The sequence below is a fragment of the Macrotis lagotis genome, chromosome 4 (assembly GCF_037893015.1).
Source record: "Macrotis lagotis isolate mMagLag1 chromosome 4, bilby.v1.9.chrom.fasta, whole genome shotgun sequence".
In the NCBI taxonomy this organism is placed as follows: domain Eukaryota; kingdom Metazoa; phylum Chordata; class Mammalia; order Peramelemorphia; family Peramelidae; genus Macrotis; species Macrotis lagotis.
Window position 1 is genome coordinate 54,262,647 of NC_133661.1, and position 138,841 is coordinate 54,401,487.

At 48.3% G+C, this 138,841-nt stretch overlaps 6 protein-coding genes and 1 long non-coding RNA gene across 23 annotated transcripts; 5 read left to right on the forward strand and 2 right to left on the reverse strand.

Moving 5' to 3' along the window:
- The first annotated feature begins 6,668 nt into the window (after positions 1–6,668).
- Positions 6,669–26,769, forward strand: SEC24C (SEC24 homolog C, COPII coat complex component). Of its 2 annotated transcripts, XM_074232852.1 has the most exons (24): positions 6,669–6,768; positions 7,596–7,792; positions 10,826–10,964; positions 14,528–14,697; positions 15,151–15,513; positions 16,010–16,146; positions 17,124–17,192; positions 18,570–18,681; positions 18,834–18,961; positions 20,135–20,273; positions 20,478–20,593; positions 20,706–20,830; positions 20,943–21,134; positions 21,803–21,896; positions 22,063–22,179; positions 22,422–22,592; positions 22,817–22,913; positions 23,012–23,157; positions 23,490–23,628; positions 23,927–24,045; positions 24,184–24,363; positions 24,555–24,746; positions 25,454–25,543; positions 25,665–26,769. In XM_074232852.1, exons 2-24 carry the CDS (start codon positions 7,624–7,626, stop codon positions 25,803–25,805), a joined length of 3,345 nt encoding a protein of 1,114 aa, XP_074088953.1. In that variant the 5' UTR covers positions 6,669–6,768; positions 7,596–7,623; the 3' UTR covers positions 25,806–26,769. The 2 variants fall into 2 exon arrangements, with proteins under 2 accessions (XP_074088953.1, XP_074088954.1); XM_074232853.1 differs by lacking the exon at positions 17,124–17,192 and having other exon boundaries at positions 6,670–6,768.
- A 134-nt stretch (positions 26,770–26,903) lies between these two features.
- On the forward strand, positions 26,904–30,689 carry POFUT4 (protein O-fucosyltransferase 4). The gene is made up of 3 exons (XM_074232854.1): positions 26,904–27,587; positions 27,889–28,511; positions 28,913–30,689. Exons 1-3 carry the CDS (start codon positions 26,913–26,915, stop codon positions 29,070–29,072), a joined length of 1,458 nt encoding a protein of 485 aa, XP_074088955.1. The 5' UTR covers positions 26,904–26,912; the 3' UTR covers positions 29,073–30,689.
- A 1,434-nt stretch (positions 30,690–32,123) lies between these two features.
- CHCHD1 (coiled-coil-helix-coiled-coil-helix domain containing 1) lies at positions 32,124–33,325 on the forward strand. The gene is made up of 3 exons (XM_074232855.1): positions 32,124–32,296; positions 32,676–32,794; positions 33,051–33,325. Exons 1-3 carry the CDS (start codon positions 32,173–32,175, stop codon positions 33,162–33,164), a joined length of 357 nt encoding a protein of 118 aa, XP_074088956.1. The 5' UTR covers positions 32,124–32,172; the 3' UTR covers positions 33,165–33,325.
- Positions 33,326–37,109: 3,784 nt separating this feature from the next.
- Positions 37,110–51,020, forward strand: ZSWIM8 (zinc finger SWIM-type containing 8). 3 transcript variants are annotated; one of them, XM_074232858.1, is made up of 26 exons: positions 37,110–37,493; positions 39,459–39,612; positions 39,699–39,793; positions 39,893–40,065; positions 40,283–40,390; positions 40,561–40,642; positions 40,840–40,960; positions 41,625–41,826; positions 42,450–42,625; positions 42,913–43,903; positions 44,302–44,433; positions 44,515–44,694; positions 44,835–45,018; positions 45,154–45,237; positions 46,102–46,226; positions 46,612–46,810; positions 46,915–47,073; positions 47,263–47,491; positions 47,665–47,954; positions 48,225–48,448; positions 48,730–49,209; positions 49,455–49,605; positions 49,702–49,896; positions 49,995–50,114; positions 50,289–50,467; positions 50,580–51,020. In XM_074232858.1, the coding sequence occupies exons 1-26, from the start codon at positions 37,286–37,288 to the stop codon at positions 50,781–50,783; spliced, it is 5,445 nt and encodes a 1,814-aa protein (XP_074088959.1). In that variant the 5' UTR covers positions 37,110–37,285; the 3' UTR covers positions 50,784–51,020. The 3 variants fall into 3 exon arrangements, with proteins under 3 accessions (XP_074088959.1, XP_074088958.1, XP_074088957.1); XM_074232857.1 differs by having other exon boundaries at positions 37,111–37,493; positions 45,139–45,237; positions 50,357–50,467; XM_074232856.1 differs by having other exon boundaries at positions 37,111–37,493; positions 45,139–45,237; positions 50,580–51,019.
- Positions 51,021–51,206: 186 nt separating this feature from the next.
- On the reverse strand, positions 51,207–56,025 carry NDST2 (N-deacetylase and N-sulfotransferase 2). The gene is made up of 13 exons (XM_074232859.1): positions 55,062–56,025; positions 54,885–54,972; positions 54,442–54,596; positions 54,048–54,233; positions 53,716–53,844; positions 53,419–53,601; positions 53,226–53,322; positions 52,997–53,120; positions 52,677–52,851; positions 52,405–52,575; positions 52,214–52,323; positions 51,928–52,030; positions 51,207–51,834 (listed from the first exon to the last, which is right to left on the reverse strand). The coding sequence occupies exons 1-13, from the start codon at positions 56,007–56,009 to the stop codon at positions 51,709–51,711; spliced, it is 2,595 nt and encodes an 864-aa protein (XP_074088960.1). The 5' UTR covers positions 56,010–56,025; the 3' UTR covers positions 51,207–51,708.
- A 1,991-nt stretch (positions 56,026–58,016) lies between these two features.
- On the reverse strand, positions 58,017–119,173 carry CAMK2G (calcium/calmodulin dependent protein kinase II gamma). 14 transcript variants are annotated; one of them, XM_074232860.1, is made up of 24 exons: positions 119,051–119,173; positions 118,364–118,458; positions 106,001–106,060; positions 95,303–95,357; positions 93,873–93,938; positions 90,288–90,360; positions 89,966–90,068; positions 89,285–89,368; positions 88,552–88,646; positions 87,843–87,965; positions 83,780–83,863; positions 83,248–83,290; positions 79,871–79,933; positions 78,554–78,597; positions 68,391–68,453; positions 66,602–66,646; positions 66,136–66,184; positions 64,913–65,029; positions 63,997–64,122; positions 63,125–63,200; positions 62,640–62,734; positions 61,153–61,230; positions 60,420–60,664; positions 58,017–60,040 (listed from the first exon to the last, which is right to left on the reverse strand). In XM_074232860.1, the coding sequence occupies exons 1-23, from the start codon at positions 119,113–119,115 to the stop codon at positions 60,432–60,434; spliced, it is 1,935 nt and encodes a 644-aa protein (XP_074088961.1). In that variant the 5' UTR covers positions 119,116–119,173; the 3' UTR covers positions 58,017–60,040; positions 60,420–60,431. The 14 variants fall into 14 exon arrangements, with proteins under 14 accessions (XP_074088961.1, XP_074088962.1, XP_074088964.1 ...); XM_074232861.1 differs by lacking the exon at positions 79,871–79,933 and having other exon boundaries at positions 58,103–60,037; positions 119,051–119,171; XM_074232863.1 differs by lacking the exon at positions 63,997–64,122 and having other exon boundaries at positions 58,103–60,037; positions 119,051–119,171.
- LOC141520918 (uncharacterized) lies at positions 93,176–100,532 on the forward strand. Its single transcript, XR_012477794.1, has 3 exons — positions 93,176–93,398; positions 95,484–95,607; positions 100,157–100,532. It is a non-coding gene; the product is annotated as an uncharacterized LOC141520918 (long non-coding RNA).
- Positions 119,174–138,841: the final 19,668 nt, after the last annotated feature.

Consider the following 138,841-nt stretch of genomic DNA (forward strand, 5'->3'; position numbering starts at 1 on the left):
CAGTCCATTATCAAATAGATGGCTAACTAAGGACTGCAAGGTCTCTTCTCTGGAATTATTACACTATTTCCCTCCCTAACAGAATCAATGCGAGGTCTTTCTGGAAACAGTCCACTGTTTCACTCCCTAGCAGAATTGGGAAGGTGTCTGACTGGGAATACAAGGCCTCTCTCCCTCTTCTAAGAATAGTTTAAGGGTAATAGTCTGTCTTTGTTTTAATGATTTTTAACCCTGAGAGAACTTCACTAGGAATATTAACTCCTTTTTTTTTTGGAATATTAACTCTTAAGATGGAATATTCCACTCAAAGGCAATGGGGTTAAGTGTCTTGTCCAAGGTCACACAGCTAGGCAATTATTAAGTATCTGAGGTCAGATTTGAACTCAGGTTCTCCTGATTCCAGGACTGGTGCTTTATGCACTACACCACCTAGCTGCCCTTGCTTATGATTTCTTACAGAACAATAGCACTCCATAGTTTTCATATTTGTCAACTGATGGGTATCTCCTCAGTTTCCAATTATTTGCCACTTAATATCCATATTTTACAGATAGAGACTGAAACAGATTAAGCGAATAGACCAGGGTCAAGTGACATTTGACAACTAGCAAATATCTGTTGCAAGATTTGATTTAGAGGACTTTTTCATATGATTTTTGAAAACTTAGAGTCTGGATTGCTTCCTTGACCATTTATCAATAAGGGAATGTTTTATTTTCTTATAAATTTGAATCAATTCCCTCTTTCCACTAAACCACAGTGCCTCAGTAGAGGATATAGTTGTGTTAAAGGTAATTCTCTATATTTCCTTATCCTTCCTTCTCTTCCTTACTTTTCTATGAATGAAATGTATTTCTGCATCTAAATGTGTTTGCGTTATTCCCTTCTTTGATCAATTCAGATAAAGGTGAAGTTCAAGTGTTGTCTGATCCCCTCACTTCTTTTCTCTTTGTATAGTCTTCTACTTCTGAACCCTGATTTTATGAGATATTCCCCTCCCACCCCATATAATACCTTTCCCCTTCCCTTTTCTTTCTTCTTTTAAGATCATTATAACATTAAAATCACTCCCTGGCCCTCTATTTTATTAGTCTCTCCTGGATAATGTTTGATGATGATAAAATTCTGAGTGGATGAGCTAAATCCCTTAGCACTGTTCACTCATATTTACTTTTTTTTTCTTGTTTTGTCCTTCATTTAGAGATGATATCATAAGTATGTGAATTGATTTGAGTGAAGGTATGCTGTTAAGTCACCAGCCAGAGCCACTGGGGTCCAGTGGCCAGATATGAATCAGGACAATTGGAGATGTTCCTGAATTCAAGGCAATTAAGGTTAAGCGAGGTGCCTAAGATTACACAGCTAGTAAGTGAGGTCAAATCTGAACCCAGGCCTTCCTGGGTTTTTTTTGTTTTGTTTTGTTTTAATATTTCTCTCTCTCTCTTTTTAAGGTTTTGTAAGGCAATGGGGTTAAGTGGCTTGCCCAAGACCACACAGCTAGATAATTATTAAGTATCTGAGGTCGGATTTGAACTCAGGTACTCCTGACTCCAGGGCTAGTGCTCTATCCACTGGGACACCTAGCCACCCCTAAAGTTTCTCTTAATTCCTCTGTATTCCAAAATTTCTACACCTCTCTTGTTCTTTTCATCAGGAATGTTTAGAAGTTCTCTATTACATTAAAGATTCATTTTATCCTTTAGGTTTACATTCAGTTTTTCTGGGGAAGTTATTCTTGGTTATAAGCCTACATCTTGCCTTCTGGAATATGTATTTCAAGCTTTCCACTTCTGGATTTTGATTATAATATTCCTGGAAGTTTCCATTTGGAGGTTTCTTTCAGGAGATAAATGGTGGATTTTTTTCTACTTCTACTTTGAACTCTGGTTCAAAGACATCTAGGTTGTTTTCTAATTTTTTTCTTTTAGGTTTTTTGCAAGGCAAATGGGGTTAAGTGGTTTGCCCAAGGCCACACAGCTAGGGAATTATTAAGTGTCTGAGGCTGGATTTGAACTTAGGTCCTCCTGACTCCAGGGCTGGTGCTTTATCTACTGCTTCACCTAGCCACCCTGTGTTTTCTAATTTCTTGATATATGTCTTGGCTCTTTTTTTTTGTTAGTAATAATTTTCAGGTAGTCAACTGATTAATAAATGATCTCTCCTTGTTTTTTCCTAGGTTAGTTCTTATTATGAGATATCTTAGATTTTCTTTTATTTTTCTGCCTTTTATTTCTTGTTGTGTCACAGTCATTAATTTCTATTTGGTTTATTCTAATTTTCAGGGAGTCTATTGGTTGGGCAAGATTTTGTTCCTTGATTTTGAATCAAGTTGTTATTTCTTTTTCAAAGTCTTTCATAGTTCTCATTTCCTTTCCAACTTTTTTTCTCAAATTCTTATTTTTATACAATCATTTTACTTAAAAAAAAAAACCCCAAACTCTTGCTGCATCTCTTCCATGAATGCTAGTTGAACCTGTGCCCAAGCTGTGTTTTTCTTTGAAGTTTTTCCTTTAGCTATCTGGAGTCCTCTGTTTCAAGTCTCTTTGTATAACCCAGACTCCATATGGTTGTTAAAGTGATATTCCTAAAGTACACGTCTGACATCTCATTTTTTTATTTAATAAATTTCTTTGACTCCTTACTGCTTCTATGATAAAATGTAAATTCATCTATTTGATATTTAAATGCCTTCATAATCTAATTTTAACCTATTTTCTAAGCTGATTACAAATAACTCTTTCTCAAATATTCTATACTCCAGCTAAAGGGGTCTACTTGCTGTTTTTCCTACATGACATCCCAATTCCCACCTCCAGGCCCTTGTACAGGCAATGAACCATGCCTGAAAAGCTCTCTTTTGGACTTTCTAGCCCTTTTTTAAGTTCAACTTAAGTGTCACTCCCTTTAAGAGGTCTTTCCTGATTCTCATGCTTGTTGGTGACTCTCTGCTTCCAAAGTACTTGTGTGTGTGTGTGTGTGTGTGTGTGCATGTAGGTCTGTGTAAATATATACATATACATCTACACACACTTATATGTTCAAAAACACATGCTTATATAACGTGAATATAAAGCTATCATATATTCTGGAGCTACTCTCCCAACCCTCCCACTGATACTATTAGGCATATAGTAGTTACTTAATAAGTGCTTTTTTTTTTTTAAGGTTTTTGCAAGGCAAATGGGGTTAAATGGTTTGCCCAAGGCCACACAGCTAGGTAATTATTAAGTGTCTGAGACCGGATTTGAACCCAGGTACTCCTGACTCCAGGGCCAGTGCTTTATCCACTGCGCCACCTAGCCACCTAGCCACCCCTTAATAATTGCTTTTTTTGCTTGTTTGAAAGCTATGCAGCTGTCCCTCCAGTGCTTGGGGTCTCAAAAAGGAGGTACTCCATTAAAGAAGATTAGGTAAAGTGTTTCTATAATTAATGGTCAAGGAATTTTAAATTAGGCTGTTAAAATTTTTTTGCTTTTTATATTCTGTTTGTCTTATGCTAGCTATGTTTCTTGAACCTCAGTTCACTTATTTGGAAAAAAGAGACAACAATGTACTGCCTACCTCACAAGGTTATGGGAGGGCAAGTCCTCATAAATTGTAAAGTGCAATAAAAATGTGTCTTTGATGGATCAGTGATAATTCTTTCCACCAGTGCAGATCACAACCCATACACACCTTTTCATCATCAACGATTCTTGTTCCTGCAAAATGAAATTCATTATGATATAGTAGAAATGTCACTGAATCCAGAGTAAGTTAAGACTTGGGGTTGATTTTCAATTTTAATTAACTAGATTTGTAATCGTAAGCAATTCATTTTACATTTTAAAGTCAGTTTCCTCATCTTTAAAAATGGGAAAAAGAGGGTGGCTAGGTGGCACAGTGGATTAGAGCTCTGGCCCTGGAGTCAGGAGTACCTGGGTTCAAATCCGACCTCAGACTAAATTAATAATTACCTAGCTGTGTGGCCTTGGGCAAGCCACTTAACCCCGTTTGCCTTGTAAAAAGCCTAAAAAACTCAAATATCTTTAATAAAAATAAATTTTAAAAAAGCCTAAAAAAATGGGAAAATAATACCTAAAGTACCAACCACCCTTAGACTTTTAATGAAGATAAAATCAGATGTGTATATAATTTTTGTAAACTTTAAAAGTGCTACATAACTTTTAGAATTATCTTCTATTGAGGAGCTCTCCACTGTGCCTGGAAGCCTTCTAACTACAGCCTACCTCTACAAGCCACCACAAAATTACAGATGCCCCACATTAGAAATCACCTCAGAGACCATCTGCTTCAAATCACATTTGTACAGAAATCCTCTCTATAACATGAAAGGTTCACCAATCTTTTTTAGGTTTTTGCAAGGCAAACGGGGTTAAGTGGCTTGCCCAAGGCCACACAGCTAGGTAATTATTAAGTGTCTGAGGCCGAATTTGAACCCAGGTACTCCTGACTCCAGGGCAGGTGCTTTAACCACTGTGCCACTTAGCCATCCCTATTCACCAATCTTTTTCTGACAACTTCTAGTAAAAAAGAATTTACTACCTCCTGAGACAATTAAATCCACCTCCTTTTGGATAGCTCCAAATGTTAAGAAAATATGTTGGGTCGGCTAGGTGGTGTAGTGGATAAAGCACTGGCCTTGGAGTCAGGAGTACCTGGGTTCAAATCTGGTAATATGTTTTTCAGGGAATTTGAATCTATTTTTTTTTTTAGGTTTGCAAGGCAAACAGGGTTAAGTGGCTTGCCCAAGGTCACACAGCTAGGTAATTAAGTGTCTGAGACCAGATTTGAACCCAGGTACTCCTGACTTGACTCCAGGGCTGGTGCTTTATCCACTATGCTACCTAGCCTCCCCAAACTTGAATCTGTTTTGTCACTTCTGTTGACTGCCTCTATCTGTCCTCTAGGGCAAATTCTTCAAATTATTCCTTCCTCACAGAATTGTTCAGATATATGAAGACAGATAACATGGGGGGTACTATGGGTAAAAATATTGTACTGGGAGTTAGGAAGACTTGAAATAAAATCTGGGTTCTGGCATTAACAAGAAGTGTTAACCCGGGAAAGTTGCTTAAACTCGTTTCTTCATCAGAAAAATGGGAAAGAGAGAACTCACCTCATAGGAGTAATTGCAGGTTCAACTAAGATATTTCTAGCATGCTTACAAACTAATGCACTTTATACATGCTATGATGGTGATAACTGGTCTCCACCTGTTTCTCTTCTCCAGGCTATACATTTCTAACTTTTTCAACTGATCATATGACCTCAAGAGTTTGAGGACTTTGACCTTTCTTATTTGGTCTTTCTTATAATGTGCTTTCTAGAATTGATCACAATACTCCAAATAAGTAGAGATCTGGACAGAGTATGCAAAATTAATACCTCTCTAGGCTGAGGCATTTGTCCTCACTTAGCATCTGGTTTCCAAAATTATGTCTCTTTACAATGCCTTTTGGATCTCCCATAATTTTGATTTTGGGGGAATCATTCTGTTCGGTAACCTGCGGTGTTAATGGGAGATATTGTGACTGTAATTATCTTGTTCCAATCTTTTTATGGAGATAAGAAATTTTTTTCATTGTGACTGAGATCACTTTTATGTTGGTCAGTGGAGGTCAACTGTAACTGTCCTGTCATTGTTTACTTTAATGTTGGGTGTAAATTGCAATTGAATAACAGAAACTAGGAGGCGGCTTCTCTTGGCGGACTTGGTGGCAGTCCTACCCGTCCCATTTCCGCGGGATTTTGACTTCTGCTAGGCCTGTGTTCCATGCAGGCTGGAGACTACAGGGAGTACCCGGTATGGCCACAGCTATGGTTGTTATGGATCATGTCTTAGGACGTGCATTGGGTCAATACTCCACTTCCAGTACATTTTACTGCTTTAGTTTTCAAGGATGTTTTGGGAGGTTTGGAGCGTTTTTCTGAGGTATAATTAGAGCCATCGGATTCCGTTTTGTCGGGTCTCTAAAAAAGGAGTTAAATGTTTGAAGCTTGGACTTGGCAATTTCTGTGGTTTTTCCTTCTTGTGGGAATGTAGATGCCCTCCTCCTCCTCCTCCTCCTTCTCCTCCTCCTCCCCGTCATCAAGTCCCCAAACTGGGTGACTTCTCCCAGCCACTTCTGACAGTCTTTCCCTCCTCGCGGCCTCCTCCCTGGAGCCCGTAGCGGGCCTGGGCCGGAGGAGAAGCTCGGGGAGGAAGGGAGGGGGCTTCCATTCTGCCCCAGCAGCTGCTCCCGCAAGCGTCCGGGCCCCCGGCAGGGGGCTCTGCAGCGGAGCCCCGCGCCCGGCCACGGGAAGCTCGCAGCCTCCGCGGGCCCCGAGGGCGGGCCTCCCGGCCCGAGGCCTGGGCGTCGGTGCCCCCTGGGTATCAGCGGCGTCGCGGCAACGCTACCGGGGCCCAACGCCAGCCGTGGCGCTTTGGACTGAGGCCGGACCGAGGGCGCGGTGCCGGGAGCAGGGGCGGGATGTTATGGTCCTGACGTAGCATCCACGCCAGGGGCGGAAGCACACCCGAAGGAGCAGCGCTTCCTCCGTCGCCGCCATGACAGGGAGGCGGCGGCGGCGCCCTCCGCGCACGCGCGACATCCGGGTCCGCGCGGCTCGTCCTAGTGAGGACGTGGCAGCCCCGGAGGCCTCGGGCTCCGTGCGCGGGGGAGGCACTTCCGGCGGCGATAGGACGGCCGGCTCGGAACCGGAAGTGGGGCCCGAGAGTCGCGACGCCGGGAGCGCAGCCGGGGCAGGCGCCGGGGCCGGAGCCGGGTGAGGCCTTGGAGACGGGGGAGAGGAGGCCGGGAAGGGACGGGCCGGGCCTGACGTCCCGGGGGTCCTTCCTGGGCGAGCCCCGTGGGGCCGGGGAGAGGGAGGAGCCGGGGGCGGGGCTGCGGCCGGCGGGAGCCGACCGGGCCGGACCCCCATGGGCGCGGGCCTTGGGCCCGGGCCCCACCCCCACCCCGCCGGCCGCCCGCCTCTCCCTGCGAGTCTGCAGCCCCGAGCCCGAGGGGGTCCCGGCCGGTCACCCGCCGGCCGGCCCCCGGAGCCCCCCAAGTTACGTCTCCAACTCCACCGGGGCGGCCCCAGGCTTCGGAGCTCGGGGAGCCCGCCCCGCCCCCGGGGGCTGTCACCCCGGCCCCCCCCCACTCCCGCTTGGGCGCCGGGCGTCTCTCCCGTCACCCCCTTTTCTCCTCGAACTTTTTTTGACACTGACCTTTAACCCCATGCCTTTGGGTGCCAGGAGCCTTAAGCCCCCCGGAGTCGGTGACCCGGGGTGGGAAGGGCAGCGCCGGAGGCCCGCAGAGCAGAGGGGGCGGGGGGTGGCTTAGGTTTACCCCTGCCAGCCAGGTGGTCACTAGTCAGCCAAGGCCCGGGAACCCGGCGCTTGAGTTGAATCCCGCTGTGGACAGCAGCGTCCTCAGTCACCGGACACCCTGGAAACTGGGGAGAATTGCTCTGTGGGAGTCGCAGGAGAGGGAGGGCTGGCACCTGGCTAGCTAGCCTCCGTGCCATCATGGGCTGGTATCACAGAGACTGTGTTGCAACTTGGGAAAGCCAGTTTCTGAACCTTCCCTTTTCCTCCCCCTTCCTTGCAGGTGAGGCCAGGTTGGGGATGCACTCAAGATGAATGTCAATCAGCCAGCTCCCCCTGGGGTGCCCTATGGACAACCTCAGCCTGGCTACACCGGCTTTCAGTCCAACTACGGTGGGCAGCCAGGACCTATGATCCCTCCTAGTCCTTACGGAGCCTACAATGGTCCAATGCCAGGCTATCAGCAACTGCCTCCCCCAGGTATGTGTTTGAGTTACTTGTAAGCTATGAGGAGATGGTGGCAACATTTTGTTGGGGGGGTGGTGGTGGAAATCACACCAACTGAGTCTGCTCTTTCCTATTTCTGATTCTGATTCACCTGGGTGACATTCAATGGGTGTGTGGCTTCCACATTGTATCCATTGATAATTCATTGTTTACAGATTTCACCATGAGGTAGTATTCTAGTTTTCTTGGATTGTAGCCATTCTGGCCACACAGGCAATGAGGAAGGGGCATAGCTATCCCATTACCCCAGTAGCGATAGGTACTTTTCAAGCCTCTGGATTCTAGGATCCTTGTTCCGTGTCCTATTTTGATTCACCTCAAGGATTCCTGAACTATTCATGGTGATTGGGTTTGGCTCTTCAGAGTTGACTAAGTCTAAGGGCTTGAGGAACTGGCTGTTCAGTAGAAGGGATAGAGTTTACACATCTTACTTTTTTAGATTTCTACTGAGATAATTTGCTTCCACTACAGGCTTCTTTAAGCACCCCTATCTTTTGAATAGAATGTGTGTTTGGAGAGCTTTGGGGAAAAAAATTGCTCTGACATTCATTGTGGGGTTCATGTTTTATTAGGAAGTGTTGTACTGATTGTATGGGCAAAAAGGAATCTGTATCTTATTTCAAGTTACTCAGGAGCATCTTAGAAGAGAAGAGAGTGCATCTTGGTCGTGTGCCAAACTGTTTTTAAAGACGAGTTTAGGGATATAGAAGGGGAGAGACTGCCAAGGACTTGTGGAAGGAATATGAGAATAAGAAAAAAAGGATTAGAATTCAAAGTTGGTAATGCAGAGACTGACTTGAGGTGAAAAACAAGTTCTTAGGTTTTTACAGTGTCCCTGCTCTGTTCTGGTTTGGGACTTTGGTCATGACAGAGTCCACCTTAGGTGTTTAACTCTTGGTATATCAGACTGGAGTTTGGCATCTCTGAAACAGGAACTTATCTAGGACCCTGCCATGATACATAGGTATCTATACCCTACATTTAACATGTATTTAATGACAATAACTCTCATTTATATAATATTTTGAAGTTTACCAAGTGCTTTCCTCTCAACCCTGTGAAGTAGGTACGATAAGTATCTCTGTTTTCCAAAGGAGAATAATGAAGCTTAACAGGTTTATAATGATTTGGTCCCCAAATTAGTAAATGGAACCACAGGAACCAGCACTCAGGTCTTGACTTCTAGGTCAGTGCTCTTTTAACTATGTCATGATGCTTATGTAAGGCCAGTTTTATCATGTCCTTTCTGGTGTCTCTACCTCCACTAAGGGTAGAAGAAAGACTAGTTTTGTGGAAGAATATTCTAACCTGGATTTAGGAGACTTGAGTTTCTCTAGCTCTGATGGTTACAAATAAACCATAGATTACCTTAGACAAGTTGCTTTAATTTCAGAGAGTGATGTTTCTTATCATTTAAGTGGAGTAGATTAGGCTAGATGATCTCCATATTATCTATCATCTCCCCAATTCTGTGTTCTAACTGTGGAGACAGAACAGAAGCAGTGTAGAAGACATGGATAATGGTAATTCCTTATGGGGAAAAGGAGGGTTTAGGGTAGAGCTTCCCTCTGAAGGGCATTGAGGGCAAGTCATCTCTTCCCTTAGGTATAGAAGTGATTTCATAGGATCATTGATGTAGATCTGGAAGGGATCTCAGAGTTCATCTGGTCTAAACTCTTCATTTGATAGATTCAGAAGTTAAGGCACTTGGGCTGAGGCACATAGTCAGTGGGAGAGCTGAAGTTCTAGTCTGATTCTTCTTTCCTTTGTGCCATGATGCCTGATGAGAGGAGACTGGGGATAGGATACAAAGGAGAATCTCCTGGTGAAGGCCTGGCCGAGATAGACTCAGGAAGCACTCAGGACTACTGAGAGCTCCTGACATTTAGATCTGTATCTTATCTGCCACTTGCATAAGTCTCTAACCCTTAGTTTAGATGCTTTTTACTAGGAATTTTAACATCAGGGTTGTGAAAGGGAAAGACTATTAAATTGAGGAGTACAGGAGTCAGGTCAATTCATTGAGTATTCATTATTTATTTACTGTTTGCCAGATACTGTGCTAAATTCTAGGGAGAGAAAGAAAGTCAATAAACCGGTACTATCCTTACGTAGCTCACATTCTAATGGGGAAAATAACCTGCAAACAACCATGTCCATATAAGAAAGATGCAGAGTAAACTGGAGGTGATCTCAGGAAAGCAGTAACTGGTGAGGCAAGGGAACCGTCTCACAGAAGCTAGGATTTGAACTAACACTTGAAGGAAGCCAGAGGAGCAGGAGACAGAGTTGAGGAAGAATAGAATTGCAAGCATGTGGGAGAAAGCAAGTAAAAAAGCACATAGATGGGTTATCATGGGTAAAGAATAGCAAAAAGGCTGGTATTAGACTGGATCATAGAGTACGAGGAGTGAAGTGTGAGAAAACTGGAAAGGCTGGATTATGGCAGATTGTGAAGAGCTTTGAAAGCCAAACGCTGACTCTAGGGAATTTAAGGGGATAATAGGGAGTCGTTGAAGTATTTATTAAGTTGGGAGGGTGAGAAAAATGATATGATCAGAGGTCTGTGCTTTAGGAAAATGAATGGCAGTGGAGTAGGGAAGAGACTTGAAGTAGGTAGACAACCAGAGAAGACTTATTGCCTGGGCTTGAGGTGATAAGGGCCTGTGTTAGAAGAGAGAATATATTGCTATCCCAGCAATATAAGATATTGAGAAGTCAGAATCCACAGGATTAGGCAAGAGATTCTATATGAAGATCACACAGGGGTTTTGTGATTGATAGATGACTCAGCCAGTGACACCATTAGGGAAACTTGCTTTTTAGGGTTCCAGGGCAAGAATGGCTGCCATGACTAGAATTAATAATTAGTAGTATCACCTTCACTATGAGGCAGCAGGAATACCAATAGGTACCTGAACTTGTTGATCCTTATTTTGGGTCTCTGACCCAGTATAGAAAAAAAGACCTTTTGATAATCACTGAGTTTCTAACCTTTCCTCTAAGGTATGCCAAGAGCACCCCCTTCCTCGGGAACACCTCCAGCCTCTACTACAGCCCGAGTTCCTAGTGGCCAGTCTGCATATGGCCAGTTTGGCCAAGGAGATGTACAGAATGGGCCAAGTTCCACTGTTCAGATGCAGAGGTAAGTTTGTTTCACCCTTGATAAATATCAGATGAAGAGGTATACAAATCATATTCAGCCGAACATGATAGTAGGTCTCCTTCTTTAGCTGTCTATTCCTTTTTCTTTCTTCTCTCTCTCTTCTTTCCTTTCCTCCCCTTTCTTTACCTACTTCCTTTCTCTCCATCCTTTTTATTTCTCTCATTTCCTTTCCTTGATCTCCCACTATCATTGGCATTCTGGTCTCATAGCTAGAAGTCTGTTTCATATTTCCTTATTTGAGCTCTTGGTTCTCTGCTACTGAATTTTTTTCTTATTTAGACACCATTCAGTAGATAACACTACTATCCTTATTGTGTATGCCCATAGGAAAGACTTTGAGATCCTTTAAGCTGCTCTTGTCACTAGTCTTTGTGTAGGACTGACTGTCAAGACTGGTCCCTCCAATTTATAGAGGCAGAAGCAATGAGGCCAGGGATGTAACTTGTGACGGGTGTAGCAGGAAGATTTAGATGAGGACACCCAAACCACTGCCCGGGGCCTTCAGGAGCTGCTTCTCTTACAGGGCCCTTTTCCACTAGGGCACTGTTTGTTTTTTAGATAATGAAGAAGACTAAAGACCTCAGAATTTAGATTTATATGTTGGAGTGAAAGAAAGCCCAGGAAGTAGCCTGGGAAGTTTCCTGACCTTTGTTAGATGAACACATGGCAAGTGACCTTTATCTTCTCAGGGCCATGAGATAATATATGTTTGATAAGAATGAACTGAGCTCTTAATTATCTATGCTAGTGCAAGGGTGGTTGATGAAACAAGTATCCATAGAGTACCTACTATATGTTTAATTAACTTGGCGCCAGAGAATATAGTCTTGTTCACAGTGTAGCGGGGAAGATCAAATTAATAGGAATAAAGCAATATATAAAGTTCTAAAGGTGTAAGACATTACCTATGAATACTCTTTAATTGTGGATTACAGATTCAAGAAAGATGAAAAGTCAAAGTCTTCATGATAATATTGTTTACTTTAGCAGAACATTTGGGATAGCAAGTCTATGTGGACTTCTATCCAGGGGAGTTTCCCTCCCTGCCAAAGAAACGCCAGAAGGACCTTGCTATATTATGAGCTTTTAACATTTCCAAGGTTAGTATTTTAGCCAGCCTCCTTTGAAAATTACTTGAATGGGGTGGCTAGGTGGCATAGTGGATAAAGCACCGGCCCTGGAGTCAGGAGTACCTGGGTTCAAATCCACTCTCAGACACTTAATAATTACCTAGCTGTGTGGCCTTGGGCAAGCCACTTAACCCCGTTTGCCTTGCAAAAACTAAAAAAAAAAAAAAATTACTTGAATTTTCAAACAATAAAATCAATTAAACATACCTTTATAACTATTAACAGTTAAAATTTAATACATGTCTTCAATAGCTTATTAGTTGTTCCTTCTGTTTATCATTCTCATTTTAAGGCAGCAGTAATACTATTACTACTTCGTACTGGACAGAACTTGGGCAAGTCAGTTAGTCTCCTTGAATCTCAGCTTTTTTCATCTAAAACAAGGGGTTGAAGTTTATGGCCTTGACATTCTTTCAACCTATGATCTTCTGCAATTCATCTTAATGTATATAATTTTCTCTCTTGCCATTTCTACTCTCTTTGATGTCCCTTCATATAATCTTTTCCAGATTTCTGTAACTTCTTATATTTATCATGTCTAATGGCAACATGACCTTCAGTTCAGATCTTTATTTTCAACTCTGGCTTGGCTAGGTAGCTATAACTTGATCACAGTCTCTCTCTGAGCCTAAGGCAGGTCTCTGAGATCTATTTTCTAAATTTTAGATATCTGTATTGGTTCACCATTGAACTCATGGATCCTTGAGGTGTAGTATTGATATTCCATTTCATTACACAAATATTTAGTTTGTCCAATACATTTATATTTATAAAAATTCACTTCAAAATAAATTCCATCTATATCTATTGGTTGACTTATTTTTTATGGTAACATTCTTGGAATATATTTCCAATAATGGTATTATTTGTTTAAAGGACATGATTCTTATTGTTAATTTCTAGATCATGTATAAACAAATTAAAGAAATTTTCAGTTCTACCCGCACTTTGTGTACTTTTTTTTTTTTTTTAAGGTTTTTACAAGGCAAACGGGGTTAAGTGCCTTGCGCAAGGCCACACAGCTAGGTAATTATTAAGTGTCTGAGGCCAGATTTGAACTCAGGTACTCCTGACTCCAGGGCCGGTGCTCTATCCACTGCGCCACCTAGCTGCCCCCTGTGTACTTGTTTTTAACAACTCTTCTAGTAATAAATTTTGTCAACTTGTATAATTTGAAATATGGTTTTGTATTAATATTTGAGTCATGGCTCTGAAACAGTTGGGTGTGTCCAATGTTGCTTGTTGTTGTTCAGTCATGTCCAATGCTTTGTGACCCCCTGAATCACAGCCATGTCAATGCTGCCTTTTGGGGTTTTTTGGCAAAGATCCTGGAGTGATTTGCCATTTCTTTCTGTAGTGGATTAAATAAGGCAAACAGATTAAGTAACTTGCCTAGTTAATAAATGTCTGAGGTCGGATTTGAATTCAGGTTTCCCTTTATCACTCCAGGCACAGCATTCTGTCCATGTCTGAAGTTAAGAGAATGCAAAATATTTTAAAAGTAAATAATTAGGACTCCCCCCCCCCCCATGAAAAACTCATTTAGGAATAACTGGAAAGTTTTTTAGCTTTCTCCTCTACAGTTAACTGACATTTGAAAGCATTGCCTCTTATAGTCATGTATCATGCCAACCTAAGATGAACTGCTCTCTAAATTTGTTTTCTTTTTGGCTCATGCCTGTATTTTGGGAAGAAGCCTCAAATTGCATTCATTTGGCCAATATGCTGTTAGCATTAGGAAGGCCTCCTTCACATCTGGTCCTGGCTGATGACTATCATACATTGTCTCAGTGATGGACTTAGGCAAAGAAGGTGGTACTGTCATTATTGGACATTCTGGATATTTGTTATGTAATTGAAGTTCAAAACTAGGTTTGACATAAACGATACTCAAAAAAATGATTCACAGTGTTACATAAATTTCTAACCCAAAACTCATTGAAGAGAAGAGATGATTTTTGGATTCTGGAAGACTTTGATCCATCTCTGATGGGTCTTTCCCAGGGGAAAAGGCTTTGAATGTGATGTCAGTGATACTATTGACAGATACTGTTGTCTGAAGACCAGCCTAATTCAGTTTGGAGCAGCAGGTTGGCAACAGAAGAATTGGTTTTTAGGGGGTGAAGGTGGGAAGGGACTAGGCTTTCCTAATGACAGTTTGCTAATTGCAGTCTCTGCCATGAAAAACCTGGTATACTAGCAAAATGACAGATCCTTGATAGATTTAAGAAATCCAAAGCTTAGATAATCAAGAATTTGTCCTTTATGTGTAGATATGAAAGGAAAAAAATGAAGTCCTGGCAGAACCTAGATTAGGGGAAAAGATGTGAGATAGTCTAGGACAAGGCATTCTTGGCACTTTTGTCAAGGTTCCTAGGTTCCATTGTTACTCTCCTCTTATTCTCCCCTCAGACCCCCTGTGTCTCAGCCATTTGTGCCAGCTCCAGTGGCCCCTCTGGTGAACCAACCTGCCACATTTCAGCCCTATGGCCCTCCACCAACCAGTTCACAGCTGACCACTCAGATGGCAGGGATGCAGATCAGTGGCCCACCTGCCCCTCCTGCTTCAGGGTTGACCTATGGTGAGTGCTTTTTCTCCTTCTCTCTCTCCCTGTCCCCCAGGGACACAGTTTTGTGTCCAAAACATATTTTGAGAATATAAATAGAAAAGTCGAAGCTTCTCTAATGGGAGTTTGCTTTTCAAATTGGATGGGAAGGCAAAAGCATCTTGAGGGTGCAATGGTAAAGCAGGTAATCATACGTCTTTAATGGCATTCCCATCAGTTAAATGATACTAGCTTTTTGAAAGTGGAACCATTGGGCACACTCAGGCATTTTGTCATTGAGAGTTTTGTTTTCCAAACTGATAAAAGCTATAAGATGCTCAGATGGGCTCCTTAACTCTGCTTCCTCTGCCTCTTACTACTCAAAAATGAAATAATTGCAGGCTCCTCTGCTGTGCAGATAGAGAATCAAATTATTAAATAAGCAGAAGTAGAGACTGGTGTAGTAACTTATCTTCTTCTATTCTTCAGGGCCACCACCTACATCAATGGCTTCAGCCTCAGGAAATTTTCCAGGCTCCAATCTATATAGCTCTTACCCTCAGAACCTGGCACCACCCACTAGCCTGGCTCAGCCTCATCCTGGTGCCCAAACCCCACAGCACTCTGCCCCTCCACAGGCTTCTAGTTTCCCACCCTCAGCAGCAGGGGGCCCCAGGCCTCCCTCAATTGCTGGACCATCAATACCTGGACAGAATTTTGGGGGACCTCCAGTGAGCCAGTCCAACCATGCATCTTCACCTCCCCCACAAGCTCAACCCCCAATGTCTGGTCCCCCAGGACCACCACCTCCTATGCACTCCTCTCAGCCAGGCTATCAGCTACAACAAAACGGTGAGTCTTCCCCAGTTTGACTTTGTCAGAACTGGGGGCTCTGGCCATCCATGTGTCATGAATTTAAGTACCACTTGTTTAACTGGTAGTTTTCTGTATGGAATAGAAGGTAAATTGTCCACAACTCTCCTTCCCAGGAGTTGATGATAATTACAGTGATAGAACACTTAAATTTACAAAGTGCTTAAGTGCTTTCCTTACCCAAGCCTTGGAGGTGGGATAGGTAGCACAAGTATTTACTTCATTTAACAAGGGGAAACTGAGCCTTAGGGAGACTAAGGGTCTTGCCCAGGGTCATACAGTTGTTAAGTATCTGATCCAAGGCTTATGACCCCAAGATTAGTTTAGTATTCTTTACACTTGATTTTTTCAAATTGGTGGTGAGGGAGCTATATCACTGTACTTTAGAACTTGACTTGTGTTTGTTGAATACTTTAGACTTCGTGAGACAGGGAGTGAGTTTAGAAGTTATAATCTTTGTGCCTTTGCCTGGCAGGCTCCTTTGGACCAGCTCGAGGCACTCAGCCCAACTATGGAGGAGCCTACTCTGGAGCACCCAACTTTGCCAGTCAGCCTGGGCCTCCTCAGCCACCTCCTCCAAAGCGCTTGGATCCCGATTCCATCCCTAGTCCTGTAGGTACAGCGTCTTGTGACCATGATTGTGTGTGCACTTGTGTGCCTGTTATGTGTATGTCTGTGCTAAGCTGGAGAGAAAGTGAAAGATCTGAAACAACATGGCTCAGTCCTTTTTCCTCTTATCTTTTTTTTTAGAGTGTAATTGTTATTTTCAGTAATGGGGGATGGTGTGATAGGGTAGGACACAATGTAAGCCTCTAGGGTCTGTGGAGCTGTGATGAGTTTTAGTGAGATGTGACACTGAGAGGGAACTGACCCCTCATCTTTGGTTAGATAGAGCTCTTCCTGGAACATCAGTGATACTGAGGAAAGTATGAGGATATGAATTGAAAGGCCCATCTCAGAAGTACTTCCTTTCAGAAAGAATTTATTGCTGAAGTGGGTGGAAACTTCAGACCCACTGAGAATTAGGCTGGCTGCCAGGGGGCAGCTCTCTCTTGGTCAGCTCCCTGACCATTTGATGTGTTGCTCACTCTGTAATCCTTACAAGTTATCCAGTTTCATTGTGTTCTCTCTTGACTCTGGGGGGATGGTCCCCTGGGAGGAGCCACTGCTGGGATGGCAACCTGCCTGGCAGAGGAGAGAGAGCAAGCGGAGTTCTTCCCGGGTAACTGGAGAAGACCAGCTGGTTTGAGGTCACAGCCTTTCTGTAGGATGATGAGTCTCCTTGGTGGCCTACCTGCTCGGTGACTGGTCAAGTGGGAACTCCTCTTTCCTCCCTGGAGCATCTCTGCCTGCCCAGCTCTTCCCCATCTTCTCCCTGTTTGGCATCCGTCTGTGCCCCATTCCTTGTCCTCCTCCATCACACCCTGGGAGGCCAGGGACCCACAGGGAACCTGGTGTCACGATGTATTCAGAGCTCCAGATGTATGTGTCTAACTCCATCAGGGCTGAGAGAAGTAACATCTGCTTGTTCTTTTGTTTCTCTCCGTGTGTCCTTTTGCTGCCTTTATTATTAAAACACAAACTAAAAGCAACTCAATGAGCTGCCTCCTCAGCAGAAAACCAGGCACAGAATAGACCCTGATGCCATTCCTAGCCCAGTAAGTCCGGGGGTGGGGAGTGCTTGTCTTCTCCGTGTTGGTGCCACCTGTGCATGCTGTGACTTCAACTTCACTTCATTCACTGTGTTTACCCCTTCCCTACTTCCTTTCATCCTTCAACCCACCCATCCTCCCACTGGCAGGAACAGCATGCATGTCTCTGCTTACTATATTGCAAAGGAAGTAGAGGACTGGAAACAGCAGCACATGAAGAATGGGGATGTAGTTTCTAGATATGAGGAAGCAGCCATTCCACTCACTTCACATAATTAATTACCCCCCTCCCCCATGAGCAGCTTCCCTGAGGCATTATGTAAGAGTGAGTGAGAGTAGGGTCTGCTTTTCCCTACTGTGTTGTTGCTGGTTTACTTATTGTGGATGAGTCCAGGCCTCTTTAGGGTCACTGGTCTACAAGGCCTTGGTGCTTAGGCACTAAGCTGTCTATAAGAGGGCCTTGCCAGCTTGAGTTGAGGAATGGTGTAGCTGGTTCTGGACATCTTCCTCATGAACTCTTGGGTAATGTATACTTCATCCCTTCCTCTGCAATGAAGACTGTGGAATCTGAGATGGGGGGATCAGAAGCATGACCTCTTCCCTTAATGATGGCTTCATTCATCCTTTCCTGGGGTGACTGAAGATGACTGTGCAGCTTAGGAATATCATTATTAACCTGCCAAATTTTTCTCCTTCCCTTTCCCTTCAGCATCTTTGTGGGGTAAAGGGAAAATTTGGTCTAAATTAAGGATTAAGGGGATCTTGGGATAATGGCAAGATGCAGCATCTTTCCTGTGCTCATCTCTAGTTCTCTTTTGAGACAAAGGCAGCATTTGTTCCCCTCCCCACCTCACCATTTATCCTCTTTGCCCATTCCATTGACTGTGGGGTCATTTCAGGTAGATTCATTTTTTTTTTTTGTCACCATTTGTTTTTCCTTCTGACTTCAAATGTAACTTGTAGGAAAGAAAAGGAAGTCATGTTGGAGAGAGGAATTCTGATCAACCTAAGGGTGTGTGTTTGGATAGCTCTAGAACCATCAAGAGAGCTTAGATAGGGTGGGAGTTAACCATTTGTGGGAGTTAAGAAATTTCATTGTCTAGCTCATCAACCACCTGACATACCCCTTTCCATCCCCCCCTTTTGTCTGCTCAGTGTTTCTGGCTTGAGAGTGGGAGTACTCAAGGGTGGGAATTTGGTTTATAACCCATTCGTTGGCATCTCTTTGGAGAGGGACCTAGTTTAGGAGGTTGGGTATGGGTAGGTATGTTATTTGGTGAAACCTCAGAGTATGTTGTGCAGCTCTGTTCTCTTCCATTTCTTGACTTTCTGTGGTCTGGTTTCTTTCTTTTTACATTTACCCCATTCCTCTCATTCTTGCAGATCCAGGTCATTGAAGATGACAGGAATAACCGGGGGTCAGAGCCATTTGTCACTGCAGCACGAGGCCAAGTCCCACCCCTGGTTACCACCAACTTTCTAGTGAAAGACCAAGGTGAGCAAGGCTCTGACACCTTCCTTTGGAGTCTTTTCCTTCCCCATCCCCGATCCACAGCTTGAGAATTACATTTTTGTCACCTCTAAGCTGAACATATCCCTTATGGCAAGGAACATGGCCATAAAGCTGGCTTTTTATCTTTCCTGCAGGGAATGCAAGTCCACGATATATCCGGTGTACATCATATAATATCCCTTGCACGTCTGACATGGCCAAGCAGGCTCAGGTGCCCCTAGCAGCTGTCATCAAGCCACTGGCCAGGCTGCCCCCTGAGGAGGTGAGTGTCCTGGCAGTAGGATTATTATCATGAATCCCATTTTACAGTTGAGGGAAATAGCTCAGAGAGGTTAAGCCTTCTTCAGGGTCACACAGCTAGTGTCCCAGGCGTGGTTTGAGCTTAAGGGGTCAGCACTTTATACCCATTGCAGAGCATGATGGCATTTTAGTTGTATGAACTGAAAGTCTCATTGCTTATCATCTTGGGGCCTAGGTTTAGAAAGAATTGGAGGGAAAGAACTAGTGAGGGAGATTTGGAGGTTCCAGCCAGTCTGAAAAAAGATAATTTGGTTTGGGTAAATAAGGTGGGAGTGAAGGAGGTGGGATTTGAAGAACCATTTCTAATTTCAGTTTTTCCCCTTGTCATCCTCCAAACTTGAATGGGTCAGCCTGGGTAGGTAACTTTCTCTTCAGTCTAGGTCCTTATCTTGTTCCTTAACTATAGTTCAAAGTAGCTGCCAAATAAGACCCTGGTGGGAGGCCTCACAGCACATGTATCCCAGAAGCCTCACCAGCACTTTTGTGGGGGGAGGGGATGGGAAGATGGCCTCATGATTCCCATCCTGAGCCATCTTGTTTTAGAAGGTGTGTGCTGAGTTTGGCTGAAGATATTAGTCCGTCTCCCCCCCTTCTCATATCTTTTTGACTCTATATAATCTCCATTCTCCTTTCTGGTAGATAGATGGGGACTTGGCTGAAAGAGCCTCACCTGCTCCTGTTCATCAACTTATGGGAACAACAGGAGTCACTGATACTTAGGAACTGTGGAGGGCAGGAGTTAGAAGCATTTTGAGGAAGGGCAGGAATTTTACACTTTTTAGGGGGGAATTGAGGACTCAGGGTAAGGAGTCTAAAACACTGAGGGGGAGGGATAAAAAGTGGTGTTTCCATCTTGGTTCTATGACAGCCCCCAACTAATGGAACCAGCACAGCTACTCTTCAACTCTCCAAGGACAGAATTGATTTTAGGGATGGGGAGATCATAGCCCCCATACTGGGAAGGAATATTTCCTGTGACCATTGCTCCCTTCCCCTTTTCCTTTCCCTGCTCTCCCCTCCTTCCCATTCTCCCTCCAGATTATTGTTAATCCTCTCCCCTGCCCCAGGGCCTGTCCCTTATGTCTAACCCACCCTAGTTCTCCCTGTGTCTCAGCTCCTCCCCTCTTTTCCCTAGGCCTCTCCATATGTGGTGGACCATGGGGAAGCAGGCCCTGTGCGCTGTAATCGATGCAAAGCCTACATGTGCCCCTTCATGCAGTTTATTGAAGGGGGGAGGCGTTTCCAGTGCTGCTTTTGCAGCTGTGTTACTGAAGGTCAGTCGGGGAGGGGAGGAAGAATGGGATGTCTGGGACTAACACAACCAAATCAGTGATTGCCCCAACTGAAGAGAATTGGGAAAAATTGAGAAATATGGAAATGAAACTAAGAATTTGAAGCTTGAGCTTAGTATAGGCCTTCCCTTCCTTATTCATGGAAATCGAGAAATCTTGGTACCATCCCACCATATTCTTTAACAGTTCCTCCCCAGTATTTCCAACACCTGGATCACACTGGTAAGCGTGTGGACTTCTATGACCGGCCTGAGCTTTCCCTGGGGTCCTATGAATTCCTGGCTACTGTGGATTACTGTAAGGTGAGGTCAGAAGGAGGGAGAAGGGTGGCTCAGTCTGGGCCCATTCTCTGTGTTTTCTGTTACATCCTCTTATTCCTCAGTCAGCCTCTTGATAACTTTCTTCTCTCCTCAGAACAACAAGTTCCCTCACCCCCCTGCCTTCATCTTCATGATTGATGTCTCCTACAACGCTGTTAGGAGTGGCCTTGTCAAGCTCCTCTGTGAGGAGCTCAAGTCTCTGTTGGACTTCTTGCCCAGGTGAGGGACCCCGGGCTCAGACTGTAACCCTTGGTCTGAAAATCTTCTGGGTGAGGGGCTGCTGTCTTATGGGTAGAGGGCAGTGTCTATTGAGGAGTATCCCCTCCTACAGGGAGGGCGGGGCAGAGGAGTCGGCTGTTCGAGTGGGCTTTGTCACGTACAACAAAGTGTTGCACTTCTACAACGTGAAGAGTTCCTTGGCCCAGCCGCAGATGATGGTGGTGTCTGACGTGGCAGACATGTTTGTGCCACTGCTGGATGGCTTCCTGGTCAACGTCAATGAGTCCCGGACAGTCATCACCAGGTAGGTTTCAGGCCAGCCGTATGTGTGGCCATGACCTGTGATGGGGGGTGGGGGAAGGGAACTGGGAGGCAACAAGTCTTTTCTAGGGAGAGTGGTGGTGGGTTTTGTCCCTAAGGTCCCTGGTGGAATCTTGTTTTCAGTGTCCATCTCCTTCCTTTCTCCAGTCTATTCTTCCCTTTTCTGTCTGAGTAATCTTCCTAACAGACTTCTTTGATTAAGTTGTCCTATTGAAAAATGTGTTGTGCTCCCCATTGCCTCCAAAATAAATGGGTAGAAAGGTTTGAAAGGCAGGCCAAACTTTTCCTTTAAGCTGTACTTCTACTTGAGGAACTGGCAAGACTGACTAACTCTCATTCCCGTTCTGTAAGGCTGCCCCCCCCCCCCCCCGCCCCATGCCTTTTCCAGCAAGCTGAAAGGCATCTCTCTTTCCAAATTCCTTATTGTCCCTTAGACTTAGTGGAGCATGGTGTGTTTCTTATTCTCCTGAGGGCAGGACCTGTGGTACTTTGTTTGCACTCCTAGGATTTGACCCAGTGTCATCTACACACTTGTGCTGAATTGAATTGTAACTGAGGGTTCCCTCTGTGATTAGTTTTTAGTGCTTGAAGCTTGGATGTTTGGAAGATGAAGGAGGTAGCTGTTCACATGAACTTTTCTTTCTCCTTTAGTTTGCTGGACCAGATTCCAGAAATGTTTGCAGATACAAGGGAGACAGAGACAGTATTTGCTCCTGTGGTTCAGGCTGGAATGGAGGCCCTGAAGGTAGGCAGAGAGCTGTCCTGGGCTATTTGGGGTAGGGGGGGTCAGCTGTGACTCCAGCTCCCTCAGACACTATTTTAAAAAACCAGTCCTTTGATACATCAGGCACTAGAGAGAAGTGTCTACCCAGTAGGTGTGTTCATGACTCTTCTTCCTGCCCCATCTATAGGCTGCTGAGTGTCCAGGGAAGTTGTTTTTGTTCCATACATCACTGCCCATTGCAGAAGCTCCTGGGAAACTGAAGAACCGAGATGATAGGAAACTGCTCAACACTGACAAGGAAAAGGTGGGGTGGGGTGGGGCAAGTAGGCCTCCATGAGCAATCCTATCCCCTTCAAACAATGCATACCTCTTGACATGTTTCTCCTACCTCCCACTAATCCTTGGAGACAGCCTGTTTCAGAAATAAGCTGGGATTCCTAGTAGCTCCCTGCAGACATATTACTTTTTTTGATATCTCACACAGTGCTCAATAAGTCATGAAATATTTGTTGACTATAACTCTTGTCCCTTTCTCTCTTTTTCCAGACTCTCTTCCAGCCACAAACAGGCTTCTATCAGTCCCTGGCCAAGGAATGTGTGGCTCAGGGTTGCTGTGTGGATCTATTTCTCTTTCCTAATCAGTATGTAGATGTAGCCACCCTTGGAGTAGTACCCCATCACACTGGTGGCTCCATCTACAAGTACGCTTGCTTCCAGGTATGGGCTCTGGACACTCAAAATATATTGACCCACAACAAAGATATTGGCAGGGCTGGAATATTCTGTCTTAATTTTTCTATTAATAAGGATAGTGTCTAGAGACAGCTTGTGGGTTTGGGGGTGAAGGGAGAGAATAGCTCATGGAAGTATCAGGTGGGTGGATGGGGTTGGTCAATATTGTGGGTGGTCACCAGTGAGACTTAAGGCCTTGAAAACTGCAGGTGGAAAGTGACCAGGAGCGCTTCCTCAGTGACTTACGTCGGGATGTACAGAAGGACGTAGGCTTTGATGCTGTGATGCGTGTCCGGACAAGCACTGGTTGGTCCTGGGACAGGGATGGGGGTTCAGATGAGGTTTGGAGAGTTGCTATTTTAATACATATAACCTTTGTCCTGGCACTGTCTCTGTGATCTCAGGTATCCGGGCTACAGATTTCTTTGGGGCCTTCTATATGAGTAACACGACAGATGTGGAGCTGGCAGGTCTGGATGGGGACAAGACAGTGACTGTAGAATTCAAACATGATGATCGCCTCAGTGAAGACAGTGGAGCTCTCATCCAGGTGAGAAAGCAAGGTCCAGCAAGGAAATGCCAGTTCCCAGTTGTCTGTTTCTGAGAAGCAGTGATTGGATAACGGACTGCTCTGGGAGCTCCTTATAACATTGAGTGTGGTTCAGTGACCTTGGGCTAATGCTCAGACTGTCACTGGGCCAACAGGCATAGGAAAGGAAGTTTCTTTATCTGTAGTTCCCTACATAGGCCAATAAAATCACAGGCCCCAGCTAACCCCCCCCCCCCAATTATTCTGCTATGTCCATTGGGACATAGGAGACCAAAGAAGGAGGCTGCTGCAGGGTAGGGGCTGTCTGACTCTTGCTCATTTCTGCCGTCTAGTGTGCTCTGCTCTACACAAGCTGTGCTGGGCAACGGAGACTCCGTATTCACAATCTCTCACTGAACTGCTGCACCCAGCTGGCTGACTTATATCGGAATTGTGAGACCGACACACTCATCAATTACCTGGCCAAGTTTGGTGAGGGACGGGCCCCTGAGCAGCCGGGGGATTTTGGGGGATGGCAGTTCGAGGTCTACTTGGCTAAGCTTGATGAGGCGAGTTGTGTGACCGTGGGCATGTCACCTAACCTTGTCTGCCTCTGTTTCCTTATTCTTAAAATGGGGATAAGAATAGTAGCGCCATCTCTCCTGCTTGTTGTGAAGCTAAAGCAAGATGCTCAAACTTTAGGGCAGTATGCAAATGCTAGTTGTTCTTATCAGTGTCTTTTATAACAGGGTGACTTGAAATGACTTGGCTTATATTCTTTCTCCCTTAGCATACCGGGGGGTACTGAGCAGTCCTGTGAAAACAGTACGTGATGCTCTCATCAGCCAGTGTGCCCAGATCCTGGCCTGTTACCGAAAGAACTGTGCTAGCCCATCATCTGCTGGACAGGTTTGGGAATAAAGGGAGAATGCAAGTGTGTGGTTGAAGTTATGTTATGCTGCAGGGGAGATGAAAAGAAGGGATGAATCCTAAGCTGGTTTTGAGAGGAATTTTCTCAGTGTCTCTCCTCTTCTCTTCCTCCCTCAGCTCATACTTCCAGAATGCATGAAACTTCTCCCCGTTTACCTGAATTGTGTGCTGAAGAGTGATGTCCTACAGCCTGGGGCTGAGGTCACTACTGATGACCGAGCCTATGTCCGGCAGCTGGTCACTTCCATGGATGTGGCAGAAACCAATGTCTTCTTCTATCCTCGACTTCTTCCACTGGTGAGGATGAGGGTTGGTATGTGAGCTCCTGCTAGGGAGAAAGTGAACTTCTGGTGGGGAGAAGGTAGGTACTGGCAAGAGGGTGAGAGCTTGGCCTGGGTGAAGGGGGGGGGGGGGGATCTAGTGTTGTTTTGGTTAGAGATTTACTGGTTCCCAGGGATCTGATTCTTTTTTTCCTGCCCTATGCTCAGACAAAGGTTCCAGTGGAAAACAATGCAGAACCACCAGCTGTCCGGGCATCTGAGGAGCGCCTCAGCAAAGGAGATGTGTACTTACTGGAGAATGGGCTTAACCTTTTCCTCTGGGTTGGGGCCAGTGTGCAGCAAAGTGTTGTCCAGAGCCTCTTCAGTGTCCCTTCCTTCAGCCAGATTAACAGTGGCCTGGTGAGATCCTGGGCTCTTAGGAAACCTGGGAGGGGGAAGAGGGTTGTAGGTGATGTTATTGAGCAATGATAAAGGTCTAGGGACCCAGGACTGTACTAGTCTAGTGTCTTGGATAGGATCTGCTGGTCTCTTCCAAGCATCACAGAGGCTTGAGGTGGAATTGTCCCATCTCAGATCCTCTTTTTTTCTTTGCTTTGTGTGTCTATATCCATGACTGGGCTGAGATACAGTCATTTGGCCATAGGAAAAACTATGAATTTTTTTTATTTTTTTTATTTTAAAGATTTTGAGTTTCACAATATTTCCCCTAATCTTACCTCCCTCCCCCCACTCCCCACAGAAGGCATATGCCAGTCGTTACATTGTTTCCATGGTATACATTGATCCAAACTGAATGTGATGAGAGAGAAATCATATCCCCAAGGAAGAAACATAGAGAGCAAGATCAGACAATAAGATAGCATTTTTTTTCTAAATTAAAGGTAATAGTCCTTGGTCTTTGTTCAAACTTCATGGCTCTTTATCTGGATACAGATGGTATTCTCCATTGCAGACAAGCCCCCAAATTGTCCCTGACTGTTGCACTGATGGAATGAGTGAGTCCATCAGGGTTGATCATCGCCCCCATGTTGCTGTTAAGGTGTACAGTGTTTGTCTGCTTCTGCTCATCTCACTCAGCATTAGAAACCATGAAATCTGTTTCCTAGAGTGCCCTGCCAGTCTTAGAGAACCCATTGTCTAAAAGGGTGCGCGACCTCATCGATGGCTTCCGTGCACAGAGATCTCGCTATATGAAGGTACTAAATTGACTTTCCAGGATCTAATGGGGCTGGGGATGATCCTGATGGTGGAGGGAAGGCTATTGGGGTGGGGGGGGTTGTCTAACATGCTCCCGCATCATCTCTGCTCTGGCCTTAGCTCATTGTGGTAAAGCAAGAGGACAAGTTGGAGATGTTGTTCAAGCACTTCCTGGTAGAAGACAAGAGCCTGAATGGGGGTGCGTCCTATGTGGACTTTCTGTGTCACATGCACAAGGAGATTCGGCAGCTACTGAGCTAGAGGAAGTGGGTGCAGGGCAGAGGGCTCCAGGCCAGCTCCCCACAAGTCCCCCTGGACCGCAGGGAAATCTGGACAGTTGCATATATTATAAGTCACGTAAGCAGAGATCCCCTCAGTCTCAGGAGGGTGGGTTTGGGGATGGGGAGGGCCGCCCCTCTCTGGGTCCAAGTGTCTCCCAACTCAACTATGCCCTGCTGCTGGCAGGTCCTCCTTCTGTCCCCCCTCCTTCCTGCTAACCCTGTCATAATGAATGTAGTTTCTCAGTTCACTGTGTGTGACTCAGTGTTGGGGGTGCAGAGGCACCCAACTCTGGGAATGCTCTGTGTCCATTTGGGCCAGCCCCTAAGCCAGGCGAGGGGCAGCAGCAGTGAATGGTGGGGATCCCGGGGGTTGGGGCCGTGGTCAGAGGGAGAGGAGAGACGGGCCGCTGCCCCCCTTTTAGCTGGTTCAGCTCTCTATCCATCAGTGACTTCCTATATTAGGGTGCACAGGAGCTGGGGGGGGCAGGGGCCAGTTTTCCAGGGTGGCCCAGCTCTCCGAGCCGCCGGCGCAGCCGACACGGGGGGAGGTGGGTGGGTGGGGGGAAGTCATCGGCCGCCCCTCCGGCCGGTCTTGCCCCCGTGGCCGGAGCCTGGGCAGTCTGGGCAGCCCCCTCCTCTGCCAGGAGAGCCCGGGCCCTTGGCTGGGCGGACGCGGGGGAGGGGCTGCCCCGGGCCCGCCCCGGGGGGTTAACACTGGATGGTCCTGTAGGGGCCCGGGCAGCAACTTGCAATACCTCACCGGCCCGGCCCGGCCCCGGGGCTGCGGGGCCCCATGGGCAGTGGTGCGGGGCCGGGCCTGCCGGGCGCCGTTAGGACAGCCGACCCCGGGGCCGAGGGCAGGCCCCGAGCTGGAGGTGGGGCGCCCCGGGCCTCCCGCGCCTCCTCACTGGTTTATTTTTTCAATGCATCTTTAATTTGTAAAGAAATAAAATAAATTAAGATGTATGAGGTGGCTTGGTTCTTGGCAGCTGCTGGGGGGGGCGGGGCCCGGGCGGGGAGCCGCGCAGGCGCGGAGCGGCGCTGCCCCCCCCATCCGCCCGGGGCGGGGCCTGGGGCGGGAGGAGGCATGGCGGGCCCGGGCGCGGCGCTGGCGGCCGCGGTGCTGCTCTGGGCCGGCGGCGGCGGCGGGACCGAGCCCGGGCCCGAGGCCGAGTGGGCGGAGCCCTGGGACGGCGCGGTGTTCCGGCCGCCCGCGGCGCTGGGCCCCGTGGGGGTGGCGCGGGGCGCGGGGCGGCCGGGGCCCGACGAGGGCGACCTGCCCGTGCTGCTGTGGTGGAGCCCCGGCCTGTTCCCGCACTTCCCCGCCGACTCGGAGCGCGTCGAGTGCGCGCGCGGCGCCTGCCTGGCCTCCCGGGACCGGCGGCGCTGGCGGGACCCGCGCACGCGCGCGCTGCTCTTCTACGGCACCGACTTCCGCGCGTCCGAGGCGCCGCTGCCGCGCCTGGCGCACCAGAGCTGGGCCCTGCTGCACGAGGAGTCGCCGCTCAACAACTTCCTGCTGAGCCACGCGCCGGGCATCGGCCTCTTCAACCTCAGCGCCACCTTCAGCCGCCGCTCGGACTACCCGCTGCCGCTGCAGTGGCTGCCCGGCCTGGCCTACCTGCGGCGCGCCGCGCCCTCGTCCGGGGAGCGCGCCGCCTGGCGCCGCCGCGGCTACGCGCCGCTGCTCTACCTGCAGTCCCACTGCGACGTGCCGTCCGACCGCGACCGCTACGTGCGCGAGCTCATGCGCTACATTCCGGTGAGCGCGCGCGGGGCGGGGCCGGGACCGGCGAGGGGCGGGGCGTGGCGGGGCTGGGGCAGGCGAAGGGGGAGGGGCGTGGCGGGGCCGGCGGGGAAGGGAGCGGGGCGTGGCGTGGCGGGCGGGGAAGCGGGGCGTGGCGGGGGGCGGGGCGGGGCCGGGGCCGGCGAGGGGCGTGGCGGGGGGCCGGCGGGGAAGGGAGCGGGACGGGGCGGGGCCGGCGGGGAAGGGGGCGGGGCGGGGCGGGGCCGGGCCGGTTCGCCGCCCCGCCACACGCAGGCCGCTCCCCGCTCTCCTCCAGGTGGACTCTTACGGCAAGTGCCTTCAGAACCGCGAGCTGCCGCCCCGCCTGCGGGACACGGCCACGGCCACGGCCGAGGACCCCGAGCTCCTGGCCTTCCTGTCCCGCTACAAGTTCCACCTGGCCCTGGAGAACGCCATCTGCGAGGACTACATGACGGAGAAGCTGTGGCGGCCGCTGCACCTGGGCGCCGTGCCCGTGTACCGCGGCTCGCCCTCCGTGCGCGACTGGATGCCCGCCGAGCGCGCCGTCATCCTGGTGGACGACTTCGAGTCCCCGCGCCAGCTGGCCGCCTTCCTGGACTTCCTGGACCGCCACGACGACGAGTACGCCAAGTACCTGGCCTACAAGCAGCCCGGGGGCATCACCAACGCGCTCCTCCGGGACAGCCTGCGGCGGCGCGAGTGGGGCGTCAACGACCCCCGGCGGCCCAGCTACCTGGAGGGTTTCGAGTGCTTCGTCTGTGACCAGGAGCTGGCCCGGCTGGCCGCCGAGAGGGCCCACGCCGCCGACCCGGGCCGCGTCCCGCCCCCGCCGGCCCGCGTGGCCCAGCCTGCCCACATGGCCTGCCCGCCGCCCAGCCCCGGCTTCGGGAGGCTGGAGGACATCCCGGACACCGACAGGTGAGGGCCGGCCGCGGCCCCGGAGCCCCGGGGCCCGAAACACTGAGGCCCGAGATGGGGGGGGGGGGCGGAGGAATCTTCTGATGCCAGAAGGAGGTGCCTGTCCCGGCCCGGGGTGCCAGGAGCTCCGCACCCACCTGTCTGTGTGGCCACGGCCTCCGGAAGAGTAGGCAGACTTCAGGGGCACGTCCCCCTCTTCACTGGCCCCGGGGTCTCTGGGTGCCCTCCGGTGCCGCTCAGCAGGGTGGTAGATCTAAGGTGACTTAGCTTCCATCTGGGTGTCCGGGGTTCTACCTTTCTGTGTCAGACCCGGGTTTGGACGCCCATTAATGAAGGGCCCCGCTCTTAGGCTTCTGACTCCCCCAGAGCTCCATAGCTGTAGTCTTTCCTTGATGTTTCAGCTGGAAAGAGATGTGGCTGCAGGACTACTGGCAAGGCCTGGACCAGGGAGAGGCCCTCACCGCCATGATCCACAACAATGAGACACACCATGGGAAGTTTTGGGACTACATGCACACCATCTTCCTCCGAAGGAATCAGTACCCCCAGCCCCCTACATGAGCCAGTGCTCTTGGCACATCTGAGGTGGGGCAGGGTCTGGGACTGAGAGGGAAAGACTCTACCTCTTCTTGAGGTACTCAGTGACAATTTTTTGTTACATTTCTGTGTGCTGCAGTCATTTTAATCTCTACAGAATCATGGAAAGGATACTAAAGATGCCGTTTTTATATACAAATCCTTTTTTGTAATCCTTATATTCTAAAGCCCTTCCCATTCCAAGGAAATTCCACTTGGTCTGCTGCTTTTGTGTAAAGAGTCTTGTTGTCTTTTAGCCACGTGGCATCATGATGTTGTAATATCCATTGACGTTATTCAGTATAGCTATTTGGTGGGGAATGAAGCCAAGGCACCAAACTAATGGGGATGGGAAGGTGAGAGATGGTCACCACAAGTGGCTGGGTAAATAAAAAGCTATAGTCAGTCAGCTCTGGGGATGCAGCCAAACCCACATAAATCATTGTGGTTTGTATGCACAGCTGGGGCTCCTCTGGGCCGGCAGACCCTAGGTTTCTAGGGAAGCAGAGCATGAGTGCTGGGTTCTAGACAGACACAAAGGCTTTGGGATCCTTCGCTGGTTGGGAGTGTTGGACAGCTTTCCCACCTTATAGCTATGGCCCCCACATCTCCACACACTGGTATGATAGAAATCCTTTCAGTATATCACCGCTCCTCTTACTAGCCAAAGCCTTTGGCAGTGATAGAAAAGGATTTTCTTTGGTGCTTAAGAAAACTATGAGCCTTTGATAGAACATGCACTTTGCAACTGATTCAAAAGGCTGTCTGAGCTCTTTCTTTGGGCAGTCTATTGGAAAGCTCAGTAAGGAAAAAGACCTTCATAGGTAGTTTCTAAAGAATGAAATAATGACAACCAAAGCTTTTCCTAGTTTCCCATGCAAATGTGGCACTATTCTGGCTGGCTGCAAAAGAAATGAAAAGCAGTAGCTCATCTTCTGAGTTTTCAACTTTAGAAACACAAATATAGTAACAGTATAGGACATCTAATAAGCAGAGACAAAAACTAGATATTACAGTCTGTGCAATAAGAAGGGGTAGATGCTTTTATTAGAATGGTAGGAAAGGTGCTAGCATCACCTACCCTCTTTAATTGTACAAGGGTGTCTCAGCACTTTATATACAAAGGTGGGTCAGGCATTAGGGAGTTACAAGAGTGACCTTGAGGAGAGCCTGGTTGCTAGCTCACCTGCTAATAATAAACAGGTGAGAAGGCATATCACTGGCCACTTGGGTGGCAAAGCAGATGCCACTGGACATGGGTGGAAGTGGAGTGGGGCAACACAGGAGCCCAAGTGAGGACCAGGCCAGTGGGAGTTTTATCCTGTCTTTGGGACTTGAGATGCTGCTCCAGGTTATTCTTCCTGATTTACTAGTTACCTTAAGCAGTATTGGTTAATCTGTCCCCTTCAGAATCATGTGTCCATATTGGAACCAGTGTCATTTCAGATTGTCTTATAGTGAGTTAAGGCTTTCATCATCATGACTTGTGACTTTTATATTATGATCTCAGGTTTAATTTTGTAATAAAATGCTTTTATTATAACCTATTTGAGTATTTTTCTTGTGTGTTTAAAATGAAGTGGGAATCAGGTTTATTAGTGGTAGAATGGAGACAGAAGTAAAAAGAGCCTCGAGATTCTTTTCTTTGCCTATGAGAAGGGATTTTGTGCTCCAGGATTATGATTGCCCAGGACATCATGTAACTGATTTTTAAAATTGTTTATTGATCCTATTTGTTTTATATTATATCACTGTAATTTCCTCAGTGACTGGTTTTTGATAAGTATGTAAAAGTTTATTTTTTCACTTAGGATCAGAGATTTATAGAACCAAAAGAAGCCATCAAATTCATTTAACTCAATACCCCCTAATTTTACAGATGGAAAAAGTGAAACCAGAGAGATTAAGTTAGACAAGGATTAAGTGGCAGAGTAGTGACTAGAATTTTGCTCTTCTGTTACCAATTCAGAACTCTATGCCCTGAACCAAGGGACCATCATGATTTTGAACTTGTTAGGCAATAAGAACTCCCTGAAGATTTTGGAAAAGACACATGTAATTAAATAAGAAAAATTGATCTGGAAGGTTAGAAGTGCTTTAACTAGGGAAGAGAATGAAAAAAAGGATTCTAATGAGTGTATTTTAATAGTTATTAAGCATTTACTATGCACAGCAATGAAAGAAAGCAATTTACCTTCTTAAGTTGTTTCTATTTCTAAGAGGGAGTTAATTGGGGGTTCCTTCCCCACACAACTTTGGATGTACAGTCTCTTCTCCACCCCCCAACTGGTGAGCACAAGGGAGGCACATTTGTTCATCCTAAGCTTTCTGACCGCAGGTCCCATACCAGAGTTGTTCAGAATAGACTTTCCTGGCCCAAAAGATGACACCAGCTGAAACGGGAGGCCGAGGCAGAAGCAGAGAGGTATTCACGTGGGTGGATTAGGGTTAGGGTTAGTCTGGCTTTCTAATCAGAGAAGAAGTTTTTCTGGTCTGTGACAAGTCTTGGGGCTTGTGTTGCGGGTATCTCTAGATTAAAAAATTCCCAAGTGACAAAGTCAAGAAAATGATCCCTTAGATCCTGAACGCCATGGACTTTAGAGAAAGAGAACTGTCCGTGTGGGAGGGTCCGGATGCTGACCTGGACATTTGCCTGTTCCCAGGAGTTGCGGAGACAGGGCAGGTCTAGCAGTTCTGAGCAGCCTTTTCCCCCTTCCAGGCCCTCAGATGTTCTCGGCGGCGTCCAAAGAGAAGTTCACCGCCGTGCTGGGACGCTAGTGTTTTCTGTGAATTGTGCCCGATAGGTATTTGTAAAATTACACGTGTGCGAAAAGGCTCAGAGTTCACACGTGGACAAGCGTGAGCGACGCTGGCAGATTTCCCCGAGCGAAGCCTCGTTTGGGAGGCCGGCTCGGGGCCGGTGCCCTGCTCAGCCGCTTTACGCGCGGGGAAACTGAGGCCCGCGGGGGCCCCGGGGCAGAGGCGGGGGGCGGGGCGTCGCCCTGGAGCCGGCCCCGCCCCCGGCGTGCGTGATGACGCGAGGCGTCCCGTCGCGCAGGCGCAGGCGGCGGCGGCGGCGGGCGTCATGGCGGCGCCGAGTCTGCGGGGCCGCCTGGCGCGCCTGAGCAACGGCAAGCGGCCGGTGCTGAAGCCCAGCAAGCCCCTGATGCTGGCCGACCGCGTCGGGGCGGGCCGCCGCGAGCTCGGGGGTGAGTGCGGGCCCGGGCCTCACGCCTTCCGGGAGCCCCTTGGGTGGGCGCCTCCCAGGCCTGGCCCCCGGAGCGCCCCCTTGTCACCCGGGCCGACCCTTGAGGGAGGGATGAAGCCTGAGGGGGTGAATGAATGAGGCAGTGAATGAATGAATGAGGGGGTGAATGAGTGAGGCAGTGAATGAGTGAGGGAGGGAGTGAGTGCGGCGGACCCGCGGCGGGCGAGGGGCTGAGGGAGGAGCAGGCCCCGGGCGCATCCGCAGGCCGCTGCTTGGGCTCCCGAAGTAGGCGGGTGGTGGAGTGGAGCCGACGGCTGAGAATGAGTGGGGGGGCAGGGGAGGCGGCACCCCGACTCAGGGGCGCCCCCGCCCTCCTGCAGAGGCCACCTGCATAACCGAGATGTCCCTGATGATGGCTTGCTGGAAGCAGAATGAATTTAGCGACACAATTTGTGCCAAGGAGATCAAAGACTTCTTTGCCTGTTCTTCGAAGGCCGAGGTGACAGAGAATCCCCCCTCTCGGGTTTGGCAGGGATGGCATGGGCGCTCCCCCTCATTGTCAGGCCTCACAAGTTGTCAGATCCAGGAGAGAAGGGAGGGATCTGAAAGGTTGAAGGTCACAGGTATCTTGTGTTTCCAATGAGGAGGCAAACCAGGGAGAGGCCAAAGGATTTGGGCAGGGCTAGGGGGATTGGGTTTTAAGTCAGAGGGAATTTTGGGTCTCAACACTATCATTCTTTTTTTTTTTCTTATAGGCAGAGCGGAAGCAGAAGGCAAAACAGGAGTTGCTGGGCTCCTCTGGGAAGTTGACTCCCAAGCAAACAAATATATTGTTGAGGAGGTTTCCTAACATATCCTACATTATCTGAAGGTGTTATGTAGCTTTGTGCAGACTGGCTTCATGGAAGCAACTTGGTGATATTTGGACTGAGTGACCTTTTGAGTGACAGAGGACATGGTCTCACCCCTATGGGGTTGTGATTTGGGTGAAAGTTCTGCTTTACCCTGAAATAAAATCTTTACAAGACAAGCTGTGTTGTGGATGAGGTCACCCTTTGTCTCTCAACCCCCAAACCCCAGTCCCCTACCTTTTTTTTTTTTAGGTTTTTGCAAGGCAAATGGGGTTAAGTAGCTTGTCCAAGGCCACACATCTAGGTAACTATTAAGTGTCTGACACTGGATTTGAACCCAGGTACTCCTGACTCCAAGGCCAGTTCTTTATCTACTACACCACCTAGCCGCCCCTAGTCCCCTACCTTTTTCTAGAGTCCTGGGCCTTTATTTGCAAAATAGAGAAGATAAAATAACCTGCCCTGGGAATGGAGCCAAATTTGATCTCTTCAGGGTCACTCAAGGACACAGGATCCCTTTCATTTCCATGGTCATTGAGTTGTTACTACTGTGCAGGGTGCATGGGAGAACATGTGGTCAACGGTAGAGGACTTTTGGATTTCCTGCTGGTTCACTGAGCAGATCATTGATGACTCTCAGTCTCTGTCTTCAGATTCCTACATTGTGACAGACATAATAGACTCACACTTTAGACCAAGGTTCTTAGCATTACTTAATTTTTTTCAAAAAATTTGATAATTGTATTCTAACATGACCTGTTTCCTTTGTCATATGATGTATTTGATTTTATGCATTAAAAAAAATTATCCTGAGAAGGGGGTCACTGGCTTCACCAAACAGCCACTGTGTCCACAGTAATGTGCTAAGTTCTGGGAGACAGTGGGTGTGGTGGATGAAAACAGATTTTATCTTCAAACAGCAAGCCTTCTAATTGGAAGAATAACACAGGTACCTCAATAACTGAAACAATACAAAATATAAGTGAAAAGGAAGGGTCCTAGGTGTGAGTAAAAATTTAGGAGGGAGAGATCACTTTCAGCTAGGGAGCTCTGGAACAAATCCTGGGGGACTTGAGTTAAGCCTTGAAGGGAAGGAAGGAATAAGTATGGAAGGAAGAAGTCTTGTGCAGACTTGCCCCCCAAGGTAGCTGTTGCTGACAGGAAGTAGCTGAGTTTGGCTGTTTTGGTATATTCCAGATCTTTTTAGTAAAACTACATTAAAAAATACTTCACTTTAGGAAGTCAGTAGAACCAGAGTTAAGTCCACTCTTAGGGAAATAAGAGAAGGATGAAAACCAAACTTCACTCTTGTCTAGATAACCCCTTATCCACCTTAAATAGGGTAAGCACCTTGGCCCACTTAAAAGGCAGTGACTGCTTTTGCTTTCAGTTTACAGGTTGGTTCTTTTTTTTTCTACCATTAAAAAAATGATCTAGGAAAGGTGGTGACTTGTGGATTTAACTCAAAATTGTAATTTAACAATCTTTTCCTTGTTCTAGATTCCCATGTTACCTAAAATGCCCCTAGGGCAATCATATTGAAGGGCACAGGAGGTTTTGCCAGCTTGGACATCTTCAAGCTAGAGATTGATTGGCTATAAATTAGTAATGCATTTCAATAGTTTCTGGCAAATAAGCGTAAAAACACAGTACAGTAGTAACTTTTTTTCCTCAAAAAAGGAAAGGCATGTTTACATAATATCCACTAAAAAGCCAGTCACTGTCCTAAAAACTTTGTTTTCATTTGACCTTATTAACAATCCTGTGGAGTAGGTACTCTTACAATACTCATTTTATAGATGAGGAAACTGAAATAAACAGGCTAAGAGACTTGTCTAGAGTGATTTGAACTCAGGAAAGTAGCTTTGGATACAGCTTGGGGAAGGCCCTGAAGAATAAGGATTTTTTTTTAATTGAAATTTTATTTTCCAACTACATGCAATGACCGTTTTTCAACATTAATTTGCAAATTTATGAGTTCCATATTTTTCTACTAATCTTCTATTCCCCCTCCCCATGATAGCAAGTCTGGAAAAAGTTGTAGTACATTCCTGTTCAACATATTTAAATTTTAGCCATGTTGAAAAGGGGGAATTAGAACTAAGTGGGAAAAAAGCATGAGAAGGGAAAAACAAGTTTTTTAAAAGAATGAGTATACCACTAAATTTTTTTGAAGAGAGAAAAGTCAACTGATAATTAGGAGTATGTGAGGTACTGTGAAGGATGAATTGGAGGAAAAAGCTTCTTTAATGAACTAGTATAATCCAGTCATTAAGAGATGAGACATCAGGATCTTTGCAATGGCAAAAGTATGGGGAATGATGGGAGATTATGGAAGAACTGAGAGAACTTGATGGAAGCTACAGATGAAAACAGTAAGTTTTGAGCCTGGAGGAGTAGGATTGTTGCTTGTCCTTTGTTTTTTTATTTTTTTAAAGTTTTTGCAAGGCAAACTGGGTTAAGCGGCTTGCCCAAGGCTGCATAGCTAGATAATTATTAAGTGTCTGAGGCCGGATTTGAACTCAGGTACTCTTTTAAAGATTTTGAGTTTTACAATTTTCCCCCCAATCTTACTTCCCTTTCCCCCCAAAGCAATTTGTCAGTCTTTACATTGTTTCCATGTTGTACATTGATCCAAATAGGAACCCAGGTACTGGACTCCAGGGCCGGTGCTCTATCCACCGCCCTTGCCCTTTGTACTTGAAGAGGGCCTTGACATCCAGAAGGTGGTCATGACCTGCGAGTGAACTGGATTTAATTGAGGGAGGGCTGTGCAAGTCTTGCTTCATTCTCTCCTGAACCCCCCCAGGTCCACTGCTAGATAAGGATCAGGTTGGCTGGGCACGGACCTGGTAGACCTAGGCATTTTTAAGTTAGTTTCCCCAAAGGCCCTTCAGTGATGAGTCTGGGTAAGAAATGAGGCAAAGAATGGCCTCTTTCACCTATTCAAAAAAAAATGGGGGGGTCAAGATCCCCAGGGTTTCTGGTCACACAGAACCATTCCTTCCCTCTGAGTATTCCGAACCCAAGCGGTGACCCGGGGCGGCCAGTCAGTGAGAGTCGGCGGGATTTAGGCTTAAGGGGGGATGCGTAAGAAAGAAACGTGATCCTAAATCCCAAGAGATGCTGCGCCTTTTCAGCGGGCCAAAAAGACGCTGGCTCTGCGGCGCTCGCGGCCAGCCGGGCAGGGCTCCACAGCTGTCCCCCGGGGGAGCGGCGAGAACCCCCCGCCGGGGCGGGAAGCCCTCCTCGCCGCCAGGCGCGCGTCGTGCAGCTGCTCCGCAAACTCGGGGAGCACCCCGGGGCCACCCTGAGCCTCGCCTCCGGGCCCCCTCCAGGCCAGCCCCGGCCGCGGGACCCCGGGGCTCCGGGGGAGAAGCCCCGTCCCCTGCCGCGTGCCCAGCCCGAGGCGCCCGGGGGCACCGCTTGGGCGTGGGCGCCTGGGCGGGGCGGCGTGCCGAGCGTCCGACGGGAGGGGGCGGGTCGCAGGAGCCCCAACTTCTCGCCCCCGCCCCGCTCCATCATTGTTTTCCGACTCCACGCTCCCGGACTACGACTCCCAGAAGGCCGCGCGGCGCAGGAGTCGGAGCGGCACAAAGATCCCGAGGCCTCCCGAGCGGCCGGGCCGAAGCCTACGATTCCCGGCATGCCTAGCGGGGCCGCGCGCTCCCTCCGCGCCCCCGCCCCGCTCAGGAATCCGGGGCCGCCCGGCCGAGCCTGGGGCCGCCCCGTCCCTGAGGCGCCGCGCGCGGCCGAGGCGGGGGCGGAGGGAGCCGGGGCGGCCCGGCCCGGCCGCCTCTCGGGCCCGCCCGCCGCGGAAGGGCGGCCCGGCCGCCCGGAGGGGGCGGAAGTGGAAGCGGCCGGCGCGGCCGGAAGTGCGGATCAGCTGATGGGGGAGGCGGCGCCGCGGCGGCGGGGAGGCCCCGGTGGCGGCAGCAGCGGGTGCCCGTCCCGGTCCGCCAGGCCGCGAGCCCGGCCCCGAGCGTGCGCCCGGCGCTGAGGCGCGGCCCCTCCCCGAGCGCGGCCGGGGCCCAGGCCTGGCCCCGGAGGCCGTCCCGAGCGCCCGGCCCTGCCCCCCGCGCCGGCCCGCCCCCGAGGCCCGCCCGGGCCTCTCCGCCTCCATCTTCAGCCCGGGCCCCATGGAGCTGATGTTCGCCGAGTGGGAGGACGGCGAGCGCTTCTCCTTCGAGGACTCGGACCGCTTCGAGGAGGACTCGCTCTGCTCCTTCATCTCGGAGGCCGAGAGCCTCTGCCAGAACTGGCGGGGATGGCACAAGCAGTCCGCGGGGCCCAACTCGCCCACGGGCGGCGGCGGCGGCGGCGGGGGCGGCGGGGGCCGCGGCCGAGGTGAGCCGGGGCCGGGGCCGGGGGGCGCCGGGGCGGGGCCGGGCCGAGACGCGAGCCCCGGGCGGGCGGGCCCCGGGGGCCGCCCAGGGGAGGGGGCCAGGAGGAAGCAGGGGCGCGCCGAGCCGTTCCAGGGAGCTTTCCCGGCGCGTTCTGGACTTTGTTTCCCTTTATTGTCCGTGCTCGTGAGGGGCTGCAGCTCGCGTTCGCCCCCCCGGGTCCGCCGGGCCCCCCCGGGTCCGCCGGGGGTCTCAGTTCTGCCCCTCGTAGCGCAGCACGTTAGGGTCCCAGTCCCCCGCACAGATGGCCTCCCCTCCTCTCCTCCCGCCACCAGAGCTTCTGGGACGGCTACCTGCCGCTGTGAGAGGATGGAAATGTTTTGTACCTGGTTGCTTGTTGGTTTCTAAAACTACTGAAATAACTCGCAGCTCTGTGCTCGATTTTATCTAGAAGTGCAATCTGTTTACATTAAGTGTCTAATTGTCAAGTTTTTCTTGGCCGTCCAAATGCTCTATTAATTGCTTTATTAACATGGAATACGATCCATTTTCTCACTATTAGCAGTCTCATCCTAGGTGGATTGGTACACACCCACACCATCCTTTATTAGCACCCAACACCCACTCCCAAATTCATGTCATCCATATGGAAATATTAAATCCCTTCCCCTTAGTTTTGTGATGGCTGACCCTTATGTGTGTCGGTGCAAGGAGTCCTCGAGGGAGCCAGCACCTGGCTCCGGGGCTTGCCTCTGTGACTTCCCTTACACTCTAATGGTCCTAGACCTGATGTCCTCATTTGTAAAATGAGGAGATTGAACCAAAAGACACGTAAGACCTTTTTCCATTTCGTCTGTGATCCGCTTTCCCAGTGCTTTTTTTTTTTTTAAATTCTGGGGGTTGCCTACCCAAATTGGACTATTTCTTTCTTTGTGATTGATTGATAGCTATTGTTTCCTTGATAACCCTCTTGAAAAATGGGACATCAGCAAAACTGTCTCCCAGTAGAGCTTTCTGGCATGCTCCTCTGGAACAGAAAATAATCTACTCATGTCATCTCCAGGCACAGTAATGATCCAACTTTAGCTTAAGAGAGACAACACATGGCTGGGTGTGCACATGCGGACTTTTGAAAACCCTTCTGGGGCCTCTTGTGTGACTGACCATTCCTCCCTGTTGTCACCTCTCCTTGCCTTCATGGCCCTTCTAATGAAGTCTTGCCACCCCCTCACCCCGAGGGGACCAAAGTCCAGGCCATGGGGCCCTCTGGGGAGGGGCCTGGGGGAAGGCAGAAAGGTTAATGTTACATACAACCCTAGGGCTAAGGGGAGGACTGCAACCCTTAGTGGAAATTTGGCTAGAAATAGCAAATGCAACATTGACTGTCTTTGGTGAATGTGGAATGGGGACTCATCTGGAGTGGGTGACCCTAGGACCTTTCCCTCCTCCCACTCCAGGAACTGCGTCTGTGATAGCAGAAGCTGTTCTTCCTTGACTTCCCCTAAAGGGACCTGTTGTCCTCTCTGTGCTTTGATGTGTGAGGGTCTGAGAGACTCAGACCTACCAGAAAGGAGACCACTCCTCTCCGTATCATTCTTCCCCAAGCCTTCCCCTTGGGCTGTTCTTTGGTCCAAGGGGACCCTGGGAGAGAGGGTCAGAAAACAAGCACTAAGAAAAGGGGAGCCTAAACTAACGGAACACAAGGCCATCTTCCCAGGTCACAGTACTTGCAGTTTTGTGTGAGGAGGATCGGTGAACAAGACTGCCCCGGACTAGAGAGTTCTAGGGAAATTTTTGGCATCCCCATTGTGGAGGGGGTGAATGAGTCTTTGGGACAACATGGCCAGAGAGACTCCCTCTGCCCCCTTACATCATACCCTTAGACCGACAACTAGAGTTGTGAGAGGAGTTAGTGCTGGGCTCCCAAGTGTGCTGAAAATGTTGGTGGGTCTCCCATGCCTCTCAACAGACGGCCTGGTGATCCCCTTGGTGGAGTTGTCGGCGAAGCAGGTGGCATTCCACATCCCGTTTGAAGTGGTGGAGAAGGTCTACCCCCCAGTGCCCGAGCAGCTACAACTACGGATCGCCTTCTGGAGCTTCCCTGAGAATGAAGAGGACATACGGTACAGGACTGACAGGCGGGGGTGGGGGGAGGGCAGGGTGCTTGCTGTGGGGACCCTGCTCAATTGTGTCCTGCTTTTCCTCCCAGGCTGTATTCGTGCCTGGCTAATGGTAGTGCAGATGAATTCCAGCGTGGGGAACAGCTGTTCCGAATGAGAGCTGTGAAGGATCCGCTACAAATAGGTATGGACAAATGGTGAAGTTTGTTTGGGGGGTGGAGCTGGGAAGCCACTGCCCGGCCCCCCCCATAACTTGTGCTCCCCTCCCTCCTTGTCCTGGCAGGGTTTCACCTGAGTGCCACAGTGGTACCCCCTCAGATGGTTCCCCCTAAGGGTGCCTACAATGTGGCCGTGATGTTTGACCGATGCCGGGTCACCTCCTGCAGCTGCACCTGTGGGGCTGGGGCCAAGTGGTGCACCCACGTTGTGGCACTTTGCCTCTTCCGGATTCACAATGTGAGAGCCCTCTCTGAATGCCCCCTACTCCCTCCTTCGACCTTCTTCTTGGCTGGTCTTTTTTTTCTTTCCCACCCCCATCCTAGCTTACTCATTTCACTGTTGCTGGGACCTTTAGAATTAGGCAGGTCTAAACCTATTAGACCTGTCTCATCTTTGTTTTAGCCTCCCCTTGCTCTCCTTGCTTTTCCCAACAAATCTTGTGTCTTCCTTGCAGGCTTCGGCAGTTTGTCTCCGGGCTCCTGTCTCAGAATCCCTGTCTCGACTCCAGAGGGATCAGCTGCAGAAGTTTGCCCAGTATCTCATCAGTGAGCTCCCTCAGCAGGTCAGTGCGCTGAGCCTCCTCCCTATCCTCAGGGTTTCTCCTTCCTTGGGTCTCTCTCTCTCTATCTCTCTCTCTCTTTCTCTCTCTCTCACTCACTCAGTGTGTCTGATCTGTGCTTCTGTGGGCTCACCAGCACCTCTTTTTCTGTCCCTGCCCCTTCTACCCCCCAGATCCTTCCCACAGCCCAGCGTCTCCTGGATGAACTTCTGTCCTCCCAATCTACTGCTATCAATACTGTGTGTGGAGCCCCAGGTGAGTGAAGGATAGCGATGCTGTGGGCAGGGGGGGAGGAGCTGAAGTAAGGTTTCCTCTTCCATGCAGGGGGAGTGGGGTGCAGTTTCCACATTTGTAGGTTGACAGGAGTGGGAATCAAAGGGTAAGGTAGCTGGGCCACACCCCAACTGGAAATCTTGAGGCTGGTGTCTTACCAATGACCTTGTTGTCTCCAGACCCTACTGCAGGTCCTTCAGCTTCTGATCAGAGTACCTGGTACTTGGATGAGTCTACACTCAGTGAGAACATCAAGAAGACGCTGCACAAATTCTGTGGTCCCTCCCCAGTTGTTTTCAGGTGACCCTTGCTGAAGTAGGCGGGCGGGGTGGGGAGCTTCTGAATGAGAAGGAGGGGACCTTCTGGGAATCCCATGTGAAACCTGATAACTAGACTTGGACCCTCTTGATGCCTTTTATTTTCTGTAGTGAAGTGGGGGGGGGGAGGGGAGGGGAGGAGGGGAGCCTCACTTGTGCAGGGTCCCTTAAACTTGGAGGAGAATGTGAGGCCTAGATTCAGGAAGACTTAAGTTTAAATCCTGCCTCAGGTATTTACCAGCTGTAGAGGCATGAGCAAGGCCCTTAACCTCTTACTCATCTCAGTTTCCTGTAAAGTGGAGACAATAAAAAAAGTACTGCCCGTCACAAAGAGTTGTTGTGAGAACCAAATAAGGTATTTGTCAAGTACTTAGCTCAGGTCTAGCACACAGGTGTTGTTATGGTCCCTCCCCCACTTTTGTTTTTATTGTCCTCACAACTTCATTATAAAATAGGTGGGATAGAGGTTATCTTCACTAAGGAATTTGTCCAAGATTGTCATCCCCCCACCCCCCCAGTACCACATTTCTGGGTCCAGGCCCCTTGGAATCATCCACCTTTGACTTTGTGCTTACTTTGATCTGCAACTCATCTTATTCTAATTTACTTCTAATTTACTTCTTTTCCTTTTGTTTCCCCTTCCACAGTGACGTGAACTCCATGTATTTGTCATCCACTGAGCCCCCAGCAGCTGCCGAATGGGCATGTCTCCTGCGTCCACTCCGAGGACGAGAACCTGAAGGGGTCTGGAACCTGCTGAGTATTGTTCGTGAAATGTTCAAAAGGAGAGACAGCAATGCTGCTCCACTGTTGGAGATTCTTACAGACCAGTGTCTCACCTATGAACAGGTAACTATTGCCCCCCCCCCCCATTCCAGTGTCTCCCAGGCTCAGGTAGGCAATAGAGAGGGGTTGTTCTGAGATTGGGACCTTGATTTTTTCCCCATTCTTTTCTAATCCCAATGTGATTTTATTTTCAGTTCCAAATTCTCCCCACTTCCCCCCACCCCCATCTCCCATTCTCATTGAGAAGGCAAGAAAAACAAAACCCATTATCCATCTGTATAGGCATCCAAAACAAATTTGTGCATTAGTCATGCTCAAAAAAAACAAAGAAAGAAGAAAAAGAATCTATGTTTTCAGTCTATATACTTGAGTCCTTCACTCCTCCATCTGGAGGTGATTACCACGTTGCAGCCTGGGTCCTTTAGAATTGTGGTTGGTCATTGTGTTGATCAGAGTTCCCAAATCTTCCACAGTTGATTAATCTTGCAATGCAAGGTAACTGTGTATGTGGTTCTCTGCTTCTGCACCCTTCACTCTGCATCAGATCAGACCAGTCTCTCTGGATTCTCTGAAACTGCCCCTTGGTCATTTCTTTGCCCTTCATTGAGAGAGCTCGGGTTGCAAGTGGAGCATCCTCCCTAGGCTGGGTTCAGGGTTAGGCTCACACTCTCTGTCTCCCCTCCCAGATCACAGGCTGGTGGTACAGCGTTCGAACGTCGGCTTCCCACAGCAGTGCGAGTGGACACACGGGCCGCAGTAATGGGCAGTCAGAGGTGGCTGCTCATGCCTGTGCGAGTATGTGTGATGAGATGGTCACACTGTGGCGGCTAGCTGTGCTGGACCCCTCAATCAGCCCACAGCGGTGAGTTGTCTTGCTCCTATAGAAGACCCCCTTCCGCAAGACTCTTCATTTAGCAAGAGATCATGCCCCTGGGTTTCTTATAGGTATCTGGGGTCTAGGTCCAGGAGGCATGGGGAACCCCACTCTGCTGCCTGACCTTCGTTGCATTCCTCATCCTCAGGACCTATGATCTTTCCTATTAGTTGAAATACTGCTGGGAACCACAGAGTCTTCCCTTGGAAACTTTTCTCTGTGCTTTTCCTCCCCTCAGACCTGCCCCCACTATCCTATGGTTTCTGTCCCTACAGTCGCCGGGACCTGTGTGCTCAACTGCGCCAGTGGCATCTGAAGGTGATTGAGAACGTCAAACGGGGTCAACACAAGAAAGCCTTGGAGCGGCTCTTCCCGGGCTTCCGGCCTGCAGTGGAGGCCTGCGACTTCAGCTGGGAGGAGGCCTACCCACTGCCCGGAGTTACCTACAGTGGCTCTGACAGGAAGCTGGCTCTTTGTTGGGCCCGGAATCTTCCATCTCGGACAGGCCCTCCCCGCTGTGGGGGCTCTGACGAGGCTGGGGATCGGCCCCGGCTGCCTCCAGAGCCTTCGGTTCGACCTAAAGAGCCTGGGGCCAAGCGCAAGGGGTCGGGTGAGGGGGTTCCCCAGTCCCAGCGTGGCCCCCGCCGCCCCTCAGCTGAGGGAGGAGATAAGTCTACACATAAGCAGGGTCTAGGTGGAGGCAAGGCAAAGCTCCCAGGTGGAGGGTGTGGTGGTAAAGGCACAGTGAGCGGTGGGGGCAAACGTCGGCTGAGCAGTGAAGACAGCTCCCTGGAGCCTGACCTAGCTGAGATGAGCTTGGATGATGGGAGCAGCCTGGCTCTGGGGGCAGAGGCCAGCACCTTTGGGGGCTTTCCTGAGAGCCCTCCTCATGGACTTCCCCCCAGTACTCCCCTTAGTCCTCCCACTTTCCACTCTGAACCCCCTGATGCTTATGAAGAAGATGGTGGTGTTTACTTCTTAGAGGGGCCTGATCCCCCAGTTGCCCCCTCCAGCCTACCAGGATTGCTCCCTGGGGAAGGAACTCCTCAGGATGACCTCCCCTCCACAGATGAGAGTGGTGGGTGCCCCCCTAAACCCAAAGACATGGCCCCCGGAACTGGGGAAGAAGATGATGATTACCAGGTGTATTACCTGAATACCCAGGATGGGCCTGAGGGTGAGGAAGAGAAGCCTGAGGTGGGTGCTGGCGAGGAGCAGGACCTTTTTGCTGGGCTCAAGCCACTGAAACAGGAGAGCCGGATGGAGGTAAGGCACGATGCTCTTCAATGTGACTGGAGAGTGTGGAGAGGGGGGTACTCGGAAAAAACACACTTGAATTTTTAGGGTATCTTACAAAGGTTGCTGGGAGCAATTTCCTTTTTTCACAATAATACGGAATGGGGAAAGGATGATTTTATATCCAGCTAGCAGATCACATAGATTCAGGACTAAAGGAACCTTAGATGTCTTTTAATCTCACCCCGTCATTTGATAGATGGGGAAACTGAGGCACAAAAGAGATTAAGAGATTGACCCAAAGACAAGGAAGTAGCAATTGGTGGTCAGAACTTGAACCTTAGGGACTCTGGCTGATGTTCTGCATCCCAGCTTCCTGATCCTTGGGTTGCTGACGTGCTCTCTCTCCCGCATCCTTCCCTGTTCAGGTACTTTTTGCTTGTGCTGAGGCGCTGCATGCCCATGGCTATAGCAATGAGGCCTCCCGACTCACAGTGGAGCTTGCTCAGGACCTACTGGCCAATCCACCTGACCTCAAGGTGGAGCCACCCCCTGCCAAGGTAAGATGCCCTTCCCCGTCCCTTCTATTCCCTTGAGTGAAGTGAGTCTGACATAATCATCTCCTTCTGATTTAACCTTAGGGCAAGAAGAACAAGGTATCCACAAGTCGCCAAACCTGGGTGGCCACCAACACTTTGACCAAGGCGACCTTCCTCCTCACTGTTTTGGGGGAGCGGCCCGAGCATCACAATTTGGCTTTCCGCATCGGCATGTTTGCCTTGGAGCTGCAGCGGCCTCCGGCTTCTACCAAGGCTTTGGAGGTCAGATGGCTCTCCTCTCCTTTGTAGCTTGTCAGCTTTGGGGAAGACCTTGGAAAGAAGACCCCGTGAGGTGTCTCCCCTGGGGTCCTTTGCTTGTATCGAGGCTAGGGGGCGGCATTTGATCTCTTCTTCTCTCCCAGGTGAAGTTGGCGTACCAGGAAGCAGAGGTGGCTGCTCTGCTGAAGAAGATCCCTCTGGGAGTGAATGAGATGAACACCATGCGATGCCGGGCAGAGGAGCTTCGGGAAGGGACCTTGTGTGACTACCGGCCTGTGCTGCCCCTCATCTTGGCCAGCTTCATCTTTGATGTGCTCCGCACCCCAGGTATGGAAAGGCCTTGAGAGGCAGATGAGCCAAGATCTGACTCTTCGCACCCCTTTGAGCCTCTCAGGTCTTCCTGACTCGTCTTTCCTTCCACTGTTTCTCCTCTAACCCTCCCCACAGTAGTTTCTCCCACAGGTTCCCGACCTCTGAGTCGAAACTGGAACAACGAAATGCCCGGAGATGAAGAGCTGGGGTTTGAAGCGGCCGTAGCTGCCCTGGGTGAGTCTGGGTCAGTCGATGACAGTTCAGGTCCTGGGAGTCCAGCCCTCTTTCAGGAACCACTGGAGGAGCTCTCGCTCCTTTGTGAAATGGCCAGCCTGGTGAAGCCTGGGGCCCCCTTCGCAAAATCAGGGTCTATGAATGCATCAGGTACAAAGCAAAGCAATGAGACAAAATGTAGTTCCCCATTTTCTTACGAGTTCATGGAGTCTGGGCTAAGACCTCTGTGCTGTGGTGAACACAGAGGCATGGAAGACACAGTGGCTTTCCTCAAACAGTTTACACTTTAGTTGGAGAAACAAGTCATGCCCTCATGGACCATCTAGAGAATGAGTAGTCTGATGATGAGTACTCTGCCAGGGCAGAGGAGGAGCAATGGCTGGAGAGCAGTCCAGTTTAATGGCTTTTGAAGGTTACAAAATAGTGAGTTTGCACCATCTCCGTGGAGTAGGTAGAAGTAGAAGTGTTGTTAGAGAAAGCTAGGCAAGGGCAAGGGGCGAGACGTGTTCTCTGTCCACCACCTGACGTGGCTCAAGGAGGAGGTGGATGGGCACCAGCCCTGAAGGGGGGGGTGTGGGGTGTGTCTGAAGAGCCTGAGATGGTCTCTGGAAGAGGACTGTGGGTGGGAGGGAGGAAGGGCCCGGAAGGCAAGGCAATTTGAAGATTCCAGTGGTCAGCCATAAGGGTTAGTGGCCTCCCCTCCTCACAAGCAAGTCTGCAGTTCTTCATGCTGTGCTTGGGAGTCTAGTTGATTCTCCGGTGGTCCTGCCCAGCCTCTTCCCTGTCCCTTGGACCCTCTGGAGTGCGGGCTGGGCCTCACTGTGACTGACGCCTGGACCCATCACCGTACCACCTGACCCTTAGGCATGAAGACGACTGTGAGTGAAGCTGAGCACCCGCTCCTGTGTGAGGGCACGCGACGTGAGAAGGGGAACCTGGCCCTGGCGCTGATGATCATCTACAAGGACGACCAGGCCAAGCTCAAGAAGGTGAGGGGTGGGGGAGGGGTGGGTCCTAGAGGAGCCTTGACAGGCTAACCAGCTCCGGGGTGGGGGGGTGGGGGTGGATAGAGATGTTTGGACCTGATTGTAATGGAAGGACAGAGGGAGGCTTCCCAGGATGTGCTCCCACCTCTCCAGATCCCTTCCTTGTCATCTGTGTTCAGCCCAGGACCCACTCCTGTTTTCTCTGCTGGCCTCAGCTTTTTGAGTGGTTCCCCCACAATGTGTCCCCCCAGGGGGCTTGTCTGGGGCCGTGCAGTGGTTGAGCTGAGGAATTCCTGCAAGAAGTTGCCTTGGGCAGGAGCAGGGCCGGAGAATGTGGAACGGCAGGCAGGAGGTGGGAGAAGACCCTTTCACGGCCTTTCTCCCCTAGATCTTGGACAAGCTTCTGGACCGGGAGAGTCAGACACATAAGCCTCAGACCCTGAGTTCTTTCTACTCCTCCAGCCGCCCATCTACATCAAGCCAGAGGTCCCCGTCCAAGCATGGGGCCCCTGCCGCAGGGGGAGCCCTGCAGCCACTGCCTCCAGGCTCGGCTCCAGCTGAAGGCTTCGCAGAAAAGACTCTGCCTGGTGAGAGGTGGGGGACCTGGGCAGGGCTGGTCCAGTGGGATGAAGCCCGAGGCAGGCTCTCTTCCCCTTGACTCTATCTGATAACTTATTGTTTCCTTACCCAGAGAGCTCCCCACGTTCCCCTTGTGAGGGCCCCCCACCTGAGGCTGCCGTGGCCCCCAAACCAGAGGGGAAGGTTCCGAGCCGCTTGGCTCTCGGCAGCCGAGGAGGCTACAATGGGAGGGGCTGGGGATCCCCGGGACGGCCCAAGAAGAAGCACACAGGTATGAAAGACGGGCTTGGGCATGGCTGGGAGAAGGGTCTTGGGGTGGGATGGAGCAGGGTGGTGCCCTGGATTGAGAGGGGTTCCATGAATGAAGCATCTACTCAGGGGTCAGATGGGGGAGCTCCCATCCACTGGGTTCTCCCTTCGTTCCCGGTGGCTGGGGACTGACTGCTATCTGGGGGATTAGGCATGGCCAGCATCGACAGCAGTGCCCCTGAGACGACGTCAGACAGCTCTCCGACCCTGAGCCGAAGGCCACTGCGGGGGGGCTGGACCCCCGCCTCCTGGGGCCGGGGTCAGGACAGCGACAGCATCAGCAGCTCATCTTCCGACTCTCTGGGCTCCTCCTCCTCCAGTGGCAGTCGCCGCGCCAGTGCAAGTGGGGGTGCCCGGGCCAAGACAGCTGAGGTGGGCAGGTGAGCAGACTCCCGGGGCTGGCCTCTTCATTTTCTGGCCTGGAGCTTCCCCATCGATAATGTCTGTCATCCCAGGTGAAATCCATGCTGCCTCATGTCTCCTCTGATCCCCCTTCCTTGTTAGAGGCCTGTTGCCCTCCAGCCTCGACTTGTCCTTCCTGTTTGCCCCTCAGGTACAAGGGTCGACGCCCAGAGAGCCATGCCCCCCATGTACCCAACCAGCCTTCAGAGGCAGCTGCTCATTTCTACTTTGAACTGGCAAAGACCGTGCTGATCAAGGCTGGGGGAAACAGCAGCACCTCCATCTTTACCCACCCGTCCTCATCGGGGTGCCACCAGGGCCCCCACCGAAATCTACATCTTTGCGCCTTTGAGATCGGACTCTATGCTCTGGGTCTGCACAATTTTGTCTCGCCCAACTGGCTCTCTCGCACCTACTCTTCCCATGTGTCCTGGATCACGGGTAAACCTAACACGGGGGTCTAAGTCCTGGAGTGGGGGGGGAGTGGGTCTCAGGTCCTGGGGAGGTGGGATGAGGCTTGTTGGAAAGAAGGAAGCCCCTCTGGTTTGGGTGCCATGGCAACCTCAGGTGGGGGATACTCACAAGGGGACCGTGGGGAGCTCTCTTCCTGTTGGCAGAGGAATTTCCGCTTGTGGGGGGTAGGGGGAAGCTCTTTCCCACCCTCTCTTCCTGCTCTATGAGGTCGGCTTCATCCCGATCCCCACCCCACAGGCCAAGCCATGGAGATCGGGAGCGCAGCCCTGACCATCCTGGTGGAGTGTTGGGATGGGCATCTCACCCCCCCTGAGGTTGCTTCCCTGGCTGACCGGGCATCCCGGGCACGAGACTCCAACATGGTGAGGGCAGCCGCGGAGCTGGCCCTGAGTTGCCTCCCCCACGCCCATGCCCTGAACCCCAACGAGATCCAGCGAGCTCTAGTGCAGTGCAAGGAGCAGGTGTGTGAGTCTGTGGCAATTGGGGGGGACATAGCTCGGGTCTGGGATCCTGATGCCAACCTTCTATGGGTAGAGCTTGTCCTGTCTAGGACACAGGCCCAGGGGAAGCATGTACATATTCAGGGGAGCAGAGTCCCTCGCCTAAAGCTCCACAATCCGCCCCCATGAGCGAGTCATCATGGCTCGGACCCCTGCTGGGCAGGCGCCCCCTCCCTGAGCCTTCATCCTCATGGCTCTGCCCCAGACCGTTAAACCTCCTCCTTCAACTCTACCCTCTCCAGGATAACCTGATGCTCGAGAAAGCGTGCATGGCGGTGGAGGAGGCAGCCAAGGGTGGGGGTGTGTACCCTGAAGTGTTGTTCGAAGTCGCCCACCAGTGGTTCTGGCTTTATGAGCAGACGGTGGGGGGCTCAGCCACACCACGTGAGGGTGCCACAGGCTGCAGTGCCAGTGGGGCCCGGGCATCGGGGGAGGCTGGGCGGGCACTGCCCGAGGGCCGTGGCGGACCGGGGACCGAGGCAGTCACAGTGTCGGCAGCGGCAGTGACGGCAGCAGCCACAGTGGTACCGGTCATTTCGGTGGGGTCTGGTTTGTACCCAGGGCCTGGCCTGGGACATGGCCACTCCACTGGTTTGCACCCCTATACCACTCTGCAGCCCCACCTGCCCTGCAACCCCCAGTACCTTACCCACCCTGGTCACCCCTTGCCCCATATGCCTCGGCCTGCTGTTTTTCCTGTGCCCAGCTCTGCATACCCACAGGTGAGACAAGAACCAAGGGGAGGGAAGGGAAGGGAGAGAGGAGCGGAGGACGGGGGCCCTTTGGGGGGCTCTGCTGAGGGGACTCTGACTGGAAGAGCAGCAGTGAATTCAGGGCTGTTTTGGGGGACCCTGGGGGAGGACCATCCCCTGGGAAGGAGGGGGCATGAGGCAGCTGGGTAGAACTGAAATTAGAGGCGAGAGCGCCAGGCCGGTGTGACCCGTTGTTTGCTGTCTTCCATCTCCAGGGTGTGCACCACGCATTCCTGGGTCCTCAGTATCCCTACTCGGTGACACCGTCCTCACTCGCTGCCACAGCCGTGTCCTTCCCTGTCCCTTCCATGGCCCCCATTACGGTGCACCCTTACCACACTGAATCAGGGCTCCCCCTCCCCACCAGTGAGTGAGGGCCTGGGGGGCGAGGGGGAGGGGAGGGCGGGGAAGTGTGGTGGGTGTCTAATAGGCTCTGAATGCTGTCGCCTCCCCCCTCTGCAGTGAACAACGTCCATCCACCCAGCAACCTCCATCAAAGCTCCACCTACCCTGCCATCCAGGGCAGCTCCATGTCCACCATGAGCCCCCAGTCAAGCTCCCTGGTGAGTGGGAGCTTCCCCCCGCCGGAGGAGGAGACACACAGCCAGCCTGTGGGCACGCAGAGCCTCCATCACCTGCACGCTGCCTACAGAGTCGGTGAGCACCCTGGCCTCCTCCCTCGACCCCATCCCCCACCCCCTGGGTTCCCCGGCGGCCCTTGGTTCCCATGTGTCTAATCTGCCTGTGCCCTCTAGGAATGCTGGCCCTGGAGATGTTGGGCCGGCGTGCACCCAACGACCACCCCAACAACTTCTCTCGAAGCCCTCCCTACACCGAGGACGTCAAGTGGTTGCTGGGGCTGGCGGCCAAGCTGGGTAACACCTCCTCCTAAACCTCTGCGCGTGTCCCCCCCCCTCCCCCAGCCCTAGGCCAGAACTGAATCCTGTGCTTCTTGGGGTGGGCAAAGAGAGGGGCTGTCAGACCTCGAGTTAGGCCCCAAGGGCAGGGGTGTCTGCCTTGGTCTCATGCCCCTCCCCCCTGCCCCCCAGGAGTGAACTACGTGCACCAGTTCTGTATGGGGGCAGCCAAGGGGGTGCTGAGCCCATTTGTGCTACAGGAGATCGTCATGGAGACGCTGCAGCGGTTGAACCCTGCTCATGCGCACACCCACCTGCGCACCCCAGCCTTCCATCAGCTGGTCCAACGATGCCAGCAGGCATACATGCAGGTGAAAGCCCGGGGGAGGGGGAGTGGGAGGGTCAGGGTCAAGGTCAGCACAGCTGCCCCAAGGAGAGCCGACCCTCCATCCTGAGCCTCAGTGTCCGCATCCCCCCTTTCAGTACATCCACCACCGCCTGATCCACCTGACCCCTGCCGACTACGACGACTTTGTGAGCGCAATCCGAGGCGCGCGCAGCGCCTTCTGCCTGACTCCTATGGGCATGATGCAGTTCAACGACATCCTGCAGAACCTCAAGCGCAGCAAGCAGACCAAGGAGCTGTGGCAGCGTGTATCGCTTGACATGACCACCTTCTCCCCTTGAGCCTGGCCCCCCCTCACCCTCCCAGAACCCAGCTGGACACACGGGCCCATCAGACAGGGGGACTTCTGAGCGGCCGGATGGAGTCACTCCGTCCAGGGGGTGGGGTGAGGTCCCTGGCAGACCAGACCAGCGGTGGTTCCTAGGACATTGTGGCTAGGCCTGGGGTGGGAGGCAAGCAGAGGATGCCACTGCCTCTGGGCCTGAGAGCCAACAGCTAGTTGGGGGTGGGGGGAAGGAGGCAGCTCTGCTTGGGAGGGGGGCGCCGGGCAGCCTCTGATATTTATTTGGCATTTATAAATATATAAACTCTCCTTTTTTACTCATCCGTCTGGGCCTCTCTAGTTCTTCAGGGGGAGGGAGAGGAGACCTCTGTCCCCTCCGGGCAGGTGGGAGACAGAGCCGACATTGGCCGGACACGACAGAAAAATAATGACGTTTATTAGGGTAGCTAGATGTTCCTCGCCTGGTTCTCTGCTCCGTGAGCTACTGCCCGACCTCATCCCCATTCAATGTGAATGACATAGGGAGGCCAGGCTGCAGAGGGACCCCTTTGACCGAAGGGTTCATAAGGAAGAGAACCTGCTGCCCCTGGAGGCTGCCTCCCCGGAGGAAACTCGCGATGCCCTGCTGGGGATGGGGGTGGCAGGCCCTCCTCCCAAGCTCCCAGTTTATCCTCCATCCCCTACCAAGTCCACGGGCTAGGAGGGCCCTCCCAGATCAGGGCCAGGCCTTCAGCCTCCTCAGAGGATGCCCAGGTGGGTCCCTTGGTTAAGACTTGACGGTCCAAGTCTGGCCTGACTTTCCTTCCCTATCCAGGCCCAAGGGGGCACTGAGACAGACTGAAGGGAGGACCTGGGCAGGCCCGCTGGCCCTGCCCGTCTTCTAGTCTGGAGGAGCCTTCTGGAGCGGCTGTGGGACTGGAGACTCAGCCCAGGCCCGAGCGCTGCAGCTCCTCCTGAAGCCAGGAAGGCACTGGCTGCCCAAGCCGACTCAGCAGTTTGGACAGTTCCAGATTGTGGTCCCGGAAAAAGTCAACCAGAAGAAGGCGGGCCTGGGGTGGAGGAGAAAAGGCAGGTGAGAGGAGAGGAGGGGGCTGGGAGCCAGGCATTGGCTGCAGGCAGGTCCCTCCCCCCGGGGCACTCACCTCTGGGGCCATGTCTGGGTAGCGCCGGCCTTTACTCTTGCCCAGGCATCGCGTCTTGCCACCCTCCAGCCCTTGGCACCAGAACCCCTTCCCTTCGTCAAATCTGCTCAGCAGAAGAAGGCATCAGTCAGGAGCCTGGAGGGAAGTACACCAGGCCCTACAAAGCCACCGACATCCCCGCTCCCAGTCTCTGCCCATGCCTCTTCAGACACGTCCTTTCTTCTAGGCAGAGAAAAGCTTGGCATCTAACTCCCGTGCTGTTCTCCCCGCTCCCCCCCGGTCCCACCTGAGGGTTCTTGTGTAGTTGAGAACAGGGGTGACACCTAGGAACTTCTGGATACTATCCATGGAGGCCGCTGGGTTTGTGCGAAGTTCCTGTCCATCCACTATCAGCACCTACAGGCAGATGAGGAGATGCCAGCTTGGCTGAGGTTGGGGTCCTGGGCTGTAGGGAGCCTGGGCCCAGGGGGCTGTTACCTGGCCAGAGGGATAGTAGGTGAGCCAACGCTGCAAGTGGGTGGCGTAGAAGCCTGGCATGAGGCAGCGGCTCTGCAGGGCCCGGAGAGCAGGAGGGGCCTGGCGGGGGGCTGAGACTACCTGGTAGAAGGTGTGGTTCAGGGCCACAGGGTCGCCATGTGCTCGTTGATGCTTGAGAAGGGAGGTGGAGAGGAGGAGGGTGAAGTCTCCAGAAGGCTTCCCCTTCCTCCATCTGGCTCCCCAGCAGACTGGCTGCCTTCCCCCCCACTGACCTGGTACCAGGAGTAGGCCCGGTCGGCAGGGTTGGTGAGCACGGTGATGATCTTGGCCCGGGGCAGAAGGGCTGCTCCCCGCCGGGGCACAACCTCTGAGTCAAAATAGGTGGCACTTTTCTCAAATAAGAAGTCAGTGCTGGCATTGGAGGGGACGGGGAAAAAGTCCATGTACCTGGGGACAGACTCGGGGTCAGAGGAAGATGGGAACAGGGGTCCAAAGAGCTCTCCCCGCAGGCCCTTAAGCGCCTGCTGCATAAGTGGCCCGGGGCCGGGCACAGAGGACCTTGAGCGGCAGCCCCACCAGGATCCCCTCTCACCAGTCGATGCCCTTGTAGTAATTGGGGCCACTGAAGAACTGTATCTCTTCAAAGGTGCTGGAGCTGGGGAAGCTGCTGGTGACTGCGGGATGCAGGCTCAGGAAGAAGTGGACTGCTGTGGTGCCTGGGGGTGGGGTGGGGGGAGAGCTGAGAGCTCCACGGGCACGGGGCCAGGGCAGAGGCGACAGCAGCCCAGCGTGGCCTCGGCCAGCTCTGCGTGGGTCCTTACCTGTCTTCTGGGGGCCCACGATGAGGAACTTGGGGAGCCGGTCACAAGTCTTCTCCTTGGACCAGATGTCCTTGTGTCTCTTGTCATCGCAGGGATTCTGGTGAGGGAGGGGAGAGACAGATGACCCCTGGCTCCTCTCCCCAGTTCCCCCTCCTCCCTACTTTTCCTTCCCCAGCCCTTCAGGGGGACCGACCTGCCAGAGTGGGCTGCGTTCCTGAGGGAAGAGGTCAAAGTACTTTTGAGCCAGGGGGGCCGGGGGCAGGGTCTGCAGGCGCAGTCGGGTCCAGCACTGCAGGAAGCGCACCAGGCTCTCAAAAGTGTACAGGCCCAGCCGGTCATTGCCATAGTTAGACAGGTGGGTCATGAAGATGCTGATCTGCAGGGGGAGCCCCCGTGTCAATGAGGGCAAGTTTGGCCCAAATCTGGCCATCAGATTGGAGAGAAAGCCCCTCTCCCCAGCCCCCGGTCAGCGCAGACCCCAGTCGTATACCGGATTGAGCAGAACAGTCAGGAAGAGCTCTCCGCCACGGATGCTCCGGTCCAGCTCTCGAGAGCCCCCGGGGTACTCGTTGTAGAAGATGGTGTGAGTGAAGAGACCACACGTCTGTCGGGGCAGGACCTAGAGAAGGGAGGGAAGGGGGTGGGCACGGCTCGGGCCACAGGGCCAGAATGTGGATGGGGAAATGAAGGGCTGGGGACCGGCAGAGGGGGGACTCCGAGACATGCGCTATGAGGAATGAAGCTGGAGCTGGGGATCGAGGGCCAGAGGATGGGTTAATGGTTCATGGGTTTCGCTCAAGAGGAGGTTAAAGGGTCCCTCACCATGATGCCATTGTGAATAAAGCCTCGCCGGTAGCGTGCAGGGCGGAGGTGGGGATACTCTTCAGTGCTGGTCACCTGGATCCCCCACACAGATTTCCAGGCCTCATAGAGCTGTGTGTGGATGGGGTACACGCCCGAGTGGTGGGGAGCCACTGCATACCCCAGATCCGTGGGGATCCCATGCTCCTGGGGATGGCACAGACTCTCATCTGGGACTGGTGAGGTTGGGGGGAGTAGAGGGGTGGGAGGGACAGGGATACCATCCAGGAAGAAAAATCGGGAAACAGAGAACTAGAGGAAGAAGCGGAGGGAGGGGGTGGGGAGGTGGGCAGAGGGAAGGGAGGGGGACGTCCCAGTGGGAAGGGGCTTTGGGGAAGGCACCCGGGGGTCTCACCAGAGCAAACTGTTTGTTGAGCCGCATCTGGTCCGCCAGCACGGAGCGATTGTGAAACAGGTGTGGCTGCATGTGGCTCCACATGTGGGGGAACCACCAGAACTCGTTCCGGTGCCTCAGGAGCATGTCGTCCCCCGCGTCCTCCTCCTCCGTCCCTGCGGTCACAGACTGCGGCTCTCACTCGTCACCGGAGGGGGGGGGGGCTTGGCTACCCCCCGCCCCGCCATCGTTTGGGTGCAGTTCCCCTTCTTCCATCTTTCCGTCCCCTGCACCCCTGTTCCCCAGATGCGCCCACGGGCACACGGTGGGCACGTGGCGCGTCTCCCATTTCGGCTGCCTGCCCGGCCCCGGCGGGGGCATCCGCCCCCGTCCCCAGGGGCACCCGCACGCGGCTCCAGGAGGAGGGAGAGTGAGACCGCGGGCATCGGGGGGCATTCACTTACCCGTGTGGTAGAACTTCCCCGAGAAGCCCAGATTAAAAGTAAAGTTGGGGACTAAAGCCCTGAGTTTACTCTGCGTGGTGAGCAGGGCCTGGAGGGGGGGGACAGAAAAGGGTTCCGTGGGCCCGGGCCGGGGGCGCGGCCGGGGGCGCGGCGGGGCGGGCGGGGCGGGGCACCGACCTCCACGTCGGCCGCCTTCATGCGGGTGCCTTCTTTGCCCACGAAGATGTCGTCGATGTCCACCAGGATGTAGCGGTCCAGCGCCAGGCAGAGGCGCTTCCCGGTGAGGTAGGCCACGGCGTCCACGAACACCAGCTTGTGCAGCCAGAAGGCCAGGCCGTGGCCGAAGAGCACGCGCTGGATGCCGTCGTGGAGCCCCAGGTCCTGCACCACCGTGGGCAGGCGCGCGCGGCCCGGGGCCTCGGCCAGCAGCACCGGCTCGTACGTGCTGTGGTTGGACTGGAAGACCGTCCAGTCGTCGCCGGGCAGCGGCCCCGGCTCGGGCCGGCCGGGCCGCGTGAGGCGCAGCAGCGGGGCGGCGGGGTTGACGCGGCAGTCCCGCAGCCCCGCGTGCGCGCGCAGGGACAGCGGGAAGCCGCGCAGGCGCGCGCCGGGCGGGCCGCGGGGCGCGCGCAGGAAGCCCACCATGCCCACGCCGAACTCGACGCAGTAGCGGTCCAGCAGCGCGCGGCTGCGGCCGTCCAGGTTCACGTAGCGCAGCAGGTTCTCGTACACCACCAGCGCGTAGCGGCCGCGGCCGCCGCGGCTCAGCGCGGGCAGGTCCCCGCGGCCCGGCGCCGGCTCGGCGCTGTAGCGGAAGCGGCCGGCCTCCAGCAGCGCCACGATGTCCTGGCCCAGCGGCGAGAAGGCGCTCTCCACGAACACCAGCACCACGGGCTCGGTGCGCGCCGCCTCGGGGGGCCGCGGCGGCCAGGGCGGCGGCGGGGGCGCGTCGGCGCCGCCGCAGGCCCCCAGCGGCAGCGGCGGGGGCTCCTTGGCCTTGGGGCCGCCGGACACGTAGTAGGCCAGCAGGGCCACGGAGGCCAGGCTGAAGGCGCTCAGCAGCAGCACGAGGCGCTGCAGCTCGGGGGGCCGGGCCGGGCGCAGCCGCCGCCACGGCTGGAGCATGGCGCGGCGCGGGCGGCGGGGGGCGCGTCAGCTGCGCGGGGCTCCGAGGGGCGCCGCGGGCTCAGGCCCCCGCGGCCCCGGGCCCATGGCGGCGGCGGGGCGGCGCTCCTGGGGCTCCGCCGCTGACCTGGGGGGCCGGAAGGACGGGGCGGGGTGAGGCCGGGGCGCCCCCCCCCCCCGCCGGCCCCGCTCACCTTCCCCCCGGCAGCGGCGGGCGCGGGCGGCCCCGGGCGGCTCACGGCACAGGCACCTCGGAGAGGCCGGGCCTGAGGGCGGGGGGCGGGGGGCGCGGGGGGGGGGGCCCGGGACCCTCCCCCAGGGCCGGGGGGGCGCGGGGCGCGGGGCGGGGCGGGGCGCGGGGGGGGGGGGCGGCCGGGGCTGCTCACCCGGCGGGCGCGGGGCTGTGTCCGCCGCTCCCCCCGGGCGCCCGCCTCTCCCGGATCCGGGCGCCGCGGCGGCGGCTCCGCCATCTCCCCGCGAGCTCCTGGGCGGCCGGCCCGAACCACGGCGGCCAGGGGAGGCCGGGCCGGGCCCCGCGGCCGGCCGGGCCCCGGCGGCTCCCGGGGGCGCTTCGGGGCGGCCCTCGCGGCTCCGGGGGGCTCGGGGGGGGGGGCCCGCGCGCGCCCTCTCCTTCGGCGCTCCGCCCGGACGCGCGGCTCCCGCGGGGGCCCGAGCAGCCGCTCTCCGCCTCCCCCCGCCCTCCCGGGGAGTGGAACAGTCCGGGCGTGACGTCGGACGTGGAGGGCCCGGAGGGGCAGCGGCGCGGGGGCGTGGAGCGCGCCTGGACCAATCCGGGGCAGGGGGGTGTGGACCGGACCACTCCGCCGGGGGGGGGGGGGCGGGGGCGGGGCCGGCGGGGCGGGGCGGGGGCTGAGGAGCCTGGGGAGGGGGGGCTCGGGCCGCCCCAGAGGACCACCCCGGAGGCGGGGGGCGCCCCGCTCCCCCTCCCACCCCAAGTTCTCACCGCGGCCTCCCCCCCCCCCCCCCCCGCCTCTGTGGAGCCAAACACCTGGGAGAGGTGGGAGTGAGTGGCGCCGTGGATGGGTGAGAAAGTGCGAGATGCAGGTGTAGGCATGAGGGAGAAAGTTCAAGTGTGCGCGCGCGTGTGTGAGGAAGGTGTGCATGTGTGTATGTGTGCATGCGTGAGTGTGAGGAAGGTGTGCATGTGTGTATGTGTGCATGTGTGTGAGGAATGTGTGCATGTGTGTGTATGAGTGAGGAAGGTGTGCATGTGTGTATGTGTGAGGAAGCTGTGCATGTGTGAGTGAGGAAGGTGTGCATGTGTGTATGTGTGAGGAAGGTGTGCATGTGTGAGTGTGAGGAAGGTGTGCATGTGTGTATGTGTGAGGAAGGTGTGCATGTGTGAGTGTGAGGAAGGTGTGCATGTGTGTATGTGTGAAGGTGTGCATGTGTGTGAGGAAGGTGTGCATGTGTGAGTGTGAGGAACGTGTGCATGTGTGAGTGAGGGACGTGTGCATGTGTGAGTGAGGGACGTGTGCATGTGTGCATGTGTGAGTGTGAGGAAGGTGTGCATGTGTGAGTGTGAGGAACGCAGTGCACTAGCATGAGTGTGGAATGGATGTGTCACGTGAGTGATGAAGTATAAGTGTGTATGTAAGTCACGTATGAGTGAGGAAATGTGTATGTATGTGAGAAACTATGAGAACATGTATATGTATGAGTGAGAAAGTGTGTTTATGTGAAAAGTATGACTGAGAAAAAAATGAGTGTGTATATATATATGTGAGAAAATGGATACTTAAGTCTGCATGTCAGAAAGTGTGTAAGTAAAAAGTGTATGAATGTGAGGAAATGTAGGGTAAGAAAGTATGAGAACGTGTATATGTAAGCATGAGTGTATGAGAAAGTGTGTGCATGAATGAGAAAGTATAAGAGTGTGTGTAATGAGTATGAGAAAGTGTATTTTACAGAGAAAGTATGAGGGTGAGAAAATGAGTGAGAAAGTGCATGTATGAATGTGAGGAAATATATGTATGTATGATGATGTGTGAAGATATGTGTGAATGTGGAAGTATGTGTGTGACGTGTATGTGTATGAGAGTGGGTGCATGTGCGCAGCCCCTCCTTCAGGCACTTAGCTCTGAGCCCCAGACTTCAACAACACCGTGGACTGTTTAAATGTTATTTTATTAAATATCTTCAGTTCAAGGTTTCGTTGTAACAAAGCTATGAAGGGTCTACCCACATTCAGAACAAACACTAGCTAGTTTTTAAATTATTTCTATGTCATCATGCAAAAATTCTGCATCAAATGCCTTCCATTTCCTGTTTAAAAGGTGATTTTTTTTTTTTAATAATCTAAATTCTATAGATGCTGACGTTAGCCCCAGGAGAGGAGAGTAAGAATGCTAAGGAGAGGCGGGGCTCGAGCAGCCGATATCAAGCTATGGGTTTCAAAGACCATTTGTCTCAAAAGACTGCAAAACCAAACCATGTGGTGAAGTTGTCTGCGTGCTGGCAATGCAGAATAGAAGAAAGGCAAGGGGGCCCAGGGCCCAGAGGGTGGGCATGCACACGGTGACCAAACCGACAGAAGCTCTCACACCAGGCCTCTCCTGCCCCTCCTCACTCTAGCTTCACACTCTAAAGGCACTCCAGGGACTCCGGGGCCTGCCCACCTTCCCTGGAAAGGGGCAGGTAGGTAGGTCTTTGTGCAGAGAACTTGGGCATTTGACCAATTTGTCCTCTAGCACCTTTCCTTCTTCCTGTCTTCCCTCCCTTGTGACAGTAGAACCCCCTGGGAACAGGAAGGAAAATTTATTTGAGGGGAGCCATGGCCCTGGGCACCTCCTTTACTGGGGTGCATGCAGGGTAGAGGAAGGTGAAGACCCATGCAGACTCTCCAGCAGCAATTCTGAGCCTCTGTTGGTCAGGAGAGAGGCCTCTTGAAATAGGGACATCTAAACAAGAGTTAGACAAGCCAACTCCAGAGAGAAAACAAGATGGACAGTCCCACTTCTCCCATTCCTACTAGGTCCAGATGAGGTTTGAATCGGGGCCATCACCAAGAAAAAAAGCAAGACAAAGACGACTGAAATCAGCACAGAAGTAGAACTGCCCAAGGCTACAGGGGGAGTGGTGGGCCCTAGGACCCTAGGCCCGGCTCCATCCTGGCCAAGTCACACTAGAACAAACAAGAAGCAAAGCGGCAGCCCCTGCCCCTTCCCAGCTTGGGGCCTGGGCCTTGGGCCCAGCCTCATGCTTGATGGCGCATCCTCTAGAAATGGACGGAGGAGGGAAGGACAAGCCAGACTAACATCAGCTTTCTGCCTGCTTCGAGTGGACAACTTTCTGCAGCACCAAGTCTCCCATCTATGCAAACTGGAACAGTACAGTGAAATCCCAGCCACCAGCTCTCCACTGCTCTTCAGTGCTGCCTTTGCCACAGTAGCTGCCTGGGGATGATGCCATCTTCCCCCCAGGGAAGGGAAAAACAAGCTCCAAGCATTAGCCATCTCATGACCCTCCATCCAGGTTCACGTGCAGACTCTGGAGAAGTCTGTTCCCAGGACCCAAGGCCGGGCAAGCCGCCTCAGGCACCGCAGAGATCCGGGTGATGCTGCACAGAACTGCTTTGGTGGCTTCCAGCAGGGTCAGTGTCAAGAGTTCCTGCCTGCCCCCCCACCCCCCCGAGTCCATGGGGGTCTCAAACCCGGGCTCACTTTCTGCCAGGTTGAGAGTCTGTTGCTCAAACTCCCGCCCTCTTGCCAGCCCAGGGTGGGGCTGCGGGTGGTTTTAAAACATGATCAGCGGTATGGATTCCTTTTTTTTAAACAATCTTTTTTTCTTTTTCTTTTTTTTTTAAATGTAAAAAACACCTCGGTACAGCAGAGACAGACACGATGGGCGGGCGGGCTGCATGCAGGGGCGTGCATTGGTTGCTGCCGCTTTGTAATTTTAATTGTTTTTAAACCTCAAACGAGAACATGACTGCCGCTGTCACTCGGGCCCTCCAGAGCCGCTGGCTTCGAAGGTTTGACCTCTGGCTGGGAAATCTCCTAACACCACTGCTGGAAAGAACACAGCAGCAAGCCGTGGGGGAAGAGGATAAGGGTCAATTAGAGGAACTTCTGCCCACTTTGTATCTGTAAACACCCCTACCATTCCCAGGGTGGGAAGATGGAAATGGGACTCTAGCAGGGAAGGGAAACAGAGGATCTTCTCCCTTTTCCCTTCACCCCTCAGAACATAAGCTTCCTGAGGGCAGGTACTGGTTTTTTTTTCTATACCTAGTTCCTGGCAGTACCCTGCCATAGGAGGCAATTCATAAATCCTCCATCAGTTGAGTTGACCAATAAGCCTGTGGCTAGTGTAAGGTACTAGAGGGGATGTTCTGACATTTCCATTCCAAATGCCCACCCTGACCCCCCCCCAGCACCTGGAGCTCACCTGTAGGAGAGCTCACTGCAGGGGGGCAGCAGGGGCCCCCGAGCAGTGGTAGTGCACGTTGAGCCATTTGCCATCACGGCGGTGCCAGACCCTGGTCTCCTCGGACTGGCTGGTCCGAGGCCGGCCCTGACCGTCGATGTACTGGGTAAGGCGGATGTAGGCGATACAGGCTGCGTCTTCGCCAATGACATGCACGTGGGGGTTCAGGATGGTAGTGTGGATGGGCTTGTTGTTCTTAGACAGTACTGTAGGGAAGAACAAGGGTCAGGCCGCTATTTAGAACCAATGTAGCATCCCCTCCCCTGCCTTGCTGTCCAGTACCATCCCTTGGGGCCAGCACCTCAAGACTTCCCCAAGAATTCATTCTATCTCCATCAGCAGCTGTTGCCACAGCTTAGTCTGTGATAACGCTATCATATCATCCCCCTTTATCTGAAGCTAAGAAAACCACTAACTTGGTACATAAAAAAACCCACTTGTGACAGGAAGTAAGGCAGTTAAAAAGCCGTGACCACCAAAGCACTTGGTCCAGGAAGTTCCCAGGGTTCACAGGATCCTTTGGGGGAAAAAAGCCAATGGAGCCAGGTGGACAGATGATATAAAATGTCACTCTGGTTTTATTGAGGGACAGACAGATTTGGGGTTAAAATAGAAGGATGAGAATACACAAGACTTCTTAGAGCTCACGACTTTAAGCCTTAGTCAAAAGCATTTAGATAATACAGGGTTTTACCTTTGCACAGCTGCAATACTGGGGACGGGGTTGGAAACTGATATGGAGATGGAGTGATGGCATCAGAGCAGGACTGGGCTGAGAAGGTGGGAGGGAGAGAGAAAGTGTTTGTATCAGGAAGGGATAGGGAAGTGGGCGTCTAGCCCTGGAACGCCAAGGAACTGCTCAAAGGTCTCCTCCAGAGAACTGGAGTGGAGGGTCACCCAAAGGACCCAAAGCGGGGCCGCCCAGTGTACACGAGCAGCCTCTGACACATCACAAATAGACTGCAAGAAGGCATATTACTGGACAAATTCATGACCAAAAGGAGAGATGGATCTCAGGCTCAAATGAGGGGAGGACCCAGGACTCTTCCTGCAGGAAGAGGGTCAGTCACATAAGAAAGAGGCTCCCACTGGCCTCCACACAGTCAAAAGCTCTGGAGTGGGGTTCTCAATCTGTGGCCCATGGAACTCCTCCAAGGGGTTGTGGTCTGTAAACTTGGATAGGGAAACAAGTGCCATCTTGATTTCAATAGAATTGGTTTCTTTGTCATCCTTTGTATTTCACTTTAAGCATTTAAAAAACATTCTTAGAAAAATGGGATCCATAAACCTCACCAGACTGACTGCCAGAGGGGTCCAAGGCACAAAGGAAAAGAGCCACCACTTCAGAGGAAGACTTCTCAAAGGCTAATCAGGAATCCTGGAGACCCTTTCAAGGGGTCTTCGAGGTCAAAACTATTTTTATAATACAAAGATAGTTAAATTTCTAATGTGGTTAATATTAAGAGATATAATCCACATAAAGCATAGCTTTTTGCTAAAGTGGGAACAGCATGAAATCCTTAATATCTTAGAGCCCAGCACGTGGAAGTTTGGGAAGAGCTACTCTAGAGGGATGCCTCTTGAGTGCTTCACACATCTAAGTCGTGGAGGATTTATGTGAGGTCAAATGGGTGGTTGGGTGACTGAGTCGAACACAGATCCATCCAAGTTGAGGGCTTGAAATCCAATATCGTCACTGCTTTCTATCTCAATATTTGGAATTCCTAGCCAGTCAAAGGGACTATAGTACCACATCCCAAACAAGGCTGAATCCTGGCTGTGTATTAACCCCTTCAGCCATCTAAACTGCCCCATAGTTGACATTCTCCTCTTGATTTTAAGCTGCCCTATTAAGAAGCGTATAGCCACAGTTATGAATTTACTTGTTTGGCAGGATCAACCCAGGGGCGTCATTTTGCAACACTCAACTCCTGGCAATTCAGAGGTCTTGGCCTTGAAGGCAGCACTACCTTCCTGACACGCAAACAGCAGTCTTTGGGGAGGGTTGGAGATAATAGAAGCAAGAGGTTGGGATAAGCAGAGGGTATAAAAGGGAGTGCTGGCAAAGGGGAAGAGAAGGGAAATGCTGGGATGGGAGGCTGGGGTGGTGGGAGCCAGATGGAGGAAGAAGGAAGTGACAAGAGGCAGGTGGGAGGATCTCAGCAGCACGAACCCACTCACGATTCTCAAAGTAAAATTTATGGAAGTCCATCCCCTCTACCAGGTTCCCAAGGGCCTCAGGCTCGAAGGAGGTGAGGCCTGGATCGCAGATCTTCCTGTAGAGGAGAGTCAGTCAAGTTAAAGTTGTCAACTTAGGTCAATGTTTTGACCTCCTTCCCCATCAGTAACAGCAAACTAGCCAGTAATAGCAAACTGCTAAGAGGAAAAGTATTAATGGTAGAACTACTGGGACACAACCTAAGCCTTTGGTACTCTGAATGCTCCAGTTCCCTGACTTCTACATCAATCCTGGGCTTTCCCTCTCATCTACTAGAGTTACTCAATGGGGCAAGGCTATCCTATGTAGAGTCCCAGTGGCTGAGAGTTAGCACTCTGCTCCCCTGAAGTCTCATAGGAATCCCATTTACTTTCTAGAACAGACACTGAGTTCAGATGGGCCTCCTTCTGGAAAGTGAGGCATGCCCAGAGTATGCACTTCTACTCACGTGTAGGCTTCAAAATCCCCATTGTTGATGGCTTCAATCAGCTGCTCCGTGATCTTAATAATCTCTTGTTTTCGAACTGTGGGAGAAAAACCCTGCAATTCACCTGCATGGGGTTGGGGAGAAGCCCAGGAAAGCCCTCCCCATTCCTTCATAGAGCCTCATTGACTCCAGGTCATTATGCTCATCATAGAGTAGACCTTTTCCATCATTCTTTACCCTAACCATCTGTAGAGAAAAGGATCCTCCCCACCCTATCGAGCCCCCCAGGACAATTAATGAGGTATGGGTCTCTGGCTTTTTCCCTGCTCCTACATTGAGTGAAATCAAGGCACACACCCAGGAGATACATGGGGAAAAGATTCCACTGTCAAACTGGGACATTGGCTGTATCACTAATAATCACTTTAAGGGCTTAATATTCTATCCCTGTTAGGTGAAGTTACCCCCAAAAGTCCTTCTCCCAGCACTCAATCTCCCCTCACTGCAAAGTACTCAATCACCCCTAAAATAGCTCCAAATGCCCCTGATCCCTCTAGGCCAAGGGAATCAAGCCCTTGAGCTTTTCAAAAGGACAAGGCAGGAACAGGAGACTTTTGAGGACACAGGAAAAAGAACCGGCAGCCCCCATTCTCTCCAGAGGTACAAAGGGGTGAAGGGTTTGCCTGTGTCAGCTGGAAACAGAAGCCAGGGCCCCTGCTAGCCCCACACCAGAGAAACAGAAAGACAGCCCCAACCTGCTCCAAAGCTCCAAAACAGGCTGAGCTCTGGGCAGCAGGTGGGCAGCAGGCAGGCAGGCAAGGGCTGCGGCCAGGGAGCCCCAGAAGCCAGGGACTGGGAGGGGAGCACCTACACTCCCGGGGCAGCTCACTTACACGGAGCGCCACTAAGAGCGAAAGGCACCACCAGAGGGAGGGAGGGCTCGGACTGAGCACGTGCCAACCCTGATGGGAGCCCTGGCCCATCCCAGGCCATAAGCCTTTCCTCACAGGAGCGAGCGGCTGCAAGACAAATGCAAGCATTAGAAGAGCATCTCGCCGCAGCCAGTGTGGAGGGTAGGGGCAGCACAGCCAAAAAAACAAAAAAGGAAAGCACAGCCAATGGGGTGGGGCAATGGGGGGTGAGGGGCACAGCCAAAATGTCACAGATCAGGGGAGGAGGGGGCGCTCAGCCAACAGTCACAACTGAGCAGGCGGCAGTCAAGAGCATCATCAACCTTTCCGTCCCCAGCCATCCCGCTCAAGACCTCTCGCCATAGCATCATCTGCTCAGCGGATCTGGCTAGCTCAAGGGGGGCCGGGTCCTGAGGCTCAGGGAGATGGATGGTGCGAGAGAAGGAGGAGAAAAGGAGGGTGGCCTCTAGACCCTGGGGGAGACCAGCTGGATTGCCTAACACCATCCCACACTTTCACCAATGATATAGAATTCCATTGATAACCACCATCATGCTTGATGATGGACCATTTGTTTCCCATCCCAGTGGCTTGGCCCAGGGTGAAAATATGGTGATTTCTTCAGTCTCTTTCTATGCCAGGCACTTCCACAATCCTTTCTAGGCTCCAGGGGTGATTTCCCTATTTGCCTTTCTCTGAATACACCGCTGCCTCCACACTTCTTCCCCCAACCTAGAAACCCACCCCCAGGGCAGAGGCTGTGTTTCAGAACCTGACTAAGATGTGGTAGCCCCACTGGCCTGGCTTCCTGTTGGTGGTGTGGCCAGAGACAGCTTCAGTGCCAGGGGAGCCGGGCGACTCTGGAGGGGGTGGGGAGCCGTGCCTCCTTCCAACTTACTGGCTGAGGAGCAGAGAGAAGGCTGGGGCTGCATGCCTGCTGAGGGGGCTGTTCTGTCCCGGGGGCTCCGTCCATCAGACCCCAAGCTGCTGCGATCCCCAGTGCGGAGCTGGGCAGCTAGCCGAGCAGGGGAGGGTGGCCAAAACAGACAGAACAAGGCAGGTGAACACGCAAGCCAGACGGGAACCCCCAAGCCCATGCTACTGGAGAGCCGGGGCCAAGGTGAAGCCTCAGCTGCCACTGGGCACTGCCCACATCCCAAGTCACTGCCTCTGCCCTGGGGCCTCCCAATGTGTAGCCTGCCCTGAGAAAGGTAGAGGAAGGACACTGCTATGTGGAGAGGCCAAGAACTGCACCTCTAGTTCAGAGAACCTTGGTAACCATAACTATAAAGACCCTCTCAAGAAGAGAGCTGAGCAGGAGCATCCAGTGCCAGCTTCTTCCAAGCTATCAGCATACTTCGGGCACCATTTATACTTCCTCCATCCTAGCCCTTCCATGACCTGGAAAGACTTTATTTCATGCAAAATTCCTGACATTCTCCTTTATCAAAGTTCTGTTCCTTTACTGTCCCCTCCTCCTACCAGGAGTTTTGGTGAGCTCTCAGCTCTGTCAATGTCCCTCAGATTTGGCCTGGGGTGGGGGTGGGGATGGAGGGTTGGGAATGGTGAGAAGAGAGGAGATGAAAGGAACAATATTTTTGGGTCAGGAACCCATTTGGTTTTGTAGTTTGCTCCATCTCATTTCCCCTGTTTGATCTGAGATAATGATTCTAAGTTTGGAGTCTCTTGGAGGAAGGGTGGCTGGAAACCCATAATCCCTTCATATATATATATACATATATATTTAACTCGATCTTTCCCTCATTCTTTTTTTCTTGTTTTAATGGTCATTCTTAGACCTCCTTAGCTTTGTGATGGGAAAGAGCAAGTTCATGTCTGACTCTAACACACTCAAGGACCAATAATGGCCATATTTCTAGACAATCTGGTCCCTGCCACCCAGGGCCCATTTCCTGAAGTCTCACCATCAACAAAAATGTGGCAATTAGGCTTAGAAAAAAATTCACTCAGGCTTGGGATGAAAGTAAGAACGGCTCTTGTTCCTCCCCGCCCCCCTTTCCTTTCCTACCCCAAGACCCTGCTGCAAGGAAGCTGAAGAAGTTCCTACTTTCCCTTGCAATGTCAATTATGGAGAAGATTCCCCTCTCTCATGTATCTTACCTTTGAGATCTTCATCTTCAGTGGTGGTGTTACAACTTTCTGTGGAGCCCTGCCAGATAAAAAGAGCATATTACTGCCCATTTAGTCCTCAAAAGCCAGGAGGAGCAGAAAAGAAGGGAGTGGGAGGCAGCTCCAGGGAAAAGAGAAGAGATCAATGACTCCCTGAGCCCTCCTAGAAAATTCCATCCTTGCCCAACTGAGACACGATGGGGAGGGCCAAGGAGTAATCAGAGCAAGGAGTAATCTGAGGACAAACTACAGCTCTTCTAGTACATATAGCCAAAAAAAACCAGGCTGGCTGTCTCCATTTCAGCCTAGGTCCTGCTGGAAGTGAATGAGGGAAATCAACCCTCAGCATCCCTTAGCAGGACACAGGGAAATGATCTGGCCCTGATCCCTCTCGCCCATTGATTCTATACTGATCCCAGGCTGAAAAGGAGGCAGGCGGAGCCAGGACCACACTCACCTTGATCCCGTCTGTTGCATTGTGTACCACGGTGGTTTGGGGTTCCTGTGAGAGGAGAAGAGGGGAGTTGCCCTCCTGTCTTGAGGTAGGGCTGCAGCTCTTCCCAGAGGGGGCTCTCTCCAGTTCCCCCAGGGCACTGTGGTAGCTGCCTGGCAGGAAACCAATCCCAAAGAACCTAGCCCTCCAATTCAACCTCAGCTGAAGGATCTTGACCAAGATGGGGTGCCATGGGAATTTCTCGGTTTTCAGTTAGCAATGGAGAGACTCTAAGATGATAGATTTGAGACAGGAAGGGACCTCAGAGATCATTAAGGCCACCTGCCTCATTCTACAGCTGAGGAAACAGAGGCCTAGAGAAGCTGTGACTTGCCCAGGGTCACAGCTAGTAAGTTTCCAAGCTGGCTTTGGATCCAAGGTCAAGACACTCGATCTTCAGAAACCAGTGGGAAGCAGGCACCCACAGCAGCCAGGAAATTAAGGTGAGACCTGCTAAGCTCACCGAGGATACTGAGGAGATGGATCCAAGGTTCACAGGACCTTGGAGATCCTCTAGACCCCCCCCCCCAAATAAAGAGGTTGGGGCCCAGAGAAGTCAAGAGACCTTTCTGCCCAAGATATTACCAATAGGTAAGCTGGCAGCACCTTCAAACTTAGCTCCTTTGATTCCAAATCTAGTGTTCTTTCAAGTAGCCTACAGTGGGAAGAGGAGCTAAAACAGGAAGTATGGAAGGGTTGCAGAGGAAGAGGTTGTGCCTTATGCTAACTGATGACAAGGAAGCCCTCAGTTGCTTTCACCTTCTGCCTTCTCCCAAAACTTGTCCCTGTCCAAGGACCAGAGGAGAAGAAAGGGTTTGCTATGACTGAGTCCATTGGCTGCAATCACTTGTTACAAAGGCACAGTTCCCCCTTCAGAAAGATACTTCAATTAGGAATGGAGGAATTCTGCTGCCTGTAGGAACCTCCCTAGGATGCTCCCATCATAGCTCTACAGCTAGTCAAATCTTTTCAGTTTTACAGATGAAGACTGAGAATCAGAGAGATTAAGTGATTTGTCCAAGGTCACATAGGTAGTATGGTACTAGGTGAGTGCTGAAGATGTGAGTTCAAATTTGACATCAGACATAGTTTTATGACCTCAGCCATCACTTAATTTCTTAGCCTCAGTTTCCTTATTTGTAAAGTGCTCTAACAATCACACCTGTCTCTCCCTGGGCTGTAGTGAGGATCAAACAAGAAAACACATACAAAGCATTTTAAACTAAACTATCAACTGGTCTTTAGCAGTCGCAGTCCGAAGTGGTGGAGCTGGATCTGAACTCTTAACTCCACAGCTGTCAATCCTCCCACACCGGGCTGGCAGATTCTAGCCTTCCTTTCCAGGAAGCCCCAAGTCTGGCTTACTCCACTGCTCAGATGACTCAAGTGTTTTTGGCCATACTACCTTCCCACCCCACCCCACCCAGCAATCCCCGTCATGGCCCTGGTCCTCGTGTGAAGGGGGATACAGCTTCACCTCCGTCTCCCCTCCCCAAGAACAGCAGCAGCAGCAGCAGAGGAATTGGGGGATAACAGCCATAATGGGATCACAGAGGGAGGAGGAAGGCCAAGCAGGGTCAGAGGCTGACCGTGAAAAGAAAGGGCACAATGGTGAGAGAAGCTGTTTGCTTATGGGGAGGATGAAAAAGCCAAGAGAGGGGAGGGAGAAGAGGTAGCCCCCGTGGGAGGGGGAGGATATGAGGGAAAGGAGGCAGAGGCGGGCGGAGGCGGAGAAGCCGTAGTCAGGAGGTACCATGGCCGTCTGCAATGGCGCAGGCTCTTGGACTGGGTTTACGAGACTGTTTTTGTTGTTGCTCTGTAGTTGAGACAAGAAAACAGATGGTTTAGTTTCCCCAGTTAACAAAGTAGCCCAGGTTCTTCTCCCAGACCTCCCTTCACCCCTGACCCTGGCCCTGGCCCCATTGGAGCTGGGCCTGAGGCAGCCTCCACACTACTGTGTGAATGGGAGCGATGGTCGTGGAGATGGGTGAGGAGCAGACGAGAGGCCGTGGGGAGGGCCCCTTGGTCAGGTGGGGACATTGGGGAGTAGCCCAGAGGCATGACTGGCCTAATAGTCTGGACTTCAGGCTCCTCGCTGGCATTTCCTGCTGGTACCATGTACCAGTTCTTCTTATACTTCTGTTCTTAAGGAAACTCAAGGGTTCTTCTCATTTCCCAGAGGGTAAGAAGGTTTTTATTGAATCATAAAAAGATAAAACGATGACCAGAACATGAGCACTTTTGGGGACGCAGATCCATTTTTCGTCCTGATACCTAGTCACCCTACATCATAGATTGAAGCCTCAGTGGAGTTTGAGGGTTGTTGTTCCTGCAATTGGAAAGAGATAATCCCAGAAGCACACCTCTGGGGTTCCATTAATAGTGGCCAATTTTTGTCCTGGGATCCTAGGTTTGAAACCTATCTATTGTCTCAGAGTGATAGGATAAGGTCATCCTGTTCCACTTTCTGCTTGATAAATGCTAGAATAAAGAAGACTGCTAAGAATGAAAGAAAATGATCAGGAACAGCTGGCAATTCCAAGGCTAAGGCAGGTGAGAGCAGACCGGCTGACTATATCCTCAAGTAGCCAGGGCAGCTGGGTATTGTGATTAGACTCTCTTCAGCTACAAAGCATCATGACAAACAGTAGGTCTCCTAGCAGGAAGATAACTACATTGCATCTCCACGTGCCAAAGATGGATGCCACTTCCAATAAGACCAAGGTCAATTCTGCAAGTGATGGTCTATTCTCTTTTCCTCATGACCACCTGACCTGAGAGCCCAGAAGTCAGCTAGAGTCCATTAGGCCGTGGCCTCAGTCTCTCTGTAACCACATTCCTCAAGAGGCTTCCAAGTCTCAGCATCAGGCTAAAAATGAAGGGGAATCTTTGATGCCAGATAATTGAGATTGGTGGGAAGTAGGTATCCACAACCAGACCACACTACCTAAACTCCACAGTGCTCTATAATGACACTGGGAGAGACCTTTCCCTTTTGTCCTGGAGTCTCTCTGTGGGATTCCTTGTATTGGACCCAAAGCCAACAGAGAAATATTATAGGATTTTGCGATTGCTGGATCACAGTAATTTGGTGATTTTGTCAACACTAGTAGCAAGAACTTCCTCCACCAATCACAGGTGGATTTGAAATCATAGGATTTAGAGACAGAGGGGACCCTGAAGGTCATTTTGCCTAATACCTTCATGTTACAGATGAAGAAACTGAGACACAGTGAAGTTAAATGATCCAAAGCCATATAGGTGATATCTGGCAAAGACTGGTTTTGAACCTAAATTCTATCCTTAGGTGACTTTCAATCCCAAGTTCAAGGTTAGGGATGACACGCAAGAATTGGCACCACAGAAATAAGAGACAATGTGCTGGTACCCCCACTCCCTCCCCCCACCGAATGAGGAAGAGATCTCAGGAATTTCGTGACAGTCCGTGCTCCACAGTCGACAGAACAAAATTTTCTCATCAGACTGCTAGAGCTAAAAACCTGTTAGAATGTTCTTGGGACAGCAAGTATCCTCCTCTCTGTGCCCTTCACAAAATTCTCTCTGAAGGGGTGGGCTAAGAGAAAAGTCCACTCTAGTGACTGGTGAGTCACTATTGTCTTAGGGCTAGGGAACAGTATCACTAACTTCCTCTGGAGCAAGAAATAACAGAGGAATGGGATTTGCATTCTGACCTCTTGTTTTAGTGGCTGCATCTGCATAAATTCATGGTGCCCTTCCCTCACTAGGGAAAGGCTCTACCAGGCTTTATCCTTGGTGGTGGTGGTGGGGGAGGGACAGGAAGACCAAGTCCTGGCTGTAGTTGGAGAATATTCACCCCAGGTCGAAAAGCCAAAAGACTGGAGAACAGCAAGCTGCTTAGCTTTTGTTCATCTGAATCTCTTGAATGAGTGTTTGGAGGCTGCCATACTGTAAATCCCATTTCAGGAAGCGCTGCCTATATCATTGATCAGGATAAAACAAAAACAAAAACAAAAACTTCTCCTTTCCAAAAGAGAGTAAGCTTTTTCTCCCTGTGCCTGTAGATCTGCACCAACCCTCTGCATACCAAGGCCACCTCCTGCCCTGGGCTGCAGGGTACAGCCCAACCCCCATGACAAGGGGTGCCTGCACCATATTTCAGAGCTGGCTTTCCAGGCCACTGGGGCTGCAGGGAGGTGAGAATGTCCCTGTGCAATGGCCCCGCCCAGGAGGACAGGCCACACTTGCCCGCCTGAGACAGATGTGGTGGCAATGAGCACAAGCAGACGTGCATGATATGAAGATGAGTATGCATGGCGGGCGGGCAGGCAGGCAGCACAGGGTGGGCAGATGGGTGGGCAGGCCGGGCTCACCATCAGGTGCACGCTGGAACTCGACTTCCTTTTCTGGACACACCACAGCAAAAGGGAAAGAGAAGGGGAGAGAGGAGGTGAGAGAAAAAGCACAGAAATGCCTTGGATTAGTGCAGTAGAGCAGGGGCTCCATACCAGGGCAGAGAACAGAAGGAAAGAGACAGAAGTTTGGTGGATATACACCCACCCACATACACACACACACACACAGACAGATGCACACCCACCCTGTAAAAGAAACAGCCTTTGTTGCCTTGGTCAATCCAAGTAGACTTGGCCAACCTCTTCCTATAACATTCTTTCTCTCATCTGTGGTTTACACTGGTTGTCTCTCCCTCTCATTTGCTGGAATATGTTCAATTCTTCCTCCTTGAATCCATAATTCCATTCAAGGTCCAGCTCAAGGGTCATTTTCTCCTTAAGGCTTAAGATCCCCTCCTTTTCCTCTCGCTATATGCTAGTACCCCTCCCAGAAATTATTTTGTATTTACCTATCTGTGTTGGAGCTGTCCATTTTTTCCCCGCCCCTTTTCCAAATGAGTCAGGGACTTTTATCTTTCTTTTTTTTTTTTTGTGGTCTTTGTGTCCCTTGCTCCTAGATAATGCCTTAAAAAGTATACAGAAGGTGCTTAAACATGCTTTTCCTGAATAATAAAAACACCATGGGAGTTACTGTTATTATTTTCATTTCTTCTCCCAAACCTGTGGTTGCGGCCTCCTCTTCTTTATCTTCCTGTTGTTACCACACGTGAAGAAAGGACGCACCTTCAGAGTGACAAGGCAACGAACACCTATTCAGGCTTCTGATTCCTGCCATAGGAGAACCTCACGAGAAGAGACTTACAAGCCTAACATTCTAGGATATTTACTGTCATTTCAGAAATTTGGGTTTTCAAGACCAGTGTACATGGATATTTAATATGATCTCCTCTGCATCAATAGGTCCCCCAGGGGCAGACAATACAACCTTATCTGCTTCTTCTCATGTCCTCACCTAATCAAATCTTCCCATAAATTGTCCATAGAAAATCTGCACAATATAAGTTAGACTTTTTTCTAGATCTGACATTTGAGGGGTATCATTCCATCCATCATTACTCTCACCATGTGACTAGCCCAATTTTTTTTGCTTGCAATACGGTTCTGATAGTATCTTTTTATACTGTGTCTCCTGCACATTTCTTTATCTGAAATATGCTAGAGTCTTTTCAATTAGTCACCAAATATTTATTAAGGACCCACTATGCATGAGATCCTGTATGCTAAGCAATTGGCATTAAAAAGATAAAAATATAAGACTCTCTGCCCTCCCACTGAACTCTAAAGACCCACAACTCAGAATTCCTCTATAATTTCTATGTTTCATATAGCACCCCTAGAAGACTTGTTGTTAAGATGGCCCTTTGTTTCAGGGAGAAGACAGTGGCCATCAAAAGCAAGAGACAACGTCCCAAAAGCAATCCATCCTGCTTGGTTCCCAATTCAATGGAGTCCCAGTTTCATTGCTCATTGGTAGGAGCCTAGCACCAGTAAATACATACTGATAAATACATACTGGTAAAAGGCTGAGCTCTCTAACCACAGAGCATAATCAGGATAAGACACAATCTTCACCCACTTGGATTTTTTTCTTTCTATGTATATATAGTGTAGCTGTGTTCTTCTGAGTGTTTATAGGAGGCTTTGCAGTGTTCTGGAGTTTGATATGATCAGCATAATGGCTCCCACCACCAGTGGCTCCCACCCTTACATATGGAAGACCCCATCATGTATATGGAATCCCTCTCCAATTTAGACTCTATGAAGGATGTCTATTGAGACAGGGTCAGAAAACTGAAGAGTAAATGGCTCCAAATGAATAATCAAAGGGATCACGAAGTTCTCTCTTAATATCTCTCCAGGAATTTTGTATAATTTAAAATATACATGGGAGACCCTTTGAAAAAATGCAGTTTGCTGTAAAATGTCATTTGTGAAAGTTTCATACCTTTATCAAGAAAGCCTTTAATATACATGCAGATTTTTCTCATTACTTTAGAATCTTTTCCATTTGTCCTCTGTTTTTTGTTCCTCTTCCAGTTTGACCTACAAGTACTCTGAGGGAGGGTGTCATGTAATCGGATCCTCACTATTGTTTTGCCCTCCTTTGCTTCTCGAGTATTTAATGAAGTGATACTCCTCATAATCTTCCATCTTCATCCTTCCCTTAAGAATTTATAAATGTTTATACTCTCAACTCTTGTTGCCTTTGGATGATCTCTCTGTGCTAAGCAAGATCAAATGTTTGCTCACTGAAGTGGTTACTGGGCTCTACAAGTCTCCTTACTGTGGCAAATGACTTACATTGGTTAAATGTCCTTAAGGAAACAGTGACAGTCTGTGTTGATGTCTGGGTTTTAAAATCCAATTCCCATTTTTTGGCATCAACAGCTTATTGAAATAGATCCAGTTGGAACAGTGTGCAATCACATGCCATATCTTCTCATTCCTTCCTCTAATTTGGTGTTGATTTTTAATCTCTGTTCTAACAAACCAAGGACTTGATCCTACAGTTTATTCAGAAATGACTCCCATATTGATAACCACTTGATTCCTATCTATGGGAAGAAAATCAATTTCATTTTTTTGTGATGTAACTTGGTGTACACTATATTCTAGCACCTCCTGGCTCTTTACTTGAAGAAAAATATTCCCAATATGTAGGTTTGATGGTTCTGTATAACAATTTATATAAGTGATTTGAGGTTTGCAAAGCCATTTATAAATACCATTCCATTTGTCTTCCCAACACAGCTAAGAATTAGTTATTAAATTCAACTATTATCTTCATTTTGCAAATGAGGAAACTTAGGTTTGAAAAGGTTAAATAACTTGACCACACAATTCATAAGGAATAGAGTTAGGATTTGAGCTGGGTCTTTATGATTCCAACACTCTACCCACTACTATCTCCTAGGCCATGTTGCTTCCTTTTGCAGAGGCAGGATCTACAACTCTTCAGTCTCTTTCTCTTATTCCAGAACCACGATTCACAGCATAGTTTTTTGTTGTCCTTCTTTATGGTCACTTTTGAATTGAAATCACTGAGTGTTGCAAAATGTTTATGCTGATTTTATTTGGGTTTGATCATAGAATTTCTTTCTGCTCATTCCGTGCAATGATGGATAGGTTGCCAATGTCTTTGTGATGGCCTTCTGGCAAATATTTACCACTGAGCATTAAAAATGAAGTGATCAAGTATCCCTTCAAGTGATAGTTTCTGTTCCCTATAGTCCTCCATTAAAACCAACTCAGTCAAATCTTTTATTTGTCTATACAAGATGGGCCTGAGAACCTTTCTTCTATTCAGTTTTGCAACTTTCCTTCCTCTTCTGGTTTCATTTAGAACAAGAATGTCAAGACTGATCTATTTGGTTCCTCCAGATGTTTGTCTGCTCATTGGCTACTGGACAAGGATCTCACATTGAGGATGCCAAGAGATAATATATGCAGGCTGGCTAAAAACTTGTGCAAGCCTTCCTCTTCCTTTCTACTACAACTTCATCACCATTACAAAAGTGGGAGAGGATTCTTACAGCACATGGGGTCCTTTTGTATTCTTTGTTCTTCAGTTCAAGAATGGCCACCAACAGACCAGTCTACTGGTAAAACAATTGTGTACTAGTGAAAAGGAAACGGCATAGTCAAGATTTTATACAGATGACGGTTATTTCTTCCTAGATATTATGCTTGCTTAGGTAAGCCAGATGTAAAGAAGTATGAATACTAGTTCACATTAGATACATCACTCATTGAATTTTAGTCAATCTCTGCATAATCCAATCCTAGTTTTTCTTCAGCTCAAAGTAGATCATGATTTTTTAAATGATCCCTCTAACTTTTTATTTTATTAATGCTGTTTTTGAGGAAAACTCAAGAGATCTTAAGGAAAATCTTGGTTTCTATCCACCATCCTGCCTCCACTCTCTACTTTTTTTTTATTTTAGTAATAAAATCTTTCTGGATATGTGATTCTGTCACATGTATCAGGTGAGTCTAGCATCAAGAGTCTCTTTTACCAGAAAGTTTTAGACATCTACTTCTAACTTCTCAGGTAAAAGTTCTTCTTGTCTTCTCTAATTTCTTGCTTTGTCCTTGCTTCCTTTTTCTTGCATAATAAATGCTAGGAGACACCTAGCTTCAAGGAGACTTTTAGGGACCCTGAAATTGGCACTTAAAAGAGTCCTTCCTCATCTGATAATCTGTTCTTGCCATCCATCCTTTATCAAAGACCATGAGATATTGTCTTTCCTTTTGAGAGTCATTTTGCAAGCTTACAAAAGAGGTTTGCAAAAAGAGATTGCAGAACAGATCCCCAGATTAAAGGGTAAAGAGAGGTCAAGTCACCTCATGGGGAAAATGCCAAGACTTTCTAGTATCTTCCAGGTAATGTTGGGAAAAAATGGGCAGTGGGAACCTCTTCATCTGAAGTCATTTAACCTTCTGTCAGAGAGGATTCTTCTTCAGTTATGGGTTAGACTAGAACAGGGTGCTTAAGCAGGAGTTCATATATAGATTATAGGGAAATTCATGGACTTGAATGGTTAAAAACAAATAAATCTTTTAGCATTACAACTTTAGCATTCTTTCAATTATTTTTAAAACTATCTGGGGGGGACGGCTAGGTGGTGCAGTGGATAGAGTACCGGCCCTGGAGTCAGGAGTACCTGGGTTCAAATCTGGTCTCAGACACTTAATAATTATGTAGCCATGTGGCCTTGGGCAAGCCACTTGACCCCATTGCCACAAAAAATCTAAAAAAACCCCCAATAAAAACTATCTGGGGAGTCCATGGGTTTTGTCAAAAAAGTCCATGACATAGAAAAAAGGCTAAGTCCTTGATCTGAGGGCCCTTCCAAAGCTAAAATACAACAATCCTTTAAGCTTGTCTCTTTACCTCCAAACTTCCCTTCTTCCAATTCATTTAAATATTACTCAAGGACTAATATTCCAAGTCATTAGCTCTTTGAGGGCAGGAATTCTCTTTTTGCCTGCTTTTAAATCCTCAAAGCTTAGCACAGTAGTTGGTATAAATTAATAGATGTTTCTTGACTGCTCATCATCTTTCATTATGCTACATTGTAGCTCAACAACCTATCATAGCTCCCTACTACCTAGCTTTCAAAGCCCACCAAAGCTCTCAGCCTATCATTTCCTATCAAACCTGATGTTTCTATTACTTTTCAACTCCATTCAAGTTAGCCTTTTCTTTATAGTCTCCTGCACAAGCCATCTTCATTCTTGCTCTTGTGCTTTTGCTTATCTTCTCTTGTCCTTTGCCTCCATCACCCAGAAATAGGTGGGGAGGGGAAACTCCTTCCCCTCCCCTATACATTGTTGTTATTGTTCAGCTAGTTTCAGTTGTGTCTGACTCTCCATGACACCATTTGGATTCTTAACAAAGATACCATTTCATTCTCCAGCTCATTTTATAGATGAGGGAACTGAGGCAAACAGGGTTCAGTGACTTGCCCAGGAACACACGGCTAGAAAATGTCTAAGACCATATTTGAACTCAGAAAGATAAGTCTTCCTGACTCCAGGTCTGTCATTCTGTGCACTATGGCACCACCTAGAGCTTTAAGGTTTACAAAGCATTTTAGAAATGTTAACTCGTCTTTCATGACCTAGCTTAAGTCCTACTACTTCTATACCAACTCTACCAGCCCCCACTAGTCATCTCTCTCTTCTCTGACTTCCTACTGCCATTAACATGAACACCACACAACTTCAGAAAAGCCTGGAAAGATTTACATGAACTGATGCTGAGTGAAGTGAACAGAAGCAGAATAATATTGTACACATTAACAGCAACAAAGTGTGATTTAGTGATCAAGGACAATTCTAAAGGACTTGAGATGGAAAATGCCATCCACATCCAGAGAAAAAACTATGGAGTCTGAGTACAGAGCAAAGCATATTATTTTTACTTTTTTTATTTTTTTTTATTTTTTTAGGTTTTTGCAAGACAAATGGGGTTAAGTGGCTTGCCCAAGGCCACACAGCTAGGTAATTAATAAGTGTCTGAGACCAGATTTGAACCCAGGTACTCCTGACTCCAAGGCCAATGCTTTATCCACTGCACCACCTAGCTGCCCCATTATTTTTACTTTTTAAAACTTGTTTTTTTTTCTTTTTTCTCAAGGTTTCCCTCCTTTAGCTCTGATTCTTCTATTGCAACATGACTAATATGGAAATATATTAAACATAATTACTCTTCTTTGGGAAGGGGGAGGGAAGAGAGGGAGGTAGAAAAATGTATAACTCAAAAGCTTACAGAGATAATAAGAATATTGAAAACTATCTTTGCATGTAAATAAAAAAAATACCATAAAAAAATGAGCACCACACAGTCTGATACCTGACCATTCTCACAAAATCCTTCTATGTGCAAGGGGGTTTTTACCTACTTGACTAAATAGTCAATTTCTCTAAGGGTGAGGTCAGACCTCCTGCTCCTTTTGTGATTCTGTAACGGAATCCCACAATTCAAGAAATCTGACTTTATCTAGTTGCTCAGCCAAGAAAATGAACCTTAAATCTCTCTCCACAACTACAGCCAGCCTATCCTCCCCTCTGTCCATCTGTGGCTCCTTCGCTATCATTCCTATTTCCTCCCCAGTGTCCGCTCCTAGCCTCATATGTCCAAAGAGGAGGCACTAGTTCCAAAATCTTCTTTTCCAGAGGGTAGGAGTACACAGAAACAGCCATGAACATAGAATTAGGGCAGAATAAAAGAAGGAGAAAGAGGAAGAGGGACACGTTCACATCTCAGATGCAGACAAACACAAAGGTCCTGGGGGAAAGCCTGGTTCCAACATTTTATACACTTGGGCAGTTTTATGGGTTGAATTTCTTGATAGCAGCCATCAACTATGGTCCAAGATAGCACTAATTTCTGCACAAAGCCATACCTTTGGAATCTTTTTACTTTCTGACCATTTTCTGCCCCCATCCACCTCAACTAAGAGTCCATCAATATATAAAGGTGGTCTTTCCCTTCCCTGACCCAGTCATTCTTAATAAGGACTCCTTTTCATCTCTGGACTCCTCAGAGACCAACCCTACTTTTTTTTTTTGGTTTCTGCATGGAAAGCTGATTCAACCAGAGCAGAATGGGGGAAAAAAATCAAACAGCCACAAATCTGTCTCTGCTATTTTACGCAATACCTAATCACACTGAAGAAGTTAAAGATATTAGAGAAATAACCTAAAAAAAAAAATCCAGAAGTGAAAATCCTTAAAGGAGAAGGAGATAGAGGTTCAGCTATTAGATTCTCCCAAGTTATATCATTTTGGATGAATGGCCTCTGAGTCCTTTAAAAGAAAAATAACATTTTCTTTCTTTCCCTCAGCCCACCAGTCTGAAATCTCAAGACGGAAAAAATTTTAATTTAGAAGAAAAATAGCTAGGGCTGGGATCCTAAAAACAGAGGAGGAACAATGTGGGCAGAAGTCCTTGGAGTGAATGTAGTCAATGTGAGAGACTAGCATCTCTGGCCTGAGGAGCCAATGAGAAACCTACCTTCACACCTCCATCTGTCTTCTTGTTCAATAGGCTTTTGGCAGCTGTGAAGATAAAGCAGAAAATCAGAATTCCTGTAGTATGAACCTCTTTTCTCATTTACTCACTTTTTCTCCAATCTGAATTCCTGATAGACTGGAAAGACCAAAAGAGCTTGGGGCCTGTCAGAGGAATAGCTTCAATCAAGCCCTGTGACATCCTTCTGGCCTATACAATATGAATGCCCCATGGAAGAATATCCTTCTTAGTCCCCTTTGGTTAGAGGGGAGGCAGCACCAGAACTCACCAGATGGTGGGATCTGGGACCTAGTGGGTCCCAAATCTCAGCTGCCTTGGGACATACCTCCATTGCCTTACATTAGCAAATTTCTGGGGAGAAACTATTCAGAAAAGGCCCCAACCACCAAGGGACTGCACTGTTAATTCGGAAAACTCTTCAACAACATCTAACCCAGATCCACAGGAGCCAAGCAGCTGAGGTAAAGGGGATAGACACCCAATCTCCCTAGGCTCTGAGAAACTCAGGATTGCTATGCTCCGAGGATACGAGACTTCTAAGGCTTCATCAAGAAATAAAGAGTTTCACACTGCACAAAAGAGAACAAACATGAGGACAGACATACAGACACCAACAGAGACCAGCCTACAGGAGGAAAACAAGCAGATATTCCCAAAGGGGCTTCAGCCTCGAGGAGGCTCACTCAACCATCTCCCCAAGGGGGGGGTCGCTGCCTCGCCTTCCAGGAAGAGGAAGGACTGGGCGGAACGGCAAGCTATCAGAGAGGTTTCAGGTGGGACAGAGCAGTAATGATCCCTGACTCAGAAGACCTGAGGAAGATGGCTGGCTGAGAAGGCAGAAAAATGGGCAGCTGCAGAATGAAAGGGGAAAAGAAGAGTAGCTCTCCCTGTCTGCTCTCTTGAGGAGTAGCACTTAGGACTCATGGCGGGCTCTAGGCCAGCCCTGATGCTGCCCCTAGGCCAGCCCTGATGCTGCCCCAGGGGGCTGCCTGACCAGCCCTCATCCCTTGCTGCCGTGAACTGGTCAGAATGAGCCAGGCAGTTTGGGGTTTCAGGCTCCTGCCACTGCCTGGCTACATTTTCCCCAGGCTACAGCCCCCTGAGAGTCAGCAAGCGCCCAGCATGCAGAGCTGGTTAGTGGGCTCAGTGGTGCCAGGTTAGATGGACCATTCTGCATGCCAATCTCAGCCAGCAAGCATGGGTGGCACCTCCCTGATGAGTGGGCCTGACATGCTGGCCCCTCCTGGTAGGACGGGAGAGGGCTGGGTCAGGCAGGCGGGGAGGACTCATGCCACGTACCTTGCCCGGCCAGACCGGCGGCGCTCACGGCGGCCAAGGCGGGAGCGGAGCTCTGCCTGCCAACTGAGAGGATACAATCTCTCAGCGCTAAGAGCTGCCACGAAGCCACAGTGGCCAATCAGTAGCTAGCATGCCTGAGCGTGAGAAGTGGGCGAGAAGAAGGGGGCCCACTCACAGCCCACGCACACCAGGGCCAAGGGCATCGTGGCAAAGCCAGCCGAGCTGGGAGGAGCAGGAGCGTCGGAGGGGAAGGGCAACAAGGCAGTCGTTGCTCTTCAGCAAAGTGGAGTGGGTGGCATGGAAGACTGGAGGGCTCTGAAAGGGCTGGGGCTGGGGTGGGACATAAAAACTCTACCACACAGAAAGAGGCTTAACCTGCCCCCCCCCAAGAGAGACCCCCACATGCACCAAACTCATTTTGGAGACAAAAAAAGAGCCTTGGAAACCAAGCCCCAGAAAACTGGAGACACGCCTGTTTTCTAGGTGTGGACTCAGAAATGGACAGAGGCTAGGGAACAGAATCCTTCCTTCACAGAGAACAACTTCCTTTCCTAATGTCTATGCAAGGAGGTCTGATGGCCTCCCTGGGGCCATGATGGATGGAGGGGAACCAGCCCCTCTGTTTCACTGCATTCCAAATTCTGAAGAAACCCTTGCCCCAGAGCTCTGAGAGTCACAGCACAGCCCTCACGCTGTCCAAGCTTAATCATGAGCCTCGACAAATGGTGACCTCTGGTCTCCCTGGGTCTTGCCTCTTTTTCCATGTGCCTTCTTCATTCTCTATGGGTTAGACAGAGAACTCTAGTGCTCCAAGTACAGATTTGGAGCAAATGGGCCCCCAGAAGTGGAGGTAACTGAAGTCAATGATTTCTACTAGCATTCAACCCAATTTTACAATTGGCCAAGATCTCTGTGTCCAGTGGATAAGTAGCATCCCAGTCCAATTGGCTTCTTGGCAGGTCCCCAAACTTAACTTTCCATGTCTTCCTTGGACCTGTTCAATCTGGCTGGTTCTTGTGCCTGCATCTTAATCCTGGTCTACCTCTGAGAATCCTTCCTTCTCTTTTTTAAGGCTTAGTTTGAGAGTTATCTCAATGCACTTCCCCTCCTGTTAGCATTTTCTCCTTCCTCAACTACCCATGTACATCTGGTAGAATATAAAATTCTTAAGGGCAGAAGTCATTTTGTTTTGGTCTTGTGCTGGCAATACCTAACTGGGATAGTGCCTGTCACAGAGTGGACATTGATACTTAATCCAGGCTAAATTGATCTAGATTTGCATTCCAGCTTCTAATCAAGAAAAACTCACAGTTCTTCCCTTATTAGGAATATTAAATACCTCTTTTCTCACAGGAGCTCCTGGAGACAGGATCTGCTCCTTGCCTATTCCAGGGACTAGGGTAAGAAGAGGTCAGCCTGGCCCGCCTCCAGTGGGGTCAGCTCAATGCCAGATTCAAGTCCTCTTTTCTGTCTCATATCTCGCCTGCCCAAGACAGCTCATGGGGAAGAGAGAACAGAAGTCACAGCAAAATTCTAAGGCTCCTTAGGGATCATGGTGAAATACTTCCCTACCCTTACCAAGACTGTACTCCAAAGGGGAATCAGGTACCTTTGGCTACCCTAGAAAGGAACGCAGAGGAGCTGATCCTAAAGGGGAGGCCTAAGGCCAGAAGGTACCCTCAAGACATGAGAAAGGACAAAATTATGGCTCTGATCTCAACATAAAAACACCTCTGGGACTGTCCAGTAATTTCAACATGACTGGATTAGGACCACAGAAGCACCAAGTAATGAGGGGCTAAAAAAGCAGGCAGGCTGAAGGAATCTAGTTTAAATCTCTAAGAAAAATCAGCTAGATTCACCCTTAGTCCCATTCTTTGTAGGGCTGCCAGAGACTCACCCATCAATGCAAGAATACAACAGAAACAGCTTCAAGGGTAACATGCAAAGGAGGTAAAATTTCTTTTTTTTTAGTTTTTGCAAGGCAATGGGGGTTAAGTGGCTTGCCCAAGGCCACACAGATAAGTAATTATTAAGTGTCTGAGGTCAGATTTGAACTCAGGTACTCCTGACTCTTGAGGGCAGGGAAAGTATTTCACCATGATCCCTAAGGAGCCTTAGAATTTTGCTGTGACTTCTGTTCTATCCACTGCATCACCTAGCTGCCTGTAAAATTTCATTGTTAAAGGGACAGAGAGGCTTTCTGATCTTTGGTCATTCCCTAACCATCCAAACCTCTTATTCCTAAGCTCCATGGTTTGGTTTCACACAAGTTCTGGCTGTTCCCATGCCCCATTGCCCTAAAAATTCATACTTTATCCCCCCCCCCCCCCAGGGCAAGGGTATAACCCCATTCCATCTGAGGTCAGTGAGCAATGCTTTCCAAAACACCCTCCTCCTACCAACTAAATATCAATCCTCCTAACATTGAATCTATTACAGCAGCTGATATCCCTGAGAGAAGAATGAAACCAAGAAGAAAAGAAAAAAAAAAATGAAACCAAATCCCAAACAACAAATCTATAGTCATGAATGAGAGAAACTCCTAACCAAGAGAAGCATGATGAGCAGCACCTGGAGGGAAAGGACACTTTTCTGTTCTTCTAAGGTTGGGCTGCCCTTCTAGGCCAGGTAGACCCCTGCAGCTGTCCTAGGCCATGAAGCCCCCAGGGATAAGACAGGAGGAGAGGGAGAAGAGGGGAGGGTGACATGGAGGCTGATCTAGAAATTCTGCTCTCATCTTTCCCACACACTCACTTCGTTAAGCCAGTCCTATCCTCGCCCTTCCTTCCTTCTCTCCTTTACAATTATTATCATTAAGAAAGTAATAAGTACTTTATTCTGAAAAGAGTGTGACATTCAGCATAACTCCTCTGGGCAGAGTGGGCTGGGCTTGCTTGCCTCCTGCCAAGGATTAGGAAGACAGGCTGACAGGCCTAGAAATGCTCAGTCAGCAAGCTAGGAATGAAGGCTGACTCAAGCCCCCATGATAGGAGAGCTTACCAGATCTCCCCTCCCTCCACTCTTCTTTTCAAGCTCCCACAAACCCCCTTCTCCTTGATAACCAGAATCGGCTAAGATTTTTCAAGTTGAGAGAAAGAGAAAGTCAAGCTAAAGCCAAAAGAAACAGGGGTGCCAATGTCCAGATGTGCCCAGAAGGATACATCAGAGGGGCTAAACCCAAGAAAAGTGGCCTGAACATCTTAGTTTGGAGGGGAGCATTTGGGTCAGAAGGCGAAACCCAGGTCAAAGCTTTTCATTAATCCTGACAGTTTGTCTCAGGTGCTTGAGAACAAGCAATGAGAACAACACCCACTGTACCTCACCTCCCAACTCACCTTGGAAGGACTGAAATGCCCTGCTGGCAAGAAACTTACCTGAAAAATTCCTGGAAACCAACATTGTTGTAAGGATGGCACCCTGAGAAAGAAAAAGGAAAAAGAAAAAGAAAAAGAAGAAGGAATAAATGATCCATACAAGGAGCCTTAGGGACATTTGTCCTGAGCTCTTGCCTCAACATGGGGCCATGCTGGTTAGGGGTGGAAGGGATGTAGAGGACAGCTGTTCCAAGGATTCCCTGGGGGAGTGCAGAGGGACATGAGAAGAGGAACAGACCAGCAACTTCTTGGGGATGAAGAGGGCAGGAGAATGTAATAACTGAGGGTCAGAGGAATGGGATCTTGATAATGCCTTGAGGGGCTTGAAAGGACTGGTGTTCCAGAGACAGTAACACCTTAAACAAAGCCCCAGTCAACCCACCCTAGTTACAGCTCTTATGATCATCACAAACTGGTCCTTGGGGATTCGCTGCCACCACAGCCCACTCCATCCCCAACTCCTCAACCTTCCAAATTGCCAAATGTAATAAAGCAGCTGGATTTATTCATGTGAGGAGGGAGAACAACTCACCTTCAGTTTTCTCCGGGCGTTGAACTTTCTCAAGCATTCCACGGTCTCCTGCCGGTGCATCATTGATGCCACTGTAGAGCGTTGCTGAAAAGACAAATGCAGAAGGAGGTTCACCCTGAGAGAAGTCCTGAAAATGGCATTCCAGGCAAGTTTCCTAGCTCCAATGCCCAGATGAGAAGGAATGCTACTGTACCTTGGATAAGGTTAAACCCTCAGTAGGCATCCAAAAAATGGGCACAATCCTATTTGCCCTCCCTCTTGAACATAGGGTTGCTGAGGTTAGAATGAGATCATCATTGTAAATGGACTTTTAGAATTAATGTATTCTACAAATGCAAGTTTTATAGGAGGATAATAGTTTGAATAATAAACAATAGTGTACACTAATGATATCTCCAGAGAATACTCGAATCTTCCCAGGAGAGAGAAGGCAATGAAAGGACAGTCTGATTGTTAATAATGAACCACAGACCATTAGATCTGGAAAAGGCATTTAGCATTCATCTGGTTCAATTATCTCAACTTACAGATAAGGAAACTGAGGCCCAGAAAGGGGAAATTATCCCAAGTTACTAGCACTTTCTTAACTTCTAAAATTAATGGCCTCAGTCTTCATCCCACTTCTCCTCTGCAGACTGTGACCCTGCAGACCACCTCTTCTTCCCAGCCTGGACCTACTACACACTCTTCCTTAGACTTCCATGATGCTGCTTACTCTTAGCCATCCACTTGACTAGCTGTCCCTTCTCAGGCTCTTTTCCAGATCAGCATCAATCTCTAGGACCCTCTATGTGGATATGCCGCAGGGCTCTGACCTGGATCCCTCTTCACTTTCTTTTTGTGACCTGGTCAGATTCCATTGTCTCAATTAATGTGTGTAGACAGATGACTCCCAAATTGACACATTCAATTCTCCTCACCCTCCTCATCTGTTACAAACAGAAGTGACCAAAATGGAGTCCATTCTATTTTCTGCCCAACATCATTCCTCTTCTAACTTCTGGATTTCTATGGAAAGCACCATCACCCTTTTAAAGTCATCCAAGCCTGCAATCTTGAAGTCAAACTTGATTCTCCCCTCAGTACACCATCATCTCATATCTAATCAGTGACAAAAATAAAATAAAAATTTTTAAAAATCTCCTGGGAATTCAGGGAATCCTGGAAGGATTTCCATGGACCGATGCTGAGTGAGATGAGCAGAAGCAGAACAACATTGTACACCCTAACAGCAACATGGGGGTGATGATCAACCTTGATGGACTTGCTATTCTACCACTGAAACAACCAGAAACAATATTAGGATATCTGCAATGGAGAATACCATCTGTATCCAGACAAACAATTATGGACTTTGAACAAAGACCAAAGACTATCACCTTCAAATTTGGGAAAAAAATCCCTATTATCCTATTATGTAATTTTATGTAATTATGTAATTTTCTTCCTTAAGGATATGATTTCTCTGTCATCACATTCAACTGAGATCAATGTATAACATGGAACCAATGTAAAGACTAACAGAATGTCTTCTGTGGGGGTGGGGGAGAGAAGCAAGAATGGGGGAAAAATTGTAAAACTCAAAATAAATAAAATCTTTTTAAAAACAAAAATCTCCTTTATTCTGCCTCCATCATATCTGATTTATTCATTACCTTTTCTCCACCCACATAGATATCACATTTGCTTGGAGCTTTAGTATTCTTGCCCTGGACTATAGCAATAGCCTTATAATTGAGGTTGCTTTTAGAGTCTTCTCTTTCTCATCTATCTTCAGTATAGTCACTAAATTAATATTCCTAAATGGCATTCCTGATCCAATCACTCCTAAACTCAAAAATATCTCATGGCTCCCTATTGCTGCTTGGCATTTAAAGTCTGGCACAATATGACTCACCTTCCTTTCTAGTCTGATGCCATAATATTTTCAACCCTTCATATGCTCTTTATATATGTCATACTGGCCTGCTAGCTGTTTCCCATAGGGAAGCTAGGGGGTACTTGGATTCAGAAAGAGCCCAGTTCAAATCTTGCTTTAGACATTTATTAGTTATATGACTCTGGAGAAGTCTCTTAACATAAATCTCAGTTTCCTAATCTGTAAATTAGGAATAATAATAATAATAACAACCTTCCTCCCAGGATTATTGTGAGAATCAAATGAGACAGGATATGAAAAGCATTTTGCCACTTATCACCACTCTTAAAGCAGAGAGATAAAATGACTTGTTTAGGATCTCAGAGTTACTAGGTCTCTGAAGTTGGATTTGAACTTAGATCCTCATGACTCCAGAGTCAGAATTCTATCCATTGACACCTAGCTGTTTTAAGTTCTTTTTTTTTTAGGTTTTTGCAAGGCAAATGAGGGTTAAGTGGCTTGCCCAAGGCCACACAGCTAGGTAATAAGTGTCTGAGACCAGATTTGAACTCAGGTACTCCTGACTCCAGCCAGGGCCAGTGCTCTATCCACTGTGCCACCTAGCCGCCCTGCTTTAAGTTCTTAACAGAAAGTTTCTGGTACATAGAGCATAGTAGGTTTTTAATAAATGCTTTTTGCTGCCAGCTGTTGCCCATAGTAACATGTGGTTTCCTCTTCTAATTTACTACTTTTTCTATGGTTTAGAAACAATAACTAAAAGCTTGCTCCAACTGTTTGCAAAGTAAAAGAGAGGGTCTCTATTTTTTAATTTTTGCTGCCCATAGACCATTTTTGGGGAGGGTTATGTACTAGTTCTCAGTCTCATTCTGAATATATAATGGAGCTAAATTCTAAATAAGCAATATCTGTCTCATATTACAAATACAGAGCATGTCAACTCAGATTGGTACTGCTAGATTCATGCTCATCACAAGCTACTCAGTTTAGAAGATTGGTCAAAAATACAACCAAACCACAGGGAGACCACTTTTTTAGTAAAGAGAATATTCCAGAGAGAGGAAATGCCCTTTTGTTGAATCACAGAAAAGTTGGAAAGGACCCCCAAGGTCATTGACTCTAACCTGTACGTGACCAAGAATGACTCCTACAACATTTCCCATAGACAATCATCTAGTTTTCACTTGTAGCTAGGTGAAGCAGTGGATAGAGCTGGGCCTGGAATTAGAGAGACTTGAATTCAAATCTAGCCTCAGATATATGTATATATATATATATATATATATATATATATATATATATATATATATATATATATATATATGTTAGCTGTATGACCCTGGGTAAATTGTGACTCTGGGTAAATCCTTTCACTTCTAATTGCCTCAGTTTCTTCTGCTGTAAAATGAAGATAGAGCACATATCTCTAAGGATAAAGTTATATTTGTAATGTCAAATTTAGTAGAATAGTAGGGTCCTTAATAAAAGTTTATTCCCTCCTCGGGTCTTAAGTAAAGACCAATCTATTATCTCTGAATAGTTATAATAAGTAGAACATTTTCTAAGCTTAAACCTGCCTCTGATGCCAAGAAGAATATTGCAATTCCCTCTTCTGTCACACATGGTACCCTGCAAATTCTTTTTTTCTCTTTTTTTAGGTTTTTGCAAGGTAATGGTGCTAAGTGGCTTGTGCAAGGCCACACAGCTAGGTAATTATTAAGTGTCTGAGGCCGGATTTGAACTCAGGCACTCCTGACTCTAGGGCTGGTGCTCTATCCACTGTGCCACCTCGTCACCCTGCAAATTCTTTTAGACTGCTATTCTATATGTCTCTCTTCCAGTCTCAACAGTCCCTTCAACTGGTTTTTCTGTGACACAGTCTGCATCCTAATTGTTCCCCTCCAAATTTTCCTGGTTTGATCATTAACTTCATAAAATATGGTAACCTAGGCTAAGCACAAACTCTATACATCTTTTGACTAGTCTGAGGTATAGAGAATCCTCCCCTTAGCATACAGGCAGCCTATTATCAATCTTAGTGCAACCTCAGATACACCAATGTCTTGTGGTGGTGACATAACACCATTAGCAGATATTGGACTTGGGTCCACTAAAACCCCCCAGATTTTTTTCAACCTTACTGCTGTCTAGCTAGGATCTTAGTTCTCCCTGCAATATGACACTTACGCAGACCCATGGGTGTTTCAGTGCTTGGTCAGCTGTGATACGCTTGGCAGGGTTTATTGTCAGCATCTGGTTGATTAAGTTCTTGGCTTCAGGAGTCACAGTGTCCCATTCTGGGGATGGAAACTAGGGAGTGGGAACAAGGGAAGGAGAGATGGGGAAAACATGAGTACTATACTGTACCCAGTAGGTGGGCACCAAGTCTTCCCTGCCTCAGTTTCTTATACTGAATACCTTCTCAGGCAGGGATAGGGAACCTTTGTTCTGCCCGTGGGCCAGAGGTTCCCTACCCCTGCTCTCTGGGGTTTGGTCCATTGAGGCAGCACAGAAAGTATTAGAAATTAAGTAATATGTGTTCCAAAGCCTCTAGAATACAAATGACTAAGACTTCATGACCAAGGAAGAAAGAAAGCAACATGGATGGGGGCAGTTAATGTGGTTCTGTTAAGCAACAGAAGTTCTAGATGGGATTCTTTCCTTCTCTCAGGTTCTTTTTAAAGGGTTGCACAAGAAACTGCTTCTTCAAGCAGGGAGGGTGGGGGAGGAGAGGACACCATATGCCCCTCCACAGGTAACCCACAGAACAGGACAGGACCCAGGATTATATGGGCCTAAAAGATCAACCAAAGGCACACCCCACTGCTCCCAGCCCCTTTTCTCCCCTTAGGCCTACACTAAGGGAGTGGTTGGGCCCCTCCCAGCATGTCCTTACATCATAGGCTCCAGCTTTGATCTGCTGATACAATTTGTGCTGATCCTCATCCCAGAAGGGGGGGTATCCCACCAGAAGTATGTACAAGATCACACCTACAAGAAGACACAAAGCACACCATGGAAATAGGGTCATCCATCCACCTGAAGGCACAGGTAAGGGATGAACAGAGTGTAGAAGCATTCAGCAAACTGGCAGAGATACTGTGTGTGTGTGTGTGTGTGTGTGTGTGTGTGTGTGTGTGTGTGTGTGTGTGTGTGAATCTCAGGGAAAGGAAGGGAGGGAATAAGCTTTTACTAAGCATCTACCATGTGGCAGTCACTATGTTAAGTGCTTTACAAATATTTGCTCATTTGAGAGGAATTTCTCATCACTTTAGGGCTGTGCTCCCTTCTTCACCTTTTATTGAGGGGTAGGAGAAGAGGGAGCTCAGTCCACCAGGCAGAGAGAGAGACATTTATCCTCATGCTCAGTATCCTCACATTGTTGATACAATTTATATTCAATTGAACCAACTTCTTGGTCTTGATTTGGTTCTAATACAAGGGAACTTAATACAATGTAGCAAGAGAACCTTCCCTGATCACTTGGTTAAAGAGTTATGATGTGACTATTGGTCCCCTGGTAGTGGACTGAGCTCTACCCATTCAAATATTACCTACTGGCCACCTCCCCCCCACTCTCCAAATCTCCTGAAAATAAGGCTGTGTATCTGTGTTATAAAAGGGCTTACCGCAGGCCCAGATATCCACAGGTTTTCCATAGGGATCTTTCCTCAAGACTTCGGGGGACAGATACCCTGGCGTACCAGCAAAGCCTGTGTTGGGAGAAAAAGGCAGTGGTCCACATGGGTCTGCCTCCCATGCCATCATATGCAGGATACCTCATTTTCCAAGCTTATTCCCTTTGCCCAGGCCTATAGCTTTTTCTGAATTTGCATCTGTCTCTGCCCTGGGCAGCAGAGATAGACTCAGCTTTGAGACTTAAGAAAAGGACAGCAGTGAGTACAACCCCAGAATCAAGGACAGGCAAACAGGACTAGATGCACCAGAGCTTCCTGCTCATCTCCCCAAAATGGAAGGAAGACCCAGAACCACAAGGTTGACCCAGCACTGGACACAGCTGGACTGGGTGTCCTAGGAAGGTAAGAAACACCGGAATTGGGGCAGCTAGGTGGTGCAGTGGATAGAGCACTGACCCTGGAGTCAGGGGGACCTAAGTTGAAATCTGGCTTCAGATATTTAATAATTACCTAGTTGTGTGGCCTTGGGGAAGTCACTTAACCCCTTGCCTTGCAAAAAAACCAAAACAAAACAAAACAAAAACCCCATTGGAATTTTAGCTCTCATTCTGCCCAAGGAAGAGGAAAATGGGAGGGGGTGCTATACATCGTAGAAAAGGGGGCACCCCTTACCGAACCAAGCCTGTTGATCTCCCTGCACCTCAATGGCCAGTCCAAAGTCAGCCAGCTTGACAGCAGCACCCTTGCATTTACTCGCCAGCAAAAGGTTCTCAGGCTGAAGAGGGAAGAGAGAGAAACTTGTCATGCCCTCAGCCCCTAAGTCTGCTCTTCACATCACCTACAGAGGAAGCAGAAGAGAGACTGCAACCCAGGCCAAAGGACATCCTGCAATCCTCTGCTCCTCGTCCTCTGTGGTCCAAACACTACCAAGGCTGACCACCAGATGGCGCCAAGATGCCGCAAGGTGCGGCAGCAGTAGGCTTGGAGACAGTACCTTGAGGTCACGGTGCACGATGTCATGCTGGTGGATGTGGTTGACGCTCTCTAGGATCTGATGAATACAGTGGCTGAGAAAGCAAATGGGAAAGAAAGAGGGAAGCGGGGTTAAACCACAGTCACTCCGAGCCCAAGGGGGGCAGATCTTTGCCCTCATCCATAGCTCATAACAGGGAAACGAGGGACTCTCAGAAAGGGCAGTAGCTGACTTCAGAAGACCCACAAAAAGATCCTTGGAAGCATGACAGCCCAAACCGGGGGGGGGGGATGATTTCCCCCTGCCTCAAACTTATCTTTGGCAGCCTGTGAAGTCACCTGTGGGGCATGCGTGTGTGCGTGCATGTGTGTGTGTGTGTGTGTATGTGTAGGGGTGGGGGGGGGCAAGGAAGGAGGTAGAGTCAGGCTTCATCTGGCAAAGAGCCCTCCCCAACCCCACCCTTCTGCCCGAGCTCCCCAGTTTTCCTTGCAGCTTTACCATTCTGGGTGCCTATTCACTCTGTGTCAGTAAATATTTATCAAATGAATCAGCCACTCTCAAAGAACAGTCCAGGACCAAGGAGTTCAGATTCCAAAACTATTTTCATAATAATATTAAGTTGTTTTCATTTCTAACATAGTAAACATCAATAGCTACAACCCACAGAAATAAAAGCTCTTTGTGATAGGGGAGGTCTGCAATAATTTTGAGAATCACTGGCATGAATAAATGAAAAAGAAATACCTGAACACCGACCAGAAACAAGGCATGGTGCCAGGTATTGCTGGATATAGTTCCTGTTTATAGACTGGTGAGGAAGATAAGATCATTGCTAATAAGAATTAGTAACTAATATTAGTCGATTTTCCACCAGCAGTGTAGCATGGTAGAGTGAATGGGAGACTTGGGAGGCAGGAAGACCTGGGCTCAAGTTTGGCCTCAAACATTTGAGTAGCTGTAGGATTCTAAGCAAATCCCTTAACTACTCTGAGCCTCAATTTCCTCATCTGTAAAAGGAGGGTAACCTACTTTCTGGGGTTGTTCTGAAGAGCTTTGTAAACTTTAACTTGCTATAAACATAAAGTATATAATGTACAATGAAGTGCAACACAAAATACCAGACAAGATGGAGGGTCAGGGGAAGGAAAGGGCTTGGTCATGTTTTTGTTTAGAAAAAAGCTAGCTTAGGCTCGAGCATGATAATCAGTGACTCAGTTCTCTTCAGCAGGCATAATTGCCCTCAACCCACCCCAGTCTGCTCTACATTTCAGACTTCAAGTGGTACTCTGAAACATGGAATTTTAGACATTCTGTCCTACCCACCATACAATGTTTCCCCAGGGAATGCCCAGAGAGAAAGGGAGAGGTGAGGTGTCCTGCCTGGTAAGGCATAGGGAGCCTCTGATGTCAGTCTTTCCCCCCAAGCAATATTAACTTCCAATTTCTCCCATCAAAAACCCATGCTGGGACTCCCATCAGAGGCAAGGGCTCTGCAGAGCCCTACAAATACACACTACAGGCTGCAGGGTCAGACAAGAAGGCTACTCCCTGCTCTCTCCACAAAAATGTATAATTAGAACAGAGCCGGGCCGGCAGAGAGCCTTCTGGCCAAAAATGGCAAAAGTGTGAAGTGTCCCAGCTGAGCCAGGCCAAACCCACTGGCACCGTCATCCCCCATACTCCCCCTTCCCGCCTCAGCAGCCCCCCCCACCCCAGGCTCCCAGGACTATCTCCCTCCTCCCTTTTTTCCCCCCACCCCCCTCCCCAATCCCTACTGGGTCCTAGGCCATCCCCACAAGCCCCGGAATTTATCTTCTCATGAGAGATTCTCTCTTGAGGTTTAAGCATCTGAAACTGATTAACAGATAGTGGCTTCAAGAAACTCTTTATCTCCTCAAGAAGTGACCAGAGAGATCTTGAGATCCAAATCAGCCATGGGCAAAGGGTATGCCAAGCTAGGCTGTAGGAGGAACCCACTCTCACAAACCTGAAGTGCTAGGATGGGGACAAGTGGAGTTAAGAGTCCAGAGAAGGAGCTGGACAAAGCTTATCCAGAAAACATCTAATGCAAGGAGGAGGATCTTTAAAAGATTCAGACACCAGGATATCCACATTATCTCCAGGAATAAGAACACTCCTTTTATTAAACAGCACCCGGGATGGTAGGACCTTCACTCTAGGGATGGATTTGGCACCTGGCTATCATGGTCAGAAGATATCATGAGACCAGAAGACACAGAGATCTAGCTAGCTTAGATTCATGCAATCAATACTTATTCAATGAAAAAATTTATTAAGTACCTACTGTGTGTTAGAGACTACGGAGAAAAATGAAGACAAAAATGAAATGCCACCCTGCTTTCATTAGACTTGCAATCTACTGCAGGTTGGAAGAGGCATTGGACAACACATATACAATAAAAGATTCACACAAATTAATCTTAATTTTTCATTAGACTGTGAGCTCCTCATGGACCTCTATTTGTATCTCTGGCACGAAGCCAAGAGCTGGGCAATATAGTTTGAGATTAATAAAGGCTTATTGACTAATTTTCTTGAGGGAGTATAGGGAACAATCAGAAAAGGTCTCATATAGAAAGTGCCATTTGGATAATTTTTGAAGTTCAGAATTCTAAAGGTGGACAAGTCAAAAGATGAAGGGGACGGAGTGGGATGGGCAGAATGTAAAAGATGGGAGATGGGAGTGATGTGTACAATGAACAAGAAGAAAGTCAGTTTGACCGGCATGTAGGAGGGGATGGTACAACAAGCCTAGTAAGGTAGCTGGGAGTCAAAGTAGGAAGGGGTCTAAATAACAAAGGAGTTTATATTTTCCTAGAAGTAATAGGGAGTCATTGGAGATTCTCAAGCAAGAGTGTCACAGTCAGAATAGAATGTTGGGTAACCAAACAAAGAATGGTTCCTTGAGGACAGGGATCTTATCTTACTTATCTCTGTGTTCTACATTGTGCCTCCCACAGTGTCTTGGCTGGAGCAAGTGCTTAATAATTCTCTATTGAATAAATGTTTGGATATAGGCGGTATCAGAGCGGTTGCTGTTGGAGTAGACAACCCACAGAGGATGTGCGTTAGAAAAAGGCATTTCTGGGAGGGAAACTGGCTAAAATCTGGGTAAGTTTACAAGTTAAGTTTATAACCCTGACCTGGCTCGAACAAGTCCAGACCACTTTCGTGAGAAAAAACCATTTCAAATCTTTTTTTTTTTTCCTTCCTGTGTGGTGTAGACCTGAGATTTTATCAGTGTACAGAGTGGTGTCCAAGGCAGATGGGCAACTTCTTCATGACTTAAGTCTCAGCAAGTTATCTGGGGCTGCCCATGATTACATAATATGTATATGTCAGAGGTAGACAGGACTTGAATTCAGGTTCTCCTAACACCAAGACTGGCCCTGTATCCACTCTACAAGCTGGCCTCTCCTCTGAATTTTAAAACACCTGATCCAGGGAGGCAAATCACCTGGACCAGAAGGCAGCCAAGAGCTACAGCAGAAATCTACTGAGATCAAAGCCCAGAGAACCCAAGCCGCAGGGCGTTTACTAAATACTGCAGGAAAAAACCCTGCATCTTTATTAACTGATGCTCACCTGGCATCGGCTTCACTGTAGTACTCTCTGGCTACAATGTCTTCAAACAGTTCCCCGCCGGTAACGCTGTAACCCAACAAGAGGGAGTTAGAGGACAGGCAATCCCCAGGACAGGAAAGGATGAAGCTTCCAGCAAAACCCAAACCACCCCACGCAAGGTCATCTCTGTTTGCGCTTTTCCTTTACAGATGGCCCTGTTCCAGTCTTGTAGAATCTTGAGACTGAACTAGCACCTGGCAAATAGTGGCCACTTAATGACCTTGTTTATAGGATATTGATTACCTTCATTGCAGTCACATTTCTATGACCTTCATATCATTTAAGAGGACCAGAATGAAACAAAATGAAGGTCTAAGAGAAAGCACCTGGCCTATCTCCCAAAATAACACCTGTGTGTTATTTCTCCCATTGGGAGAAACCCGATATTAAATTTGACACAGACACCTGGATCTAGTGTAACTAGCTAAAAAAATGGTAAGGAGGGCTTCCAAGAAAACCAAGAATGCCTTCCCAAGATGGTACAACTGCAGTCTTGCAACAGCAGAAACCATATGGAGCCAAGTTACTAATAAAGGCCAATTTGCTCCCTCTAGAAAATTTTGGCTGGGGGTGACAGCCACAGATTTCATCTATGTGGGGATCCCCTGGATAGAAACTCCATCCCCCAATGCAGATCACTGATGCTGGTTACATCATTTTGGGCCTTAGGAAATGGCTTGAAGGCTGTTGTTGCTGTTATGGTTGTTTGCCCTTCATTCTCGAAGAAGACCATGTCATCAGGGAGGTGATGCCATGACATGCAAGGGAATTGGGTTTAAGTGAGAGGGTGCTGTGCAAAGTTACCAGCATAGGTTAAACTATATAACTGATATGTAACAGAAACAGGTCCTGAATGCAGGACCTCATTGCTAACCCTAAAGCCTAATTTCTTTCTAAAGAATTAAAGGTACAAAAGTCTCATTTCCTTTGTTGACCCAAAGGGTCACCCTTTCTCTCTCTCTCTTCTACCCCCAGAAAAAAAAAACAACAGAGTATGCAAAGAGAGTGTTATAAATTTATCTCCATCTATTTATTTATTTTTGGTTGGGTCTGTGATTACATTGGTGTACGAACTCTACCAAAGTAGGTCAACACCTTTTCTGCAATCTATAGGTTTGGAGAGTTGCCTGGAAGTACTTAAAAAAATTCCATGATTTGGCAGGGTTACAAATTCAGTATGTATCAGAGGCAGCATCTGAATCCAGGACTTCCTGACTCCAGGATCAGTTCTCTCTATCCACAAGATTATGCAAGCCCCTGGGGAGACCACTGCTTCCCATCATCCACTGGAGTCATGAATTCCAAGCCTTTATCTTAAGCCAGGGAAGGGGTGGAGTGGAGGAAACCGCCCAAATGCTCCTAATGCAACTCCCAAGCCAAGGGGCACTTACAGGTCAAAGACGAGGTAGTGGAACCCTTCTTCAGAAATACTGTCATGGAGACGTACTGTAAAAGGAGACAGAGAGAGGTTAGCAAGAAAGAAGACTCAGAAAGCCCTTCATCTTTTTGGTACAGAGACTCCTGTCCTCTCTCCCCACTTCTTGCCCATGTATTCACTTCTCTCCATCACAGCAAGTTATCAAAGGAGCTGCACAATCAACTGTAGATAATAAGATCTCCTCATGCAGGGCAAGAGAAAAGAGAGAATCAAAATTCAGTACAACAAAGGATCCAAAGAACAAGACAGAATGAAGAGGTAAGTCCAGGAGATGGAAGATTTGGGCTGATATGGAAATGGAAAGGGAGGAGAAACCGGCAAGTCCATTCCATAGGGTAAGAGATAAAGGAGAGTTCTCTGAGAGAAATCTGTTGGGAAGGATAAAATCTGATGATGTAAAAAAACAGGAATATCAATAATTTTTTTAAAGAGATGGAGAGGAAAAAACCAATTCTCTTCTACTTTCTTACTTTGCTTGTCTGTTCCCATAGCTTCACTGTAGGGGACCCTCAAACCTACAACTCCAGACCTGATCTCTCAGCTGAGCCCCAGTCCTTAATTTTTATCTGCCTGCTCAATGTTTCCTGCCAGCATCTTGAACTCATCCAGTTCAAAACTTAACTAGCTAACTAGCTAATCCATCAACAGCATTTATTAAACCACTTCTAAATTGGAGACACAAAGTTTCTACCCTCAGGGGGTTTACAGTCTATCAAAGCTAATCTCCCCCCCCCCCAATCTGCTCCTTTCCTCCACACCACCCTACTTCTATTAATGGCAATGCCATCCCCCTACTAATTCAGATATGAAACCTCATATAGCTTCAATTCTCCCCTCTCTCTCCTCATATCCAATCTTTGACCAAAGCATGGATCTGCCTCCACAGTATCTTTCCCATCCCTTCCTTTCTATAACTTGTACATGGCTCTCTTCTCTTGATCAGGCTGGGGATTGTTATAATAAAGCAATTTCTCTGCCTCTAGCCTTTCCTCTTTGCTATTATCCCAAAAGGAAACTTCATAACATGTAAGTCTGAGTTATTTATTTGTTCAAAAAATGCCAGCAGATCCTCATCACTTCCCAAATAAAATACAATCTCCTTAGCCTGGCATTCAATGCCTTTCACAATCTGGTTCAAATGTACTATATTTCCCTTAGCCTTATCTCATAGTCTATGCTTCAGTCAAACTGGTTTACTATCTATTCTGGAATCTCACAGTGTCCTTTTTCTGTTCCCATGCATTTTGTATATCCATCACCCCCAATCCTTACAATGACTTTCCTTCATGTTTCTTCCTGATGAAATCTTTCCTCTTTAAAAGCCCAGCTCTGGTGCCACCAATCCCTCCAAGAAGTCTCCCTTGATTTTACTGCACTCCTTCCATCCTTCTACTGAAAAAGGATTCCTTCCTCCTTCAATCTTTCATGCTGTGATATGATCTCACCTATTTTCAAAGATACAGAGCAAGAGGGAGCTAGTCACACTGTAACTTGTTTCATGGATATTGGTGTACATGTCTTATCCTCCTGATATTCTGCAAGCTCCTTGAGAAAAGAGACAATGTCATATTTTAATTTCTGGGTTTCCAGAACCTAGCCTAATATCCTTGCATATCACAAGCCCTAAAATAAATGTTTTTAGTTGAGTATTAGTAGAGAAACAGAGGGAGGAAATGGCATAGGGCAAGGCTGGACGGAGAGAGATGATAAAAGTAAAAGTAGCTAAGAATTAGGCAAGAATGCCATGGGATTAAGCTTACAGGAGGGGAAACCGAAATTAAGAAAGTAAAAGAAAATGGGAAAGGGGGAGGGTATAGCCAAGGAATGAGAATTATGGGAAGGTAGGTGAAGGGTAGGCAAAAATCCAGAACACTCAGGGCAAAGAAGAATCGTACCAGGTATTTAAAAAAAAAAGACCCAGGATAGCCCTTCAAAAGCAGAAGATACCCAAGGCAATGAGGCAAGATATCCAAAAAAAGATAAACCATGTGTAAAGGTTAAGGAGAGAAACCAAGAATCCCTTTCCATTCCCTGCCCCCCATACCTTCTGAGCCAAGAACCAACTTAGAGTTTCTTCAGGTCTCCTCTCCAATCTTTTGCCCACAAAGCCACCTTTTGGGTAGGGTGCCAAGCCCTGATCATCATTCTGATGGAAGCATCAACTACCGTTAGCCCTTGATGTTAAACTCCCTAGCCGGAGGATACTCTTTGCTCCTCCCATTCAGACCAAAGGTAGGCAGAATGAATCCTCTCCCTCAGACTATTTTCTTGCCCTAAAAACACTCCATGGGGGAAGTAGGCTTAGCCCTGGACCCCACAAGTTTTCCCTCCTGTCTTCTAGAATACAAAGAGAATTCATTACCAACACCACCCAAACTCAACCAGGAAAGCCCTTGGTCAGAGGTATAAAACCAGAAGGAACAGCTTCTATGAAGGCTGTTGGCTCAGGATTACCCAAGAACCCAAATACTAACCGTTGTATATTTTTAGAAGAGGTCTACTTTACAGAGTATTTGCACATATTTTATCAGATCCTGATAATGACAGTGGGAATGAAGGACGGGAAGGGGAAAAAATAGACATCAACCCCATTTGACAAATGAGAAAAATGAGGCAAAACTGGGTAAGTAGCTTGTTCAAGGTCAAGCAGAACTGAGGCTACAATTTCGATCTCTGAAGCCTTAAGGTGGAACCTGCTTTCCTCCCTAATTTGATACAAGATTACAAATCATGCCAAAAGCTAAAAAGAAATCAACAATCCTCACCATGCCTGAGGTACCACTGATCATCTACCTCATTTTCTCTCTACCTCTTGGAGGGGAATGGATGGCAGGTACCATTCATCCAAAGGGACAGGCAATATCCTGCTCCTCAAAGACAGCCTAGGGCTCCTAAGTCTGCCTTGCCTTCCAAGGAACCCATTCTTAATCAAAAGCTACCTCTTTCAAGACCAACAGAGAAAGAAGAGGACTTTTATAAGTCTCAAATTCTGCTTTCCTATAACAAAAACACCTTATTTCATACAATTCTGGGAGAACATTATTATCCCTATTATACAGATGAGGGAACTAAGACAGACAGAGGTCTTGCCCATGGTAACAGAGTAAGTGTCTGAGGGCAGATTCAAACCCAGATCTTCCTGATTCCAGGTCTAGCTGCACCACCTTGCTGCCTTATATAGTAATCTCTTAGCTAATGATAATAATAAATATTAATAATAACCACCTATATAAGGTGCCTTCAAATTTATGAAGTATTTTACAGGTATTATCTCATGAGAGCCTCGTGCTAAAGTAGTATTATTACCCCCAATTTACAAATAAGGAAACTGAGGCTAAGGACCATTAATGATTTCCTCAGGTCACACAGCTAGCTGGTAGGCATAGCAAGTGTGAGTCATCCTGACTCCTGAGTCTCATACCCATCTGCCACACCTACCCATCCTTTCTTCTAGCACTTTTAACCAGGAGGTACTACTACTCAGTTGTTCCTCCAAAACCATGCCTTATGCTAACTGTGGCTGTGGCAGCTGCTCTCATTGCTTCCAAAAGGCCTTTCCCATTTAATTAAAAATTTGCTATTAAAAAGCATTAAAGTGTGTAATACAAATAATCCCTTGGAAATCATCTGTCCCAGAAGCTAATGACCAGCTTCGTTAGAACGGTGACTAACAGTGGCAGGATGGTGAGCTGACAGGCCAGCAGGGACCTCCGCAAAGGGGCAGGCTCAGGGGATTACTGCAGAATCGGGCCTACTCCTCCACACTTCAGGATCCCACTCACCCAGAGCCAAGAGCAAAGGCAGCCCAAGACCCCTCCTCCCCTCAGTTCTGCACACAGCCCATCAAGGCAAGTCTGGGAAACAGAAAAGATTGCAAAGAGCTGGGGCCCCAGTGGAGAGAAATGCTAGGATCAGAACATGGGCAAAACGAAGCTGACCCCAGGACCACAGCCTTCAAGCTGGGAGGAACCTTCGACTAGGCCTTCATTTTTGAGATGAGGTTACATACAGGCTGATAAGACCTGCTCAGGGTTTCTCAGATAGTAAATGGAAGTAGTAGTTGAACCCTGGTTCTCTTGACTCCCATGCCAATGTCTTTTTGTCACAGTGGAGAGTGTGCTGGGCCTAGAGACAAGAGGGGCTCAGTTTACTTCTTTCCCATTAAAAAGAAACAAGACTGATCAATCCAGTGCCTTTCAAGGGCAGGGATTGGGGAATGGAAGAGACCAGAGTTCAGATCTGGCCTCATACACTTAACAAGCTGTGTGACCCCAAGCAAGTCACTTCACTTCTGCCTCAGTTTCCTCAACTGTAAAATGGGGAAAATAAGAGACCTACCCCCCGCAAAAGGTTGTAAAGAACAAATGAGATCATGGCAAAGTGTTTAATACAGGGTCTGGCTCACAGTAAGCACTATATAAAAATGTTAGTTTTTGTTATTAGCTTTTATTATTAGTGGTGTGGCCCTGGGCAAGTCACTTCACCCCTGTTTGCCTCAATTTCCTCATCTATAAAAGGGAGATAATAATAACCCCTAACCTCCCAGGATTATTATTGTTAGGATCAAAGAAATAATCATTGTAAAGTGTCTGGTACATTTTTAAATGTTAGTTTTCATTATTATTTCTAATTGCTTTTTCTTCTGTATCACAGCTGCCTATAAACTTTCTAGAGTAGAGATTTTTAATATGGGGTCCATAAACTCTTTATACTGAGAACTATATTCTAATATAATTGGTTCCTTTGTAATCCTCTATTTTATTTTTAATCCTATATTTTATGCATTTAAAAACAACATTCCGAGAAGGGGTCTATGGGTTTCGCCAGACAGGCCAAGGCATCCATGCCCACAGACACAAACTTAAGAACCCTTGGCATAGGACCACATCCCAAATAGAAGAAAATCAAGACAAGGAAGATTAAGCACCTATTATGGGCTTGGAGGAAAAAAATGGTAGACTGATCCAGGATCTCTGCCGAGAAAACCCATTTGGGGGTCAGGAAGAGATGGACATGACTGAAAAACAACTGAACAACAACCGATGTGCCAGGCTGCCAAGGTAAAGGCAAGAAGAGGTTGCCTCCCATGCTCCTATCATGTTTAATAAACCAAGGGTTTTGTTTAGACTACAGCCGATTTTGGAAGCCAATTTAATTGACACTAGTTGACCTGTTCCATCCTTCTCCCGTGCCTATGGCACCAGGCTTCCTCTATAACTCATCTTCCTCATCCCCTGAGAGGCCAGCTCTATTCTGTTGTGGATGGCCGTAGACATTATGATTCCAACATCTTAGGAATGTTTATAGTATTTCAGCAATAAACAGAACTATTTTTCTTTAAACTGTTAAAAAAAAAAAGAAAGCAAGCAAGCAGAAAAATACTCAGAGCCTGGCCAAATCCTCAGATGCCTCTTCTTGATGCTGCCAACATTATCCTCACGTTGCGTAGGCTTATGGACTGACAAAGCCCCAGCCCAAAGTGGGATGCTTCTGCTTACAGCTCTCTTGAAATCATCCAACAGCATCCTACATCTCTGCTAACAAACCTTTTGTCAAAACAGCCAGCCAGGGTGGAAAACAAAGGGTGCCCCCAATCCCTCCCAGCCACTTGGTCAGGAGAAGTAGGGGGTAGTGCTCTGGGCTTTGGAGTTTCTGAGCAGGTATGAGTCCCCAGAGGCACTACCTTTAGCAAGTGGCATTATCAAGGCATATTCTCCTTCCTTTGCTGAATTTTTATTTTTTTTTTCCACACTCATCTTGAGCCTAATGGGTCCCAGGGTAAAGGCAGACAGGATAGAAATGAACATTGAGTTCCTCAAGATCTAAAGAGTCTCTTTCTTAGCTGAGGGAGGCAGCTTAGGCTAGTGAAGAGAGGCTTGGTTAGGGTCAATGGGACTGGGGTTCAAATCTTGCTTCTGAGGTTTCCTATCTGTATGACCTTGAGCAAAGTCACTTCATATTCCAGTCTTGGAGTCCCCTGCCAGGTCTAGATCTAAGATCTTATGATTTGGAGTCTGATGAACTTGTCAGTCAGTCAAGAGTATTTATTTAGCTCTTATCATATGTCAGTAAGCTAAAATACAAAGAAATCTAAGCTAAGCTAAGATACAAAGAAAAGTAAATTGAAGGTCCCTGCCCTCCGGGAGTTTGGAGCCTAATTCCCCTTCCCAAACCATAGAATATAACATAAAAACAGGATAAATGGAAAGTGCAGAAGCTGAGAATCTGGAAAGACCTTCAATAGATGTTAGGATCTGAGTTAATGGTAATGAGAGGGCAAAGGGAAAGACTGAGATACAGAAGATCTAAAGGACACTCTTCCTTCCCCAGTGTAGTTTAGTGGAAAAAGTACTGGCTCGAGTGTCAAAGGATGTAGGTTGAAATCCTTCATTTGACACTCTGGATGACCTTGGAAAAGTTACTTTCCTTCCCCAGGGCTTCAGTGTGTTGGGTTAGTCTCTCTGACCTCTTGAGGTCTTTTCCAAATCTTGATCGATGTCTCTATGTTCCACCAAGGAACGGTGCCAACATACCTAGGGATGAGCCTAGTTATCATACTAGCCTAGACTCCATGACATCAGAGTAAGGCAGACCCCAGGGTACAAAGACAGCATGCCTTTCATATTTTACTGGGCAGTTAACAGGGTTGCTTTTCCTTTCTCAAAACTCCACTTCTTGCTCCTTTCTCAGGGGCCCTTGGAGTTCAGCAACCTGGTAACCAGTAGATTTTAACTCTTGGGATAGGTAGCAATCCTACTTGGGGAAGAGAGAGTGAGGAGAAAATGAATCTCTGACCCTTTCTACTAAATACAATTGCTGAAACCAGGTATTTCTAAGTCTGAGGACAAGTAGTTGGTGAAAATCTGATCTATTCCTCCAGCACCAAACTGCAAGTTGGTTCACTGGGATGGGTGAGTTGGGGGAAGGATGGAGCCAAGAGGGTCATAACCCTAGAGGATGGGGGCAGAGGGAGAAAAAAGAATGAATAGGAGGCACCAAGCCACCACCTCTTCTTCCCCTTGACAAGCCAGGTCAGAATCCATGGCAACGTCCCCACAGCTCCCTCAGCCACTGCTGTCACATCTCCAAGAGGAGCTCTTTATAACCAGGAAGGCAAGCTCAGGCCTCATCTTCTTTCCAGGCTCTCATTCTCAGACTCATGCCCTCCTTCTCTCCCTCTCACCAGTTATTCTCATAGGAATAGAGCCCCAGGCCAACCTCCTTCCCACCAGCACAGGATACTAGGAGCAGTCTTAGAATGGGGTCACCATGCTAGGCCCACAGATTCTAGCTTTGCAAGGCACCTATCCTGGGCCTGTCCTCATGTTGTCCACTGCCTCGGTTACAGTAGACAAGTGTTAGAACAAACTGATACTGTCCTTTTTTGGGGGAGATGGAGGTGGGGGGGAGCTGCCAAACTAAAGGTGAGGGGCAGCTAGGTGGCACAGTGAATAGAGCAGTGGCCCTGGAGTCAGGAGAACCTGAGTTCAAATCTGGCCTCAGGCACTTAATAATGATCTAGCTGTGTGGCCTTGGGCAAACCACTTAACCCCATTGCCTTGCAAAACTTAAAAAAAAGTCCTAACTAAAGCTGAAACCAAGTCACATATCTGATTTCTATGACTATGGGAAGATGGAGGGGAGAAGGAAAAATGGTTAGAAATACGGGGGGGGGGGGTCCAGATGTTTGTCAGATATAATCACATCATGTTCTTTCCTATCCATTTTTACATACCTTTCATTCTATTTCCTTGACCTTTTGGTAGATACTCCATCACAGGTTAAGTGGCATGGTTCTGCCCTTTGCACTCTTAACTCTTTCAATGAAATGCTTCATTCATTCATTCATTTTTTGGGGGGGTAGAGGTAAGAGGGGAAAAGATTCATGGACCTAAGACTAAGAGCTTGAAAGGGCCTGGTGAATCCCCCTAATCTAATAATTTCATGGATGAGGCAACCCTGAAAAAGTGAAGTCACTTTCCCAATGGTAATAAGTAACAAAGCCAGAATTTGAACACAAGACCTTTACCTCCAAATTCAACATGTCACAGTCTTCAGTTAGTCATAAAATGCATTTCTCTTCACTCAAGGAGCAATGGGCAGGGAATGAGGGGATTGGAAGAGTTGCCTTTCAACAATGAGGTTTTTACTCCAAGATTTACCCTGCTCTGGTACTCCTGGGTGGCCGTGGAGGCTCACAACACTGTGTTTGTTCTTTCTAAGGGCCTATGGGGTGTTGTTCTCTGATTCAGATTCCTAGAATTCACCCCTTTCCCATTAAAGAGAAACAAGACTGATCAATCCAGGGCCTTTCAGGGGCAAGGAGTTAGGGCTTATCTTGAAAGACCACCCAAGAACTGGAGTGTGTTCAGAACCCAAGGGCCTATTAGCTCGAAGGTGCTGGTTCTGTGCAACAGGGTCCACCTTTGCCCAACCCATAGGAAAGGTTGCCAATCTGCTGTAGGGGGTAATTCAAGCTGAAGATGTTGAGCTGTAAAACAGCCTTGCATGGTTTGAGTTCTGGTTACCTCGGAACCGTGGCTCTCCCTGTGGCTCCGAGTAGGAGATCACCCACGTGGGTGCTCTCCACCCTCACAGCATCAAAGGGTTTCGACAGCTAGCCATGAGCTCCTGGAGGTCAAAGGCTGGTCCATTTTTCAATAGCACAAAGCAATGGAAAGAAGCCAGACCCGGCTTCTCCAGAGGAGACCTGGGTTTGAATCCTACCTTAGACTTCTTATTAGTTGTGGGATGTGGGCCCCTTAACAAATATTTACCAAACATCCCCAGAAGCAAGGCACTGTGCCATGTGCTGGGGGAGAATAAAAGATGATCCTACTTCTAGTCTAGTAAGAGAGATAAGATTATTATCAATAATAAGAATGAATAATATTATATGGCAAAGTGCCTGGCTTACAGAAACTGTTTAATAAATGACTGTTGATTGACAGATTGAGAGCTAGACTGGGAGCCAGCAAGGCTTGAATATGAATCTCATCTTCGATACAGGTTTGGGTGACCCTGTGCAAGTCATTTATTAGCTCTGAGACTCAGTTCCTTCATCTGTAAAAAAAGGATAAAGATTCCTGCAGTGCTGACACTGCTGGGTTCTGGTGAAGATTGAGCAAATTAATGTAGTTTGCCATTATTAGAGCAATATAGTAATGTAGGCTAATCTTTATACCAGATCAGGGCTTTGCAGCACCTGTAAAGGACCAGTTATTGAAGAATACAGCAAGTCACCACAGAGCCCTCACCTCTGACAGGAGCTCAGAGGCCTGGCCCTCTGGACATGGGGGAGCCCCCAAAGTCTTCCAACTAAGGACTGGGAAAATTCCTTCCCCTTCCGGAGGACTTTCCAGCCCAAGCTCATGAGATGCTCCCCTGTGCCTCTCCTCAAGACAAGGCCCTGGTTTCTGCTCAGTCTTGGCAGCTGGCTTAATTTCTGGCCCCTTGTCAAGGAGCAGCAAATCAAGGCCAATGGTTTTGCCAAAGACTGTTTCAGCTGAACAATGTAAAATTTAACTGGAGTGGGTTGTGTCAGGCAAAACTCGGCAGGCTTTGGAACAGCAGACAATCTACTCCTGTTCCCCCCATTGAGGGGGAGGGGAGGGGAAGAGCTGGGGGGGGGGGAGAATATTCCTAATTTTTTTCCTTCCAAGTTACTTTGGGGCAGCTTGCTTTCCCGGCTCTGGGGGAACACAAACCCAAGCACCATGGAAACCCTTTGAGTGTGCATGAAACTGCAGCAGAGACAAAACGCAACAAAATCCTGACCCGTTTGAGGTGACGAGGGGTGGCCCCTGCTGAGGGGCACTGGCAGAATTAGCTGCCTCCAGGACCGAGGCCCTGGGAACTCAGTCTGAGGAAGGAGGAAAGGTGAGTCAGGAGACAAGCATCCCTGGGCCCCGGGAACAGGCCCTACAGGATGGTGGGGGTGGGGAGAATCAGGCCCCCAACTTAGGACATAGCTGAAGCTCAAAGCAAGGGCCCGGTCCAAGACCTGTGTCCTAGTACAGAGAAAAAATAGCATCCGAGGTGCAGGACCTGGGTCTGAATCCTGATTCTGCCCTGGCCAAACTGCTAACCTCTATCTTTCGTTCAATGAGGGTTCACTCAGATCAGTTACAATCCTATAATCTTAGCTTTTCCCACTGACTATGCTAAAATACCCTTGGGCAAATCTAAGCCTCAATTTCCTCACCTGAAAATTGCGAATAACAGCACCCATACTACCTACCTCACAGGAATGTTGTGAAGATCAATGTGTCATAGATTTAGAGATAGATGGGGCCTTAGGGGTCCCATTTGACAGATTAGGAAGCTGAGGCCCAGAGAGAACAATTTGGTCAAGGTCATACAGCTAGTTAATGGTGGTGCAAGTGCTACAACCGAGGTTCTCTACCTCCAAACTCAGCATTTTTCCTAAGGATCATGCTACCTTCTTCACAGCAGACAGAAAAAGCACTTTGTAATTATGAGCATTCCATAACTCGAAATGAGACTGCTGTTGTCCTTTTTTTAAACACATCAGAGCCAAACCAGACGCTAGAAGAAGAACATGTGTACAGACATCCCCAAAAGACAGAACTGTTTCCACCATCTTCCATAAACAGGCAAGGAACCAACCAGTGTACCCAAAAGCACTTACCAATGTTTGGGTGTTTCAAGAGCCGGCATATTCGGGCCTCCCGTTCTAACTTCTGGTGATCTGCAATCATAAGAAACAAAAGATGTCAACTTAAAAGATACTGACTCAGGATTTCATAGTAGCTCACTCTTACAAATAGCTTTTCTTCCCTGGAAAATGGTGAAAATTTGATGCCCTATTGATGAATAGTTCCTCTCCTAGAGAAGTCTAAAGACTTCACCCTCTTGGATCTCACCCTCTCCATGAAGTCAATTCTAGATCAGTCTGGCTTCTTTCCAATTCTATATAAGGAAGTATGGGATATAGGGGAAAGGGGCCAGAGGACCTCAGTTCAAATCCCATTTCTGATGTTTACAACTTGGTGTGTCCCTGGGCACCTCCTTCACATTCTTGGGCCCATAAAATTAGAGGACTATACCAGAAGAGACCTCTGATATCCTTTCAAGGTCTAGCTCTGTGACTGGGCTCCAAATAAAATCTTCTCCAAATAAAGGCAGAAGTAAAGATTGAGCTTCTGAAGATCCCAGGGTGACTCTGCTGCAGGAGAAAGGATGGCACAGTGGAAAGACAAGGGCTCAGATCTCACCTCTAAGACTTTGTTCTGGACATCTACTTATCTATAAAGTCAAAGGTTTAGACTAGATGGCCTCTAGGGTACTATGGGGATCTTGGTAGTTGTGAGACCCTTGAGTATAAAAGGTAAGGAGATTCTTCTTCCTCTGCTCATGTCCAGCTTCTCCCTCAGCCCACACCACTCTCTCACATCAACACTTCAGGGTCCCGTTGCTCTAGGATCTATCCCTCTCCTAGTTAAACTGTCCCCACAGCCTTGAACCTTATTCTGATTGCACCCCAACATAGACAGGCACACACACATACAAACACAATGTCTAAATTATTTTTTCCCAAAGGTGGAAAATTTTCTTAAGTTTTGACCCTGAGCAGAATCCATTATGTGTAATGACCTGGGACTGGGGTGTGGGGGGGGTGTACAAAGAGAAAAAACCAAAACAGTCCTTCCCTTCCAAGGAGTTTATATGGGTTCCTAGGAAAAGAGCCTTTATATCCAACTCAAAACAAACAAACCAGAAAAGCCCCTCCAAAATGCATACTTCATTAAACCCTCTTCCATCCTATCCATGGTCACTCCAGGCCATCTAAAACCACAAGGGAAAGATTTTGGGTGTATTAGCACTCCTCCTTGGTGGGGTAAACCCTTGAGGTGGTTCTGGTTCACTGAAAGAGGGAAAATGGGCAGAGATGAGGATTGCATCCTTGTGCCTGGCTGGCTAATCCAGGCCAGCTGCTCATCTGGATCAACCCCTTCCCGCCCACAGATTCAACATGGTTCCTAATTCCACTTGGTCTTTCTAGGATACCACTAAGGGAGGGCTGGGCACAAGCATCACTGCCACATCTGAAAACATCCCATCAATCCCAGGGGCAAAGCAAGATAACCACAGTTTACAGCATGATAAGCATCTTTTGACTCTGGAGGGTCCTCTCCCCCCACTCCCCCACTATTTGTGGATGGAGAGACCATCCAGAATGGCCCTTGCCTGTGGGCATGGAAGCCGTGGGTCCCTTCTCCCTCCTCCCCTCCCCATGTTGCTCCCTCCCCAACTAGTGCCTGGCTGTCCCAGTCAGTGTGGGCAAGAGGGCCGCTTGGGATGCAGGGGCTGAGGGGGAAGGCCCAAGGAGATTAATGCTTATCTCCTCATTTAAGTCTCTTACAAGCTAATGGTTACAGCTTCAGAGCAGCAACAACACTAAAAATAAGGGCACTGCCAGTGAGTCAGAGTGTGAAAGAAAGGTCTACCCATACTTCCAAGTAGGGAAGGAAGAGATGGAAATCAGAGTCTGGCTCTGACCTCTCCTGACCAGATCCACTGCTCTACTCAATCTCCCTTTGGTCCAGTCTACAAACCTCATGCTAAGCCAATTTGAGGAACAGGCCCCATCCCACAGACCACTCTGAAAAGGACACTTGCTCTTTGTCTTTTGCTGCAGGACAAGTTTTGTCTATACACAGGCACAGTCAGGCAGGTTGCTCAAAAGGGTCCAATTTGGGAGGAGGGGTGGGCTACAAAATTCATTCCAACTAACACAGGCTCTGAGGATAAAGACAGAAATGAAATGGTCATCGCCCTCAGAGCACTTCTATTCTGATGAAGATGCACACAACTAAAGTAATAAAGACAAGGTAGTTGGACATAGTCTCAGCAAATGGGGCAATCCCTTGGGCAAGAGCTTAGAAGGGTGGTTGAAGTGTGGCGTAAAACCAGGGCTGGAGGCCTAAGCAAAGGTGGGCAGGACTGGCTAGCCTTGACCTCAAGCCTGGGCAGTGACTGACCACCCACAGGGGCCCTTGACGTGAGAGCGCAAGGCCTCTAACCCAGACCTAAGCTGAAGAAGACTTTTTCTAAAGACTCCCCCCCCCCCCATACATTCCACCATGGCTGGGGCTTCTTCCTCCCCATTTTGGGTGGGGGAAACCCCTGGGCCCCATGTCAGAGGCTTGTGGGCAGAAGATGCTTTCAGTGGCAGGGGCTGTTCTGTTGGGATATGAAATCCCCTCCTGTCCCCAGCCCCCAGGAAATCCAGACAGCTGCTGGGATCTCTGTTTCCTCAGTCCTTTGGATGGCAAGGTTGTAGCATTCTGCTGCCACAAGGATGCTTGATGCTCAATGAGCCATGTGGTTTCTGACTACCACACACTCCTCACTACCTCTCTCCCCAGCCATCTCTCCAATAGCTCCAGCTGTTATCGCCTGTCTCCCCCAACCCCCCAACCCCTGTATACTTCCTGTCCTATAACAACCCCCCCAGGGCTGCTTCTGTGACCTCGGGAGAAAAAGCCAAGTGCTCCATCGCAGTAGCAGCTGCATTTCAGGAACCAGTCCTCTGTGTGTGTGTGTGTGTGTGTGTGTGTGTGTGTGTGTGTGTGTGTGTGTGTAAGCCACCTTGGTCATATCTATCACTCCCTGCTCCCCAGAAGTGGCCAAGGCTGGAGGCAGTGGGCACCATCATCTTATCCAGTGAGGGGGACCCAGTCCAAGGGTCACTGTGAGTATTCTAGTTGTTACTCAAACCAGTTTAGTTTTGCCTGTTTCCTTTCCAGAACTGTTTCAGGGCACCCAGCTTGCCCTTCCAGAGACTAGGATAGTCTGAGCCTCTTGAGCTCCCCCCCCACCAGAATCCAGTCTCTAGGACCCCGCCCCCTGACCTAGCCCAACCCCCAACCCCCTTCCTGTTCAAAAACCAGCCACTTCCCGCTTCTGCAGAAGGCTGCTTCCTGCCGCCTGTGTACTATTGCTATGGGTAGAGACTCATGGCCAGCCCTCCAGTCCAGCTCCAACCACAGCCCCACTGTCCCCTCTACCTCCCCCCTCAAGAACCACAGCAGCAGCTTCTGCTTTCTGTGCATATTAAGCCTTCCCCCAACCCCTAAAGACCCAGAGACCAATCCCAAAGCCAAGTTCAAGCTCTGGGGAGATGGAGTTGGAGGATCTACCTCCTTCTCCCATATCAATCTAGCCTAGCAACACCAAGGATCATGGGGGTGACTAGCCCACCTTCTCTTATCAAAAACCTTGCTGCTCACACAGTCTGCAGAGCAGGCCCAGGAAGAACAATCTTTGCCAGCAAGGGATTAGGCAGAAAAGGGGCAGCTCTGTCCTCTCTCATCCAGAGGTAGCCCTGGTCCTGGAAATAACTCCTGGGATTAGTAAACCTAATTCCAAGTCCCAAACTATGGATTTGGGACCTTGAGGGAGAAACTCAACCTCTGCTGCCTCAGTTTCCTCCTCTGTAAAATGGGGGTGTAGACTAGGTGATCTCTGAGGTTCCTTCTGGTTCTGATCCTCATAATCCTGAGGCTATTATTATCCCTCTTTTACAGAGGAGAAAACTAAAGGCCGCAGAGAGTAATGACTTACCCAGGGCCACACAATTACCAAGTGTCTGAGGTCACATTTGAACTCCTGGCCCAGAGTTCTATCTACTAAGACACCTTGCTACTTCTATGACTTGAGAAGCAATACGATGCCCTCTTGGGTCAGGCTCTGCCACTTACTTACCCACATCATTTTGGGCAGGTCAAATAACTTCTTTGTGATTTAGTCTCCATATCTGTAGAATGAGGGGGCTGGGTTTGGTGGCCTTTAAAGTCCCATCTAGGTCTGGATCTACCATTCTAGCATTCTGGCTTTGTCACTTACTGTGTATGACTCTAGGGAAACTGGACAGCCCCTGACCCTCAGTTTCCTCTTCCACACACATACACTACTCACCTCATTGGAAACCTAAAAGAGCTGTATAAATGAAAGTAGTTCTCATTTTTCTCCCAGAGGCCCAAGGAACAAAACAAGGCAGGCCCCTGGACCACCACACTCGGCAAACAGCTCCCTAGCTTCAAGTAGATATCAGGTAACAGCTTCCTCAGCCCCAGCTTGATCCCAGATCTGCCCTTTACTTCCTATGTGACCATCCACCGGGCCCTCCCAGTTCCGTGGCTGGGAAGGGACTGATACAGATGACAAAAAAGCATTTCTCTCCTGTCCCCTTCATGCCCATGGAGGCTACGTAAGCAAGTATGCCATGATTCAGAGCTGTGTGCTGGGCCCTTGAGCATTCACAAGATTCAGGCATTGCTGAGGTCACTTCCAGAATCATCAATCTACTTCAGCTCTCTCCAAGAGTACCACCCATCCTCTCGCCCAAGCCCAACCCCCAACACTCCGCTCCCTCCGTAGGGCAGGAATGAGTGTCTCACAGGGCCCAGTGTCTTAATCCGGCTTTCCCGGCAGCTTGTAAGCAGCCCACTGGCCCTGGACACCGGGCAAGAGGAAATCACAAGGCTTAATCCGATAGTTCTGACCACAACCCATCTCCTCCTCATCACTCCCCACCCGGGTGCCTTGACATCCTCTTCATCATTGTCCCCACCCCAAGTCAGTTCCTGTGAGACAGACACAAAGAGTCTACCAGTGGTCTAATAAAGATGGTCTAATGTCTCTTGTTCCTTTTCTATTCCCCAGGGCACTTAGGATATTGTCAATGTGCTGCTCAAGCACATTGGGTCTGTGATATCATCAGTGCTGGGAAAACTCCCAGTGTGGAAATTATATCCATCAATGAAGATCCTAACCCAGCTATGAAAGTCAGAATGGCCTTAATTGAGATCTGAGAAGAGATCTCAGAGGATTTATAGTCTGAGTCTGACTCCTACCCCACCTCATTTTACAGATTAGGAAACTGAGGCCCACAGAGATGAAATGTCCTTCTGTAGGACACATAGGTAAGGAAATGGCAAATTAGGGACTCCAAACCACTTCCCTGGATTTCAATTTCAATGCTTTTCTCCCTGCACCAAGACAGTCCAACTTAATAGGCAAGTTCAAGCCTGGGGTTAAATGATTTCTGTAAGGTCTCACAGCGAGTAGGAGTCAGAAATGAGATTTGAACCCAGGTCATTCTGATTCCCACGTCCAACATTCATCACATGTTGATGGATGGAATAGAAGCTGGGGGGAGGGGGGGAAGTGGAGGAGGTTGTTCCTCTCTCTCCCCCCCAATCATGAAAGCTTTTCTCTCACCAACTCCAACACTTTAGCCCTAATTCCTGGCAGGAGTTTACTAAAGGAGATGGATATCTAATGAGAGAATGAAGGGGCTGCTCCCAAGGAGTGTTTCTATAGCTAGAAGCCTCCCAAACCAGCTTCTAGGTCAGAGAAAATCTCTGCTGACCCATTATCTGTCCCCAGGGAAGGGAAGGCCTTGCCTCCATGCACCACAATTCAGGATTGTGGAAGAGGACATCATGCCGGCTGCCCCTAGAGGGTGCTAGCCCTCAGGGGCAAGGGAAGGGTCAGTGCCCAGGTTCCTAGGCCAGGGGATTCTGGTGTCAAGAGTCTTTGCTGCCTGCTTGGGTAACATTTCCTTCACGGTAACCAGCCCGCCCCAAGTAAAGCATCCCAGGAAGGCAACCCTAAAAATAACTCCTCCCAGGCCAGCAGCAAGCAGAGGGGGAGGGGAAAGAATCAAGAAGGGGGAAAAGAAGAGCCTTTGGTTAATAGGGGCCCAGAGGAGTGAAGGAGGCTTTAGAGAACAGGAGGACTTGAGAATTCCAGACCTAGAGTCTGGTATAGACCAGAAGAGAGACAGACCCTTGGAAAGGAGAGAAGGACTTGCTCCAGGCATGGATGGATGATGGGTTGCCAGGGATGGGACAGTAAGACACTGAGCTGAGGGACAACAGACCTAGGTAGGGGCCTATAATTTGGCAGTGGAAGGGCAAGGGAAATATTGGGATCAAGAAAAGGGCCAAGGAGTTGAGTGTGGGCTCCAGGCAGACAAGGAGTACTTGGCCAAAGACACCTCTGGACACCCCAGGCCCTGAAGCAGCCCGCTCTAGTTGTGGGCAGATGGCAACGGCCCTCTGCCGAGAGGTACTTTAAAAGGTGCAAAGTGCCAAGTTGCTGCTGTCACCAGCTTCTCTGGCACCCAGAGAACCAGGCACCCGTGTGTCTGCCAGGGCTCTCTGGAAGAGACTGGGTGGGGGCAGGTCCACCCTGCCTCGACTCCAACCCCTAAACACAAGCAAATCCTTTTATTTCTGGGTCCAAGAATCAGGCTGGTCACTCACCTCTAAGGTTTCAGTACCAGACCCCCAAGGCTTAGCCCATCTCTTTTAGTTTAGTTTTGTTTTTTTGCAAGGCAGTGGGGCTAAGTGGCTTGCCCAAGGCCACACGGCTAGGTCTGAGGCTGGATTTAAACTCAAGTAGTCCTGTCTCCAGGGGTGGTGCTCTATCCACTGTGCCGCCTAGCTGCCCCAAGCCCATCTCTTTCAATGGGCACACCACAAGGGGCAATCAAAGCAAAGTCTAGTCTGGTTCTCCAAGTCAGTAAGTAGCTCTTCCCTAGACCTCTCCTCCATAGGACTCAAATGATAACTTACTAGGCTATATTAACACCAAAAGGGATTCTAGAGCACTCAAGGATGGGGAAAAGGCCAAGAGGATTAGGAGTCCAAGAGGAGTTGGAATCCAATTCCAACCAGTATGTATTAATCCCAGATTCTGCCCCATCCTACTTCACTGCACTGTAACTCAACCCAATGGGCTAGACCTATCCAGAACTTGCTCAACACCCCAGAAGAAGACTGTCCAGATTGTGGTCTTTTCCATTGCCAAAAGCATAAAAGGACCAGTGGGGTCAGACTCTTTGTCCTACCATTTTCTTCTCCAATATCAACGCTTTATTTTGAACACGCAGTCTTAGGGAACACATATTCCTGCCCCCCCAATTTCCCAGTCTTTCATCCAAGTATAGCATAAACTTTTCTTTCTTTTCTTCCCTCTATATTCTTCTCCCCCCACCCCCCCACCCCCTATCTCAGCAGGAAAATAGCTCCCAGAGAGGCCACAAGGGACACAAATGTCATGGGGGCCTGCTCAGGCCAACTTGAAGGGGGTGGAGACTTTCTGTTGGCACCACCCAGACAGATCCCCTTTCAAGCCCAAGGGCCAGCTGGGCCAGTGCAGAGACAGTCTCATCCCTTCTTGTAGCCAACACACCACAACTGGTCCATTCCAGGCAGACCAAAATGGGGGCACAGCCCTGAGTGGACAATCACAGATTGATCTGCACTCATGCATACATACAGAAGCTGGCCCTTCCCTTCCCACCCACCACACCCTATCCCCAGTGTCAGATATTCAGGCTGGGTAAGATGGCAGAGTAGCAGGTGAGGCCAAGGCCCCCGCTGACTGTCAGACTCCAGAGAAGCACAAGAACACTCTTCACTGCCACCGCCAGAGTTGCCCAACACATACCCCTGCCCCAGTATAATAGGGCTAAAGAGATGGGGGAAGAATCTCACCTGCTCCCTACAAACCCCAACTTGGCCTGAAGGCATGAAAGCAAAGACAGCATCCCTCTGCCTGCCTCACCTTCAGCTGATATGACCTCTCCAAAGCTGCCTGTAATTTGCTTTTTAAATTTTTATTCTGAACAAATGCTGAATAAAATGTGCATGTCCACAGACCGGGGAGAACAGACGTGAATAGTACATTTAAACTTCAGGTCTATATTATGAACAGCTTTCTCTTCTTTAAAAGTATGTAATAAATTCAACACATAATTTTCAAGGCTGTTATGCAGTCTAGTGTCATTATACTCCCATTGGGAAAGGTATAACCAGTCTGCCTCTATAGGCCTTAACGTTTGTCCCATAGGGGTAAGAGTCAATACCATCATTCCTGTCCTCTATTGTGGGGTCTAGTTTAAACACCTCCGATAGTTAAACTGCTGAATAAGACACTTTCCCTTGTGCTATAGAATCAAATTAGGAAGTTCTCAACACCAAATCTGCCCCTGTCAAGAAGCAACCATAGAAATCTCTTTAAAGGGCAGGAACTTAAACTAGATTCCAAGTTCAGTGGACAAGCCACATACATTCTACTTCCTACCACCAAACTAATCCATGACAAGTTTCTGATGCCCCAAGGAGACTGAAGAGAAAAAGGCAAAGAGTCTCAACTCCTGATGACAGGATCAGAGAATATCAGAATTGAAGGAAATCAAGGGTTCAAACCAAAAAATAATATTAACAAGAAAACTTCAATCCTCTAATCTTATAAATAAAGAAATAGAGGCTAAGACAGGAGGAAAAGGCTTTCCCAAGGTCACACAAGGATTAATTAAGAGAGCTGGATTTGAATTCAGGTTCTCCAAACCTAGAACTCTTCATCACTACTCTGGTACCATCTAGAACTCATCTACCCACATGTATAGAGTCAGAGAAGCTATGCTTCTTCTAATTCCTCTCACCAAGACCTAAGGTCCAATGTGCCCAAGAGAAACCCTAAGACCTTAGACTTGGGGCCAAGAAAATCACTGGAAGCTTCATTGATTTTCCCCTTGGTCCAGAACTGTGATTTTAATCACTATAAGGAATTCTCAATATGGTTACACTCACACTCTCTCTCTCTCTCTCTCTCTCTCTCTCTCTCTCTCTCTCTCTCTTCCAATACAATTCAGCACCAATTTTACAACTTAGCATCTTATGAGTCCAAGCCCCAAGCACTGAAAGGTTAAATAACTTTCCAAAGGTCACACAGCTGGTAACTGTCTGATTCGAAGACTGGTTTTCTAGTAACCTCATCATGTTGACTATTCTAAGTCTCCCACCTGGAGTTCTCTACCTTCTCTGTCTTCCCAAGGGTCAGCTGAACTGCAAGTAGAAGAGGAAAAGGAAGGAAAGGGAAAAAAAAGACAAGGAAATCTGGGTGATAACAGCAGTCAACCTCAGCTCCCCTTCCCTTGGAATGGCTACCCAAGCCCCCACTCCACCTGCATGCCCACCATGGCTCAGGCACCGAAACTCAATACCCATTTAGTCCCAGGCAAACAGTGAAGAGGTGAAATCCAGCCCCAGCTGCTCTAGTACCTTTATAAAATATACAGCGTAAGCCGAGAGGCTGCAGGATAACCACAGCCTTTACTCCAGGGCCCTGTGGGGCAAGAACATAACATGGCAGTCATCCCAATTCTCACTCAAGGGGTGTTCTCCCATCCTGCCCTCTACCTTCCTCTACCCAATAAACCTTCTCCTAACACTACTATCCAAAAAAGTATCTGCTTGTTATGTTACTTTGCTATTCCCACCCCCCCAAAATCCCAACAACTCCATACCCATTTTGATATTGGTACTACCCAATGAACATCATTTTCTCCCTAAGCTCCCACTCAGGATAGCCTGACTCTTGGCATTTGTGCCAATCATAATGGACTGGTTCTCTAAATTTTTCTGCTCCACAGATTCTTGGCACACACAACCCTCCCCCCCCCCAGGGCATAGTCCCCATCTGGGAATGACAATCCCAAGAGAGAACAACATGGTACCCTAGCTCACATTCCTATGGAAACTACTGAGTTAGAGTTCTTTTTCTAAGGGGGAGAAAAATAAAGGCTGACTCAAAACATACTCTGGTTTGGGTCCCCAGGGCTTGGGGACAAAAGTACTGGTTTAGAATGGTTTAGAAGAGGGACAGAGGCAAGGGCCCAGAAAGGAGCACTTCTCTACCAGCTCAAGGCAGCCTGGGGGTGGGGAAGGGAGAAAAGGGATGAAGCTCCACTTCAGTTTAGGTCAAAGAGAGCAGACAGTTCCCCTAAATCAGGTCTATCGGCACAGAACTCAACCCCCAGCTGTCCTTCCCTTCCCCAGCTCCTGGACGAGAAGCGGGCCCTGTCGAGAGGAGAGAGGGACATTGCATCATCAACCGGAGACACCAGACACCAGGGTCCCATTTCTGAGGGCGCTAGGACTTTGCTGTGGGTTGCTAGTGAGTGATGTATCCATTCCCAGGACAGAGAATGTCTGAAGAGGGAGGAAGGTGGGGTGGGAATAAACAGTGTTCCTATCCCAGCCCACACTGCCCCGACGGAGGGTAGGAGGGCACCCTGGCCACCCACATGTTTCTATGGCAACCATCACCCTGGAGCCAAGATGCCCAAACAGAAAAGAAACCAATGAACAAGTGAACTTGGTAGCAGATGCTCAGGGCCGAAAAGGGGGTGGGCAGATGAAATAAGAACAATAGAGCTGACAAATCCCACACCTGGGGACCACCTTCTTTTACCTAACTTTACCACCAGAAGGTAGGCAGTTGTTAGAGAAAACCGCCTTTGCTGGGGGGGGGGGCTGCTCCTTCCTTGGAGTCAGTCCTAACTCCTAGAACATTCCTTTTTTCTGTTTCTCATGGTCCTGGCATGACAATGCTGACCAGGGCCTTAAAGCTCCCTTCAGCCCTACAATGTGACACTTAAATTTCAAAAATTATTCATTAAGCATCTACTAGGTACAAAGGCAAAAATGAAACCATCCTGCCCTCAAAGAGCTCACATTCTACTCAGACAATCCCCAAACTCCCCATTCCCTAGGATAGTAATTACTAATACTAATAAGATGCTTTAAGGCTCACAAAGCCCTTTCTATACACATGAGCCTCATGACAGCCCTGTGAGCTAGGTCACTTTATTTAATGTTATTACTCTTATCATTCCCATTTTACAGATGGAACTTAGGGGAAGTTAAGTGACTTCCCCACTCCACCTCCACCCCAGTTACATTTCCAAGCATCAGCAGCAGGACTTGAACTTGGGTCTCTCTTGACTATAAGAATTCTTTTCCCTAGAATTGTTCTCTGTAGCCCATTTGGGGTGCCTCATATTCTTCAAAGCACCCTCTTCTCCTCTTGCCTTTTTACTGGTGTCCTCATCACACCCTATCCACTAAACATCTGAACATAATTATCTCTTCACTGGATCCATTCATTTACCAATCACTCATACTTTGAGGACCACACAAGTCTGATCCCAGGAAACTGGAATAATCCAACAGTGAGATTATTAGTAGAACTGTTCTGGGGGGTGATGGGGTGGGGAATACAATAATTAGACCTTGTCTTCTCTGGCCTTAAGAAAGCCTCCACAGTCAGTCTTTGAAGTCAAACCCCCTACTTTGGAGAGCTGCAGCCCCTTTGACGCTTTGCCATCAGGTGCCTTCTCTTTTTCTCTTTCTCTTGTTCATAAGGCAACCAACCTCCGCCCAGGAGAGATTGCATCTGGGGCTGCATCACTAACTTGGTAATTCGATCAAAAAAAAGCAATCCAGTTCATCTGGCAGGATTTGTTCCCGAAGAGTCCTCGCCAATACCAGCCTCCCCTGATGTTTACAGATTTTTTTTCCCTTGGGAGTCTGTTTGGCTGCCTGGTGGGCAGGGGTGGGCAAGTAACCATTCAGGCTGCTCATTTACTGCAGTTTCAACCTAAGCACAAGTTGGGAGGGGGAAGATGGTGTGTGGACAGGAGAGTTCTACATTCAGTGCCTTTGCCGCCAACAAATCAACAATATGGGGGGGACCTTTCCTCATATACCAGATTAGGGGATCCTTGCTTTATTCTATGTAAAACTCAGCGCTACATCTCTACAGCAAAACTTGCAGCCGATGCCATCTTTGCCCCCCCCCCCCAACCAGGGACCCAACTCTCCATTTGCCAGAGCTGCCCTCGGGAGAACAACCCACCATTTCTTCGTTTCTCCCCCCACCCGGGCCTGGCCCGCCTAGACAGCGGCACCTCTGCACCGGTCCCCCAGAGTCACTTCTGTCCCAAGTTCCAGGCATCACCTCCTACCCTCACCAACTTCTCCTCCCCCGTCCAAGGCATGAGGCCGGACACACGGCTCTTTCAGAGGACGAAGTTCCAGATCGGGGGGGGCCACAAGCGTCCGGCAGGAGCCCACTGCGCGCTGGGCAGAAGGCCGGGAGGCCGGCCTGCCTCCCCGGGGCTTCCACTCACCTCGAGCCGAGAGCTTCTTGGTGTTGATGATTTTTGCGGCGTACTCCTGAGTGGAGGTCTTCTTAACGCACCTGCGGACCACGGAGAAGGCGCCCCTGGGAAGAGCAGAGAGGCAGGGCTGGGGCGGAGGGGAGCCCTGCCTGCGGGGCCCCGGCCCCTCGACCCCCCGCGCCCCTCTCTTGGTGGGAGCCGGTGGGACACGTTCCCGAGACACACCTGCTGCTCCGGGGCCGCCCGCAGTCCGGAGCCGGCGTGGGGGGCGGGGGCCCTGCGGCTGGGGGCGCCCCGCTGCGGGAGGGACGGGGCTCGGGCGGCCGGGGGGAGGGGGGCTCGGGCAGCCCGGGGGGGCGCGGCCCCGGCCCCCTCCCCTCCCCCCTCCCCGCAGCCCAGGCCGGGCCGGCCCGGGAGGTGGCCCCGGGCCTCCGGGCCAGGTCGGTCCGGGCCCCCGGGGCCGGCGTGGGGGCAGGGCGGGGGCTGCGGCGGCGGGGGGGGGGGGGCTGCGGCGCGGAGGGGAGGGGGATGCGGCGGCGGCGGGGGGGGGGCGCTGCGGGGCGCGCGCGGCCCGGGGCCGGGAGAGGCTGCGGCGGCGCCCCCGGCCCGGCCCGGGCGCGCCAAGGTCGGGGGGCGCGGGCGGGGGCGTGGCCGGCTGCGGGGGGCGCGGGCGCGGCGGGCCGGGCCGGGCCGTACTTGCCGAGCTCCTCGTACAGCTGGTAGTCGTCCGTGAAGCGGGTGCAGGGGGCGGGGGCGGCCATGCTGGGGGCCGGGGCCGCGCTGCCCGCTGCGAGCTGCCTGCACAGTCACCGCCGCCGGCCCAGAGCGAGCGGGAGGAGCGGACGCGGCCGGCCCGGCAGCACCGCGAGACTTGACCGGGGCCGGGGCGGGGCGGGGGCGGGGCCGGAGCCGCAGCCCCGCCCCGGCCCCGCCCCCGCCCCGCCCGGGGGCCCCGCGGGCTGGCGCTGCGGATCCGACCGGGCGCTGGGGCGGGGGGAGTCGAGGCGGCGCGGCCGGCCCTGCGGCCCCCGGCCCCGCCATCCCCGGCCCCGCCATCCCCGGCCCCGCCGGCCCCGCCACCCCCGGCCCCGCCGCCCCCGGCCCCGCCGCCCCCGGCCCCGCCGCCCCCGGCCCCGCCATCCCCGGCCCCGCCGGCCCCGGCCCCGCCGCCCCCGGCCCCGCCATCCCCGGCCCCGCCGCCCCCGGCCCCACCATCCCCGGCCCCGCCGCCCCCGGCCCCGCCGGCCCTGCCACCCCCGGCCCCGCCGCCCCCCGGCCCCGCCGCCCCCCGGCCCCGCCGCCCCCGGCCCCGCCGCCCCCGGCCCCGCCATCCCCGGCCCCGCCGCCCCCGGCCCCGCCGCCGCATCCTCCGTAGCCGAAGGCCCGCGGGGGCCGGGGGCGCCGAGGCCACGCAGCTGGGTGGTGACCCGGTGTCTGAGGCCGCATTTGCACTCAGGTCCTCGCTACCCGCTGCACCGCCTAGCTGCCCCTCCACCGGCTCTCTCTCTTTTTTCCTTTGCGAGGCAAAGTGCTCGCCCAAGGCCGGGTTCAAGTTCCCACCCCCGACTCTCAAGTCCTCAAAGCCAAGGTTGGGATTACTGGGAACACCCCACAGTGGCCGGATGTCAGCCGGAGAGGGACCCGAGACTCATGCGACCAAACCCACCTCCCCGAGAAGAGGAGGACGCCGGAGCCTCCGGAGGCCGAGGAAAACTTCCCTGAGGACAAACTAGGCGGTTCAGGAAAGAAGGGTTAAAGGCGAAGTTTGAAAGCTGCCTCAGGTGCGGGCTAGCTGTAGGACCCTGGGCGAGTCACCTAACCTCCCTCCGAGCCAAGTGAAGGGAAAGTAACACCCATGCCCAGGGCTAGTATGTTGTCAAATGAGTTGAAATAAAATGCTTTGTGCACACTGCTGTGGTGCTGGTGGTGGTCGTTGTCCTTCCTGAGGTGCAAAGTGGCGAAGCTGAATCCCTCCTGACTCTGATCTCCAGAACCCAAATTGAATTCAAATTTGACCAAAACCAAGCTCAGTGATAAAGAAACATGACCCAAACCTCTAAGATGTACGAATGGCATTTCTCTAACATCTTGGTGACAGACAACAATAAGAGAGATGAGAGTGGCCGAGAGTCTTGAGCCCTCTGGGGTGTCTCTGGCCCAGCAGAGCAGGTAAAAGGCAAGGATTAATATTTCCATTCTCCTTTGGCCAAATCCCAAGATCCCTCCTCCTCCTCCTCCTCCTCCTCCTCCTTCCAGCTCGTGAGAAACATACCAACTGCTTTGCTTCTCTTCCTTCCCGCAGCCCTCCCTGCCCATGGGGTGGGGGTGGTGAGTGGAGCAGAGGGGCATTGCTGTCCCAGGGTAGGAACAGGCTGGGCAGGTTGCAGCCAGGCCCAGACAGCTACAAGCTCACCTAGGCTTGGGACTGGAGCAGCTGAGCAGGGCTGCAGTGTGCCCTCACTCTCACTGCGGCTGAACAGACTTGATTACTCTAGGGCACCTACTGGGATTTAGCTGAACTGGGCTTCATCCAGTTATCAGACTGGCTCCTCTGGGGAGCCAGGAGAGAGAATCCATCACCATAGCCTCATTTCCAGGTCTAGCCTGGGGGGGGGGGGCTGGGGGGGGTAGACACCTTAGATCCCAGAAATGGGGCTAAGAGCATGATGTGACTTTGGGGGGGGGGGGGGAGAAAGAAAGATTCTAGCTGATTCTCTTATCCTTAGGGATGATTTCATTGATAGAGGAGGAGGAGATGATTTCTACCAGTACAGCTGGCATCTCCTCTGCAACCTATAGTTTTGTTTATCTGGGAGAATATGATTGAGATTAAGTGACTTGTCCAAGGTCACATAACGAGTTAGTATCTGAGGCCCAGTAGGAACTCAGGTCCTCCTGACTCCAGAGTTGGTGCTCTCTCCAGTGGACCACCTATTACAACCTAGAGGTTTTTAATTTTTTCCCATGTAAAGATAATTTTCATCATTCATTTTTTAAATTTTATCTCCCCAATTACATGTAAGGATAGTTCCCAATGTTTGTTTTTGGATAAGATTCTGAGATCCACATTTTTCTCCCTCCTTCTCTTCCTTCTCCCTCTCCTCCACAGAGGGTCATCTGAATTAGAAATTAGGTGACTTGTGCAGTCACATAGCTTGTGTCAGAGGAGGGGGAATTGAACCCAGGTCTTCCTGACTGCCAGGCCAGCTCTTTATCCATTAGACTTTCAAATTAGAAGTCAAGAAGGATAGAATTCAAAACCATCCATCTTCAGAATCATACTCTTAATCTGATGCACCCCAACCCCCACATTTTACTTTCTGAGCCTTAATTTCCTCTTTTGTAAAATGAGGGAGCTGGATTCAAGGATTACAAAGGGCCTTGGGAACCCTGAATAGAGCCTTATCAGAAGGAAATAGAGACTGGCTGGTTTAGATGGTCCCTGGATTAGTCAGAAGGATGAAGAAAATGGAGACAAAAAAACCTACAGATTAGAGGGCAGGGTTTGGGACCTTAGTCCCTTACCTTAGTGAGGGACAATAAAACCGCTCTCCACCCTTGCCTAAGGCAGCAGGAAGTACAGCTGTTGGGGAGTCAAGCCACTTCCTATCTTAAAACATCTGAGATCCAGGCCCCTTCTAGGGCACAACTCCTAAAGGGGTATGTGAGGAGAGAGAGACCAAAGCTAAAGATTTTGTTCAGTAGAGTTTTTTCAGTTACTGTGGGTGAAATGAGCCCATCACTCTTCAAATCCACGCAGGTCAGGTTAGGTTCATTCAGAGGAATAGTCATAGTTTTGTGGGGAGGTGTGGTTATTGTGTATGTATATTATGTATGTAATCTTATCTGATCTTCATAATAGCCCTGGAAGGAAATTGAGCCTCAGATACCAGGATTATGACCCACGTTTTATAGATGAGGAAAGAGGAGTGGTTCTATACCTTAATCAAATATTGGTGGAACCCAAAATCAAAATGAGCTCTCCTGGCTCCAACCCCAAAGCTCTTTCCACTCCACCATACACAGTGCCCCCACTAAGCAATCCACCATCAATTGTCATCAATTTTTAATTCTAGATTAAAATGCCTTAGCTTAGTCCCTGTCCCCTAGGAGCTGATCCTTAAAGTTTTACATTTATTAACGTGAAGTCAAGGGAGAAGAAAAAAGAGATACAGAAAGGAACCAATAAAGGCTGGTTCTTTGGATATCTTTTGTATATCAAAAAGGGAAAAAAAGCTTGGAGTGCCAGTGGTCCTAAGGAGGCAAGAGGAAAGTCAGTGATTTCCATTGCCATTCTGAGTCCTATCCACACCTCAAGTGGTTCAGCCCAGATTCAAATCTAGAGATATTAATTCTAGGTCCAGTGTTTTCTCCATTCCCTCACGATGAAGGGTATAGAAAGTGAATGGGAAGAATATGAATCTGGGAGGAGAGAAGAGACTGAAGAGCTCAACTCAGGGTTTATTTCTAGAAAGTACTAAGGTTTTAGGGAGATGATAACAAATGTGACAGTCACTGCCCTCAGGGAGCTTAATTAGTACTAGAGAAATATGAATATACAGTTAAATATGCACAAAGTAGATGCAAAGAGCCCACTAATTACTGACCTGAAAGACTTGGTCTAAGTTTAGAAAGTAGCCTCAGAATTGAACATTGAAGGATGATGCTAGGGAGTCTTTTTTAAAAATTTGTTTCATTTTTTTGTTTTTGCAAGGCAATGGGGTTAAGTGACTTGCCCAAGATCACACAGCTAGATAATTATTAAGTAACTGAGGTCAGATTTGAACTTAGGGCTGGTGCTCTATCCACTGTGCCACCTAGCTGCCTCCTGATGCTAGGGAGTCTTAATAAAGTTTGTCCTTCATTCTCAAAGAAGACCATGACATCAGGAAGGTGACACAATGACAAGTACATGAATTGGATTTGAGTGAGTGGATGCTTTGCTAAGTCACCAGCCTCACATTCTCCTCCAGAATCATCTGGATCCAGTGGTCAGATATGAATCAGGATGACTGGAGATGACCCTGGATTTGAGGCAATCAGGGTTCAGTGACTTGCTCAAGGTCACACAGCTAGTAAGTGATAAGTGTCTGAGGCAGGATTCAAACTCCTGTCCTCCTGACTTCAAGGCTAGTGTTCTGTCCACTGTACCATCTATCTGCCCATTAGGGAGTCTTAAGAGGTTGAGAAACAGGTGTATTGGTTTAAAATTTAAAATGCATTATTATTTTTCTCATCACTTTCTTAAGTCTAGACATTCAATATAACAATAAATCATTCCCTGATTTGTATCATTTTCTGATTTCCAGGCTGGACCTGCTCAAGCTCAAGTTAAATTTAGAAATTTAACGATGGTTCTGTTAGATCTGGCCCCATCATACCCCTGGGGTTAGGGGGAGAATGTGTTCTAGGCTTTGAGGGCACATATGCCACAAAAGGTGATACAGTGAATAGAGCACCAAGTCTGGAGTCAGGAAAACCTGAGTTCAAATCTGGTCTCAGACACGTATTAGCAATGTGACCCTGGACAAGTCATTTAATCATGTTTACCTCAGTTTCTTCATCTGTAAAATGACCTAGAGAAGGAAATGGCAGATCATTCCAGTTTCTTTGCCAAGAAAACCTCAAATGGAGTCACAGAGTCAAACAATGAACAATAATTACATGTGCAAAAGCATGAAAATGGAGTCATATTGAGTATATGAGCAGCTAGCAGGACGTTTTGGCTGAAATAGGAAGTGTGTGCAACAGAGTAAAAGTAAATGAGGTGGGAGCCAGATTGTGGAGAGCTTTCAATGCTAGGCTGAGAAATTTCTATTTTGTTCCAAAGGCAATAGGGAGCCATCAAAGATGTTTGAGCAGGGGGTTGACAGCTTCAGAATGTGTTTTAGAAATACCAGTTTGGCAGAAGAATGGAGGATAGATTGGAGAGAAGAAAAATGGGAAGTGGAGAGTTGTGGGTAAAACAATTTTGGGATATTACTCTGAGTTGACACTAAGGCATTTGACAATAACTGCAGATGTCATTACTTTAAAACAATTTTCCAAATGGGGTGTGACGAGTAGAGGGAGGGATGAGCAGGAATGTATAAGCCAAATCCATTCTCTTCTTTTTTTTCTTTCCTCATTTATTCATTCAACCCCTAATGAATGGATACAATGCACCTCAAAGGCTTTCTCTTCCCCTAAACACCCTCCAATAACTCAGACACTGAGGTGGTCTCCATGATAGAAGCCATCAATCCACTCCTTCCCGGTACTCTAACCCTTCAGCACTCACTCAACCTCCTGCTACATTATAGCAATTAGAAGGAAGATCTATGTAAATAAAACTTACCTGCCCTTCACCAGTTACTATTTATAAACAGTTTCATGGGATGCAATCTGCATAGGCAGAAATATAGTCACAACAGATCCTTCAGGCCATATTCTCTTACATTCAATTCAACACATGTTTTTAAAATTAAACATCTATACTATCCCAGACACCATGATGGATGCTGGGGATCCAGAGTTAAATAATAAAGCCTTTATCCTTTGTGCTTTGTGCTTTGAGGGGGATACATAACTTGGGCATGGAAAACATCACATACGACATAAAAGACAACACGAAATAATTTGAGGAGAAGAAAAACTAATCTCTATCAATAAGTAAGGCTTCCTCTGGAATGTGGAAGCTGAGGTAAGCCTTGAAGGATGACAAAGGTCCTTAGCTAGGCATCGGGCTGGGTCCTCACAGTAGGTTGGAGGAAAGTCAAACAAATGATTATGGTCATTACAGCTGGATGACAAAATCATAGATTTAGAGTTATAAAGCTCTGGGTAGTAATATGGTCTAATGTCCTGATTTTATAAATGAGGAAATAGAAACCTTGTGAGGTTAAGTGGCTGGTCCAAAGTCAGTTAGGTGGGAGGATGTTATGCATGGTGGTGGGGAGGTCCCCTATATAAAAAAATGCTTGGTCTCATTTAAGAAATGGCCTGAAAACTGTTCCATATACTTTAAATAAGAGTTCTCTCTCTAATTCCAAAATTAATAAAAATATCGAATATCCATTTTCTTCATTATAGAGATAAAAACTATTTGGTTCTGGGCCATGAGAGAAATGAGATTTTTGGAAGTGGGGTATTTGAAATATGAGGGATGGGATATTCAGAGTCAGGTGGAAAAGTGAAGTGCTAAGGATCTCTTACTAAGATATAATAAAAAAAAATGGACACCAGTAGCTGAGGACTTCTAAAAAAAAAAAGGAGAGGGATGTAGTCTGGGAGGATGGAGAGAAATGTTGAGGTATTCAGGTAAGGTCAAATGAGATCATGTTTGTGGAGAACTTTGTCAACCTTGAGATGTAGATGAATGTCAGCTATGTGGGTTAAGGACTGAATTATCTGGAAGGAGGGACTGAGGCTTTTAGAAGTGAAGAGAGTTTGTTTGTGAGGGGTGGAGACAGGCTTGGTCCTTAGGGTAAGTAGTGGGGGGTGTGTGTGAAGGTATTTTGGCTATGTCTGAGAGTGGACCAGTGGGCTGCTTAATTTGGGTTTTCATACTGGAAGCAATTAGGAAGAGCAGGTATGTGGAGCCATCTAGTGGGGCTAAGCCAGAAGTTAGCTTAGAGAAGCCCTAGAAGAAGGAGAGGGGAGAGTGACCCATCAGAGGGGATGTCTGGGTGACTATGAGGATGACAGGTGCACATCTAAGAAATGAGATGGATGGGAATATGTGTGTCAGATCAATAGCAACTGAATGATACAAAGGGGGATCAGAGAGACTTGGAGTCAGTAAGATCTGAGTTCTAATCCTCCCTCAGAATTTACTGTGACCCTGGACTTTCAGTCTCAGTTTCCTCATCTGTAAAAAGGAAGAGGTGGTACAAAACCACAGAATCTGAAGGCACACTATGTTCTCTTTTTAAAAACTTCTCTTATGTTTTTCCTTCCTATCTCATGATTTTCTTTCTTTTCCCTTTGTCCTAATTCCTCTTACACAAAATGACTAATATGTAAATATGTTAAACAGAAAAGTACATGTATCAGATTATATTATCAGATTGTTCTCTATTAAGGAGTGGGGGAGGGAGAAGGGGAAAGGGTGGTAGGAAAATGTGTAACTTATAAATTTGTAAATGGATGATTGTTGAAAAATTTCCAAAGCATGTGATTGGAAAAATAAAATAAAATATCAATTAAAAAAAAAGAGGAGGATGGACTTGATGACCCTTGAGACTCCTTCCAGGTCTAAATCTGTGACTAGGGAGGAATGGAAGGTGAGAAAGATGGGGATTGGGGTAATGGAGAGAACATTGGACTAAAAGTCAGAGGATTAGCTTTATAACTAATCCCTGTGGGATCTCAGCATTTAAGTTGTCCTTTCTAGCTGCTCTAGGGCAGCTAGGTAGTACAGTGGCTTGGATTCTCGAGATTGGGAGTTCAAATCTGGCCTCAGACACTTGCCACTAACTAGCTATGTGATCCTGGGCAAGTCATTTAACCCTGATTGCCTTGTAACCAGGGCCATCTCCAATCATCCTGATTCATATCTAGCCACTGGTACCAGATGGCTCTGGAGGAGAAAGTGAGACTGGTGACTTAACATAGCCCCCTTCCCCTCCCACTCAAAACCAATTCATGTGCTTATCATGGCACCTCTCTGATGTCGTGATCTTCTTCGGAAATGAAGCACAAACATGTGTCTAACTCTAGGCTTCAGCTTCCTCTGCTGTATAATTGTCTTCCTTTGTAATCCCACGTTCTTGATTTTTCTGCGTCTCAATAGAAAGAGTCCATGGGCCTCACAAGGCTCCCAGATGCTGCAGCCTCCCATTTCAGAAAGGGGTCCATCTGCCATAGAAAGTTAATAATCCCTGGACTTCCCTTTACAGTTCCAACCCTACAAGTCTATGAGAGCGAATGACAATAGGTATGAGTGGGCCAAGGGTGATATGAATGTGACAGGATGTAATGAGAACATGAAGTAGGAAACAAACATGCCAGAGACAATTCTACATGCTTTATAAATATCCCATTTTGTCCTCATAACAACTCTGGGAGATTATTCCCATTTTACAGATGAAGAAATTGAGATAAAGAGAGGCAAAGTTATTTGCCTAGAGTCACGTTGCTACTAAATGTCTGAGTCTTCATTTGAACTCAGGTCTTACTAACTCCAAATTTGGAACTCTGTCTACTGTACTACCTAAGTGTCTCGTAATGAGAATAACTGAAACAGCTATGGAAAGTATTGGTGTGACAGGAGAATAGAATGAGGAACAAGCATGTGATAGGGAAATATTGTGGCTGTGGTAGGAATATTTATTGTATTTTATTTTTATTCCAACTTGTGATTTCATTCATTTATGAAACTCCTGGTGTTGAACTCTGTCAATACAGCTGAGCAGCTGTAGGGAGCATATTTGGGCCTTTCTTAATATCCCCAATACTTAGCATCGTGTCTGGAACATAGTAAGTAATCAATGCTTATTAGTTACTGTTAGAATGTTGCCTAAGACTGAGAAATTGAGTGATCAGAGCAGGGTCAGTCAATCAGTATAGGTCAGAGATGGTAACTTGAACTCAAATTTTTACTATGCCACACTTCTGAGATATGGGATTCAAGTTGAAAAAATGGGACCTACATTTCTGGGCATAGTGGAATGTGGAAGTTTTTTTATTTGCTTATGCAAATACCAGAGTTCTTTGCTTTTTTTTTTTTCTCCTTGGGGGAAGGGGGAAATGAATACTTATTAATTGAAAAAACAATTAAAAAAGAAGATAGGGGGATAATTATCAGTTTTACAGATGACAGAAAGCAGAGCAGACTGGCATTGAATTAAATGACAGCTTGGGCATCTCAAAGGATCCTGGCAGGCTAAAAACACTGAACTGAGTGATGAGTTAAAATGTATCTAGTATAAATTTAAAGTGTTACATTTGAATTCAAAAATCGAATTTCCTAGGTACAAGATAGAGAGTTCATATACAATCTCAGTATTATTAGTCAATAGTAAGATACAGTGGCCATGAAAGTTAATTAATGGGATCTTAGGTTACATTAAAGGAGAGAGTCTGCTGAAGTTGTAACTGCAATAGATTTAGAGTCAAAGACATGGGTCAAACTTTAGTTCTGCCTCTTACTAACTTTGTGATCTTGGGTAAATTAATTCATTCTCTGGGAATCAATTTCCTCATTTTAAAAAGTGAAGAAAGTGATGCTTTCTAAAGTCCCTTCCAATTACTAACAATAATAATCACTAACAATTATATAGCACTTGCAGGCACAGTGTTCTTAATGTTTACAATCGTTATCTCATTGGATCCTCACAACAACCACAGATACCTTTCAGGTCTTATTATCCCCATTTTATTGATGAAGAAATGGAGTCAAATGAGATTCATTGACTTACCCAGGGTCATATAGCTAGAAAATATCTGAGGTCTGCTTTGAACTTAGATCTTCTTTTCTCCAGTCTTAGCATTCTATCTACTGCACCACCTATTCTATCTACTGCACAGATGTGTTTCCATACTCCTATAATTCTTATAGGCCTCCTTGGATTTAGAATGAGGGCAGTGATAATCCCACTCTACTCTGTTGTTGTCAAATCATAGCTATAGTGTTGGGTTCCATTGAATGTTGTAAGAAAAATGGAGGAGTGTAGGAAGAACATTGACACCATAGAGTATATCCTGAAGAGGGCATTCAGGGTACTGAGGGACAAGAGACCATTTTATATAAGAAGTGTGTGTGGGGGAAATTAGGGATTTTTATCCTGGAGAAGAGAATGTTTAAAGGGGACATAATAGCTGTGATATATGACTGTGGTAGAATACAAGATGCTTTCAGAAAAACCTAAAAAGACTTTCATGAACTGATACAAAGTGAAGTGAGCAGAACCAGGAGAACATTACACACAAACAATATTGTAATAATAATCAGCAATGAATGACTTAGATATTCACAATGATACATTGAGCTAAGACAATTTTTTTTTTTAGGTTTTTGCAAGGCAAATGGGGTTAAGTGGCTTGCCCAAGACCACACAGCTAGGTAATTATTAAGTATCTGAAACTGGATTTGAACCCAGGTACTCCTGACTCCAGGACCAGTGCTTTATCCACTGCGCCACCTAGCCGCCCCGAGCTAAGACAATTCTGAAGAATTTATGATAATGCTATCCACCTCCAAAGACAGAATTTGTGGAGTCTGAATGCAGATTCAACCATACTTTTTTTTTTTACTTTATTTTTCTAGGTTTTTTGGTCTTTTTTTCACAACATGTCTAATATGGAAATATGTATCACCTGATCGCATATGGATAACAATTCAAATTGCCTGCCTTCTCAAGGAATAGGGAAAGGTGGGAGGGAGAGAATTTAGCCTTTTAAATTAAAAAAAAGAATGTTAAAAATTGTTTTTACATGTAATTAGGGGAAAAAACCCAAAAGAACAAAACCCTTCCCCACATTGACTATGTCAGAGAATACACATCTCATTTTGCACCTCTTGACTACTATCTCTGCGTCAAGAAGTGGAGACAATGATTCACAGTCATTCTTCTGAAGTGGCTGCTGTTCATTTTAATGACCAAAGTTCTTATCTTCCTAGACTATTACTGTGTAAATTGTTCTTTTGGTTCTGTTCACCTCACTTAGCATCAGCTCATACAAGTCTTCACCAGGTGTCTGATTCTATCCCTTTGACCATTTCTTATAGCACAATAATATTCTAATACATTCATAAACCATAATTTACTCAGCCATTCTCCAATTGACAGGTAGACCCTTTGTTTGCAGTTCTTCACTTTAATAAAAAATGCTGCTATAAGCATCTTCATATACATGGTCCTTTCCCCTGCTTGTAGTCATCTTTGACTCACCTCTTTCCTTCCTCTTCCAGTAACCAAATGCCATTTATTTTTCCTTTCAAATGCCTTTCATTGCTATTCCTTCCTCTTTTTTCTTACCACTATTACCATAATGTATGCCCTCATCACACCTGGGTTGCTACAATAGCTTTTGACCTTCCTGAAGTCAGTCTCTTTTCTCCCTCCCCCTCCCAATCCATCCTGGATACTGATTTCAGATTATTCCTTTAATTTTTAAAAAATTAACAAGTATTCATTTTTTTTCTTTCTCATCACTCCCAAATTGGAAAAAATAGAAAAACAAAACCCTTATAACAGATATTCAAAGTCATGAAAAACAAATTCCCACATTGACCGTGTCCAAAAGTATATGTCTCATGCTTCATTCTGAGTCCACCACCTTTCTGGAAGATGTGTAGTATCTTCATCTTTGAAATGCTTGGGAATGCTTCAGTCCTCTGTAATTGTTGGATTGTTGGCTATTCTCAGAACAAGATACTCCATCCCTTGACTTTGAACATTCTCTCTGGAATGCCTCCTCCATGCTTGGAATGCTCTTCCTTCTCTGCTTCAACTACTGATCTCCCTGGTTTCCTTTAAGTCTCAACTAAAATCTCTCCCTCTATAAGAAACCTTCCTCAACTCCTCTTATACTAGTGCCTTCCCTTTATTAATTATCTTCTATTAATCCTATATATAGCTTGCTTTATATATTTATTTGCATATTTTCTCCCTCTTGAGAGTTTAAGTTCCTTGAGGGAAGGGACTGTCTTTTGATTTTTTTTTTTTTTTGGTATCTCCAAGGCTTATGTTAGACTCTTAACAAATATTGATTGGTTGGTCATTGTCTTGATCAAAATTCTAAAATCTTTTAGACTACTATTCCTTAAATATGACTTTCAATTTATTATCCTCTGGTAAAAACACTTATGGTGTTTCCTGTTTCCTACCAGATGCTTCTGCTGGCTTTCAAAGATGTCTACAATCTGGCCCTACCACACTAACTAGTATCATTCTTTTCTTGAAAAACAAAACAGAACTACCTCCAGTTTTATTTGAAAACATACAACAAATATTCAGATATCAAATGGAGGAGGAGGAGGTGGCTCAGGGAGTGGCAGGAAGGTTGTCAGTTTACTTTCCAGGCTAGGTAAGCCCAGAGAAAGCTGAAGTCATGACCCTAGCCCTATACTTGGTTAGAGGGTCCTCAGGCTTCTTGGTCTCAACAACTCACCTGAAAGGTGAAAGCCTTTCTCAGGAGGTACAGGCTTCTCCAGTTTGGAGGACTGCAGAGTCTGAAAGGCCTTTTGTAAGACAATGGTTTTTTTTTTTTTATTAAAGACGTTATTTGAGTTTTACAACCCCCCCCATATTACTTCCATCCCCCCACCCCTCCATGGGAAGCAATCTGTCCGTCTTTACTTTGTTTCCATGTTGTACCTTGATCCAAATTGAGTGTGATGAGAGAGAAATCATATCCTTAAGGAAGAGACAAAAAGTCTAAGAGATAACAAGATCAGACAATAATATATCTGGTGTTTTTTCTAAATTAAAGGTAGTAGTCCTTGAACTTTGTTCACACTCCACAGTTCTTTATCTGGATACAGCTGGCACTCTCCTTTGCAGACAGCCCCAAATTGTTCCCTATTGTTGCACTGATGGAATGAGTAAGTCCTTCAAGGTTGAACATCACCCCCATGTTGCTGTTAGGGTGTACATTGTTCTTTTGGTTCTGCTCATCTCACTCAGTGTCAGTTCATGTAAATCTCTCCAGGCTTCCCTGAAATCCCATCCCTCCTGGTTTTTTTTTTTTTAGGTTTTTGCAAGGCAACTGGTATTAAGTGGCTTGCCCAAGGCCACACAGCTAGGTAATTATTAAGTGTCTGAGACCGAATTTGAACCCAGGTACTCCTGACTCCAGGGCCAGTGCTTTATCCACTGTGCCACCTAGCCACCCCCCTCCTGGTCTCTAATAGAACAATAGTGTGCCATGACATACATATACCACAGTTTGCTAAGCCATTCCCCAATTGAAGGACATTCACTTAATTTCCAATTCTTTGCCACCACAAACAGGGCTGCTACAAATATTTTTGTACAAGTGATGTTTTTACCCTTTTTCATGATCTCTTCAGGGTATAGACCTGGTATTGCTGGGTCAAAGGGTATGCTCATTTTTGTTGCCCTTTGGGTATAGTTCCAAATTTCTCTCCAGCTCCACCAACAGTGTAATAATGTCCCAGATTTCCCACAACCCTTCCAACAATGATCCTTATCCTTTCTGGTCATATTGGCCAGTCTGTCAGACAATGTTGAATGCAGTTGGGGTTCCTTTTGTATAAAACTTAAATCAGGAAATTTTAATGAAGCTTTTTTTTTATAGACCCCCTTTGGCAATCTAGTAAAGCCTATGGATCTCTTCTCAGAATGTTTTAAATTCAAAAATAAAATAAATAGAATTACCAAATGTATAGATAACATGTAAAGCAAGTTGCAGACCTTTCATGTTGTTGTTCAGTGGTGTCTGGCTCTTCATGACCCCATTTGGATTTTTTTAGACAAATATATTGATGCTACCGTTTCCTTTTTCAGCTCATTTTATGGATGAGGAAACTGAGGCAAACACAGTTAGATAACTTACTCAGGGTCACACAGCTGTTAAGTATCTGAGGTTAGATTTGAACTCAGGTCTTCCTGACTCCAGGCCTGGCTCTGTCTACTGCACCACCTAGCTGCCCAGCAAAGCACACTATAAATGCTAGCTATTACTATATATTGATATGTAGTCATCCAAATATTTTAAAAACTATGTTCATTGACTCAAAGTTAAGAACCCTGGGACCAGAGGTCCCTTCTAACTCTCAGATTCTGTGATTCTGATTCTGAGATATTCATTTCTTTGAATTAGGTGCTATGCTTTGGAAGAAGGGCCATAGTCTGTATGCCATTTGGGGACAGGATGGTATAGTGAACAAAGTCCTAGCATTAGAGTCCAGAAGACTCGGGTGCAAATCCAGCCTCAATTACTTTCTACCTGTGTAACCCTGGGTAAGTCATTTTACCATAGTTAAATGCCTTAGTTTCTCCATCCCTTAGATGAAGGGATTGAACTTGGTGATCTCTGAATTTCTTTTCAGTTCTAAATGGATGATCCTTTGACAAGTGGGATCCTAATCAGGAAGCAGTATGAATTTCCTAGTGAAACATGTGGAGATGAACCCAAGCTCATTCTGATTCTCATCATATCTGCCATTCCTCCAGGTAAAGTGACATTCAGGGTTACCTTCTGTTGGCCTGCTGTCTGAGTCCCAGATAACCCATGGCTCAGTTGTCTGCTGAGTGCCTGGCTGAGAGCCTGGCTGGGACTCACTGGAGGTGGAAGTGCCTGGACAGTTAGTGGTTGGGCCATTGATATCAGTCCTGGAGACAACCAATAATTGATCAAAGAGGAGACTATCTGCTGAACCCCAGTCATTAAAACAATAGTCTTAGAGGAAAGTGAACCTGTTAGCCATGCTGAGTTTTTGATGGTGATCCCCAATCAACCATCCTCCATACATTTATTAAGCATCTACTATGTGACAAAAACTTGGAGTACAAATACAAAAATTACAGTCTCAGTTCTCAAGGATTTTACATTGTATCAGTGGAGAAAAAGTATGTATGTATGTATTAGTGTGCCCAAAATAAAAGCAAGGTGATTTGATGCTTCTGAGTTTTCCTTGGAGCTCCCAGATTAAATCCTTAATATTTTCTATTCCTCTTCTTCATCTTTGTAGCTTCTCTCTCTCTGACTGGATAGCTCCTTCCAGAACCTTCTTTTAAAGAGAATATCCAGACCAGCCCTGTTTTCCTCTCCAAGCTGCCCTCTACCCCTGGACTTCTGGAATTCTTCAGGCTAAGTATCTAGCTTTCAACTTTCTTTTATATGTTGTCTTCCCCATCAGCATGTAAACTTCTTGAGAGAAGGGACTATATTTCTTTCTATTTGTATTCCCAGAACTCCACATGGTGCTTAGCATACAGTAAGCTCTTTTTTTTTTTAGGTTTTTGCAGGGAAAATGGGGTTAAGTGGCTTGCCCAAGGCCACACGCCAGGTAATTATTAAGTGTCTGAGACTGGATTTGAACCCAGCTACTCCTGACTCCAGGGCCAGTGCTTTATCCACTGCGCTACCTAGCTGCCCCCATACAGTAAGCTCTTAATAAATTCTGGTTAATTGACTGTACCTGTACCCCATTCAGATCATGAGTCTGCCATATTCAGGCCTGATTCTGGGTCTTTCCTCAAGTCCTTCCTTTCACCTGAACTGTCTTTTTCCTTCTTTCCTCTATTCTCTAAAGAATATCTATTTATTCTTTAACATCCATCTCAAGTGTGTTATGGGCTTTTAGGCTTCATGAACAGAAGAAAATCATCCATTACAAGGAAAATGATAGTACCTCTGGTACTCTGCCCTGGTCAGACAACACCTGGAGTAGTATGTTCAGTTTAGGGATCCACATTTTGGGAAGGATATTGTTAAGGTGGTGAATACTCAAAGAAGGATGGGGAAGGGCATTCAGATTACTCCATATGAAGTTCAGTTGAAGAAGAGGGAATAAGTATTTATTAAGCTTCTACCATGTGTCAGTTAGAAAAAACAATGTGCAGAGTCACAGAATTTTAGACTTCAAACATTTCTGGTTGGTTGTCTAGTCCACAGAATCCCTGTTATACCCTATTGAGAAATGGTTATCTAGCCTCTACTTGATGATCTCAAATTCAGGTGAACTCAGTGTCTCCCAAGATAGCCATTCTATTTCAATTATTAGGACATTTTTCTTGTTATCAAATCTAGATTTTCCTCTTCACAATTTCCATCCCTTGCTCTTAGTTCTCTCCTCTATTATTCTCTACATGACAGTCCTTCCAATATTTGAACAAAGTCATTGTGTTTCCCCTGAGTCTTCTCTTTGCTCTGTATATATTTTTATTTATTTACCTGTGTAGATGCTATTTTATTCCCAGTAGACTGTAAGCTCCCTGAGGTCAGTAACTAAATTTTTTGGTGAGTCTTTGTCTAGCCATTAGCATATAGAAAATGTTCATTAAATTGAATTGAACTCGGGACTGAGATCGATCTAAGCTCATTATAAGGAAAAACCTCCTAACAATTAAAAGCAACCCAAAGTGGACTGAACTACTCCAGAGAATGGTGAGTTCCTAGCACAGAAAGTCTTCAAAGTGTGGATGACCCCTTGGGGAGGATATTGTAGAGAGGATTCTTGGACTGTATGTTCTCTTGGACTGAAATCCTTTCCAATTCTGAGATTCTGGGGTTCTTGATCTTACAAATAATCTCTCTCTTCTCTGAAGAGTTAAGCATAAAAGTGATCTTTAATACTAATACAATGGAGGCGGCTAGGTGGTGCAGTGAATAGAGCACCGGCCTTGGAGTCAGGAGTTCCTTGGGTTCAAATCCCACCTCAGACACTTAATAATTACCTAGCCGTGTGGCCTTGGGCAAGCCACTTAACATCATTGCCTTGAAAAATCTAAAAAAAAAATACTAATACAATGCCTTTATCAATGAGGAAACAAAGAACTGAAGGGACTTACCCATTTAGCAGATCTTAGATTCAAAGCTAGATTTTCCAATTCCAAATTCACTGCTCTTTCCACTATACTATCTTGCTGATTTTTTCATCTAAGATGGTTTTGTCTTTTTTTTTTTAGATTTTTGCAAGGCACATGGGGTTAAGTGGCTTGCCCAAGGCCACACGGCTAGGTAATTATTAAGTGTCCAAGACTGGATTTGAACCCAGGTACTCCTGACTCCAGGGCTGGTGCTTTATCCACTATGCCACCTAACTGCCCCTAATGGTTTTGTCTTACAATTGAGTTGGTAAGTTTCTTGAAGACAGACCCCTGCAATTCTTTTCCTGTATAGAAATTCTCCTCCCATCCTCAGTGTCTATACTCATGTTCTGTGATTGACTGGGTCTAGCACAGTTGCCCAAAAGTCAATTGAGAGTTCCACTTCCAGTTAGGCTTCTGAGTTCAATGGACTGTGCAAAAATGGGCCCCAAGAGATTGAGACCATGTGTTGTGGGGGCTAGAATGTTCCATCTAGAGTAAGGCAATTCAAATCTCACTTCTGGGTTCAAAACCAATCACTGATATTGATGAGCTATATGACCATTAGCAAGTCACTTAATGTTTGAGTTCAGTTTCTTTATCTGATTACTAGGAATGTTATCAATAGCAATAATACTTACCATAGAAGTATATATTTATATATTCTCTCTGTCCTTCCCAACTCTCTCTCTGTCTTTCTCTCTGTCTCTCTTGCTCATTTTCTCTCCCCTCCCCCTCTCTCCCCCACTGTCTCTGCATATATATATGCATTATATACACACACACACACACATATATATATAATATATGCCATAGAGTGTTGTTACAAAACTCAAACTAGATAATAGTTTCTTTCAAATCTTAAATCAGTATTACCTTAACATCAGTGATTATTAAATTGCACTGAGAAGTGAGACAATTACCTCCTGGAGGTAATGACAACATCATGGCCACTAGGGGCCACCCTAGGTCCAATTTTAAGAGCTCTAACCATGTGGCTAGGGTATCCCCAAAGACTTTGTCCAGTTTTTAGCCAAAACTTTGAGGCCACCCTATATATAAGAGAAAGGAGGAGAAGATGGAAGCCCTTGGAGTTTGTCAGTTCCCACCTTAAACTTTCTCCATGGCCATGATTTAGTTCAACCCTGGGACTCAGTGTCAGTCTATCTGAGGTCCCTGGTCTCCCTTTCTTCAGCTCTTCAGCTTTCATGGGCTAAAATGAGTTTTATACAAACCACCAAAGGAATATCAAAGGAAGTGTAGAGGCTAATCTCAATGCAACTAGTGCCTTGTCTTGCTCTGGAATTGTTTTTTTAAGAACTAATTCTCTTCTCTTTGGGGAGGCCAATAGGGTGCTTCAGGGACAATAGGATAAAAGCCCAAGGCAGGGAAGAAAACATTGATCTTTTCATTCTTCCTTCTTTGTACTCACTCCTCTTCTATTGGATGGCGTTGGGGGGCTGATAACTTTATAGTGTAGTGGAAAGAATAGTGGGTTTGGAATCAAAGGTTCTGGATTCAAATCCTAGTTCCGTCAGCTCTCCTATGGTTTTGATCCAACTCTGAACTTTAGTTTCCTTTCTTGGAGGGGGGGTTTAAGACTAGGTAAACTTGAAGATTCTTACTTCCCAAACCTAAATCTACAATCTTTAAATCACTACAGATTATCTTCCTTTGCCTCCAGGTGATGATTTCAGAAACTTCTGTTGTAGAATCTGGAGATCAGGTGCTGAGGAGCTGTCCATGATCAATCACCTTTCCACCTTTTTAGATTTCTCTTCTCTGTTCCTTCTCTTTCCCATTTCCCTAAATATGTTCTTCTAAACAGTTTGTCTTTACTTGGAAGCCTTCATTGTCTGTCAAGTTAAGTATAAATAGTTTGTCCTTACAAACGGTCAGCTAGGTGGTATAGGAGACTGGAGTTAGTTGAATTCTGCCACATGCACTTCCCTAGATGTATGATCATGAGCAAGTCACTTAAGCTCAGCCTGTTTTCTCATCTGTAAAATGGAGGTAATGCAGCTACAGCACCTATCCCATGAAATTTTTGTGAAGATCAAGTAAGATAATATATAATGTACTTTGCAAGTTTTGCAAAATATACATATATAATATATATTATAGGTTGCATATTTTATTTATATATGCATTTTTATGTATGTATACATATATGTGTGAATGTGTGTGTGTGCTATTCAAGGCCTTAATGATCTGATTCCAGCCAGAATATAATCTCCTTTGCTCTCCCATTTCCCTTGCTCTGTCCCCTAGCCTAGAATGAACCCCCTAATGGTATCACAAAAAACCTTCCCTCAAGGCTTAGTTCAGCAGCCAAGTCTGTCCTGACATCCTGACATACTCCCACCCACTGTTGACAGTAAATTCTCTCTCTCCCCTAGGATTTTTTTCATAACTCTTTGCCTGAATTCCAAAGTACTTATCACATTTTCTTTTTTAACCACAGTTATTTGAGTCTGTAACTTTTATCTTTTATTCAATTATAAGGTTCTTGAGAACAAAGTCTATGTTGTCTTTATTTTGTGTATGGTTTACCACACACAGTTATAGGTTTAATATATGTTCATTGAATCAAATTTATAAAAGGAGGGGTTGAAAGGTCCTTTCTGGTGTTTCCAGTTTTTAGTTTTGTGATTTTAGGATTCTGAGTGCTGGTGGTTATGGAATGCCTCCTTTAGAAGTCTGGAACTAAGCCTTGAAGGTAGGATTCAGATAAAAGCAACTTACAAACCATTCTCTAGCTGGGGGGGTCTAGCAGGTTCTTGCTCTCATATACAAAAGAGGGAAGGAAGTATCTAGGAAGAGTAGTCTTTCCTTCATCCGTCCACTTTTCCTCTCAACTTAAGCAAAAGCCTCCATGTCTATTGTACCAGCCCTTCCTGCTAGGAGCATCTGAGTCAGATCCCCAGAGGAAGGTGGAGCAACTTTCGGTCTATAGTCTTGGCCTGCTGCCTATAAGCTGCTACCTTCCCTGGTTTTTAAAATGTAA

What these genes read in the sequence shown, in the direction of transcription:
- ZSWIM8 (XM_074232856.1), top strand. Translation starts at nt 37,286, where the DNA reads ATGGAGCTGATGTTCGCCGAGTGGGAGGACGGCGAGCGCTTCTCCTTC. An exon ending in GAGAATGAAGAGGACATACG is followed by an intron (nt 39,613 to 39,698) that starts GTACAGGACTGA and finishes TTTTCCTCCCAG; the next exon opens with GCTGTATTCGTGCCTGGCTA. An exon ending in GCCAGCAGGCATACATGCAG is followed by an intron (nt 50,468 to 50,579) that starts GTGAAAGCCCGG and finishes CCCCCCTTTCAG; the next exon opens with TACATCCACCACCGCCTGAT.
- CHCHD1 (XM_074232855.1), top strand. Translation starts at nt 32,173, where the DNA reads ATGGCGGCGCCGAGTCTGCGGGGCCGCCTGGCGCGCCTGAGCAACGGC. An exon ending in GGGCCGCCGCGAGCTCGGGG is followed by an intron (nt 32,297 to 32,675) that starts GTGAGTGCGGGC and finishes GCCCTCCTGCAG; the next exon opens with AGGCCACCTGCATAACCGAG. An exon ending in CCTGTTCTTCGAAGGCCGAG is followed by an intron (nt 32,795 to 33,050) that starts GTGACAGAGAAT and finishes TTTTTCTTATAG; the next exon opens with GCAGAGCGGAAGCAGAAGGC.
- POFUT4 (XM_074232854.1), top strand. Translation starts at nt 26,913, where the DNA reads ATGGCGGGCCCGGGCGCGGCGCTGGCGGCCGCGGTGCTGCTCTGGGCC. An exon ending in AGCTCATGCGCTACATTCCG is followed by an intron (nt 27,588 to 27,888) that starts GTGAGCGCGCGC and finishes GCTCTCCTCCAG; the next exon opens with GTGGACTCTTACGGCAAGTG. An exon ending in GACATCCCGGACACCGACAG is followed by an intron (nt 28,512 to 28,912) that starts GTGAGGGCCGGC and finishes TTGATGTTTCAG; the next exon opens with CTGGAAAGAGATGTGGCTGC.
- SEC24C (XM_074232852.1), top strand. Translation starts at nt 7,624, where the DNA reads ATGAATGTCAATCAGCCAGCTCCCCCTGGGGTGCCCTATGGACAACCT. An exon ending in TTGCAGCTGTGTTACTGAAG is followed by an intron (nt 20,274 to 20,477) that starts GTCAGTCGGGGA and finishes ATTCTTTAACAG; the next exon opens with TTCCTCCCCAGTATTTCCAA. An exon ending in GCGTGTCCGGACAAGCACTG is followed by an intron (nt 22,914 to 23,011) that starts GTTGGTCCTGGG and finishes CTGTGATCTCAG; the next exon opens with GTATCCGGGCTACAGATTTC.
- CAMK2G (XM_074232860.1), bottom strand. Translation starts at nt 119,115, where the DNA reads ATGGCCGCCCCCGCCCCCTGCACCCGCTTCACGGACGACTACCAGCTG. An exon ending in TGAAACACCCATGGGTCTGC is followed by an intron (nt 83,864 to 87,842) that starts GTAAGTGTCATA and finishes TTGTCTTTTCAG; the next exon opens with CAACGCTCTACAGTGGCATC. An exon ending in AGTATTGCAGCTGTGCAAAG is followed by an intron (nt 60,665 to 61,152) that starts GTAAAACCCTGT and finishes TCTTCCCTACAG; the next exon opens with TACTGTCTAAGAACAACAAG.
- NDST2 (XM_074232859.1), bottom strand. Translation starts at nt 56,009, where the DNA reads ATGCTCCAGCCGTGGCGGCGGCTGCGCCCGGCCCGGCCCCCCGAGCTG. An exon ending in TTATTCACAATGGCATCATG is followed by an intron (nt 53,845 to 54,047) that starts GTGAGGGACCCT and finishes TCCCTTCTCTAG; the next exon opens with GTCCTGCCCCGACAGACGTG. An exon ending in GGGCCTACTCCTGGTACCAG is followed by an intron (nt 52,576 to 52,676) that starts GTCAGTGGGGGG and finishes TCCCTTCTCAAG; the next exon opens with CATCAACGAGCACATGGCGA.